This window comes from Pezoporus occidentalis, unplaced genomic scaffold (assembly GCF_034315485.1).
Source record: "Pezoporus occidentalis ecotype Australia unplaced genomic scaffold, CSIRO_AGI_Poc_V1 ctg24, whole genome shotgun sequence".
NCBI lineage: Eukaryota > Metazoa > Chordata > Aves > Psittaciformes > Psittacidae > Pezoporus > Pezoporus occidentalis.
Window position 1 is genome coordinate 1,409,146 of NW_026914285.1, and position 144,179 is coordinate 1,553,324.

Below are 144,179 nucleotides of genomic sequence, written 5' to 3' on the forward strand. Positions count from 1 at the left end.
TGCAGTGTTATACATTTTGCTGCATGATTAATTTAACTCACTTCCCTTCATGAGCTGTCCACACGGAGAATTACTGCTCTAACCAGAGACTTAGCTGTTGCAAAGAACTGCCATCCCAAATCAGCCCCTCTAAAGAATCAATGTACTGTAATACATCTAAATGTTAATTGGGAGACAAAAGAAACAATGCAAATCAGGAGGACATGATACTAATATCAGATAGCTTCTGAACCATAGGCATCTACAGCTGACTGTCTAGTAAGTTATGGTCTCTGCTGATACAAAATGTTTATTTGCATTCCTGGTGCTTCACAGTACATCACGTTCCAAAGCTGTCACAGGTCTCCTTCCCTAGCTTTATACTTTGATGTTCAGCACTGAGAGTGACACGTCCACACACAACTAACTTTCTGACCTTGAACTTTATTATTACAGCAAATTATGGCCGACAGCTGAACTCTCCTGAAGAGACCTGATGCAAGAAATGAAGCATGCTGGAAGCATGGGTGTGGCACATATACTGCCATATTACCTCAGTAGTGAACAAAAGGAGAAAGTATAGATGATCACAAATAGCCAAAAATACCCAGTCAGAATAACGAACAAATTAATGACAAAAAAAATATCAGACTTGGCAAATACACAAAAATCTGAAATGGCAGCAATACATTCATTAATTACTCAGCTGAAAGTTATCAAAATAGTTAACTCTTATGGAGCAGTTTTCCCAAGTAAGGGGTATCCTAAGTGTGTCCATCTGTTTTTTTCTCCAATCCCACCAGTACTAGCTGCTCTTGCACAGATTTATCTCCTGATTCTACTTGAAAATACTCACCTGAATTACCAAATTGTTTTGTCTAACAAAGATTTCTAATTGCAAACTGACTGAAAACAAGTGATGAAAATGTTGAGTTCCAGCAATCATATCTTACTAAATCTTTCTGTGTTGATGAGTATATTGAATAAACTATACTGAAAGTCAGACAACTTCAAGTCGTGCTGTTAGTTCAGCGAGACATGTTCTTTTCCTTCCCACCTGAAGTTCAGCTGTAAGTTATTCCAACTTTTCTGACATGGTACAGAAGCTATACTGGGCATGTCTAAATGTCAGACAGTAAGTTTGTACATTTTCCTAATAGAAGGCAAATTGCTGGCCTTCAGATAAGAGGGAATTATCCTGATGCTGGAACTCCTATACAAACACACTTTTGAACAACAATGTTGTTAATTGGTGTGTAGCCAACCAGCCATTTCAGCAATCTCTGCCCAAACACTAGCGCTCATTTCCTCATAGAAAGTCCTTTTGTAACTGAAGTTATTTTGACAGAATAGAGAGCAAGGTTCCTTGTTGATCTAGTGACCAAAGAAGCCACAACAAATGATGAGCTGTGAAACATCACCAGCAGCAATCCTTCCTCTGGCTTTCCTTCCAATATTAAAAGACTGGTTTTTGCAGTGTGAAAAAAAAACAAGCATGTGAGATTATGTGCCATCTCATCACCTAATCCCTTTGTAGTACTGCTTCAAGGTGCAGAACGTGTAGACTCCTGTGAGGTCTCCACATGTTAAACAGGCAAGCATGTCTCCTTGGTGGAACCAAAAGGCTGCTCTGCCCAGGCAATGACTGGAGACATCAGGAGTGTCTGGCTGCAGCAGGAGGTGCAAAACAAACCTACCAAACCTCTATGTGCAAAACATTTAGAAGCCCAGCCCCAATGCCCACAGGTCAGAGCCCTCACAAAGGCAGTGTAAGCAGTTGCAGAGAGGCAGCTTTTTCTCCACCAACGCCAGCATTTGGTGTGGTCCACGGCACCTATAGCCTGGAGAGGATTTATGCAGGAGTCCAGAAGAGCAGCCAGTGTGCAGGACTGACAGTAGAAAGGCCAGACCACCTCTCATGCTGCCATCTTTTACCTGTGTTCCCACTGTGCTCCTTGAGACCCTGTTCCTTAAACAGGCACTGTGCTTGCCTCCCACCAGTGGCTGAGCGTAATTTTTTCTTCTCCTCCAAACATCTATTCCCATTCTTATCCAGTAGGTGTCAGATGGCCCACATTTCCAGTGGTTTTCCAATATTTACAAATATATCCCACAAAGAAGTTAAATATTCTTGCTTAATAAAATGTATTTGTGCAGAACTATTTGATCACTCGAGAACACACTCTTAACAGACAACATCAAGGATGCTGGCACTATCCAATAAAGGTCCATGGTCCTCTTGATCTGCTTTATGTTTTCTAATTTCTTCATCACAGTGTCTTTGGCTAGCAGGGCTAGCACCAGTAGCTCAGCAGAACTGTGCTTGGCTGTTTCATCCCTGGTTCTGACTCATAAAGGGTGTCTGGGTAAATTTGTAAACATGAGAAATCGACATTAAAAGTAAGGATTATATTATCAGTCTTACAAATCAAGGAAGTTCTTGCTGGCTTGGGATGAAAAACAAAGGGCATAGAGGTATATTTAGAAAGTAAATACATATGTAAGATGAGTTGTATACATTTCACAAGCAGCAGAACTGAAGTTTGTTAAAAAACCAGTTCTCACAGGGCTCCACCCAGACAAAGACAGCAAATAAGCAGCAACATATGATGAACCAGTCAAATGAAATGAAGGCATATGCACCCACCTGGGCTACTTTCAGCATTTATACGGTAACACATACCCTAAATTGTTAAATGGGTTTAAAGCACTGTGAAATATGAATCTAGCTAACAAAAGCATTTCATATTATTTTGAGACAGGAGTATTTTCTGATGCAGCAGCTTACCAGATACTGGTATGGCTATATGCATGCCATACATGTAAGCTTTATAAACACCCCACACAGCAGGAATGAAGTGTGAATTTATTTTAATTCCTCAAGGCACTTCCTCCTCTGTCTCTCTCATCTTTTGTTTCCTTCCTGTATACTGTGATCACCGATCTCTTTTTACTTTTCCATATTTTACTTCTTTCTGCTCTTTCCTTCTGATCTTCTGGGCAGTACCACTAAGGAAGAAAGGGGGAAAAAGGGAGGGGGGAGGGGGAGGGAGGAGAAAAGGAAAAACCCAACCAAATTCTGTCCCTGCTCCTGTTATCTGGTGCTAATGATGCTGTAAAGAACAAATGCTTCGAGTTCCTGTTACTGTAAACAGCCCTATTGCTGCCAGACAGCTGCGTGGAAGAGGCTGATAGTAGCAGCCCTTCTCCTGACGCTTATTATAGCTGGATGGCAAGAAAGGGTACCTGAGCGGTAAAGCTGCTGCCAGTGACAGCAAGAGGCCAAAACGGGCTAGTACAGCCAAACCTTGAGTGACAGCCTGTAAACGTGGTTATCATAGTTAATACATGGTAAATAATGCGTGGCAGGTACTCACATGTTTCCCGTGAGAGCAGATGCAGGCTGCATGTGTTAACCCTCAAGTCACACCACTGACCTCCTTTTTCTGAAGTGTCTGAGGGAGGAAAAGATAGCTGGATGTATGGTAATTAGAGGCTGGGTTACCACTAAGGTCTTTATTCAGGTCCGGTTTACTGTGTCGGGTGTTGGGGTAGTTACTCAATGCGGTTTGTGACGGATGTCGCGATAGTTACTCAACGCTGTTTTAACACATTATTTTTAGTCCCATGTGGATTATCCAAAGCACATACAGCAGAGACAATCATTTGCTTTAAAATAAGCTAGTTCGTTAATTAATGGCTGTGGTTGGAATATCATTGTTTTCCCTGATCAGAAACAAAAATTCCCAGAAAGCCTCAACCCTCATTATCAGCATCAAAGGAAAAAAAAACGGCGTTGTTGTTCTACGGACTTGCACCTTTTCAGGGGCTGAATTGCCAGCCCGAGGCTGTGTCTGGGTGTGGAGAGCCAGGGAAGGAGGGGAAGGATTTGACCAAAATTCTTTGGTTTCAGGCTGTGCCGTCTGTTTTCCTAGATGATAGCATTTTGGCAGGCTGCTGCTTTTTTTTTGTCTGCTCAGCTTTATCTCTGCATCTAGAGCCCCGTAGAGCCCTGTACAGCAACTGCATGTTGAGCTCTCAACATGCTGGTTTTGCTTATGTGCAAAAAGGTGTGACGAAAATCTGAGGAATTGCTTAATAAATTAGGTTCACGTGGTCAGCGTGCGGCTCCAGTCATAGCTCTTGAATATTTCATTTTCGTTCTGCTCCTCTTCTCCACCATGATGTTAGTAGCCTTTTCGGTTCAATTTGGGTGTGTGTTTTACCCCACCCCACCCCCGAACCGTGCACAATGAAATGTGATTGAATTCATTTTGCTAATCATTCGTCCTTTGACCAAAAAGTGCTTCACGGAGGCTACATCCAGCTTTGGTGGTATCAGATTTCAGTGTGAAAGTGCTACATTCCTGATTGCCCTGCGTTCTCTTTGTGTTTGATTTGGCCTGGTAAAAATAAATGGAACACTCAGAACGACTGATCACATTCAGGAAAAGAGAAACAAAAAAGACTAGAGGAAAAAAAAGATATTAAAAAAAAAGAAATTCAGCTAATGTTTTGGGGTGATTTTTTTTCCGCATGCTTAATTCCACTTTTCCATCCATTGTCTTATTTTTCGTTCTTTTTTTGTTGCTGCCCTACACTAATCATTTTTCTACCTTTTATTTCCTTCACATTTGAGTCTACTTCTTAACTTCTCTTTTTCAGCTAACGGAAGCAATTCTCTGAGTCTCTGAAATTCACAGGTAACATTTTTCTGTATCAAAAAAAAAAAGTTATGTTGGAAGACAGCTCCAACTTTCACCTTTCGCTTCTTGATGTTGTTTATAACAGAATTAGCCATGCTGGCAACGGTGCTTGAGTCATTTCAGAACATTAAAAGCACTCTGGATTTTTATATGTGATTATTTTTGTTTATAATGTTTAGCCAAGGCCTGCATTTTTAGATGTAGCTTTTATTTAAAATGTTCTTTTTTTTTTTTTTCCCCTGCCTTTGGCCTTGTCTGTAACTGTCTTGACTTGAAGGTAATTTCTGAATGTAGGCGCTTGAGGGGGGAGGAGGAGCATTTGCATCACTGTAGCTTTTTGTCTGAATGCAGTTACACTGGCACAAACTAGTATAATTAAAGTGCCACTATATAGTGACAAAAAATGTTGACTAATTCTTAGAACAAAATGGGCTTTAAAACAGTATTTGCTGTGAACTCCAAACATATATTTGAAATTCTGAAGGGCCTTTTTTGTTGACATTTCTAAAGTAAAGAAACAAGCACATTTAAAAAAAATCCTAATGGAAATGATGACAGTGTCAACAAAAAAATCTTAGGCCATCCCATCCCTTTGTTTTGAAAGTTACACTTACAAATTAAGCAGCACTACAGTTTGATTCATTTATCAGAGACTGCTTTGTTTTGCATGCAGTGGAATATTTGTGTGAGCTGATTTTTTGGTTTTGTTGTGTTTTTTTCTTGGAAGGCTGGGCTTCTTTTACATTTTTAAAGGCTGTTTTTTTATTATCTTCTTGAACTGTGTGTTTTTCTCTGCTTCTGTATCTTATTTTCCTTTAAATGGCCTCACCCACTTCAGAGACACAATTAAGAACCTGACTGAAGACCTTCAGAAAAGAAACTCTTTAAATGAATTATTCTGAATTTTATCATATTTTGTAAAAAACGGTTTGCATTTATAAGCATCCCTCCTGGGCTTTAAAAACTGAAGCTGGCATCTGTATTGGCTTGAATTTAAATGGTCCCTGCAGGCTCTTTAACTCAAAGAGTTATTTTATTCATTTGGTTGTTTCTTATTTCTTCCCGTAGGGTAACTACAAACCTAGCTCTTATATTTATTTACTTGCCTCACTTTGTTAAAAGATTATGTCTTCACCAGTGCTTACAAATTTATTAGTGCTTAAAATACACTTAAATGTTAAACAGTTTGCCTGTATCACTATTTTACCTGAAGCATTTTTTGTTCTGATTGTTCCCCATGTATCCCGAACAATAAGCTCTCTGAATGTAGAAACGTACTGAGCTGAGCAGAGGATGTAGGGAAGTGTCAAACATTATTTGTCTAGCTTTATTTGCTCCTATTAATAGATCTTTCATTTGTATTGCCTGCGGTCAGCATTTTCATATACAAGATATTATAACTGGGTGTCTTACCTCCACATCTATTAAAAAATGTCACTGACACTTTCTTTAAGGGGGACAAACCCATCTCTTGGGCTGTTTCCTCCTGTCCTCTTTCTAGGTTTTCAGCATACTCTTCCTTAATGCACCTGGAGGACACACCACATTCCCCAGCCCAGCCCAAATCAGCTCTTCAGTCATTTGCCCTTGCAGATGAATTCCTTCTCACTCTGTGCTTCTCCCAGTGGTCCTGCTACTCATTGTCCCCATGGTGGTGCTGAGGCAGTTTTTGTAACTGAATTGTCTGAAAACACATGAGCTAAAGAAGAGGGAGACATGGTGCAGGGTAAGGCAAAGGAGGTTGTTCAGCATTACTGAACTGCATCTTCCCTAGTCAAACGTCAATAGCCAAACCTCCAGAGTGAAGTCTGTCTCTTCTAAAAGACCTTCTTGAATCTTACACCTGTAGTTATAGTGGCCAGAGAGGGAGAACAGGTGGGTTAAACATCATCCAGAATGTTGGAAATCCTGGGATGAGCCTTTGCAGCGTTCACCAGCCTGCCCTCTCCCAGGGCTGTCTTCAGCTGGTGCCACACAAACTACACAGGCAGCCTTTCCCATTCATGGAAGTTTCATAGGGCCACCATAGTCTTGTTTCCGATGCATTTAAAAGAAGAGTCAAAATCTCTTAATCCCTGTTTCCAAGCTGATCAGCCTTTGATACTTATAACAAGGCGGTGCTCTGCTCAGCTCTAAGCTACTTTATTATTTTGCAGCCATTAACAAATATAAGAGGTAACAAAAAACAAGAGATAAGGAGTGGAAACAAAGATCAACTTCTCCCTCAGCCTTCTTCCTCTCTGGCAAGAAAGAATAGCATTTGAGAAGTTTTGTTTGGTTTCTGGGTTTGTTTTTTTTTTGTAGTAAATACATATCTTATCTGTGATACTGAACAAAGAATGAACTAAAAAAAAAAAAAAGGTTTATAGTTGTGACAGCATGAGCAGATGTGAAGTATTTCTGATGGAATGAGTGTTAGACTAGGTCCTGAGAGAAATCTTTCTCTGCATAAAAATAACAGTGCCTGTGCCTGCAAATGTTACCAGTGGCAGAGGAGGTCCTAAAGGTTGGTGAGAGTAACCGCTGTGTGCTGGGAAATTTGTGTGAACAAGGAGAGAGCAGCACATGATAGTAGCAAAGATACCAGAATCTGAATTGGTGAGAGAAAGACTACGTAGTCTTCACTTTAAATCCATGAAGCAAAATATCAGCCCATCAAAACACCAGGATTGTTTTGACTATGTGAAGAGATGCTCACCACCTCTAAAATGCTCTAAAAGATACACACCTACAAAGAAAGGCAATAGATTTTATAAGAAGAAAGTGTAAGGTGTGTGGAAAGGATCTCACAAGGCAGAGGTGGCACATAAACCTTATCCTGGTCCTCAGGCACCATGGGTGTCCTTCATTGCTCAAGACACACTTGGGGCTCAGTTTATTCTGCCTTCAACTAGTGGCAAATTGTACCTGCATTGTAAGTAATTGTGCAATTTCTTTTTTTTTTTTCAATTTCTTAGACTACAAAGTGTTTGCTTCTTATGTTATAGGTAAGTCATGCAGATATGCTGCTGTCATCACTTCTCCCCCAGTTTAGCAGGTACAATCTTGTTTTCTAAATCCTAGTATATACACAACTTTCTTCTTGTATCATCACTTTGATCATACCATGTCTGCATTTGTGTCTCTCCATTAGTTCCTTTTTCTCACCATGTAAAAAATACTACTTGTTTCGGTCCTGTGTTGGTTTACTTCATCATAGACAGATCACAGATCTACTATGTAGAGATTTACTCTGTCATTGTAAAGATTTACATGTAGAGGTTTACTCTATCATATTTCCTTACATCCTTTCAATCTGTTCACCTTTTTGGCCTCTGCTTTGTCAGGTGGCACGATCTTTTATTGCACATAGCACTTTTCTGCTTTCTCTTTTGATCATCAGTGGCATTGGAGGATACCCGTCCCTCCCAAACAAAGCAAGGCCACTAAGTTAATTTCTTCTACATCCTTGCTTAAAGCCTTTCTCTTCCAGGAAACATAAGTAGTTTGCTAGTAAGTAGGCAGTTAGGTGTATCATAACCATCTCCTTATGTCTGTTTCATACTTACCTTAGAGGCACTTAGTATTTTTCCTCACTAGACATCTTTTAACACTGACTAAATATGACTAAGTATTTCTCATATCTTAGGTTGTTTGGTTTGGGTTGGGTTTTTTTTTGGACTTTTTTTTTCCAATTTTTTTTTTATGTTGATGATGGTTTTTTTGATTGTGCAGGTTTTTTGGTTTGTTTTGTTTATTTTTACAAAAAAAAAGGTCAGTTAATTTATGGTATTAATTATTTTTTTAAGGAGAAGTGTAGACTATAGTTCTGGTCAAGACTACTAAAAATACTTGAGTTTAGTTCTGATTTGTCTGCATTGATAAATGTGTAAAATACTTGGCCCCAGACCAGCTAAAGCAAATTATAAACATTTGCTTTAAAAACAGAACAAAACAGATAGTTTATAGAATATCCTGCCCCACTCCTCCACTAAGATACCCACCTCCCCAGGCCTCCAGCCACCAGAAGTTACATCAGGCAGCAAAATCAGGAACAAAAAAAAAGGGTCGTTCTCATTTTTCAGGCAGTTCAATTCATCTTGAAGCTGATGCACTGAAAGCTGTTTCATTTGATGGATTTCCAAAGAGCAAACTGAAGGAGCTGAGGTATGGATACACTTGCTGTTTTACTCCTTCTGCTATTGGAGTAGTGATCCCTGACAGAGGGAAAACAAAAATAGTCAGAATTGTGCCATCTTAAATGACAGCAAAAATCGAGGCTACATAAGAAGAAGGGTTTATTATGAAATAAAATCATACTGAAAATCAGTCATGTTTGACCTGGCATGAGGTTACAATACCAGGTCAATAATCATATGAGCAGTATTACTTTGTGGTAGAATTAAAATGCCGTATGTCCATGAAGAATGTATCTTGAAATATCAGGTCCAATATGACAGTTTAATTGCACAGCTTTAGGAGCACTAAAAAGAAACACTAACTTCAGAGAACAGAGTAGACTATTTAGTCATGTCTCTTTTTCACTAAGTACAATAAGTACGCACAATCTTTTGTTATTGCATACTTACATGACTCCATGTCTCTTTTTCACTAAGTATAGTGAAAAATGTTATGCAAAACATTATGCATACTTACTGTACTTAGTGAAAAAGGGACATGACTCATAACTGGAGCCTTTAGACACCACTGTAGCACAAAAAGACAATAATACAATAGTATACATAGTTTTCACAGTCTTTTAATAGAAGATTTAGCTAAAATGACAAGTACTTCAATGAATGTTAATAATCCTAGCCACATACTCATCTTTGCCTTTTTGCAAAAATGATCATCCTGCGATAATACTATCAGGAACACATACGTTGATACTCATATGCATACTCACATATGTATATTCATAATCAAGCTCATAATGAGCAGTGAGGGATTCAGGAACTGATTCAGCCAGCAGGTAAAGATGCTGCTGCGAGCAGCGGGGCGGTGTGGGCAGCTCCTAAACCATCCCAAACTGCTGCTGGGGTGCTGATACGAAGCCGCACCTTGCAAGAGGAAGCTTTGAGCTCTCTGAGCTCAGTGGGAGCCAAGCCCTTCCTTTCAGTGGTGCCAGGACTTCACTTGCAGCTTGTACTTAGGTGAAATACCAGCAGATACTGTATCAAGGTAAGGTAAGACAGCTGAAGCTGATCTAAAAGTTGCTGCTGCCGCTGAAAGAGGCAGGCCGCAGCCCTCATCTGTCTTGGGTTGATGCTTCTCTCCCTCCCCTTAAATTGCGGGGTTTGCCTGGTTCCATCTCCCTGGTGGCTACAAGGAAACGAACGCTGCCAAACACAAAGGTGTAGCACGGAGCAGTGAGAGCACCAGGTAAGGGAAGGGCCAGTACTACTGCTTTCGATGTCCCTTCAGGCCAAGTATCAGCCTTTGCCACCCTGTAGTGTAAACAGATCTCTCAACTTCCAGTGTGAGGTCATAAAATGCACTGAATTGTCCTCTGAAATGCAAATTATAGCATCTATATAATTTAATGCATCTCAGTATTTCCTCTATGAAGGGGTAGGACGAAGTGTTTTGCAGTATGAGTTACTGATTTTAGTTTTTATACTGTCCCTTTCAGACAAGCAAATACTTAATTATACAGTTATTTAGATGGAACAACTGGGGAACAGACAGGTGAAGCAAACTGTGCCCAGACCTTTCAACAAACAGCAGAACTAAGACTCTGGCTGTCCTGCCTCCCCACTTTCCTTCCCATGTCATGCTATTTGGTTTTGAACTCCTGAATACATTTTGTTCCTCCTCCTGGAGCATTTCACTAATTGATGAAAGATTAAAATATAATTCAAGATGACATTCACCACTGAAATCTGCCTTAACAAGAGGCAATAAGCTAAAACCATGGAGGAAAAGGAAAAAATACTTTCAGAAATAATGAAGTATAGAATTTGGGAAATAGTTTCATTTCTTTGTAGAGGACTATTTGCAGAATATCCCCAGATACACCACAATTCTGCAATAAGCACCACTTGCAATAAGCAATGGCATTTGTTACAGTCTGCCATTAGGTGAACAGTGCTACACTGCAGTCACGGGCTACTTCTACTGGGCAAATACCTTTCACTGCCTCTCAGTGAGGCCATTTAAAACAGGTTTCATTGTAAACAGTTACGCAAGACATTACAAAGGTTGTTCTCAGTAAAAATATGTATTCCTTACACTGTCAGCATTTTCCCCTGAGCTAATGTAATTACAATGCACTACTGAAACCAATCCAACCTTTTTCTACAGTAGGAAGGAAAATTACATAACCCTACCTAAAAAACCCCAATAACCCAACCTAAAAAACCCAAACCAACAAACTCCAAGCGAACAAACCAAGCCAAAAAATCCCCAAACCCTTTACAAAGTGAAATTTTTACAGATTTTACAGCAACATGGTGTTAAATGATCCAGCAACTAGAAATGCATCCAAATTGACTTGGAACGCAAACTGGAACTCTCTCTTACAACAGGACGCTATTTAAATGCACTGCGCAGGGAAGAAAAATCTCAGCAAAGAAAACCTGCACTTTTGAGAGGGCTTCTTTTTGGGTCAGCAAACCCTTTTTGGGGTCAGCAAACAATGTCTATTGCGATTTCAAACAGCCACGTATGACGCTCCTTTCCAGAAAAAACTGATTCTGGACTGATTGTTAAGACCTTCATTTTTGCCTCCATGGGGGAAGGTTCCTCCAGAACTTCCAACTTGGACAATCAGAAACTTCACTCTGGAAAACAAATGTGGATTTCCTGGGCCAAAGTCCCTGCCACACCCAGCAGGTGTGGCTGTGATGAGGGAAGCGACGAAGGGCAAAGAGCAATTTATGTCATGGTTGCCAATGTATCAGTCAGCCGGACCTGCTCTGAGGGTACATAATAGTACCCAAGGTAAGGGAAATGGAGGACAACATAATGGAAGAAGCATCAGGCCAACAGTATGACTGTTTTACTCTCAGTTTGCTATTCAGGAAGTCATATCCATTCTTCTGCTTGTGCTGAATGCCCTTGATACACAGCATCATTTAGAGCAGGGACATCCGTATGTGACTCACAACAGCAATTTCAGCATTCTTAAGCTCCTAGGCACTGCTAGACAATATTTTAAGATTTTAGGTATTGCCATAGTTAAATGTATCCTGGATATATGTTCACCTATGAGGAAAAAATGGAATTTAAGGAAAGGAACCTGAAGAGGCAAAGTTGAGGATTAAGCAGAAGAGGCAGGAATATATAGAAATGATGAGGAGGAGGAGGTAGCATCCATCTCATAAAGGGCTAGGAAATCCTATTATGTATTATTGCCAACCAAAACCTTATGAAAAACTTCCTTTCTCCCCACACTCCCAAACAGGGAGACTGCATTAAAAAAAAACAACAACAAAACAACAACAACAACAAAAAAAGAAACCCACAAAAAAAAAAAAGAAAAAAGAGTTAAGAGTATTTTTATTTCTGGTGGTGGTTTTTGGGGGGGTTTGGTGGTGGATTGTTTTTTTTTTGTTTTTCGGGGTTTTTTGTGATTTCTGCAAGTCTTCCCAGTCTATCAGCCGTAAGGAGGTTCTGATATTTGATAATTTTTAATGGAAGTTCTATTTTTCATGAAAGTACAAGCTAAACAGAAAATGCCAAGCAGCACAAGGCTTCAAACAAATTGAAGAAAATTGCCATTCTTCAATGATGCCATGTACAATAACAAGTGTTATTCAATGGAAATACCCTCAGAATCTTTTGAACTGTGAGCCCTGACATACAGTCCCCAGTGTTATTTAACTATTCTGTCGGAAACAACAGTAGTTCACACTGAGATACCTTTGAGAAGCTTGGCTGTAAGAACTGTTGCAGTTACCCTGAAACACCTGAACTCCTGCAACGAGCAGATTCTACAGCCCTGAGCTAACCAGCCAGGTTTCCCTGGAGAAGGGAAGCATCAGACATCTATGCAAGAAATATTTCAGAAAGCAGCCAGCTGATCACAAAGCATCCCACACTATTAAAGCATGAAAGCTGAAGTGTGGGACAGGGAGTAAAATGTAGGCATCTAACACACTGACATTGTATAGCTAGCTGAGGGACCTGAAATGGCACCTACCTTCCTATTCTTGAGCTCTACAAACCCCTCTTTACATCAGCATCTTTAATTGGTTTGCCAGTACCAGATGGAACACTTTGTTCTCCCATCCTGTATTTGCACTCACTATCTCTTATTTTTACCCTGTTATTTTATTCCTTGTACTGTCTTTTGTGCTTCCACTGTTCTTCCATCCACTGTTGGTTTGTGTCCAGACACATGAGCTGGCAGGCCACAGATACTAGGAGTGATCTGGGCATGCCTATGAGATCTGGTCTGACTGGCAGAATAAGCAAATGAATGCCAGATGAAGTAAGTGTTACATGTGATTGGCTCCTGTCTTAATGCACTTTCTTCCTTCTTCCACTGGTTAATAGTTGTATCACAACATAGTTATTAGGGCAGTCACTAGAAATACTGCATTGCAGGCTTGTGCACTCTAGGTCACAGGCTGTCCCTTACACTACTTAACACATATGCATCAAGCTTAGTATGAAAGGGTAATTTCCCCTGATTATGGAAAATCTTGCTTCAGGATTTCCAGGATTTCACCTCAGGAACTGGCTTTGATCAGCTTGCTAGTGACTGGGCAATGTCAGCAGTGACACCAGAAGAAACCTGAGTAGTAGGACAGTGGCAGCTGAGTAGCAGTTCAGAAATTGTCACTGGCATCTTAAGTGGTGGATACAGGCACCAAAGAGGCTGGTAAGGGCAATAGCACTATTTATAAATGCCTCGCACCAACAAAATAAACAGAAAGCTCATGATGCAGTTCCAAGCTACTGTCCCATCAGCTACTTATTCCGCACTGTTAAAACTGACTTAATTTTGGGATTAAGTATGAAATGCTAATGCCTCTGCCATATCTATGATTACCCTCCTCTTGAACTGTACTCCTTGAAGGATTGGAGAACCCACTTCCCATTACTCTTAGCTCACAAATGCTTTTACTTTTCAGATGCAGTTTCTCTTCCAACTCCTTAGCAAGTGTGGATCCTGTTCCCAGGCTTGCCTTGTTTTCTAAGCAGTAGGAAAAAAAAATACAAACATCCTTCTTCTATCAACAGATGCCAGGTTTTATACCTTTCTGCCTATTTATAGGTGGTTTCTGTATTCCCCTTGGCCTTTCAGCTCTCTAATGATCACTTCTAGTCTGGCCATGCAAGAATTCCTCCACAAGTACTGAGCAACTCCAGCTGGAGAATGCAACACAAAGCAGGTATGACCCATGCTAGTCCTGTGAGAAAGCGCATAACTGCTGTCTTCCTCTGGCTGTAATTTTGAAGATCCATGTTAGAAGTACAACCGCTGGATGGATGCTAGGTGTTGATGCTGTGTTCCCTCCAGAAGTAGTCAGTAGTAGGAGTGGGAATTTAGCCTTCTTCACAAATGTAGTTGTGTTTCAACACAACCGTCCTGTGATACAGCTAATTTCACTCTAAAGGCCAAACTTCATAAGGCAGCTGGGAAGATATAGTTATTGCTACAACCAACAAGTATGGGCCTGCTTTTCCAATCCTTTCTCACAACTTCACCTCCTCTCAGCTTGTGCTTGTGCTGTTTTTGTGGCTGCAGCAATGGCCAGCAATCTATTCCACAGGTAATTTGAGCTCATAAAGAAAATGGAGGGGAGTAGTTTTATTTCCTCTTTGGTGAGCTAGATTAGCTCACTAAATTGTGAGATGATTATCAAAGCTCTATCAAAGCTGACACAAAGTAAAGTCTGGTGACTGTGAAGCTGAAAATAGGGAGGGGGGACTGGGATTGTGATGTCAGTGGAATGCTGTTGTTGGGTCATATGGGCATCAGCAAATGCCACAGCCGAAATTCAGTGCAAAAAGAGAGACAGAAAAAAGAGGAGAGAGGGGTGTAAATGTCATCTCTTTTGGAGACGGTGCACCTTTAGTTCAGCTGCTAAAGAAGCACTTCCTCATCACTTCTGGAAATCACATCTATTTTTCCTCTTATAGGAAACTTTTAAAACCTCACTGTGATGAATATTAGCTCAGAAAAATAATTTGCTACAGCACAGATCTGTACTGTCAATTGTATTAATGTTCCAGCCAGCAGATATTGCACTCTTACTGCTATGTGCATACATGAAAGTTTGAATCCAAACAGCCCTCCAATATATAACTAACAAAAGATGTGTAGCACTAATATGTCTATGAAGACAAATCACACAATACACTCCTCTTCTGGACTTTAAGCAAACCAAATCTTACATTACATGGATTTTGCTTCCCTTTCACAGCATAAATATGTAGTTTTAAGTTTGGATCAACGACAATCAGTAGGGGACTGATAGTCCTTCTTTCTGCTATTTGTTCATCTAAATGATGCAAACATTCAAGTAGCCTCTGAGAGTGATTTCTAAACTTTAATTTCACAGGGACACAAAGGTGTAAATTGATGCCCTCTTAAAACGTCTTTGCTAAAAGTTGTCTCTCTGAAAAGAGGAACATAGCAAGGTGTGAATTTTACCCTGATGATAGCAACTGTCACTTGACTGAGGTGCTAAATGTGAAAGCTGTTATTTTAACTTTAAGACAGTGCATGAAAAACATTAACCTGAATTAAAGATAATTAAATCTCAGCTATTGTTGGATAATTTTTTCTTTATTTCTCCTTCTTTTCCCCAGTAATGGTCTGCATTTAGTCATCATAAAAAGGTAGCAAGTGCGTGAAAGTTTAACTGGAAACCAAGGGTCTTAAAGGCAGAACCCAGTCATCCGCTCACCACACGCGTGCAGATCGGCACCTCCTCCAAAGCATGACCAGAGTGCTCTCCCTGTGGAAGCTGAGGTGGTGATATCTCGCTAAGACCCATCCCAGTGGGGAAACTGGAAGGCTGCACACCCCGCCCTCAGGAATGTGATCCTGCTCTGGGCTGCCAGTTGGGACATCAGGCGAGAGGCTGCACATGAAAGCTTCCTTACAAAATACTCTGTAACTTTGCCGTCTAAAATCCCCATGTTGATGAGACCTTGATGTACGCTATCTCTTGACTCTGGCAGCTATTTTCAGCACATCAGCCTGACTTGCCTTGGGCTTGTTTAACTGATGCTGATAAGGACAGCTAGTACCAAAAAGCTCAGCAGTACGGAAGTGCCTGTTCCTTGCAACGCTGAGGCATGGACACCACTTTAACCAATGCCAAAAATTACTTTGGAAAAAAATGACTTTTGGATTTTTTTCTTTCAAAAAGCTACAAGCTAAACCATTCCTTTCTTGCAGCTCTAGATGTGGTACCACAACATCTTAAACTGATCTCATCTGATTCACAGTCCTGCCCTTTCCCTGTCTGCTGCAAATCACCCCCCCCCCCCCCACGCTTTTTTATGCCAGCTGGCACTCAGGCAAATAAGCAGGAAAATATTTCAGGGAGCTCAGCTGGCTGAACACAAACGGGATTCATATTTGGCCAGCCTGGCTTCCCAAACTATCTTACCAGCTGGTGTCACGAGCTGCAGTCCCAGCACAAGTACACACGTGGGAGTATCACGGGTAGGAGGAGAGCAGGGCTGTGGCACCTCTAGTTTAAATAACCAACCTCCAGGTAGACTCACACCTGACACCTGTCCCATCCTCCTACCCTGTATCCCCTCTCCTGGCCAAACATCCCTGTGTCCTCCCTCATGCTGGCTCTGGCCTGAATGATAAACTGATGGAGTCTGCTGATCCAGAAGAAAATGTGCTCCAGAAGAAAATGTGGTCACTCCCTTCTACAAGTAGGAATCCAGACCCAAAGTCCCAAAGATACTACTTGCTCCTTCTCTTTGTCTTTCTTCCCTATTTTTAATCTTGTCCTTCTTGAGACATGCTGTTATATACATGAATGGTACAGCCCAATGGGGAATCTTCCCTCAAGAATTGCAGCAGCTGGCCACAGCCGCTCCTCCAGCACAGGACAGAAACTGAAACAGAGAAGAGTGCCATTTTATCACACGGTCGCGTCCTTTGTGAACTTGTGTAACCCACACAGGCTGCAGGTCCAGCCAATGAGTAACTTCACTTATACTCTTCACTTGATACTCTTCCACCCTTCCCCTCAAAAAACCAAACCAATAGTAATTTCACTTTGTAGAAGCATTTTCAAAGCAGGAAACACAAATCATTTATAACCAGGGTTTGAAATTAATGGATAATTTACCTTAAAAATTATTGCAGAAGTTGCAGAAATATGCAAACCTTTTTATTCAGGCTCTGAAAAGTTTAGTTTTGGACATCCTAGTTATACCAAATAGTCCCAACCACACCATTTTTTGCAAACTTATTTTAAAATTACTTCTGAATTTATGTTTTGGGGGTTGTGTGTAAAAAAAAAAAGCAAAAATTTAGAAAATATTGCATTGGTTTTATTATTCCAAGGTATTTACACATTTAGACTGACACTGACGTGGGAGTTCTCATACTGAAGTTTTTCTTAAACACTGGAAATGACTTCTTAATATTTAATATAAATTTTAAGATTCCTGAGCATGAGACAGCATTCTCAACAAAATACATGCTAAACAATTACCCATTTGCAAAATGTGTGTGTGTGGACTGCAGGCTGCTGCTCCAGGTGCTCTCTCTTCCATGTTGGCCGGATTATGCTTTCACCCCAAGAGCCTTTTCTGGGCTTCCTCCAAAATGCTAGCACTAGTAGAAATTTGTTCAAAAAGTTTTGAACCTGACCTTTTCCTTTGTGAGTGGTCATTTTCACAGTTATCTTTTTCCCCTCATTGTGTTTTGTGTTCCAGGAAGTATACAGGCCACTCAAAATCTACAGAATGTCACATCCTCTAATAAATCAGGTAGTTTTATGCCTTATTAGCTGGACCAAGGTTCACAGTGGGGAAGGGTGGATTTTTTGCTTTTTAAAAATAATTATTTTAACATTGTACTCTGATGTACTTTTAACTTGCATGAGTGTGAACAATTTTCAGCACTGTAAGCATGACTGCATCAGTGTTCCTTTTGATTTATGAGACCAGGAATAGGTTTGTCTAGCTAGACAAAGCATGGACCTCATGTTTCCTAAATGCAGTGCAGTATGTATTTTAATTACTAGTTAGGATTTATTTCACAGAAGAATGAGCATCTCCATTCTAATGACGAATCATTTTCTCTTTCTGTAATGACTGTGATTGCCTCATTATACTTTCCATGGTGTATAATTTCTGTGTTGACACAAGTGGATGTACAGCAAGAAACCTTACTCATCCAGTCAGCCTAGGGTATGCGAGTCAGTTTCTCCTTTAAAGCACAAGTCTGCAGCACATATAAAACAACAGAAGAAACCAAAATCTTAATATCTCTGCTTTGAGGTTCTGGTTCCTGTGGCTTCGTATTACATGAAGGATACTTTCCTTCCTTCATAGAAAGGAAAGGCAATTCTGTCATTCAATAAAATGCTTGAACTCTCCCAGTTTAAAATTCTATGCTTGATGTATTGTACCTCACTTCTTATTGGGTAGATTTGTTGCTAAAAGGAGATCTAACAAACACTGTGAATTGTCATGTCCTTAAAAGATGTAAGCAGTACTTACCTGAACCTTTGTGAAAAATGACAATGCATTTACCCTGCTTAGTAAAAAACTAATTCTGAGGTGTCAGGTAAAAACTGCTCCTTTACTTAGAGTAACCAACCATTTTAAAAGATGACAGTACACCTTCATATATAGTGCACATATATTCCAGTCACAAATGGAGACACCACTGATTACTGAACAAAAGGCGTAACACCTCCTTTTTAGCTAAGTGTTTGGGAAAATACCCTTATGAGTAGTCACCTGTTCATCTAACAAGCGTAGAAATAACTTTTTTTTTTAAACTGTCATCTCATATGTACAGAACATGACAATATAAAAATATATTTGAACAATATTTATTAGGGACATCAAAGAACAGTAACAAATAGTAATATGATCCCTTTCAAGATTTGTTTGGACTGCAAAATCTGGACTGCATAGCTTTTGCATTTGTGTAAATATTTGGTTATGGGGACACTTTCTTAATTTAGACAGAGCTGTACACCTAACAAAGGAGATGGTACCTTTACAAGAGCTGTGGATGCTTCATCCTTGGAAATGTTCAAGGCCAGGTTGGACGGGGGTTGGAGCAACCTGGAAGGTGTCTCTGCCCATGGCAAGGAGCTGGAACTAGGTGATCTTTAATGTCTCTTCCAACCCAAAGCACTCTATGATTCTATGAATAAATAACAGTGACAAAAACATGTTTATGCCAGTTAAGAGCTCTATATATTGCAGTACACAGTAACACATACATAGCAGTATACAGTATACATGCTGCAGCACACGGTAATACATGCCTAGCAGTGAATGCATAGAACACAATTATGGAGAATAAACTTCGTCAACGGATTCATCTTCTGATAAACGCAACCAATGGCTTTGCTGTACACGAATACAGCCCACGGTCTGGAATCGACCCCACTGCTATTCTGGACACGGGGCAGCCGTGCCTTATGACAAGTGAAGACCGGACTGCGCCCCTTCGCAGAGGTGCTGATCTCCCTTGTGCCTCGCTTGCGGGCTTCAGTTCCAGATCTTTCCGTCGAAGGACTTGCGCTCGGTGTAAGGGAAGCACAACACGTGACACCCGCGTTGCCATGGGGACCGAGAGACGAAACTGCCAGGGACGGGGCTACCGTCGAGAGTGCCCCCCCCCCCATGGCGCTGGCCGCGCTCTTGGCACCCCGGGCGCCGCTTCACCGTCGCGGCAACCTCACTCTCTCACAGCGGGGTTCGGGCCCTTGGACCCGGTGCGGCGCCCGCGGTGAGCTCAGCCGATGAGGCGCGGAGAGCCCAGCCTGCCCGGCGGCCAAGGTGCGCGGGCACGGGCAGCGGCGGAGGGAGCGCCGGGCGGCCGGAGGGGCTCCGCGGGAGGGGAGAGCCGGGAGCGCAGCAGGTGCCACGGCCGGCGGGGTAACAGCCGAGCCACCGCGGGTGTGGTGTTGCCCGGAAGTGACGTACTCACTCACCTGCTGGGCGGTGCGCGTGGGAGGTGCCCGCCGGGACCGAGCAGCCCGTGCCGGTCTCCCGCTGCTCGCGGCTCGACATGAAGCCTCTGCCGCTGGTCGTGGTGTCCCTCGTGCTGCTCTGCTCCGCAGGTGGGCGCCGGGAGCAGGTGGACGAGACGGGATGGGACGGGACCGTAGGGAATGGAGGGAGGTGGCAGAGCGGCGGCGGCTCTTTGGGGTTGGGTTTAAGGGCCGCGGGCGGGAGGGCTGGTGGCCGCCTGGCTTCTGCCGCGGTGACTGAGGCGCGCCAGCCCCGCCGCACCTCCGCCCCTGGCTGTGTGCCTGAGGGAGGAGGCAGCTGGACAGCGGGGGGCTCCGTCTCATGGGTGGGCGTCGGCGCCCGGCCCGCGCCCGCCGGCGGCTGATGCCGGGTAGCAGCGGCTGAGGCGCTGTGCCCGGGCGGGCGGTGGCTGGGGCGCGCTGTGGAGCCGGCCGAGGCTTTGTTCGCCACCCGCCGGAGGGGCGGCAAGCGTTTCGGTCGCGGTTTTGTCTCTTCGCTTCTTCCCATACCCCAACCTCCATACAGCCTTCGGCGTGGCCGGAGGCCACCCGCCGCGCTGCGGGTTTGGTGTGCCCTCTGCGGCGTTCCTTTTCTGTTGGTCGGGGGCGCGGCGAGTGTGAGCATGAGGGGCTTTCCCCGCGGCTGCGGGCAGTGCGGTGCCGTGCTTCCCGCCCGTTGCCGCCGTGCGCGGCTGCGGAGGGATGGCGACGGGCAAAGTGGCTCCCGCCGCCGGCGTGTGGCTGAGAGCGCGCCAGGCGCGGAAGCCGAGGTGAAAAAAAACAAACTATTGAACAAATGTAGACCATAAACCCCAGCCCTGCCCGTGCAGTGCGTCCGGCTTAAAGGCTGGTCCCGGTTTGAGAGGGTAGAAGAGGCGGCTTCCAAAGAGCCCTTGCCCCCCATTTGTCTCAGACTGGATGTCCATGATGCAACTCTCTGGAGGAAGCATGAGAGGATTTGAGGGTGGTGGGAAAGGAATTGAATTAGATGGATTTAAATTCGTTTGTTTTTCTTGCTGAGAGGAAACAAAGGAGTAGGCATCTCAAAGTCCCTCAAATCAAACAAACCCCCCTGCCTTCCAACCCTTCCCTCCTACAAAAAGCAAGCCAATGGGCTTGGGCTACTTTAAGCAAATATTTTTCAGCTCTTAAATAAGGTGTTACTGTGTTCCTGTAATGAACTCGGTTGGAGTGCTGTGTTAATGTTTCCTAAACATATTTTTAAAGCTACGTAAGTTTCCACTAAATTTGACCCAAGCTCATGTGAGACTACCAAAGATGATGAAACAGGTTCACAGTGAAGTGTGCATCGGTGGTGTCAGGAGGCCAGTTTTTGTTTCCTGTTGAAAAGTTAATGTTTCTGGTGATGTGAGGGCTGTTTTGGGAAATTAGTCATGGGATCAAAATTCTGTGCCTATAATGGAGTGATGAACTCTCATCTCCTGCATGGAAGGATTTTGGTATTTCTTCATTAACCCTGTTTCTCTAAGCAGAGCTAGAAAAGAGATAGATGCTATCTAAGAGGTAGGAGTTTATAAGTGTTTTGTTGAAAGCATTAGCAGTTAAGATTTATATTGAAACACTTCATGTAACTTCAAGCTGTGAAAGTTTATTATTGTGAGTATAACTACACATACTGCAAATGAGCTGGATCACTGCTGGGATATCATAGAATACCAGGTTGGAAAGGACCTCCAGGATCAGCTTGTCCAACAAGGCTATGATACCATAAAGCTTGGAATAATTAATATATGAGGAAATGTAAAGTTTTGTTCTGGCTTTTCACTTCAGCTCTTCTGAAGTATACAGGTGTCATCAGACATCATGGTGAAATTGGATACCTTCATAAAGAAAGTATTATGTTTGCATTTTGATTAGGAATATCTTTTGCACAATTACTTGGATGACTGTACCCTGAAAAACACATGCATTTCACAGTCCTTGGACAGAAATAATTTAATAATCTATGTATCATAGGTGTTAATACATCCTCTGAGCTTGCTAGGTTTTTTTTTTTTTCCCATCAGAGTTAATATTTCTGGGTCTGTGTTCCAGATAGACATTAATTCCTTCACTGAGGGAGCAGATGTCAGTAAGTTGCTGCTCTCCGTGTAGACCAAATGTAAAGGAAGCTAATTTTTGTGCAGTTAAGTGAAAGCTGTTGGCAGTGGAGGATTGTCTAGGTGCTGAAGTCTTTACTTTGGTTTGTGGTACTGGAATAATTTGTCGCGTTATTTTAAGTCTTGCACTAAGTGCTGTTTTCATAGCTTTCATCCCCTCCCTGTAAGCTTAGTTTTCCTTGTTTCACTGTCACTAAAAGTAGAGGATGTAAAATAATCAATTTTGTATAAATAAGATAAATAAGGAGGTTTATCTTGACTGTACAAAATATGCCTTCATCAGGCAAAGGGGCTGTACCATTATGTGTTGAAATAGGAGAGTGTTTGGATTTAAGCTGACCCTGAACCTTGCTTAGGGGTTTAATTCCTCTGTGAGGGTTCATTTCACAGTCATACATAAATAAATTGGGAACTACCCTTTCCCTTGCATGAAGGGAAGAGTTCATCCTTGAGCATTTCAGATTATTAGGGGAGAACAGTTCTTTCTTGCTCTATTTTTGTAATTAGTAATGAAGTAATTTTAGTGTCTCTGTTGGCATTACATGCCTGTGCAACTGATAAATAACTCGTGGCAGTTTGTCCTGGCATTGGTGCCTTCTGCAAGATGACCACAGAACAGGTTGGTGTACTGAAATACCAAATTGCTGCTGTTTTGCAGACTTCTGTTACGAATTTACAATTGGATGACTATTTCTGCACTCATAATAGCTCTTACAATTGTGCTAATTGTACTCTATCTAAAACTGCACTCCAAGTCAGTGAAGAGGGAAAATTTGCTGGCTGTTTGAGGGGTCTGTTGGTATGTATTGTAGTTGTGCATGATCAGTCATTTTAACTAGTTGGGAGATTCCCAACAAGTGGAAATTCAGTTTAACTTAAATGAATGTTATATAGCTGTCAACAAATCCTGGACTATGGTAATAGAAATGATGTACCTCTTCAGATCTTGAAATATTTTGTTGAGACAACTGGTATTAAACTGTTTTCCAAAGGGCAGCATGGAATTCTGGTTTGAAGAGGAAAACTAAGTTCTGATGTTAAGTGCTGGCATATCATTTTGTTAGGTCTTATGGATGTGTAAACTGTGTAAACCAGGTTTTTCTGATTAATTTTAAGCTTTCTAGAATGTGTGGTCTAATACAAAAAGTATTTTTTTCACTGCTATTTGCATTCAGCATGTGTTTGCCAGTGCTGTGGCTTCAGAGCAGGACTGTGTACCTATTGGTAATCTTTTCTGTGCTATATACAGTGTTGAGGAAATCATCTGGTTTAATTCAAGTTTGCGTAGGGTTTTAGAAAGTAGAATAAATATAGGTGCCTAACTGTGATCCTGATTTAACAAATACACCTATAGCTGTTAACCTTTTCAAAATGTGTAATAGCAGAACACAAGTTTTCAACAACTAGGAAATGTTATCATAGCCAGATTATTATCTACCTTTGTATAGATGTTCAAAAGTGTTTACATGGTGGTGATCCATTTAGCTTTCAGAAGATACATTATACAAAATAGTGATGCTGTGCACATAAATGCTGAAATTGAGGATAAGAGTTTAAGTAGAGTTTTACGGTAAATAGGGATTTCTTTAGTCTGTAGTAATATCTTTTACTGCTGCTCTTGTAATGGTGGGGTTTTTACCTTTTTTAGTATCTGTTTTAGTAGTAGTAGTAGGCAATTTTGTACTATATTGAAATTTTACAATGTGTGATGCTTTATTAATAGAGTATTAAACTTTTAAATAAAAATAAAGTACAGGTAAGCTTTGAGAAAAGTCTCTGGTTATTGCCCTATAATTAAACTTGCTAAAGTATTTCCAGTAACATGCCCCACGGGAGCTGAACCTAATGCAGGCATAGTAAGTCAGCATTTGCTGGCTGATACGTATTGTCAGATGTGTTTAATAAGGAACTTAAGCCTGTTCATGTTTCTATGCATGCAGCAAGATCTTGGAGAAGCTTAAATTAGGAGGAATTTAACTACCACAGGAGATAAATAATGATTTATACCCCAGTCCCTTAATTGCTAAACCTGGTACACTTCATCCTGTTGGCGAGTAATTGTAACAAGTTGCAGGATTCAAGCATCCCTTAATATAAAAATGTATCTGAAGTTCAGAACTCCTTTCCTAGGTTTCACAGATCTTGGTGTTTCAAGAAGTATGAAAAGCTTTACTGGCGATGCCTTGAACAGCTAGTTACTGCTGTGACATTGACCCTAAGATTTGAATTGGTAATACTGCCTTAACTAATCTGTGTTATCAGAAAGTATTTTATGCTTCAGAATGCTGCTGTGGAGATTATTACAGCTTGTCACTTTGGTCTCCTCTCACTGCTCCCTCCTCCCCCATGCTTGCTTCCCCTGTGTTGCATCAAACTTCAGCTGCCTGCCTGTCTTCACTTCCAGTGCTTGTCGCAGCTTCTCCTGAAGTCAAGCCTGCTTAATATAGAGATGAAACTACTATTCCTAAATAGCTTAGGTTTAGCTCCTGTTGCTGCTTTACAAAAAATACATTTCCATATGAGCACTTATACAAATCACTGATATGAGCGCTTCATTACTGATTGCATTCGTGCTTTGAAAAATGCTTTCTGAGAAAATCGGAATCTTCAAATCTGTCTCAATATCAGAGTTTTAAAACTTAATTGCCACAGTGCCCACAAAGATTTGTACAGACTAGGGAACTTGGTTTGGGCGCTAATATTGTTTTATCATACTTCCTGACTAATTTAATCATTTGTTGCTTGCATGCGTTCATAAGCTTTTAATGACAGGGGTTCTCTTTTTGTTCTTGTTGCAGCTTCTGGTTCATTTCATGGAGCTTTCAGAAGCTGTGTGAAACATTATAGAGAAATTTCAACACTGTGTAGCTCACCAACTTGTAAGAATGCACCCCCAATCAATTTAGTTGTGCTTCCTTTTTTCTTCCCTTTTTTTTTTTTTTTTCTTCCTTTCTGTTTAGGGAATTCCTCATTTTACTCATTTGCATCTTTCACGGCATGGTTTAAGAAGAGCCACTTCAGCTTGTTACCATGGAAGTAAGTGGCAGTGAAGCTATAGTTCTATGAAAACCTGTTTCATTAGCAGCCTCAGCATCCTTGCTGGTCATTTCCTTTACTGGACAACTTGATTGCGTGAGTGTGTGGTGAATGGATCTGAGTAGAGGTGCTTAGAACATACATTAATTCTTTTTAACTGGTTAGATTGCATGATTTAAAACAAAGTATTGCCAGCAAGTTGTCCTGGTACAAGGCAGAAACGAGTGACAGGAAAGATAGCAGAAGAACATTAGAAGGAAAACCCATTCTGCTTGATTGCTGTTCTCCCATAGGAGAGAAATGTTTGTATAACCTTGGCATGCGGGGGGCTTAGTTGGGGAGACTGATGAGGTTGCTGGATCAGGCAGTCAGTTGAATGGCTAGATGTTATCTCAGAGATTATTTTTGCATCCCATTTTGTGTTGTACCTGGCATTTATCTGGCTCCATGGTGAGCCAGTCCAGGGAGTTTCATAGTCTGAAAAATGATCCGTTTTTGTGAGGTCAGTTTTCTCCCTGTTCCTTTTCCTGATCCAACTCGATGAGATCGAGTCCGAGTTGTAACAAGAGAGTCAACTCGAACCTCAAACCTGCATGGGTGGCATGTGTTACTACTGTGGGGTTTTTTTCGTATTTTTTGTTTTTTTTTTTTGTGGGTTGTTTTTTTTGTCATCTACATACTGGATCATATATTCAAAACTTATGTTGTGGTAAAGAGGCAAGATTTGAAGCTATACTGGTTGTAGGCTGGAGGCATTCACCAGTGCTGTGATGTGCTTTAACTACTGTTAAGAAGCATCTGGGGTACTTTATGGTCACAAGTTTTGCAATTTTTCTTGCTGCTACATTTTTTTAATAGATATGTTTTTCATGCCCCATAGTTAAAACCTATGCTTAGTATGCTGAAAGGTGATTAATCAACAAGAAATATTTAAGGTGCTAGAGAACTGTTTTAACTTGTGCAGAGTAAGTTTGTATATTTACCAGTCCTGCATTTTCAGTTCTTCCTTTTAGATGTATTAACAATATAAGCTACAAGGAATGTTTCATCTCCATTGTTTTAAGGCATGTAAAAATTGTGTGTGTGTATAAATTTTAAAGCCACCCTAAGTTTTTTAATGACTGGTTAACTTTGTGGTTATTTAGGGTGAATATTCTAATTCTTTGCACTTAGTCCTTTTTGTCTGCTTCTTACCTGAAGGCGGGGAGGTGGAATGGACGGAAGCAAAAATGGGCAGACAGCCACTTCTTTGTCATTCTTATATTTCACCTTTCTATTAAAAAAACCCGAGCAGCAACAGAACAAGTTAAACCCCAACTCTGTACTATTAAATTAAATAATTCTCAATCTTAATGCAAAACTTGTATGTACTAGGAAAAAGCATTGCTTGTTCAGTAGCTTGGACGAGCCAAAACCCCTTTACTCAAGTGAAAATAATACGGCTGCTCAGTTAAGCGTTTGATTGCACTTAACTCCCTGATGCATTGACTGACAAATGTGCCTAATGCCACACTGCAGAAGAGCTACTTCATTCAGTTTTCTTTTAAATACCATCAAATTGGCAGGGGGGGAAAAAAAAATCAGGTGACTGGATTGCTTAGTGACTGTATAAGCCTTCAATACCAGTTTGTAATGGGAAAATAAATGATTTGCAGGGCTAAAACCAAAACCAGCTCATGCAGGTGACGTAGGCTGTGTAGAGGAGAGGGAGGATTTTGAGTGAATACATCATGTCAGGATTTGGGTTATGATTTCTTTTTTCCTCTGGAAAAAAAGTCTTTGTAATGGTTGGCCCTCATTTCATTTTACACTTCTTAATACTATCTCTAGATGGTTACTTATTGGCTCTTAAGTGCAGTCTGAAGGTACAGTTTCACATTATGGGCGGCTGCATTACAGATGTGATGTGATTAATTTCAGGTATAATTTCAGGTGCCCAATGAGGTTGTTGCTACTTCCAGTGATGGTGTTGGGTTCCTTCTGCTCTCCCTCTTGTCAGAGCAGCATCATGCAGCTGCTACATGAGTCCGTTCAGTTGGTGCAGAAGATAGCTGTTTCTGTAGTAGGTTGTCTTCCTGTTGGGTAATTTCACTCACTCCAACCCCTTCCAGTCTTCACAGCCCCACTCACTCTGTGCTGACATTGCTGTGGCTGCAGTAGGTGAAATGTGGTTGCTCTCTGCGGGTGGGGCTCCCTGGCAGCCTGAGCAAACCCTTGCCAGGGCAGCCTCAGAGGCTTTTCTGTTGGTGGCTTTGTGCTCCTGCCACTTACCTGCTGTTGGCAGAGCACCACCAGGAGAGAAGAGCAAAACTTGCAGTGCAGTGTCCGCTTTAGCAGAGTCAACTCTTTGTTTTGCGTTCTGCCTCTTTGCATAAAGTATTATGCTGGCATAAAGGCAGGTGATGGCATTAAACCTGAGGACAAGAAGGCAGGACCTCAGTGAGTCCAAAGTATTATAGTTGTCATTCCCTTAATACTACAGGTTGAATTAGGTCATGCCCGATGATTGAAATGTGACCAAGCATTAAACTCAAAACTCACCCTGATCTTCTGTACATGTTGGTCTAAACAGTACTCCTGTGCTTAAAATTAATCTCTATTTGTGTTACAATATCCCCCCCCCTCCTCCAAAAGTGTATCCTTTCCTTCAGTAATGAGATACCAATGTTCCCTCTCTCCCCTTGATAAGCAGGCTCCTCTCCGGTAAGGTCAGCGGCTGGAGTTGCTAGGATACTTGGCTGGTGACTTTGGGTTTATCAACTAAAAAGCTTAAAGAATATGTTGAACAAGTAAGGAGCACAAGGACAGTTGTAAAAGGAAAGGGATATTGGAAAGGATCTGAAGGCAACGGGGATGTCGGGGATGAAGTGAAAGTTGTGGGGAGAGAAAAAAGTAAAAGATCAGTAAAGCTTTAGCTGGTGATATATAAGTTTTCTTAGTTGTGTAACTATGCCAGCTGATCTCAGTGAATTACGATTTGGAATCAAATGAAACTCACGCTATATATTTGCAGGGTTGGGATTATTTGTCATTCTGTTCATATAAGTCTTAGGAATTTTTTTATTAGTTTGGGAGGATGACTTAATTCTAAGTTCATTGTGCAAGACATTTTAAACTGGGTTAACTAGGGCATGGGTATGCAATGCTACATGAATAATTAGAGCTGGTTACTTATTTAGTGCTGTCTAAGGACGTGCAGACCAAAAGCCTTTTTTAATTTTTTCTTTGAAGAAGTATGCTTAGCCTGTTTGCTGTTGTTTGGTTGTTTTGGGTTTTTTTTTTCCCCTTGTGTGATTTGACAGAGGATTTGTGGATTCAGGTAGACTGTGGTAGATACTCAGTAACTTAATGTTTATTGTTGAATTGTCAGATTTTTCAAGCTAGACCAATAAAGGATTGCTTCAGCTTTGGCTTTTATACAAAGCAGATCACCTTAAGGTTATGTTTGTGGTATTCTGAGGGGCAGTAGGTCTTTTTGAGCTATTCTACAGAAATTGTGAGCTTAGAGTGGCAAGACTTCCATTTTTGGAACTGGATAGATTCCAGCGGCTGCTTAAAACTATGTTTGTTGTGCGCATCTGGGTATCACACAGTAGAAAGGAATATAAGACTTAGTAGTAGAGTCCTCTTTAATTGTGGAAAGAGGTGAAAAAGTCACAAATAGACAGGGAGAAGGTAAATCCATGATCTGAAGTAATGTCACATTGGTTATTTTAAGGGTAAATAAGGGAGACAGCCCACTAAATGTGCCTCAGGAAAGTGATGCTTTCCCTGGTTGCTAGGAGGAAGGGAAGTTTGGAAGTATGAACCCACTGTTTTGAGGCTCAGCTGCAGCAAAGTGGACTGTAGAGGTGGTAGAACTTTTCCCAGGCTTATTCTGACATGCAGAGTTTTCTTTCTATATTTTGCTTTAAGTGCTCCTCCTGTTTCATCAGCCTTCTCTTTCTAGCTTATGGCAGAACCTTCCTCCATGCACGTAAGTCTTTTAGCTGCACCATCTGTAGAAAAAGTGTTCTGAAAACAGGATCAGAGCTCTGGGAGTTGGGTCGCTCAGCTTCATGTTGTTATTAGCTGAGATGAAATGTGAGAGGGATTTAAAATCTTCCCTCCACTAAGTGTCAGTATAAAACTCAGGCTCTTTTCTCCAGAAATTCCTTTGTGGATTTAGCTACCTGAACTAGTTTTATATTTACTATGGGACTTAAATGGATGTGAAGGAGGATACAGTGTTTGGAAGAAGGACTGGGGGGCAGATATCTTCTTTTCTAGGTAAGTACTTTTATTCTTGGGTTGTCTTTACTTTCTCTGCCTCCGTAAGCTGTATCTTTTCTGCATAGTAGAAGTGCTTCAGTAAGTAAGGTCTGTGACTCTGATTAACTTAGCACTGTCCTGGGAGGTATGAAATGCAGGTGTGAACATCTTTTGTCTGAATGTTTAACCTCTGTTTTCAGGGATTAATTAGTGTTCTGCCTAGTGGATTTAGGCTAGTATAGAGAGGCAAGGGTTTTAAGTAGATATTTAAGTAGAAGAATGTGTAGCATGTTAGTGTCAGTAGCTTTGGAAATACTAGATACAGAAGTGCTTGATGCTTTTGCTAAGATGGTGGTGTGTTTTTTTTTTTGTTTTGGGATTTGTTTTTTGTTCGTTGTTGTTACTGCTTACTCTGAACTGTGCTTTTCTGTGAAAATTGTATTACAGCGTTGTACGATAACCACAGCTAGTGTCAAGCATGGGAAAACTGTGACCTGTGGAGCATATTAAACATCAACTGCTAAACGTTTTTGATACTAGCAGGACAATACTTTGTTAGAAAAAGCTTTGCGATCTGCCTGTATCAGCTGTGGGTTATCCTAAACATCTAAAGGCTTTGCAGGGTTCTACAATTATTACATATTAAACCCAAACCTGCTCTTTGGCTACATACCCGCTATAGATTCAGGTGCAGTAGTGTGGTGTCATTTTTACTTTTCTTGTTTTATTCATTGCTGCATGATTATCTAGCTTGTGGTGGATTATTGCCTGTTGCTTGCTTGTTCCTTTACCTCATCTCTTGCTTATTCTTACCTCAGGTGAAGTTGCTGTGAAGGTTAAGTACTTTGGTATCTAGGTGCCTGACAAAATTAATAGGATGTGCATTGAGCTAATACATATTTTGGATTCTGTCGTGAAATATTTGATGAAACTATCTGTGTACTTTGGTTGTAAAATAGAATTTCAGAGTTTCATTTTCACATCAGGTGTCCTCAGATCTGTTGAATTTGCTTTCCAAAGGGAAGACAACTATATTTTTTAATTATTCTGCTCTTAAATTTCTGCTTTTCTTCTTTATTGCCATTGTTCTTCTAATGTTTACTAAGTTAAAGAAGACTCTTTAGCGACCTTTCTTTGTGGTGGTCATGCCATGTGTCCTATGGGAAAATAGGGAAGCTGAGAAAGTAAGTATGAATAGCACTCATTGAAAATGTGGAATTGACTCTTTCCCCTTCACACTCTGTCCCCCGGAGTTGCTCAGCCTGAATTTCTGAACCCTGATGAAACTTCTGCAGAAACTGAGCTGGGGTTAACTCTGCTTTAATCTGTGTTAGACCTCATTAGGACTAGGGACATGTTTTGAGGATCTTTTGCTATATGGTGATGCCAAAGGTTGTAGGGTTTAAGATATATGGAAAGATGAACCAAAGCTTCATTGCATTCTGAGAGCAAGTTTCTGAAAGCTATGACTGTAATGAGGCCTTGCTCTTGGTGTTGGAGGTAGGATGCTGGAAACTGAGAACCCATATCTGAAGATTCAATCAAATTCAAAACCCAGATCTCTTTTGGCCTTTGGGGGTTTCACTGGTAAAGCCAAGATTCAGTCTGTGGTGCAGTCAGTTAAGATGCTGTGTCAAAACAGAGTAAGGAAACCCTGCAGCTGTGGTCATCTTGGCTGAGCTGGTGTGACTCAGCTCCTAGGTACTGTAAAAATCACTAAAATGAGAAGTCAAATATTCTTTTACTTCTTCAAAGGCAACTTTCAATCCAGGTACTTCATTAGCAGCACCCTGTCTTGCAGCAGCTTGTTTTGGCATCACTTGTGGGTACTGAAGTTTTGTGTAGTGAGGAGGCAAGAAGATTGTGAGATGGCACCTTCCTGTGGGGATTTCAGCCATGAAGGAAACTTATGTTTGGTTTAGGATTTCAACCATGAAGGAGGTTATGTTTGTCTTTGCTCGTAAACACTGGGAAGTCTCCCTCAGCTAGGCGCTCAGTGTGCACCTACCTTGATACGTGCTCCCTGCTTGCTTGCCAAGGGTGTAACTGACTCCCTCAGTTCTGTAGGGCCTTATTTCAGAAATGTGGTTTTGAAATAAGAGGTAGAACTTCAGAGTGAAGGTAGGTGAGAAAGGGGAGAGTTGGGGAACCTTGCTTAATAATGTCATTAGAGCTAGCTGAAAACCAAGTAGATTATTTGTGATGAGAGGCATATTCAGAAGTAAAATGGGGAAGGTTCTTGAGACTGAAGTCTGAAAAGTGAAAAGGATTGATCACAGGTACATCTTGAATCTGTATTTGAAAGAAGAGTCTAAGTTGAAGAGCCTCTTAAGTGAATTTTATAGCTTGTATCTCTCAAAGCACTAACATGCATTGTTGGTTATCATTGTTAATTACTTAAGGCCTCATTCTGTGAAAAAAACAAAAAAGAAAAAAAAGAAAAAGCCATTTATGTTTTTACAGCCATTCTTTGTTTACGGGCAGGTATTGCCAAACAAGATGGGTTTCAGAGAGCCTGGTAGTAAAGATGAAGTACTGTGCAAATGCAAATTGCAGATGGATCACGTTTGGCTTCAAGTACAGCCACATCTCTGAGCTTGACTGTTAGCTCACCTAGAAGCAGCCCGTGCTTTGCGGTTGTGCTCCCTAGTGATTGCGGCTTCAGACATCAGTTTGAACCTGGCATCAATCCTACCTTGGTGGTGGATCTCCCTGACTCCTGCCCCTCCGTGTTATGTCAGCTGCCATACCTTCTGCTGTTCAGCTCATTCTGTTCCCCCTGTTACCCATTTAGGGAGGTACTCTCTGCTGGGTTACAGAACACTTTGGTAACATAGTAGCTTGATGCCAGAAACATTCATGCCAGGTTTAAACTTGCACTTAAATTTGTGTAAGCCAGCAATCCAGGATTTCAGTGTACCCTGAATTTGTAACTTTTTTTTTTCTTTTAAATAAGAAATCACCAAATGCATAAGTAATTAATCTAATGAAAATTTGCTGTTATTTGTGTATGTCACAGCTCTGCTTGTATCTTTGTTGGAATGGAGAAAGATTTGCTCTAAGATTTTTGTCTGTTTTCTGTGTTGACGATTCTTTTATACTAGAAAGTAGTTTCCATTAAATTCTATCAAACACTTCATTTTTCCTAGATTATTCTTAGAAAATATTAATAATATAGTTTGCTAAGCCATGTTCCTCTTGAGCGGTATTTGGAGGTCTGTCCATATATTCAGAAGGTAGTACAGTTTCTCTACAGGTGGCATACACATTTGCACCCCTTCAGAAGTCATGCGAAAAACTTGTTCAGTCATGCAGATATAGTTTGCAATGTTCTCATGCAGATATAGCTTGCAATGTTCTTTAGGGTCAGTTTCCCAGAGAAATAATGTTTTATTCCATATTAAGAAACTTAAATCTGAATGCTTGGAATTCAAAATGTGCATTTACTTCTTACCTTCTGATACAAACTTTGTAAGCGGTAGTACTTATTATTCTGCACTGAGGAACGTTGCTTGTCCCTTCTTGCTCAGTTTTCCCAAACTAAACGTGGCATATGTCCTCTTTCCAAAATATTAGAAGAATAATATGGATGCATTTGAAGCAACTGCACTTTTATGTTGATTTTTTCCAGTTATTTTTTTAGAATGTGGTTTTTTTAGGATGTGTAGCTTCTGAGTCTAAAGCTTTTCAATTTTTTTTTTTTTTTTTTACTACAGTTAAAAATCAGGTGCTTTAATGCTAAGCATCTTTGAATAAGCAGGATAACTGACTTGAGAAACCCTCATCTTTTTAATGTGTTTGAGAAAGGCCTGAATTTTCTTCCATGAAACCCCGATAGTCAAACCAAATACAGATCCTCACTCGTCGTGTTAAAATGTCTTCCTGTCACATACTAGCAGTTAGGTGCTGCACTTCATCCACTCATATTTTGAGGAGCATACAAAGAGTATGAAAAGAAAGTGAATCTTCCTGTGAGTGGAAACTGAAGGAGGTGAGGCTTGGGAAAGCTTGGAGAAAATGTCATGTTGTTACTATGTGTATCAGTTTCACATAGGTGACTTCAGTCATCCAGCATTCTGCTCCAGGCAGAGTCAACAGAGTACTTCTGTTTTCTCTGTGTCAGCTGTCAGTAAACCACCTATTTTCCTTTTTGTTTCTTCCCTGTTTATGAGGCTTTTCATGTTTCACTTAAGTCACTCGCTTTTTTCAGCTTTGGTTGTGTTTTATCTTCTCTAGCAAGGATGATGCGTGCCTGGACTATATATGTCCATATTCCTCCCTTAGTAGGCTGTTTTTACTTCTTTCCCCTTGGGCCTAGCTGCTGACTGATCTGCTTGTTCCCTTACTGTTGGGATGTACTTTTTATGTGGTTAGAAGTGGTTGTCCTTAAATACCCACCAGCTTTCTTGAACTCTTTTTGCCTTTCAGAACTGGGTCCCACAGAAATCTTACCAAGTCAGCCCGCCCTTCAGAAGTGCAGGGTCTGTACTGGATGTGCCTTTCTCACTCCTTTCAGGATTTTAAAACTTCTGCTATTTCATGGTCACTACAGTCAAGGCTGCTGTTGATCTCATCCCCAGCAAGATCTTACTTTTTTTGTTTAAAGCAGTTCCAAGAAAGTGTCAAATGGCTTGACACATTTAGCATCAGTTTTTGCCTGAAATCTTCCAGAAGGCTTGTAGATTGTTTGTGTCCCGCTGTATTGCCCTTCCAGTACATGTCAGGGAGTGTCCCACAATAACCAGTCTCTGTAATTTTAGAGACTTTATGGAATTGCTGAAATAGACTTCATCTGCTTTCTTACCGTGATCAGGTGATTTGTAACAAACTGTGCTGTTGCCCATATGGACCTCTCCTTTAATCCTGACCCACAAGCTCTTAACCAGCCTGTTGTCTGTCCTGTAGAACAGTTTTTTATGTTCCAGATGTTCCTTCAGGTAGAGGGCAGTTCACCTGCTGTTCTTTCCTTCCTGTCTTTCTTAAAAAGCTTGTAGGCATCCATGACAAAGTTGCAGTTCTGTGAACTATCCCACATGTCTTGGTTACTTCAGTCATAGTTCTGTATACAGGTACTTAAGGTGGTTCCCTTTTCAACATGTTTTATCCTTGCCAAGGTCTGCCTTCCACCAGCCTGTGTACTTAATGTGTTTGAATCTATATTCCCTCACTTAACTGCAAATGTCTATCCCCATTCCCTGATTGGCCTCTCATTTAAAGCACTTGTCACCAGATCTGATGAGTGTGTTCCCACCGCACTTTGTCAAGTGGGTCCCATCTCTGACTTAGCAGCCCTTGTTGCTCAGGGGTGGCCATAAAAATTAAACATTGCCTGTAATGCCAGTCCTGCAGCAAGTTGTTTACTTGCAAGATATGTCTCCACAAGCCTTTTACCTTTCACATGAAAAAGCAGGAACAAACATCACATGGTGTCCCATGTTCTTTGTTGCTCTGGTGTTTTCTTGTCATTTTTGATTTGTCCCACAGCTCTCCTGTATTAATAGCATGGGTGCCTGTGTGAGTAGGTAACAGTTGGGGGGTGGGGTGGGTGGGAAAGGCAATAGTAGCAATAATAATAATTATAAGGGGTAGTAGCACAGTAGTTAGTACTCCAAGGGGACCCTCAGCAATCTCTCTAACATGCTAAATCTGGCCAAACCCCTTTCACCAGCATATCTGGCAACAGATGTGTTTGTCTCCTCAGCAGAAGCGAATCTCCGACTAGTATTACCTGCCACTCCCTCATATTGCTATTCTTAGTTCAAACCTAGCTCGCTTTGATACCTGCCTTAATGAGGCGCGTGCTGCTTGTGCCTGTCATTCTAATGTTGACAGAAACTAAAAACAGAAAGTGGAAAATAGCTTTATATGCTTGATTTCTTAGTATAAAAAGGAAGTGAAATTTACGAAAAATCTCTGAGACTTGTGTTTGGGTACCTCTGTATCAGCTGATGTATGCTGCAAGCTTCACATGCAGGAATGAGAGCTATCCTGAAGTTCATGTTCTTCATCTTCCATTGACTTGTTTACGTGCAGTCAGTGTGTGTGAATATGCAATTCACACTTGAAAAATTCCAATGTTTGTAACAGTTTTCTGTGTGGGATAAATTTCTGCCAAGTGACTTAAGGCTGTTGGCTTCTGCTTTTATTTAACTTACGGTTACTGTGTTGGTTCATATGCAGGAAAGCAAATGTGTATTCAGTGGTCGTCTGTTATGGAACTTCAAGTAGCAAATAACTATTACTAGAGATGCTGTCACAGAGCAGAAGTACTGCCTCAGTGATAAACCATTACTATAGAATGAAAGCTTTTAATTTCCTGGGTTGTAGATTTGAGGTTTTTAAGGAAGTAACATCGTAATGTATTTCATCATCAGTCACTAAACTGTACTTGACATCCCATCTCACTTCTTTAATATAGTAAAATAAAAATTCAGAAACGCAATTTGGATATGAACTTAAGAATACTGTATTACAGTTCCCTAATGAAGAAGTGAGGGAGAGGGGAACAGAAGGGTATGGAAGTCACTGAAAAACAGATTAGAAACTTGTGTTCTTTGTTACTGTGCTTTATGGAAACATGATTATACTCTGAATCTATTTCTAGAGGTGGTAGCTAGTCATAATGCTGTCTTTGTTTAGGCAAAGTTGACTGAGGATTACACTGTAATATATTTTACAAGTCGAATGACCTTTTAAAGATTTTTTAAGAGGTTTTTGGCTAGTTTTGCACTTGGAAATCTGAAAGGATCCTTTGGAAGGATTTATGGGGATCAGTAACATTTAGAAAATGGTATTAATTCAGTCTAGTAGCAGAGAATTAGTTGCTCAGATATGTTTACTGTGGTCAAAAAAGAGGTGATCCAAACCTGTTAAGAGTTATCTTTTGAAAAGAGGTACATAGCTTGATAAGAAACATTGCACCTAAATCTCTTTGCATGTCATGCAAAGTAATACCATGATTGGTAGAAAGTGAAATAATCCAACTTAATTTGTGACTGTATGTTTGCAATTGGTTTTCTTTAAGGCTTTTGTCTGGAATTTAGTGTGTCAGGTGCTTTCTCTTTCTAAATTACTTTATTTTTTAAATAGCTGTTAAAGATCCGTTTGTTTTGACATCTGGAAGGGAATCCAAAGACTTGATGCAGAGCAAAATTTTAGTAAAGTAGAAGGATAGCTGTTGCAGTCTGATCTACTGCAAAAGTGCACTACAGCTTTTCTGCTACATGGGAAGTGCAAGTTAGATGCTCTAGCTAACCCAGAAGCTCAAACTAGTGTGACTGCACTGCTTATAATATTTTTAAAATTTATTTCAACTGAGGCTGTGATTCTACAGATTCTCCACCAGAGCAATCTTATCATCTTCATGCCTGGGCACTGTTCTTGTGACCTTGCATCTGTTGTGGCTGTAGTAACATCGGTGTGACTGTCTAGCTATGATGAGCAGCAAGCTACACATGTAAAATGGCTGTGGGGAAAAAAAAAAATTAACCTGAGAAAACTGCTGCTGAAAATTTTTGTGTTTAGCTTTGTATGGGATGTGAATTGTACAAAAAAAATTGTATGGTTTGAAAGATGTAACTGCCTGTTGGATATGATTCCAAATGAACAGTATCTGACTTTGTATTGTGTTCAGTAATAAACTGCACAGGTTCTTTTAAGGGTGACAAGTCTGATGATTTCTATGAAGTAAAAGTGTATGATGTATTTATGAAGTGTTCCCAAAACTTTTTTTTTTTTACAGGTCTAACGAGAAGCCTAAGTATAACTTCAGTTGACCAGTCAATGTTTGAAAAAGCACAAGGAGAGAAAGTTACATTACCATGTACTTTTGTACTCTCGGAAGAAGATGAAGGCCCACTAGATATTGAGTGGGTATTGATACCAGCAGATAATCAAAAGAAGGAACAAATAGTAAGTAGAGACTTTTTGGACAGCATTAATTCAGTTGTGTGAGTAGGTTAATGCATGAACTTTTATTACTGGCTTTTTAAACTTCCACCTTTTCAGGTTGGGATGCTTGTGATCTTAAATTGCTCTGAAGTACAAGTTACATGAAATGTAGTGGAAGTTTTGGAATAGCAGGTTAAGTATGGAATTGTCAAGAAATTTTGTGCTATAAACTTGTCTTCTAAAGAAGAACTCTCAAATTAAGTATGCTGCAGTTCCAGAAAACAAACTTTTATGGTTTTGTACCTTTTTAAAATGATTTTTAATTGTACCTTTTAACTTGATTTAGGAGGATTTAATTTTAAATATATTAACTCTCTTAGTTTATAACTCTTCCTTTGGAAGCCTTATGAGATGACTCCTTCTAGTCATCTGGTCATCTGTCTCCTTCAGGTAGGCATGATTTACAGAAAGAAATCAGAGCAATTTTTAACAGTTAGCTTTCAGTTAGAAGTCAGTGCTGACATACTGCTACTTGGGCAGGTGTTTAATTGGAGTATTCATCGTAGTACTGTGTGTGATAGTATTCTGAAGATTGAGATATTTGGCTGTCGTGGTTCTTGGATTTTTTTTTAGAACAGTAGAAAAAACTGTCAGGAACTTGAAGATACCAAATTATTTTGAATGCTTACATGCCAAATGGATTTCTGAATATTTTTTTTTTTTTAATAGATAATTATGTATGCTGTAGACAGGATCTATAATAATTATTATGCTGCTATGACTGGGCGGATGCAGTTTACTAATCCTGATCCTAAATCTGGTGATGGTTCATTGGATATCTTGAATTTGAAGTCCACAGACACTGGCACATACCAGTGCAAAGTGAAGAAGGCTCCTGGAGTTCAAAGCCAAAAAATACAGTTGTCTGTACTTGGTAAGATAATGCTTTTCTTTAATTTTCGGTGACATTTTTTATGTGTTCATTCCATCATATCTTTGTCTAAAATGAAAACTTATGTTGGACAAAGGTAGATTGAATCTATGATGATGCATCTATATCCATTACTGTGGCTTTGGGAGGGGTGGACATCATTCTGTTGGGGGATAAAGGGAATAATTTTCAGAATAATGAAGATTTTGAAAAAATCTATGCCTGGATTTTGTATATCATAGAAAATCTTTATGTGCATAGAAATGGTTTGTGCACAAGCTTTGTCTTTAGGAAAATGGACTGACCTACTAGAACACAGCTAGTAAGCATTTTGATTGTGACTGTCATTAATTTAGTGATACTTTGTTTATTAGTAAAGCCAGCAAGAACTAAATGTTCCATCGAAGGATCACAGGAGATTGGAAAAGATGTCATCTTGAAATGCATATCACAAGAAGGATCCCCACTTTTGTCTTACAACTGGAGGAGAGTATCTGGAGTATCTGGCATACAGGAACTTCCTGCTACTTCCACGCTGAGTACTGTCAAATTTACTCTCAAATACTTAAGAAAGATTGCATTCATATTTTTTTGCTTGACTTGTGAGCATTTCATGCTTGGTATTAATATAGAGTAGTCAAGTGTCACTTCTGCCCTCTCACTGGGTAATAAAACTAACTTTGAAATGAGCTGGGTTTTGGTTGGTTGAGATTTTTGTTGTTTTTTGTTTGTTTGTTTTTTCATACTGGGAAATGTCTCGGGCTTTGAGGCATTTGAGATTCTTTCCATTAGGCTGCAGAATCATCTTGCTTGCTGATGCTGGCTGCTTTTGTGCTCAAGTGGACAGCAGGGAAGAGTCAGAGCAGAGTCGAGATTTAGTGTTAGAGCTATCTTCAGGGAAGTGGAGATAAAAGCTTGAATTTTATTAGAGATTGAACTGAGGTCTTCACTTCCTGATCAAGTGACAAAACTTGTTTAAAAAAGGATATGCATCTTTAGAAGAAAAGTTGTCAAGAGTAACAAAAGAGAAGGCTTACCCTCTTCTTACAAGAGCATACAGGAAAGAGTTATATATTCTGAATTTTGATTCAGAATTATTATATTATTTTGATTCCAAATTATTATAGTCGTACTGGATTTTTATTGCGAGAACTTCATTGTAGAAGGTTAATTTGTGAGTTTTGGCTTTTGTGAAATTATTCTGGAATATTTTTTTAAAAACTGCTGCTCAGTGCCAGTTATTTTAGTATTCTTTGTAATTATGAAAACCTTAAAGTTTGAGATAGCAGGCGTTCCTTCCAGGTGAAATAGTTTAAGAATCTTTTCACAAATAGACATATTCCAACTCGGATTGTGTTGGACATATAGGACAAAGTGGTATCGTGTCTAAGAGTAGCCAAAGTGGCTAGGAGAGAGAACAAGAAGGTGTGTGGCCCTTCCTTATAAGGGTCCTCTATCCCCGTGTAATTTATGCATCAAGAAATTCAGGTGTGGCTTCAGTTTGATTTATTCACATCCCATATTTGTCTTACTGTAACAAAAAAGTGATGCTATCAGTGCTGGGCGAGAATGAGTGAGGAAATATGCAGAAGTGGCACTAACTCATAAAACAGTGTTTGTTTTGGGCTTTTGAATGTAGGTTTGAGGACACTAACAAGGACCTAGACACTACCTAACTTTTTTAGCAGGTATTTGTGTGGTGTTTTGTTCCTGTGATGCAACTTCTGACAGTGCTGATGGCAAATCTATTGCCAACTAAAGCATGAGACCCAGCTGAAGTAGAATCTTACAAAGGTAGCTGGCAATGGCTTTGAAAGTCCTGGGGAAATACTGTTTGTTTTCACTGATTGTCTCCTACACATAGACAAACTTACTTGGTCACTCAGTGGAGTACAGTGCTCAGGTTAGATCCAGCTCATGCTGAGCATGTGTTCTGCAGGCATCTGAGCTCATGTAGAATCGGTTTAGAGAGATAGAAGAGGTACTTCTGTGATGCAGTTAATACTTTGTATTTTAGAATTCTCTGATAGAATGAGAGAATTGGCTAGTTTAAGCATCTGTTTGTATTCATTGTCAGAGCAATTAGCCCATAGGCTTAATATTAAGTCAAAGGATGTGGAATAATTTTCCAGTCGTCTAAGGTAAAAGACTTACAAATAATAGTATTTTGCAACACAATAGCTTTTTTTTTTTTTGGTTTTATTTGGATATTTTTTAGTACAGCATTTTTAGGTAGGATTTTATCTGTGTTCTGGATTAATAGTTCTGTAGTATTGAATATGGAATTAAACTTTGGGAAATGGTTAAACTCTCTCTTTTGTTTTTTATAGATAAAAATACCGGGGAACTTCTCTTGAAAAATGCCTCTCAAGACTATTCTGGTACATACAGTTGTTTTGCTTCAAACAGAGTTGGCACTGATGAATGTTCCATTGAGCTGAACGTCACCCCTCGTAAGTGTTTGCTGTGTAATGGTTTTGTGTATGAAAACTGAATAATCTTTTTTCTCTAAGCTCCTAAAAGGTTGAAAAAACGACCCGGTTGTGTAACTGATTGTTGCCACTTCGAGTCTTTACTTCCCAAAACTTTGCTCTTTATGCAGAACTCTTACTACTGTTTTAAATGCATGTGATTGAGGCATACCCCCTGTGATTCAGTAATATGCTATTAAAATGGATCTTATGGAAATATACTGTTTTTAATGTTGAGGAAAGAAATTGCTCGTATATGTTTGACACTTAACAAAGAGTATTGTTATCTATTCTAGCTATAAATACAGCTGGTGTAATTGTTGGAGCTATTATAGGAACTCTGCTGGGTCTTTTTATACTGGCTTTTCTTGTCTTCTGTTGCTGTAAGAAACAGAGGGAGAAGAAATATGAGAAAGAAGTACATCATGAGATCAGGTAATATTTCAGTATTATTTGAAGATTAATTTTTACATGTGTATTTCTGCAGATAAGTTATGTGAATCTGGAAAGTTTACTAACATGCTAATAGCTTGTCAGAGAACTTTTCATATGGCGTAGGTGATCATATCTTTTTTTAGATTTTTAAAGGCAATGAATACTTGATTTAAAAAAAACAAACAACAAACCCTTGAATATGTGAGCCTCTTTTGGCTATTGTGCCAGAATAGAAAGAAACAAACAGAAAATGTGTTTTGAAAACTCCAAGATAATAATGGTGACTGAGTTCTTGTTCTGCAACTGGCTTTTTGTCTGTTTCAGAGAAGATGTCCCGCCTCCAAAAAGTCGCAGTTCAACAGCCCGCAGCTACATAGGCAGCAATCGTTCTTCTCTGGGTTCAATGTCTCCCTCAAATATGGAAGGATATACCAAAACACCATATAGCCAAGTTCCAAGTGAAGACTTTGAACGTCCTCCTGGTCAAAACCCATCCTTTGCACCTTCAAAGGTAGCTGCACCTAATTTAAGTAGAATGGGAGCTGTCCCTGTGATGATTCCAGCACAAAGCAAAGACGGGTCCATAGTATAAAATATTATTAATTTAAATGCTGTTTTTAAAATGTTCATTGTAAGTATTAGAGAAAACTGCTGTGTTCCATCCCTCATTTAAATAATGACATGCAATTTTCCTTGAAGAAAACGAACAAGTTAGTTTGAAAAGCCACCAATTTTAATTTTTAATTTTAAACTTATTAGTATATGACAGCTGAACTATTTGCTAAAAACATTGAGATTCCTAAATAAATATCAGACACTGGAGGTATTTGGACCTCTGGTAGGTCACTGAAGAGACACTGTCAGCTGGTGTGCAGTCCTGAATATTTAACAGTGAGGCACAAGTGAGAAGTAACAAAAGAATTTCATATGTAGATCATGAAGTTTCTCAGAGTTCCTGAAACTTTATCCTCAATTTTGGAAAACAAAAATATTCACACTTGGCCACTGTCTGATGTCTGTGGCATGTGGCTGAGATGCTGAGGATGACTTTGAATTCTGTTCAAACTGAGTATTTATGCAGTTCTTTAACCTGGTAATGTTTGGAGCACTTCTTGAGCTCTTTTTTCAGGGGCTGCCAGTTATTTGGTTCAATTAATTTAATGAGTATTCTGAATTTTAAATTTTCAGTGAGTGGAATGTGACAGGAGACCTTGCAAGTTCTTTTGAAACATGAATTTTTCTGTAATAACTAGTTCTAGTCATGTCAGGTAACTTAATACTTATGTTATCTATGTGTCTGTCTATTTAGATTAGATATTAGGAAGAAATTCTTTACTGTGAGGTTTGTGAGACACTGAAACAGGTTGTCCAAAGCCATTGTGGATCCCTGGATGTGTTCAAGGCCAGGTTGGATGGGGCTTTGAGCAGACTGGTCTAGTACAACCTGCCTATGGCAGGTGGGTGGAGCTGGATAATCTTTAAGGTCTTTTCCAACACAAACCACTCTGATTCTATGATTATCTGATGCAAGAGGTCCTATCAGGTTCTTCTTGTTGGTATCTAGCCTTTAAAATGTCTAGATCAAATGTTAGCCTCACAGTAAGAATGAATATGTATCTTTATGCAGGTCTTATGTTAATTGTACCTTGCATTTTCCAAAGCCTGTTTAGATTCTGAGGCAGTGTTCTTAACTTTTTTTCCAAACCGATTGCTTAGAGGCTCCATGGCTTTTTAATAAAAGCTGTTAAGTAACTGATATTTGATAACTATCCTTCTTCCAGCATCACTGTGGAAACATCTTTTCTTACACATGTAAGCAGTAGTTAGCCTTTACTTAAGATTCTAATGTCTTGCAGTATGAATTTACAAGGAGTTTAAAGCTTGTTTCTCCGTGCCTCCTCAATAGCCCTAAATATTATGAACAGACATTTAGACTTCAAGAGCACCAGTTTCATGCAGCCAGAATCTGAGACGAATTAGTTATCCAGAATTGTTGATGCAAATTTCGTGTTTTAAGATTAAAACCCCATCTTTGCAGTTTTGCAAGCTTTAAAGCATTACAAGAGGAACAGAACAATTGCTTATCTTACTTTTACACATGCTCTGATAGCTTCTGATGATTGATAATTGCATACCTGTGGAAGCTGAATTTAAAGTTTAGTGCAGTTTGAATCTTTGTGGATTTTTTTTTTCCTTCCTGTTTTCTATGTTCTTCATCCTGTGCTGAGGGCTAGAGTTAGTGGTGGTAAAGTCCCTTCGGCTAATTCTAGCTGTAGATGTTAAACTGCAAGGAATTCTGGGAAACTCTAAAGGTTGTAGTATGTGGCACTGGTGTTGATGAAGGAAATCTGAATAGCCTGTTGAAAAATGTTAGGATTATTTGTGTGTAGCAGCAGTGTGAGAGAAAACATTTGCCCAAACTTCTAGGTTTAGTGTCTGCTTTTTTTGTAGCTGCTTACAGATCTGTGAATTCTACAGCTTACTACTTAATGTTTGTCCTATCTGTAGTTAGATGCACAATTTTTGGCTGGCACTATTAAAGAATATACCCTTCATACTGAATTTAGAAACTTGAATGGCTATTAAGTATTCTAGACTTTTACAGTTTTACACATTTGAGACTTTTTTAGATTGTAAACTGATACTGTTAGAGATCAGATTTTTTATCTTTCATGTGTGCCTTGTCAATAAACTTTGCCTGATTGTAACTTCAATTTTTATGAAATTTCTGGTGCCTAAACTTATTGTTTGAACAGGTGCTTAGATGATGGTACAGTTCTTAAAGCATGACACTGTGATCTGATTTCTTGATTCTTATGTACTATAATACCTCTTCATGCCTATTTTCGGATGTTACTTCAGTGTCTCTGTATTGGTCTGTATTTCAAATGTCAGTTACTTCTTCAGTTGCTAATTATGATCTAAGTGTTCATGTTTCTGGAAACTATTCGGTTGTTGTACCAGTAAGATGGATGATAGACTTTTCCTTGTGTGGTAAATAATAGGTTTAGTAACCGTGCCAAACATATGCTTGTGAAGAGCACTAGATGAGGAGACATCTTCTTGCATCTAATTATGATAGAAGAGACTTGCAAGATTTTAATCATACTCTGATTGTTTACCTTGAAACTAAGGCCTTCCTTAATTGAAAGGGTATAGTTATAATAAGTACGAGTTGAGTACAAAACTAAACTGAATCACAGACTGAGAGAGCTATAAACCTAAGCAACCAGGCAACAAACCTACTGAATTTGGTTCTTAGCCATCTGTGGACATAAGTAAAATTGTATGTGAGTTTTGTGTTATGTTTGTTTGCTTTTAGTTTTGTGGTGGGTGTATTTTGTTGTTGATTGGTTTTGTGGGGTTTTTTTCTTTCTTTGTTTGGCCTGAGACCCTGTACTTAGGTAAGCCCTAGGACACTCAAGAACAGAAACCTGTTTTGTTAAAGCATACAGAGCAGAGTTTACACATGCTTAATGCTCTGTCAGCTTGTACAAAATAAATGGACAGAACCAGAGGACAGCATGATGTGCCCTCAGAGCCTGGCTGTTAGGCTTAGGAGCTTTGACAGTGTCTGTCTATTTATGTAATTGCATGGAAAATAAAATAAATAGAATCTGACATAGTCCTTATCTGAAATAAAGAACCTCTGACTTGGGGTAAACTTTGCCTCAAGTTGCTATCATCATGCCTTTTTGAATGGATGCGACACTACTATGAAAACACTATACTATTATATAAGTATTATATTACCTATTATAAATTACTTCTTTCATCAGTAGATTGTTCACTTACACTGGACTATGATTCTCAAAAGTAGCTACTATAGTTTAGCAGTGATTTCTAGCTGTGTAGGAGATGATCTGGTTAAATATGTGAGGTGTCCAATGTTAGACAACTTTGCTAACAGAAACGTTTTAGGAAGTAATGGCAGCTGATATACGAGTTAGAAGGTGGCATTTTTAATGTCTCATTTTATATAAAAAAAAAAAAGGCGGGGGAGAGCAGTACCATTATGTAAATACTCAGTGAGCTCAAGAAACCTCTAGTTAATGTCATGACTGTAAACTTGCCTGTTGAGGAATACTATATATAGAGAGAGAAGAAACCCCTTGGTTTTAGCATGGTGTGAATAAAGTGTTAGACTTGTAATGCTGTAGAGGTTATGTAACACTTGTCCATACATTGCAAGCATTTTCATAAACCTTCTGAAATGGATATTTAAAGATATTTGTGTGATATTTACCTAAAAAGGAATACTTCCTCCAAAACTGTAGTGCACAGAAATGCCTTGTTGGAGGAGTAAACCATGACTCTAAAGAAATGTACAATGCATACATCTTTATCAGCTCTGATAGTTGCATTCATATTAGGTGTATGCTTCGTGCTTAATAGTACAAGTAAGACTTCTTAATTGCGAATTTTTCTGTAATGTTGAATATTGTATATTACTGACTTCTGTGATAAGCTTTTGGTTTTGTTCTTAACAGTGTATATTCTGGATCACTTTAGATCTTTGTTCCAGTCTGAAGACAAAATGCTACTTTTTTCACTTAAACTTTGTTTTACACACTTTATAGGTGCTTTGTGGGACCCTTTGGGTATTGGTCCTCTAGCATTGAGGCACAGCTCAACTGAAACCAGAGCAATAATAAATATTTCCTGAAATCCAAAATGTTATGATGTTACATTATGCTTCTCATGCACAAAGCATGGACTTGAATATTGATGTGAATTTTAGTATGAGGTTTTATATTCACACTTCTGGGGGGAATGGGATTTTGAAATACAAGTGTTGTGAGTGAATTTGTAAAAACAAAATACAAGATTTTAAAATGCTGTAGTTCCATGACAGACTTGTGTACTTTTTGAAATAAAACTGTTGGAAAAAACAGTAGTCTGTCTTTATTTTAAACCAGCTCTTGTGTATGGCTTCAGCTTTCTTTTGACGTAATTGGAGGTGAACTAATAAATATAGCTGTGTATACCACACTGGCATTAATAATTTTATTTCTTGCCCCCCACTTAAATTCTGAAGGAAGTAAAACTTTGTATGTTTTAAAACATGCTCTTATTTGTGGTTTCTGATTGTAGATATACAAATGTGGTGATCAGTTTTAAAAACATACCAGAATGATCTCAACAGTTACTCCAAAACATAAGCCTGGAAAGGAACTTTAAAATTCATCTCTCTTTATGTAGACCAAAAACTCCTGCAACTGATAAATTCTTGTCTTTCAAAATTCAAAGAAGCACCTTTACAGCACTCAAAGCATGTTGATAGAACACTTGGTTTTATAGTCAACTAATAGGCATCTTTTTTTGGTTCAGATGAAGTTGACTGGGCTACACCCCTTCCCTTAGCCTTGCAAACCAGTTGACGGCTGTCCTTGTAGTTTTATGTTAAGATGAATGCAGTTTCTCCAGCATTGCCTTTGGGCACATACTTAGTTATAGGAGACAGGCTGGGGGGCTAGATGACCTTTGAAGGTCCTTTCCAAACTATTCTATGATTCTGTGGCCTCTTATGGGCTCTGTTTGCATTAATGGCATATGTATCATTGGAGGCCTAATTAGCTTACAGTTGTTCATAAAGTCTGCATATCTTTATATATTATAATGTGTGCCTATCTTCATATGTTAATGTGTACCTGAGCCATGCCAGATGTTTCAGTAACTTTGTGTGTATATAAAAACGCTTCATAAGTGTGTGCACAAGCATATGATGTACTAGTGGGAAAGCCTTTGGGAGTTTATCTCATTTCAGATTAAAACTTGTGCGTAAATACATATGGAAACCTAATAAAAATGAAGGCTCATATTTGTTTCATGCAATAAAAACACAGAAAATTTAGCAAAAACTAGGACATAAATCAGGTGCTTTCTAAATATCAGTGGTGAACATGGCTAGCAGCTTCCAAGTGCTTTCTTGCATGTTTTCAAGTATTTTCTTCTAGTTTGTGGAATCAGAGGTCTGAAGCAGGGATAAGCAGTCATGTAAGTTTTCACAAAATAGTTATCCGTTTTTAATCATTAGTTCCTGCACTAAGACAAAGTACCCTGTTATTCTAGGATACCTAAATTACCAGGCATACCACCCGCTACAGAAGCTGCTGACCAAGCCTGGCTTCTATTGTCTTGCACAAAAGTAGCAGGTCTTCCACTGATGACTTCTCTAAGAGCACAGGAGTTCAGGTCTTCAGGCTAATCCAGCATAGATCTTTTTGGGTGATATGAATATAGTATTCATAGAGCTCCAAGAAACCTTTCTACACCTTTAGCATCAAGGCTTAAGTCCGGACTGCAGTCCTTTCCAAAGGTGGCATATCTGTTGCAGATGTCACTTGTATGCTGCAGCTGCTAAACATCTTTTATTTGGAGATGACTGTGAATCAGAGGAGCAAAGTGCCTCCAGCTTATCTGTGGGAATTCCAGTAAAGCAGCTAGTGCTTTCCTGAGACTGTCCTGAAAGAACAGAGGGCACTGATCATGTGGCTGTTACACAAAACCTTTGTGGTCCTTACATATATATATTAGACAATGCCTTGGATAGAGTTTCTTTAAAGGTTTGTCTTGCTGTTTTGGTTTTGTTTCATTTTTCTCTCTGAACACCTTTGTGTACTTTAACCTTCAAAAATGAGCTTCAGAACTATTTCAAATTTACTTCTCAGGTGCTTGGGTGCTTTCAAGTTCTGGTAAGGCTGAGGGGCAATTAATTAACACCATTTAAAAAAAGACAGTTGGTGACAACAGCTTAGCCTGGCTTTCTTGTGTGTAAAACCCAAAAAAAAAACCAAAAGAGTTCACCAAGAAAATGGCTGATCAAGGAGCAAAAGCAAGAGTACTGTGAAAGAAGCTGGGAATCTTGCATACCTTTTCAAGTCTCATTCTAAAATTACCTTTCACTTGTGGGATGACTCTAGGTGATTGCTCGCATCTTCAGTTATTGCCTTAAGACTTGCACCTTAATGTAAAAATAATGTGTGCACTTCAGTTATGATGATTCTGTTGCTTGTTTAACTTCCTTTAGGCTTTTTACAGAATGTGACAGGCTCAGCTGTCAGGAGAATATGAACGTTTAATTTTGTAAAATAACCAACCTGGCAGAAAACTGGCATGGAGGATTGTGTTGGCCCTGCTTCTGACTGCCATTTGAAGTCAAGTTTCTGAAAACATGGTCTTTTAAGGATCCTTGGATTTTCATATTGTTGTATGCCAGTGTTAGTGACACCCTCATAAGTTGGTATCTTGAAGTCTTCACCTTTCAGCTGTTGAGTACTGGAGGTTGCTTTGAATATGCAAAGTTAATAGCCTTTAGTGGCAGCAGCTGCTGCTGTTCAGTAGATTAGAACAGTCACTGAAATTTCTGTGGTCAGTGCTGTCTAGAAAAGAAACAGATGAAGGACAGTTCTACCGTATTATTCAGGAAACATGAGGAAAGTTGTGCAACTCATACAGGAACCTTGTATGACTCTAGGAGAGCTAGGTGGCTGGAGGGGAGTAGCTTTATAAAGAAGTTAAGCATGTTAATGGTTATACAACTTGATTGTGTAACAACTTTAAAACATGGCAATGTTAGATGTTAACATCTGAAAGCACATCATTTTACCTTCAGTAATCTAATTTTTTCTTCAGGGAAAAAACCTCTGGGGGCAGTATGTCCGCTGGGAAGCGCAGAAAGCTGTGTGATGTGATGACAGTTGTCCTGCTTCTCAGGGCTAGATGCTGTGATTCTGAGAGCTGTGGGCAGGCGGGACAGAAGTTGGGCGCTGTACCTGAAGGGTATTGCACTCTTTTCCCAGAGCATTTTTCCTAATTACAAAATGGGGAGAGGAAACCATTGAGTCTGATCAGCTTGAGGCAAGTTTTGTAGGAGGGACCTGAATTCTGGAAGCACAAATGCAAGTGCGACTTCTTGGAGCCCTTCCCTACTCTGGTTTCCAGCAGCATCTGATTTAAGGGTTTTCAAACAGCCTACAAAACTTTTTTGCATTTAGAGTTGCTTATATAGCCAGTATACTTTAATTACTTAAATTGTGGAGTACTTGTACTCTTCCTATCATGCGTAATTTCTGCATGTGATGCTTTTGGTTCTTTTATTACTAGGAATAATGTTTAAAGACCCAGGCAGAAGAAACTGTAGACTAGAGTCTCCTGAACACCCCATCCAAGGCAAACGGTGACAGTATAGCTTTCTTGGTGCTCTGGACACAGACATCTTCGGGGGTGCAGTGGTCACTCAGGTTAGGTAGCAACTCATTCAGAATGTGGTATCAAGGAGTATTAAATCAGATGGTAAAGAGCCATAAAAGTGATTTAGTACCATTAGTGTAATAGCTTTCAATTATGTCAGTTTTGCAAGTTACATTCTATGTGAATAGAAACTTGAGATTTTGTTTGATGTGTCCAGTTACTGCTGTACAAGTGAAGTAACACCTTTTCATAGCTTATGACTTAGCCTGTGCCGTGATTTGTAAATGAAACTATTACCCCATACAGGAAACGGAATCTCCCTTGCTGCTTTATATTGCTTTAGTAGTATTTTACTTGTGAAACAGCAGTCAGGATTAGTCAGATTTCACAGAAGTTAAAGTGTGCAGCGGTGCGTCCATTGTCAGTGTTTGAGGTTTCTGACCGCAGTCGTCATCATCAGCAACTCACAGATGACTCACTAGGAGTCTGAGTGGGAGGTGTTTCTAAGAAACCACTCGCTGAAGTCAAAACACTTGTGCTATGCCTTACTTAGCTGTAGGAAATCACGGTAAAATTACTACTTACAATTCCATTTATCAGTAGAATAGCTCAGGTGGGAAGGAAACTGAGAAAGGGAAACACAGACTAGAAAAAAAGTCAACTGGTGACAATACATAAAATTACTGAATTGTGACTGGTGAAAAAGGTGCTAACTCTGGGGCACAGCTGGTGCTTTGTGGAACATGTCAAAGAGCTTATGGTGTGGCTGCCAGCATTGAACTTCTTATCCAGATAAATAAAATGCCCTTCCATGTCACTTCCAATCCTGTAACTGTCAAGACCAGAAGCAGATCATCTCAGCTGTAAGAGCTATAAAGTACATACAGCTTGCATTATTTATTCTTTACCGTTTCTTGTTGGCACACAAGAAAAATTAGAGCTTCCTAAAAGGATGCAGCTTGAAATGAACTGTTTGGTCTTGCCCTAGTTTTGTCCTTGTGTTCATTCTGTAATCAATATGAAATTGCTTAGGAATTATTTATTTCTCTTGTTTCAAACTTCAGTTGTGGTTTGGGTGACCTCCTTAAGTAACCTATTTAATTTAATGACTTTTAATCCCCACTTAAGATGCAGAAAATGCTGTGGTCTCACATACTGTCTCTAGCCCATTTGGGAAAAAACATGGCTCAATGTGAGTGCTTTGTATTGAAGGAAAGTAAATGTTGTGTTTGGGAATACTCAACGCCCTCTAGCGGCTGATGCTGTGGCAGCCCTGATCCCTTCTCCTCTGCAGCTAAGCGTGACCATAGGGTTTCACTGGTGTTTTGCAGCTAAGTGATGTTATATTTTTCCAGCAGAAAGCAAAATAACCCTCTTAGGTGCCACAAAGTTATTTTCTTATTGCTTGTTTGGGAAAATAATTTAGGTGTGAAAATGGTCATTGTAATCTGCATCAATTAAGGACATTTTGTGTTTCTCTGTAAGCTCTGACAAAAAGCTGTAAATTGCATGAAGATCATTAACCATAATGTGCAGCTGAAGTATGAATGTGGTTCTTGATAGGTTTTAACAGCCCTGTGGGAAATGCTATTGTACCTTTATGCACACTACTGATAGGCTGGAAGTACATACTTCTACAGCCCTTTTATTTACCAAAAAAAACCCCAAACCAACCCCCCCAAAAAAGTATAACTGAAGCCTGATTGCCTAGTATAGACGTGAGCTTAGAGTTAGCCATTAAAATGCCAGTTTCCTTCAGACTGAAGTTAAGGTAACGAGTGATGTTTCTTCATTTGCCACTCATTCAGGAGCAAAAAATTCCCCAGACGCATTGTAATTCTATCTGTTGGTTTGCTTTTAGGAGCAAGACAATGAAAATTGTGATTCTTGTACAGATAACATACAGTTGTGGTCATGCAAGACTTGTGTACTTGAAAGGCATCAAAGTTCTGAACATCAGTCGTGTTTAAAATCAAGGTTATGTTGCTACTTGGAGTAGTTTAGGTGTATTATTTAAATAGGGTATATGAATATCATATTTTTAATAGTGCGTGGACTGGGTGGGCAGGCAGGAATCTCAGGCAACCCACTAAAATTTTTTATTCCAAGATGAAAGAGCTGGAAGGAGTGTTAGAGCCTTTATGCTCAATAGTTCTTTTTGTGGCCTGAATTAGCATAATTTCCCTGCCCCTGCTGTTACCTGAGCAAGCTAGGGTTTTAGTCAGCACTCTGAGTGCAGTATCCAACTGACAGTGAAAATCAGGTCATTGTATTGCACATGTGAATTTTACCCTAACAACATCCCATGTCTCTGCTAGCCATATTAACTAGTTAACTTGCTGCTGGCTTTATGGTTTGTACGTGGGGGTGGTCGAAACTTTGCTGAACACAGAAGGAAGCTTAGGACATCCTTAATGCTTGATGTGACTAATAGAAGCTCACTCACTTGCAATAATAAAAGAATCCCAAGGCAAGGGAGCCTGATGAACAAAGTGGAGGATTAGGGTTGATGTCCTCACTCTGTCATGACTTAGCTGTAGGATTTTTTTGGGTGGTTCTTTTTTTTTTTGTTGTTCTTTAATGTTGACATTGCCATATTCCTGGGCTTTCACATCTGTTAGAATGGAGATAGTTCTGTTCACTTTTAGGAACTTCAGGAACTACAGTTTCCCATCACACTGTCATTTTTTTAAAGCCAGCCTTGATGAGTGTTTTCAGTCTTACCAGCTACCCATCTAGTGCTTATTTTTGCTCCTTTCATCATAGAATCATAGAATAGTTAGGGCTGGAAAGGACCTTAAGATCATCTAGTTCCAACCCCTCTGCCATGGGCAGGGACACTTCACACTAAACCATGCTACCCAAGGCTCTGTCCAACCTGGCCTTGAACACTGCCAGGGATGGAGCATTCACAACCTCCCTGGGCAACACATTCCAGTGCCTCACCACCCATTACATTAAAGAACTTCCTTCTTATATCCAATCTAAAGTTTCCCTGTTCATCTTAGAAAATTTTCAGATACATGTATTTAGTTATCTCAGTCAGACTGTCTGTGGTTGTCTCTGCCCCTGCTGCTTGACGACTTTTAATTCTGTCCTGACAGTAGTCACTCCGTCAATACTTCCAGCACTACCTGGGTATTTCAAGTTATAGTAAAAATAAAAGTAGGGCAGTGTTTTTCCAGCTTAAAGGTAATACGTTTATGATTGCAAGTACCTGGGCAGACAGTAGTTTCTCATTAATTGGTATTTTTCCTTGCAACATCCAAAAGAGTTACCCCATCTTGTTTATAAGTTACAACATTGGTGGGTAGGTTTGTTGTTTTTTGTGCTATATCACAGCTGCATGAATAACCTCTGGCTGCGTGCTAGGGTTCACTTGCCAGACTGCATTTTTCTTTTTACTGCTAGAGATTTAGTTAGCTGAGAAGGAAAGAAGAAGAAAATCAAGACTGAAAGCATCAGGACAGTGCAGGCAAAGGAGAACAGATTATGTTGTATTTGTTCCCTTTTGTCCTAGCTCATTGAAGCATCTGAGTTTAAATATTTGGCTTTTCCAAACAACTGGGGATCAAAAGCTCTCACCCCATCCCAGCTTGACTGTCTGTGTCATATAGCAGACTTTTTTCTTCATAGACAGGATGTGTTGTCTCTTGACTCATTCATGAAAGGGAGTGAACAAGATGTGTTTTATGGAGAGCCGTTGTTACGTGAGCCTTTACTCGTGTGCCTGCCTTATCCCTGGGAATAGCTCAATTTATAAATGTTTTGGAATGTGAAAGCTTTGTTTCTTTGGGCTTTTCCAATAGTGTGAGATAAGATGAGCTATGTGGGAGCAGGTTAATCTTTATTTAAAAAGCATACGTTTACTAATTATTAATTAGTTGTCTGTTCCAGAGCTGTTAATGCAAGAGGTGGGAAGCAGGAGCATTGTGTTAGCCATGGTGCAAAGGCAGGAACACAGACGGAAAGGGTGCTTCTTGCCTCAGTGTTCAGCCCCAAATCAGTACATAAACAACAGCCAGAATGAAACTATAAAAGAGCTTCTCATGCTAGATAGTAGCTTTAAATAGAAAGAAGGCAAATGTGGTGATTTAATGCCAAACGGTACTGATTTGTTATGCTTCCAAGCAAAGTTTTCTAAGATACTCAATTATTTTTAGTGTCACATGCAACTAGAAGATCTTATTTGATGTATATTTCTAATTACAGTGTGACAGTTTGCAAGGAAGAAGGTGTTACAGAGGTAGCCTGAGTCAGATTTTGTAATTACTGGTTTTACAGGGAAACCATAGTGGCATTGCAGCAAGATATAAACAACTGTGAGGACTGGTGTAATGATACAAAAGCGTGTAATAAGCTGAAATGGTGGAGTAAGAAAATTAGTTGTTTCTAGTAAATGCAATATATCCATATACATTTGTGGACTATTAATTAGGAAGAGTTGTTTTCTGTTAAGAGTATCATGCTTGGAAATATAATAGTGTTGACTGTCAGCAGAGTTTGAGTACAGGCAACATATAGAAAAGGGAGTTTTGCAGCATGGAGTGGTAGCAAAAATTCTTTGGAATATGACATCCGAGAATACAGAGCTGATAAAGAACTGTAATTGGAAAGAATTGGGGGTTTTATTATCTTTGTGCAAAAAAGTATCTCCAGAAAAAGTGAACAAAAATAGTCAAGGAACTAGAACTGGCTTTTAATGAAATGGTGAAACAAGGAAGTATCAGATTGGTATGATTCACTGGATTCATGGAGAAAACTCCGTGTTTACGGCAGTAAACAACAATAATGTGGGGTTGATAATTCAAGTTACTGGTATGAAATTGAAGAAAGAGACATCTCAACAGATTCTTTGAAAATGGATTGCAGAAGGTGTGCACAGGGAAATCAACAAGGATTTTCAAATAACCTATGTGAAGATACTGAAAAACTGCTGTTAAGTTAAACTTTGTAATTTAAAGTTCACTGATAAAAGGAGTTGATTTCCACTGCACTGGTTTTCTTCAAGACACTGGTAAATGGAATCTGAATGACCATAACTTGGGTTATGATCTGAATTATGCATTTAATTACTGTATATTACAGTGTCTAGCCTCTTGTTAATGTAGATTAATGATATTCTTTCTTTTTATAGTATGACATCGCACACAAGATTGGTGACATAACAGTGGTGTAAGCATGAAGAAACAGGCATCATTTTTTGCATGACTTTCAAGTATGGTGAAAGTGAAGTACATTATGAAATGAAGTGCTGGGTTTTTACTTGATCTCACTTTAGATTCAAGATTTTTATCTTGAATAGGCTCTATTCAGTTTTGTAAGTACCAAATTTTTTCTTTTACATATTTTTAATGCAAGGTTTACAGTTTGACCACCGACATTTTTCTTGCTAGTTCTGTATTTTGAAAAGTGTGCACAATCATTCCTCTCTGAGCCCCCACCACGGTGATTCAAAACATTGTGAAATTAAGAAAAACAACTCAGGTACTAGAAATATTGCCTTAAGCAGTGGGGTGTTGAAAGAGATTGTAATCTGAAATAGGATAGTTTGGGGTTTTCCTGGCTGATTTGATAGGAAGTGCATCATCTGTTCGGTGCTGTAGTGATACCAATGAGGTCTTTCAACCTGTGTGTGAAATGCGCTGTATTTTAAGATTGTATAGATTTTATAACTCTTAATAAAATGCACTTGAATGTTACAGTTAACACAGGCTTCAGAACAATCTGTTAATGCAGGTGTTGTGGTAATTCATGTATGTACATGAATGTATGTTCCTTCTGCTCCCCAGTTTACCATGCAGGAAAACAGGAGGGAAGAAGAGCACGTTCTTTAAACCGGGTTGGTTGTGGAGTCCTTGTTACCTCCTGTGGCGTGGAGAGTTTGGGTATTTATTTTATAATGAAAATACTAATCTACCTAAACCAGTTAAGGATGAGACCACTATAGATTGATCCCATGGATGCGAGCTTAGTAATTAATTTTTGGAGCCTGGTACCCAGCTGGTACTTTTGATAACTTGTTATCTGTCACAGTCCACATAAATCAGAGCACACTGAAGGATGCCCCAGTACTTAGGAAGTGACAGCGAGCATGTGCAAACTTAAACCTGTCTTCTATCAACTACATCATTCTGTGCTTTTGAGGTATTGTGGGTGTATGTGCATGTGATGCTTTTTTACCATTTTAACTATGTTGTTACTAATCTAGTGATGCATGTTACACTGTGGTCTGAAAGCAGCCATATAATCCATTGGTGAAACTGGTGGTTATAATGCTGAAAAAATACGGTACTTATTAAATTATTATTGCTTCTATTTTTGACAGGAATACAGCTAATTCTAGAATGAACTGAAACTCAGGTGCTTTTGACCAAAAGTTCCATATAATTGTCACTGCACGTGAAAAAAAGAAGTAAAACCACCTAAGAAAACAGTAATACCTTCATGAAAAAAAGTGGAGAGAAGGGTTTCTAAACATCACAGGTTTAAGTAGCCAATTAAAAAAAAAATCATTCAGTCTTAATTTAAGTTCCATATTATAGTTACAGAAAAGATACTTTGCCTTTAAGAAGCACTTGTTTTTATGCCAGAATATTACATTCCTCATTCTCTCCTTTGACTCCATGCTGCCTAAACTTGCCTGTGAGTGAATCTGGCAAGTTATTAATAAGGGTAAAATTCCATTTGGATCAGTAGGAAAGTCATGAAAGTTGCCTGGTCAAGAAGCAACAACTGCTTGTTTAGTGTATGTTCCTTAAGGTAGTGATTTATAGGTAAAGCTTACCTTTTTTGCTACACTGTCCTCCTCCATATAAGATGAATAAATGTCTTTTCCCCCACTAAGGATCACCACCATCTAAGTGCTTAATTGCTAGTGTTTCAGGAAGGGAGGGGAAAGGTAGGAATTACTGTGCAAGCTTTATTTAAATACTGCATTTTGTATAAAAACTCTTTTTTGCAGAAAAATCCACAAAACCTGACACACCAAAGTACACTCTTGAAGGAATAAGTGAAATAAACTAATTTTTGTAGTCAAATTCCTACCTAAAGTAATTTTCAATATGTATATATTTTAAGTAAAGAAGTATGTAACAATGCTGTCACTGAGGTTAAATGTGTGTCCATTTTGCAAAGAAATGTGAATTTAGGTTTTCTGCAAGTAACTAGTAACTGTACAACTACTTTGTCATCTGTCTAATGAGTTACTTGACTGATCCACGTGTTCTTGCCAGATGTCCAGATACCAATAATGAGTCTTTTGAAAGATACTGTGTTTTGGGTATTAAATCCAAAAGCCTACCCCAGTGAGGTCACCAAGTAAGTGTTATTAGTTTTATGTTGCTGTGGCATAAGCAGAGTGCAAGTTTGAAAGTTTGTTTGATGCCACACAGGAAGTCTTACTGTCAGTTTGCTTTCTTGCACCTTTCTCAGGCTTGGAAGGTACAATAATGAAGCCTGGAAGTCATGCCTGTGTAGAGTATTGTGGCCAGGAGGGTATTTAGGACTGATTGTAGATGTCAGGAGCGATATTTACTTGGTTATAGATGCTGTTTTCCAACCATTTATCCTATGTATTTAATATGCAGAATAGCTTAGTCATGCATGGTCAGCAAGTGGAAACACCCCGACTCTTGTGCCAACACTATTTTAAATGAGAAGTAGTAGCGCATTTTACATACCTTAACTTCTTGCCAGGGCTTGGTTTTCACAGGAAAGTTCAAGCAGGTACTTGTTCGGTAACTGTGCTCTTGTCCACACCCAGAAATACTTTGTCTGATGTTTTATGTGCAAGCTAACTGGCCTGGGCCTGGAGAATCTGACAAAGCCTAAATGCCGCCTGTGCTTGCAAGACTGCATCTTTGCTGCAAAACAGATGATAAACTAACTTTCAGTGTTTTCCCACCAACCCTGCTTAATAGGTTCTGTTACATAGCAATTGTTAGGTCAAGCAATTACTTTACTCCAATTAGCTCAGATCATTTCAGTTTAATTTCTCCAAAAGCCATTATAATTAGATGTCTGAAGAGCAGGACTGTGCTCATCCATTCTCGTGCTTACTGGCAACTTCTTTGTGGTTACCAGGCCTTGCAATCATGTAGACCTTGGGGTTTGACGTGGGCTTTGGAAATTGTATGCAGCAAGTTGTTACTGAGGCTGGTTACGTGGGTTCGACTGCCTTGGTGGTGTCTCTCATGCTGTCTAGGGTTTAAGGCAAACCAGGCAGTCACCAAATCAACTTTCCCATGGTCTAGGGGCTGGTTTGGATTCCAGCTGTGCCTTACAGGCAGTATGTCAGCAACAGGTTCAGAAATGGGAAAGTCTTTGCCAGTGCAAGGCAATTTCACATAGGTATAGCTGTATCCATGCCTGATTTGATATCATTGTAAGTATTTGCATAAAACTAAGAAACCTCAGTCCGTGACTAGAGCACACATTTTTTATGATGGAGTTCAGCATGCTACAGAAAGAATTGACACAGCCTGTCTGGCTCTTGGCTTTTCTTTCTGGCCTTGGGCTGCTTCATGTCTTTTCAGCATAAGCACTGGTGCAGCTGCCATGAGCCACATTAGAGACACGGTATAGTTTATAAGTACTTACATGTGCTGTAGTGAAGTTTAAACTCAGGTGCATTCATCATTTCAGTTTAGTGGGTGGCTGCACCAATATTTGTGCTGACAACAGGAGAAAGAGGCAGTGTGAAAGTGGAAACAAGGATCAAAGTACAAGGAAAAGGCAAACAACTGCTTTCAGCAGCACTGGTGAAAGGGCTCAAGGCACTCGAGTGCCCTGCTGTGGTATCCAGAGTGTTCCCAGGGCATCCGGCTCCAGTCAGTGTTGGGACAAAGTACACTGGCAGCAGTTGCCACTTTTATACTTAAAGGAGATGGTAGTTGGGAATGCTGATACTGTCTTCAACTATGAGTGTGCAAAAAGGTATGCAGTTATTTTATGTGACTCTGAAGTAATTCCAAGTCTCTCCCTAAGGCATCTTGTGAAACATTCACATGGGCAAGTTCCCTTTAGCTTAAAGGGGCTACGCAGATGGGTCACTGGCACTACAGTTCTCTGCATGCTACAGTCTCTTGTATTACTTACAAAGTAGGAATGCATCAAATACCAATGAAGAGGAATAGCTTACTTCATTCTCAACTCCAGTAACATGTGGAAGATAAAAAGGGAAACCATTACTTAAAAGAAAACCCCAGCAACTTTCACTGCAATTTAATGCCATGTTCTGAGATTGCTTGCTGAAATCTGCATACCCGAGGCCTAGCTCACTGGATTTTAACATGACTTAGCTACATGATGTAGCTTTACATGATGTATGTACTTCAGACTTTAGTGTGGTTCATTGCAGTGCATTTGCATTGCTCATGTGACTTTCACTGTTTACAGAAAAATGTGATACATTAAGAAAAGTAATCTATCTTTAATCACTTGTTTATATAACAATGCAGGCAGCATTCATGTTCAGGAAGCAGCTAGGCATGAGCAGGAGTCTGAGCTGATACTGAATGTGCAGAAATGTTTACAATGCACTGTATGTACTGTGTTCTCTATAAGCAGTTGTAAGTATATGGCATTAAATACAATTATCATAACATAAGCAATTAAAGTTTTGGCTGACAAGAAAATAATAATGCGATTACTGCCTTCTGCATTACCACTGGGTCGTGATGCATTTTACCATCTCTGAGTGTCTTTAACTTGCCAATGTCTGTTCTCTCTGTCCCTGTGATTAAAGCAACAAGAATTTGCTGTCCTTACAGAAAAATTATGTTCCCTTCAAATATGGTTTTCTCAGCTTTGAGCATTTTCCCATGCGGCCCTCTTATCAGAAAACAAACGTTTCCAAAGGCTCTGATAGTCCTGCTATCAGAGCTTAGCAGAAATGAAGGTGGTAATCCTAATAGATACCGCATCATGCACTACCATGGAAATAAAGTGCATGCAAGCCTTACAGGACTCCTCAAAGGAAGCTGTATGCAAGTGGCTGAAACTGGGAAAGAGTACAAACACATCAAAGCCTGTCCTGTGAGAGACAGAAGTTTCATACTTTCAATTCAGAATGTTGATGGAATTTAAACTGGGAATTAGACCTTTCAGTGGTGGGAGTGCTTAGCAGAAGCTAGGAGAGTTTCAAACCTTAGAGCAAAATTTCACCAGACTGACTGTCTTTATCGATAAGCATTGCCAGTCTTCATTGCCGCGTATACAAAGTGTTGCCCCATAGCAGTTGTACCCTAGATTAGCTGTGAGCACGGAATTCCAAACCACAGATCTGATGCCCCCAGTGCTGGCCCCCGTCACTGTGGTTCTAGTCCCAGGGGTGAGGGTGCATCGGCTTGAGAGCTCTTGGGCAGGGAAACTGGAGCTGAGGTGGGGGCTGCTTTTCTCTGCCCTTCTGCTTCTCCCTCAAATAAAAATCTTGGCCTTTTATAGTTTGTGTTTCCAGGCATTTCCTACCCCTTGGTCTCACCCTGCTGCAGAAAGCTGGGGAGGTGAGGCAGTTACTTTCCTAGGGTAGAGCAGGAGTCTTACTTTTTGCTCATTTTTACTTTCATTTTTTTCTTTTCTTCCTTGCCTTTTTTGTTCTTTTATTAGAGCCTGGTTTCGGCTGGGATAGAGTTAATTTTCTTCCTAGTAGCTGGTGCAGTGCTGTGTTTTGGGTTTAGTCTGAGAATAATGTTGAGCAAGAGAAGCCTTTTGTCATCTCAGTGTTATATTTCTGTGACCAGTGTTTGACTGTCTGACCGTGGTTTATTGTTATCATTCTAGTGCCTCTGCTTGGATTCAGTGCAATAAGCTGATGGGCATGGATTAAATTAGCTTGGCTAGTCCTTCGCTGGAGTAAATTTGGGGGGTGCGGATATACAATTTCTACTATGCCAGCAGATCTACCTAGCAGTAAAAAAGCTGGTGGGTAGGTGATATCTTCAGCTGCTCCAGCTAGATAGCATCGACTGGTGGTAGTAAGCTAGCATATAAAAATCCATATTTGTAGTACAAAGAGGCACATGTACTTCTCTACGTGGCTGATCAGAAGAGAAAATTGTATTAATTTATTCTTTATTTATAAGACTTTTGAGACATGTAAGAAAGAAAATTCTTTCAGTAAGGTTTTATCAGTTTATTTGATGATGAACATGACTTTGTTTTTAACATGCTTGCAACAGTCCCCTCATTGCTGAATCCCATTGACTCTTGTGTGCCAAGGAGCTCATAGTCCAGGGCTTGGTCACAGCCAACTGGCTTGATTGTACCCCTGGCAGATACTTGGATGCTGTGTGATCTGTCATAGTGAACACTTGGGCCCAGGGACTTGGAGGTCAGCAGAGCACCTTGCTTGAGAATGCAGCAGTCGCACTTAATGCTCAACAGGGGACTAAGGGAGCACATATGCAACCAACACCCTCTAAATATCTTTCTGGTGCGATAAGGACCTCTTATGGACAACGTATGTCCTTGGCTGTGCATAATCTTAAGCCCATGCTGCTGAGAGCACTATCCAACCAAAGCTGCCTTCTTGTCTTCTGTAGCATGTTATTATTTATTTGTGGAAAGAAGCAAAGTGGTCATCCACAAGGAATCAGTGTGGGACTGGAAGAGAGTATGATGGCTACCCCCATGCAGCCCAGGGTACATGTATGCTTCTAAGCAAAATAGAAGGAATCTTGAGCACTGGATCTCTTTATTGCCTGGGGTGGGGAAGAAGCTCACTCCCTAGTGCTGTTTTGGATGCTCCATTTGGTGTCTCCAGGACAACTCTGGTATGAAAAGGAATCAAGGTGGACAGCCTGTAGTCCAGGACTGACTGCACTTTTGCCCTCTCTCTCTTAGCAGTATGCACATCTGCTTGGGACCTGCCAATTTCATCTCCCTTCTGGCTTGTTGATGGTGGTGGGAGCAGCAGGAAGGGGCACAGGTGGCATGGGTGAGGGCTGGAATCCCGGTGTCTTGGCCCTGAGAGTCTGGAATGCCCTCTGGTGGCAGGCTCTCCTGTAAAAGTGGTTATTTACTTGTCCCAAACGCCCTGGCTACTGCTGTGGTGGATGGAAAACTCGTGTTCTGCTGTTTCTCTTTCAGTAGCAGGAAAGTGGCTTGCATGGCACAGAGCTCCAGGGACCAAGGGAAAGTGTGGGCTTTCAGAGCCCCCTTCCCTGACTCCTAGGACTAGCTTTACAGATGCTTTTAGTTGGTGAGCAAGCCCAGCTCTTACTTGACCTAAGATAATGCTATTACTATTTATAAAAGGCACTGTACGCAAGCAAATAGTTATCCTCCTGTATTACACAAAAAAGTCCTATTTTGGCATGTCAGTGGGTTGCTTGAAGCAAGAAAATGCGTGGAAGAAGATAAATGATATATTCCACACTGATATTGGTGGCAGCTTCTCTTCTGTTGAGTCCCCTGAATGTACTGGCTTGGCACTGTGCTTTCATGCAGAAGAATAAGGATTAGGTTTGTCCTGCTGTGGGATGACTCATGTGTGGGGAATGTGCATATTCAGAAAGAGTGAGATTTCAAGAGTAGTTCACTGAAGAAAGGCTTGTGATAAGAATTAATAATAAACTGATAGCTGAGCAGGGAAAAAAAAAAAGGTATTTAATAAAAGGAATTTAAACTAAATTTGAAACCTGAAGCAGTTACGATTACTTGTCTGGCCATTTCCACTAAAACTGCTGTTCTTAATTATTCTTTTTTAATACATTTTTTAGGTGTATAGTTTATTCTTTGAGTTTAGGTGATACCTACATATTTGTATGCATTTATGTTAGATATATGTACATGTATATACTTTTACAATATGCACTCCCTGAGGTGGTTTTCCAATTTTATTATATGATTTTGCTTTAGTACAATGTCAACACTTATATAATAATGGAACAGGGCTGGATATTTAAAATTAATATAACAACAACTAGATGTCAAACTGTTACTTCCTTTAAACAAGTCTAGATATGAGCTAATATGTAGCAAAATAAAAGCTTCCCAACTTGGGTATTATTCATGCTTTCCCAGAGATGTTAACATAACCCTGTAATTGGCATGAATTCTATCCAGCAATGAGCACTGTAGGAAATGTGTTGTACACTTGTTATTTGTTTTTAAGGCACAGTGGAAATTCATAGGACATAACAAGGCTTGCGTCTGAGTATGGCTGATTTTTTTTCTTGTACAGTTAATTTGCTCTGAAGGGAGAGGGAACATCAGGCTTAATATATTTCTCAGTAGAAAGCCTCCTCTGAAAGATTTTCATTTGGATATAAGTGCCCAGTTTCCAAATATCCTGTTAAGTTAATCTTAAACAGACACATTGAGAAAATCTGTATTTCAACTCTATCCTCTGGGAATATAATAATGAAAAAAATAGGGAAAACCTGGCAGTACACAAACATGAAGCTAGAATCAGTTATTCTCCTCAGATTTCAGCTCTTGTCTTCATCGTGAGCAGCCCAGGCATGACAGCATGGTTCTGGTGTGCAAGCCCTGAAAAATAAGGTTTACAAAGCAAAACCACAACTGAGACTGTGGTTGTCTTTACCATGTCAGTTTGACTTCTGTCTGAGTGGATGAAAAGCGAGCGCTCATGCCCCTGGAAGACTGCTTGAGAACCCACATGAAGCTTGTTTATGCCCTTCATTTCAGTTCCCACTGGCCAGGTGATCTCACCAGAGAGGCCCCTTCCTCCAGCCACTGCAGAGCCCTCAATGTGACACCTTGTCACGTGTGCTGGGCCAGTAAGAACTGGTATATAGAACCAAAGGAAAAGCATGGAACAAAAGCATCATCATCTTCATCATTGCCAGCTGCTGCATGGGAGAGAGCCTCAGCGTCCTGCATCCTGTTGCTACTTTCCCTCCTGGGCACTTTCCTTTTCCCCTTCCTTTTCCCTGCCATCAGAATCAGCATATGCTGTAAGTTAGGGATGCTGCTAGTGAAGCTCTGTGCCTGTAAACTTGTGCAGCAAGTACCCATTTAATTTCTTTTTGCTTTCTGTTGAGACACAGCTTGTGGACAAGGCAGGCATTGAATCAAAGGGAGATGGGGCTAGAAAAGCACAGCAGTTTTTGCTGAGCTCCATGATGATTATTTTTTTTTCCATTTATTTTGATCCAGTAGAATTGAAAAACAAAGAAAGCCGAATCCAAATCGTTGCTCAGGCAACAAGAACTCAGGTAAGAATGAAAACTGCAGCTTCATTAAAAGTGATGCAAAGGACTGTGGTTGCCTGTGTAAATCTGTATTGATCGAATTCTGAGGTCTAACCTGGGTGCATTACAAAAGCATTTCACTACAGAAGCAGGAAAACACAATGGGAGGTTGGTTTGCATTTGCTTATGTGCACTTGAACACTGCTGCTATTTTAAGTTACTGTAGGGAATACCCTTTGAATCTACAATGTATTTTGGCAGACACAGAAAAGAGAAATGTGGTTAATAGCCTCTTGTCAATATTCAGTTCTGCTAGATGTATCATACAGCCGTCTAAGAAATCTGACTGGCCTCATAAAATAGCCTCAAGCTAATTAGTAACGTCAGTGTTTCTCAAATGGCTGTTACTATTACTGCTGTACATCAACCAGAGAGAGACTCAAGTGGAGACCAGCACCCTCTGTATTCACTGGATATGGCAAAGTGTGAATTAAAAGCTTTCTGAAATCTGAAGATATTTCTGCCCTTTTATCTTCTTTGTAGTCATCTGTTCTCGGTTTGTAATCCTGATTTGTCTTATGAACTTAGTAAATGTCAACCTAATCTATGTAACTGAAGAGAAAAAAAAACACATGGCAAAGCTTTCTTCCTTAATGATTTATTTTGATTTCATGAAACAGCACATAGGAATACGAAGCAAGTGCTAGATTCTGTGGTCTTATTGTATCTCACAATATTTTATATTTTTTCCATTTTAGTCTCTAACCACTGGAATTATTTGATGAAAGGGCAATTTATTGGGGGAATATTTCATTAGGAATATGAAACAAATATAAAAATGACCCCCCAATATTTTATATACCCCCCTCCCCTCATATGCACATGTACAATATTGTTACCCTTTATGATGTAGTTAAGGAATAGGAATGTGGTAAATCAGAAACCTGCTAATATTCTTCCTTCAGATGCTAATTTGGTTAAAATGTTAAACATGCTTATTCCTATCACTAGCAAATAATGCGCAATTGGTATTCTTATGCTTGGGTTGAGTCTAAATGTTCCAACCGAGACTGCCCTTGCTTTGTTAGACGCTACAGGCTAACAGTAAGAAACCACATAGATCTTATAGTCTAAATAGTAGAGACAACCAAATGCTGAGAGATGAAGGGGTAGGCAGATTGTTGTCTTTATTTTACAGAGCAGGAACCAAGCCAGAATTGGTTAAATGAGATACCACAGATTGAGAAGGTGTCCTGCAGCAGAAAGACAACCCAAATGAGGTTTCCTGTATCAAACTTCAGTGCATTTACCAGCATTCTTCCAGCAATGACAGCTGTATGAGTAAAGGAAGACAAAGTATACCTAGGCATAAGTTGAAATGACTGGCAGAATGGTGAGTCATTAGGTAAAAAGAGGAAACTGGAAGCTGGCAGATAGGATTATAGAAAAGCTAAAAACAAAGCTTTTAATCTATGAAGTTTCCCTTCATATGTATTTGAGGTATGACTGCCAAAATAAGATATTTTGGTTTAGATTTATTTCCAGTAGGAGACTTTAAAAAAATGAGTGGATCTTATATATCTATATATATCTATATATATATATATTTAGTTTTATTTCATAGCTGCTGGGAAGATGTCAGTTTCCAGAGATCAAAATGTAGACAGTGAAAAATAAAGTAATCTGCCACTTTGGAATAATTTGCAGCAGCAGGCATTCCCTGTGCAAATCAGATGGTGAGTCAGTGGTTTCAAAAGAGGATTACTTTGGATTAGTTGTCTAGTGAAGCAGGCACTTTGTACAATGCAGCAGACAGCTCCAATCTGAGCCAATTACTTATTTGGATGGTGTCTGGTTGTTGTTGTTCTGTTTGTTTTAAAGAACACTATTTTATCAAATGGATTTTCATACACTAATTAACAGCATTTTGACAGTGTTTGTGTCTAGAAGACAGATCATTACGAAGCAACTGAAAATTAATGGCCAGACTTTGAGAGAGGGAGGAGGTGTGGAGGTGTGGGGAGAAGCAGCCTGAACTACATTTTGGTTGACAGCAGTTGCACCTAGGTTTAAATGCTGCTTTGAAAGTTCTGTCTTGAGTGTCCATTGCAGCTTACAGCTTAATTTGCGAGAAAGGCAGAAGACAATGCTATCTGGCCAGGGTTCAGTCCCTCTGGTTCTCTATTTTAAGTCTTTCATATTTTAGTGATGCTTGAAGAAGAGCTTTATTACCATTTTACTGATAGTGTATGTTGCTAAATTAATCTGCCTTTCAGTTTAGTAGGACTGTCATAAGTAACAAGGTGATTAGAAACACCATCTGCCCATATATAAGTGGCACTGTCCTGTTCCTGTAGTTTAATATTTTATTCCATCATGCCTATAGCTGTGAGTTATTTATTTATGCAATAAATCAGTGTGCTCTCTCCCTGTTGACCTAGGTGCTGGCCATTTCTTAGTAGAGCCAAAACCACTACTGGCTGCATTTCCCACCTCACAAAATTGGCTTGCTGGCTCAAGAAGCATCAGCTATCCAGACTCAGTTTCAGGTGTGGACTAAAAAGGGATGGGAAGAGAAGTGAAAGACTTACTTGGAAGTCAGGCACAAAAAGGAGGGAAATTACACATATTCTGTGTATGAAGTGGGATATGTTCAGTATGCAAGAAAGGCAGTCTTTGAAGAAAAGGTCAGATCTTCTGGACAGTCTAAAATCCATGAGAAAGAAGAGCAGAAGTAGCCAGATGTTATTGTGAGGTTGGAAATAAACTCATGCTGAAGCTCTAGATCCAGATAGCTTTATATTAAGGCAAGTCCAGATCCAGCAGCACTGGTCGCCTCCTCTCTTTAGACAGTAACAGCTCCAGACCATAGTTCTGGCTGTACTCCAGACACACTGGGAAGAGGTGTGAGCAAGCTAAAACTTGAGGATTCACTGCTGAAGACTGAATTTGCACCATTGCATCTGTGTTCAGAGCAAACCTGAACAAGCACTGAGAAGCTTTGTCTCTGCTCTAGATAAAGGTCAGCTGGTTGCTTCTGATTCAGTCCCAGACTCAGTCTGTCAGAGATTTCCTCCCCCATATAATTAGCTTGGTCTCTCCTTTGGACTCTGGAGCAGGCAAGAAGTAAGTGAGAAGAGAGGATCACAATCACTCTTGAAGCTCCTTTTGACATGGGTGAAAGAGTTGTTTCCCTCGTGCCTACTGTCCTAGGTGAGACAGAGTTTCAGCAATGAACAAAGTAGTATGAAAAGTGACAGGGAGACTTACACCTCTAAACTGCTGGGACGGAATGAGGTCAAGTTTGGCAAAATGCATTACATCAGCCACAGAAATCTTGCTTTAAAGACTCTTGCTGGCCGCACCATTCTACCCTGCCTGTTCAAAACCTCCACTGAAAGCCTCTTTATCCACTGGGGCAGTGACAAAGATGTTCAGGTATGTTTCTGCAAGAAGTATAAATACATATTGTCTTTTGTGCATATTTGCAAAGCAGCTCTGTATGTTCTCATTCATCTAGTGAATGCAGCTACTGGAACATACCAGTGATCTGCCATAAAGCAAACGCTTTTTATTAAAAGAAATATTTTTTTTCAAAGACATAGAAATGCAGCCTTGCAAGAATTGATAGAAGGACCCAAAATCCTTGGTTGCTTTTGAAGTATTGTAAACCCACCTGTATTCAGAATACATTGTTACAGAGCATTATTGCCAAAATTTAGAAGAATAACAAAGCAGAGTGGTGGGAGTTTCCTTGCTGTGACAGATTGGCAACCTGTACATGTGTACATGATAGAGAAAGAGATGACACCAGATTCTTACACAATATATTATCTTGTCTTAAAATTTCTCCAAGACATGACAAGGTGCTAAAGGCACCTGAACCTTGGCATATGCAATCATTTGTTACAATAATAAAGGTAAATCTTCCTGTCCCTGCAAATCATTCCAAGTTGCCTAGGTATCATTATAACAAAGTACCTAAGCAAATGTTTCATTTGTATGTGTGAACAGTTTTACTAAAGTCACATGTCTGAAGTTCTGCATCTGATTTTCCCAAGCATGTATTAGTTCATTATAAAGCAAAACCAAACTCAATATATTCATAGAATCATAGAATAGTTAGGGTTGGAAAGGACCTTAAGATCATCTAGTTCCAACCCCCCTGCCATGGCAGGGACACCTCACACTAAACCATGTCACCCAAGGCCTCGTCCAACCTGGCCTTGAACACCGCCAGGAATGGAACATTCACAACTTCCTTGGGCAACCGATTCCAGTGCCTCACCACCCTAACAGGAAAGAATTTCCTCCTTATTTCCAGTCTAAACTTCCCCTGTTTAAGTTTTAACCCATTACCCCTTGTCCTATCACTACAGTCTCTAATGAAGAGTCCCTCTCCAGCATCCCTATAGGCCCCTTTCAGATACTGGAAGGCTGCTATGAGGTCTCCACGCAGCCTTCTCTTCTCCAGGCTGAACAGCCCCAACTTTCTCAGCCTGTCTTCATACGGGAGGTGCTCCAGTCCCCTGATCATCCTCGTGGGCCTCCTCTGGACTTGTTCCAACAGTTCCATGTCCTTTATATTCTAAGTATGTGATGCTCTGTTCAAACAGGACAATGTTCTACGTTTTGTCTCCTGCAATGCTGTCACTCGACCACCTTGGGGTTAGTGAGGTAACCGGGTGACAGCACTTGGCTGTTTCAATGGGCTGCAAACGGGAGGAAAAGAAAAAGTCATCCACTAAAGTCTACCACTAGAGGGTGCTTTTGTCTTGCTATCGTTATTAGGCACACCACAAAGCAGTGACACATCTCTCGTCTCGGAATGGAAGTTTTAATAAGTATTAAATTATTATTTAGATATCAGAAGAGAGTAAAGAGTCGAAATTCACAGCACCGATAGGAACCATAAATTCTCTGTGTGTGTGTATGTGTGTGTACACATGAATACAAGTCATTTTAATTGCACACTTAATCCTGTGACAACTGTCAGGAGACCCTAGAAAATGGTAAAACTGATGTCAGCTGGGGGGAAAGCTGTCATGAACTGAATGACTGGTATCTACAAAGGTCCTGGTTTGATGCCATTTCCTTTGATTTTAGCTTGGTCTCCTGGTATGTTCAAGAGAGCAAGGGGCATCTTGTGAAGGGTGGAACTGCCCTCGGTGTTGAGCTGGCTGAGTGGGGACTTATGATGCACATTTCTTCTTTGCCATGAAATCTCAGGCATAATCTTGCTCTGAGAACATAGCTTTTGGTTTCCACCATTGACATAAGATGCAATAGCAAAATACTTCAGAAATGTATGTGATCACATCTTTCTTCAGATTTGAAATGCCCTTCTTGATCACTGGATTTCTGAAGCTTCCATGAAATGGACACAACTTTGCAGAAATGTTTTCATGAAACATCTATATTTTACATAAATGTTGTCATTTATCTGCTTGGTAGAACTTGCAATATATTTTACCTAATGTCATACCAGTTGTGGCAAAGACACCAGCATTGGCTCAGCGAGAACACCAGGTGAGCGGAAGCTCTGAAGCTGTTTCTGGGAAGTGTCACAACATGGTTGCAGGCTTCCCAGATTTTTTCCCAGGCATTCAGTGTTGCAAAGAGGTACTGAGTAGAACAGACTGTAGCTGTGGTACAGAATCTCCACCAGCCTTGTGGTTACATGAGGTGCAGAAAGGACTCCCTTGCTTTCTACATTTCTCTGAGAGTCTGGGTGCAGCTGGATCCAGATTTAGTTCCAGACTTGGTCAATGGTTTATGTCTAAAGGATTATGTATGCACAATCAATCCTTCATATCACTTAGGTAAGATTTCAAAGTTTAACATGCTAGTAATCACTTACTGAGAATCTGTTGTGCCAAGGGATCTCTCAACATCGAAGTTGTAACTTGAGAAGTAACCTTGAGAGGTGTCCCTACTCAAGGGGAGATCCTGCAGTGTAACCCAGTCTCCTGCTGTGCAGGAGAGCTCAACAGGACCTGGGCTATCAACTGTTTATGGAGTAAGATGATTGACTCATAGTCATGTTGCGTATCGACTACAGGAACTTGGCTTGATTCAGACCTTGAACAGGACTATGGTTGGGGGTGGTTTTGCAGTTTTTTGGATTAGCCCTTGGCTATTGTTGCTGGTTTCTGTCTCCCCAGAATTGAATCAGATGGACCATGACACCCCAGAGGCATCCATTACCACCACCGCTAATGGTTATCACTTGAACAGAGTTGGGAAATAGAGGTCAGGTTAGGGCTGGGTTCAGGAGGAGTAGCCAGCCACACATCTTCATGTGAGCTTCCTGAGATCTGTGTGGAAATGGATGGAAACCTTCACTGCAGCAATAATGTCCTTCGTTCTCATAAGAAAATGATTGTTATCATTCAGTTCTTTCCCTTAACTGGACCTCAACAGTCCATCCCACATTAAAACTCCAGGGACTGCTGGGGAATAGGCATGTTCAGGCCTGTAAAGAAACACTTTGCACTGCAGGTAGAATAACTGCACCTGCCTTTTGTACTCTTCCAGAAACCATCTGTTCCTAGGAATGCCTGACCTAGGATTTCTTAGTGTCTTTTAAATACTCCTCATTGCAATGTCTCAGTGTATCAAGCATTTTTTTTTTTTTTGGTAGAAACAGATCAAACAGCATGTTAAATAGGTGCCAAGCTGTTGCCTCCAAGTGTTGCCTCTAAGTGAGCCAAATACATGACAAAAGTCATGCAATCTAATCCTTTGTACATGTAGACATCCGAGAAGCCCTGAAGAAAATGACCATGTTAGCAGTCTCGTGGATTATTCTGGTAGGTTGCATCAAAACAACTTAATTATAGGTTGCTCTTAATGCTGTGTTCTGGGGTTTTATTTTGTGTGTGTGTGTCACTAAATAAATAACAATACTGACAGCCAACAACTTTTGTGAAGTCTTATAAACACTATTAATTTTGGCTTGGGATTCATATAAATAGAGTTTCAAACTTCAGAGGATCCTCCTAGAAATGGGTGGCTGCACTCATACAAAAGCAGGCTCTAATTTGTTTTGCTTACTCAAAACAAGATATCGTGGCAGTAGGTGTATTCCAATAGAGTTTGGAAAAATTTAGTTTAACAAAAATGAGCTTTCTAAATTTATTCCACCCTAGTTTTCACCCCCCAGCAAGCTCTATGTTCATGAATGTTGCACTAGCTGCTTGCTGTAATTCCTGTGGATTCCTTGACATCAACAAGGACAGACATGTTGCTGCACAACCTGATTAACCAGATATGTAATCAGGGCTGGTCATATAAAAAGCTCACCAGCTCCAAGTGAGGTTTAAGAGTTGTTGGAGTTCAAGATTGTGCTTTAGTTGAAAAGTTGTCTTAAATAATATAGGATTTGACCCTGGAAGATACTGAACACCTTTGATAATATGTGAAATTCTCATCTTAGCCACATTCATCATTCAGAGTTAATGATGATTAAAGAAAGTATTACTAAGATATAAGGGTGTGAAATAAAAAAATATTTCATATTTTTATCAATGTTTAATGTATTTATCAGTGATTTGGACAAAAGGATCTAGTGCATCCTCAATAAGTTTGTGGACAGCACCAAGTCGGTTGGGAGCGTTGATCTGATGGAGGGTAGGAAGGCTCTACTGAGATCTGGACAGGCTGGACTGATGGGTGGTGGCCAGTGGTATGAGGTTCAACAAGGCAAAGTGCCAGGACCCTGCATTTGAGCCACAACGCCATGCAATGCTACAGTCTTGGGCAAGAGTGGCTGGAAAGTTGCACAGTGGAAAAGGACCTGGGGTGGTGGCCAACAGTGGCTGAACATGAGCCAGCTTGTGCCTGGGTGGCCAGGAAGGCCAGCAAACACCTTAGCCTGCGTTAGAAACAGTGTGGCAGCAGTACCAGGGCAGTGATCATGCCTGTGTACTCAGCAGTGGTGAGACTGCACCTCCAATCCTGTGTTCAGTTCTGGGCTCCTCACTACAAGAGAGAGATTGAGGGGCTGGAGAGTGTCCAGAGAAGAGCAATGAAGCTGGTGAAGGGCCTGGAGCACAAGTGTGATGAGGAATGGCTGAGGGAGCTTAGTCTGGAGAAAAGGAAGCTCAAGGGGAACCTTATGGCTCTCTACAACTACCTAAAAAGAGGTTGTAGTGAGGTAGGCGTCAGTCTCTTCTCCCACTAACAAGCAATAGGATGAGAGGAAATGGCCTCGAGATGCACTAGGGGAGGTTTAGATTGGATATTAGGAAGTATTTCTCCACAGAAAGGGTGATCAGGCATTGGAAAAGGCTGCCCTGGAGGTATTTAAAAGACATGTAGATATGGTGATTAGGGACTAGCTTTAGTGGTGGACTCAGCGGCGCTAGGTTTCTGGTTGGACTCAATGATCTAAAAGGTATTTTCCAACTTAAATTATTCTATGATTTCAAAACTTCAGCAGACTGTCTAGCTAGGTCTGCGGATGAGGTTCAGCACTTTTGCAATTGCTCTACAACCTGTTCCTGTACAGGAAGCGTAAGGTGCAAGACCAGATCAGGGAATTGCCTAGGGCGTGGACCCTCCCTCTGCCCAGGAGTACATGCTCCCAGCCCAGAGCCAGCCATGAGATCTTGAAGCGTGCTCTTTGAAGCAACATCGACTCAAGACCGCACTGTGAATCAGCTTGGGGAACTTACTTGCTTGAAAAATAAGTCAGCAGAACACAGTGTCACAAGTTAACAGTGCCTGCCCACCTGCAAAAGTGCAGGAGGCTGCATGAGGAAGAAGACATGGAGAAGCCTGGGAAGGCACAAAGCCAGCAAATGCACACCAACCCTGTGATTAAAATGTGCCTTGCTGCGAACAGTTGTTGTATCATCTCTTTGTCTTCTTCACATAGGGTGAGCAGGCTGTGAGCTGTCAGCACGCACCTCTTCAGCGTGCCGCATGGCCCGGGCAGGCACAGAGTGTCGGCTGACCACATGCACCAACATGCCAAGGTGCCTGCCCCACCTTCCTCCACCCTGCCTGGGCTTGTGTGCATCTCTGTGTGTCACCAGCACTGCAGCAAAGGCTGATGCTGGATTCCTGTCTCTTTAAAGAGCAGGTCCCAGAAGGGGCTGGCAAAAGCCAGGGCCTGCTGCACGGCAGCAGCGGGGAGATAAGGTACTCTGGTGCTGAAGAGAGGAGATGCGGCAGCAGGAACACCTTTGCTTGGTTCAGCTGGCCAGGAAAGCGCTTTGACAGCACAAGGTAGCCTGCTTCGAAAGCTGCTGCACCTGGAGGCTCTCAGTTTGCTGAGAGAACAGGGTATCAGTAGAGGCATCCTTGTTGGCTGAGGGCTTCCGGACGTGGGTGAGACAGAATCCTCTATTTGATAGTGGGGAAGAAGAGCCTTGAAAACAACAGGGACTCCAATGCTCAGGATGTCTTTTCAATTACACTGTCATCCCCCAGTGTGCCTGATCTGTCTTGATTGATTTCAATGCTTCTTTTCCCTGCAAATAGTAACTCCTCCATCCTTTCCAACTGTAGCTTTGCAGAGTTCATAAGGGGAATGTGACACACCAGATAAGCTGCTCTGCCCTGCTTTCATAAATGCCAGTAGCCAGGTTGAGAGTTTACAGTGGATCCTTGAAGCAGGGGAGTGAAAAATCACTTTCCTCCTTTTCTATCAGTGTTTTAGCCCAAGGCTTCCAGTTTCAGTGTGTTTCTTAGCTGAAGTCATACCTCAAGGCAAAAACTGCTTCAAAGAGCAGCACTTCACTATGGAAGTGGCATACAGACCCGTGATGTAAAACAGCTGACTCCTATTGTAGGGAAAATAACAGGAATTTTTGCAACGAATTTCATGCAGCATTTGTGCGGGAGGATGAAAGGTTTCTTTGCATTCAAACTACAGAGCAACACAAGCAGATTTACTTCTCAAAGCCAGCAAAAAAGCCATACTATTATGGGTGACCAGACACCACTCTTGCTCACTACTAACTTGTCCAGCAAGATTGCTTTAGACTGTGGACAATGAAAAGTAGTTGCTACTGGGTCTCAGGAAATTCTGAATTTATCAGAGCAAGGAATGTACTGCAGAAGACAACTTCCATTTTTGTCTTTTGGGCTTTCCATTTTCTAAATCAGCTTGAAGAATCCTGCAGTCAATTTAAGTGACTTTTGCAAGCATTAATCCTCCCAAAAGGCTGAGAAGTAGCAAATAGTGGCACTGGTGCATAGCACACAGCTGTACATGATCTCACATATAAACAGATTAAGCTTTGCAATCAAATTCAGAATTGCCACCTCTTGTAGTTGAAGAAACAAGCACAGGTAGGTAACTGGTAATAGAATCATAGAATAGTTAGGGTTGGAAAGGACCTTAAGATCGTCTAGTTCCAACCCCCCTGCCATGGGCAGGGACACCTTACGCTAAACCATATCACCCAAGGCCTCGTCCAAACTGGTCTTGAACACTGCCAGGGTTGGAGCATTCACAACCTCCCTGGGCAACCTATTCCAGTGCCTCACCACCCTAGCAGGAAAGAATTTCCTCCTTATATCCAATCTAAACTTCCCCTGTTAAAGTTTTAACCCGTTACTCCTTGTCCTATCACTACAGTCTCTAATGAAGAGTCCCTCTCCAGCATCCCTATAGCCCCTGCTATGAGGTCTCCACACAGCCTCCTCTTCTTCAGGCTGAACAGCCCCAACTTCCTCATCCTGTCTTCATACAGGAGGTGCTCCAGTCCCCTGATCATCCTCGTGGCCCTCCTCTGGACTTGTTCCAACAGTTCCATGTCCTTTTTATGTTGAGGACACCAGAACTGCACACAATACTCCAGGTGAGGTCTCACAAGAGCAGAGTAGAGGGGCAGGATCACCTAATTCGACCTGCTGGCCACGCTCCTTTTGATGCAGCCCAGGATACGGTTGGCTTTCTGGGCTGCAAGCGCACACTGAAGCCGGCTCATGTTCTCATGTTCATTTTCTCATCGACCAGCACCCCCCAAGTCCTCCTCCGCACGGCTGCTCTGAATCTCTTCTCTGCCCAACCTGTAGCTGTGCCTGGGATTGCTCCGATCCAGGTGTAGGACCTTGCACTTGTCATGGTTAAACTTCATGAGGTTGGCATCAGCCCACCTCACAAGTGTGTCAAGGTCCCTCTGGATGGCATTCCTTCCCTCCAGGGTATCAACCGAACCACACAGCTTGGTGTCATCAGCAAACCTGCTGAGGGTGCACTCAATCCCACTGTCCATGTCAGTGATGAAGATGTTAAACAAGACCAGTCCCTGAGGGACGCCACTCGTTACTGGTCTCCAGCTGGACACTGAGCCATTGACCACAACTCTTTGCATGCAGATTCACTTATGGCTATCCCCCAAAATCCAGCAACACAGCTAAAAAAAGCGCCTATATTTGAAGACAGCTTCACAGCCTCGCTCTGACCAGCTTCTGCTCCAATGAGCCAAAAGATGATGGAATGCAGTGTAACTATGGCAGGAGGTGACAATCAAAGACCTGAGTGTGTCCTCAGCCTCCTGGTAGACTGATGAAGGTCAGTAGCCATAAAATGAGTGGCTTTTATTACTTTGAAGGAGCTTCAGTATAAAGGGTGTAGTGCAGGGAGTCAAGTGATGTGCCACAAAGGTGACTAAGGGACTGGAGCATCTGTTCTACAGGGATAGGCTGAGAGAGCTGGGACTGCCAGTCTTAAAAACACCAATAAGGCACTCTCAAAAACATAGCGTGTGTAGCTAAGCTGGCAAAACAAGATGTTCTGGATTGCCACGCCAGAGTTAAAGTTGGTGCAGCAGTTTGTTCTGCCATGAGGAGAGTCTTTGCTTAGACCATCACATGATTTTTTTCTGTTTTCCTCCTCCAACTCCTCATTCCCATGATAGATGTGACTCACTGAATGAGCAGAGATACCCTTATTCAGCGTGTGACACCACTGGTCTATGTGCTCATGGACAGAGAAACAACATGGACTGCTTAGGGGCCTGGACTGGCAGCAGCAGGCTCTATTCACCCTCACTGGCTTCCAACCCCTTTTTGGGGTAATACCCACCCACAGTCCCCCCTCAGCCCAAGCCCAGCACCCATCACACTAGGCTGCTGAGGGGAAGGGGTTTGCTGGTGTGTGCTTCTCAGACCACAGTGCCCCCACAGCACCGGGCTGTGGCCTGGGAAGTGGGATCTGTCTGCTGGGTCCTCCAGAGAGCTGGATCTGAGGGCTTTCACCTATACTGAGTGGTGTCAGCTGGTCTGCAAGTGCTTCAGGGACAGATGTACATGAGCTGACAGCCCTGGGGGGGGGGGTACCAGAGTGGCAGGAAGCAGCCACTGGTCCCAGCCCATCTCCAGCACCACCAGCTCCATGCAGCCTCCTCAGCTTTACAGGGCAACTGATCACCTCAGCTGGTCTCTGACTCGTTTTCTTTTAACATAAACCAGGTTAATTTTGACTTTACCTACCATCATGAACTATGGTGACTGTTGTTTCTATTATGGCTATGAATGGGATGGGAACAGATGTCCCTCACCCCCGCCACTGGTGGCCTAAGGCCTGCGTGGGCAGACAGTGCCTTGGCCTCACCAGACCCAGTGCTGAAGTGGCAGGAGGTGGGGCTGACCTACATAGCTGCTGAAACCCCAAAGCACGCGTGGCTTGGGTTGAGGCAGGTCTGGGCCTGGCATGGACAGCCACACACAGAGTGGTGACCTTGCAGGCAGTGGTTGCAGCACAAGGGGTTTCTGAGCGGTGTAGGCTGGTCAGCTCTGGGCACCGAGGCAGGGTACCTCACAAGGGCAGGAGGAGGCATCCTTCAGCAAAGGTTTGGCTACCAGGCACGGTTGCGTGTCCTTGTGCCAACCCAAAAATGCACAGGAGCTTGTCAGAGCTATGGTTACCGGCATTTGGTGGTAAGAAAGGACAGCCTTTGAAGCAGACACCTTGTGTTGAGGAGCACACACCAATAGGGGGATCCTCAGCAGCCAAACCAGCAGCTGAGGCAGCATGTTACAATCGAATGAGTCTGAAAACTGTAATGCTGGGCAGTGCTATCTCCTCTGCTGTCCTGGTTTCAGCTGGGATAGAGTTAATTTTTTCCCAGTAGCTGGTGCAGAACTGTGTTTCCACTTTAGATTAATACTGATAAGACATCTATGTTTCAGTTATTGCTCAGTAGCACTTACCCTGACCAAGGACTTTTCAGTCTCTCATGCTCTGCCAGGGAGGAGGGGAAGCCAGGAGGAAGCAGAGACAGGACACCTGACCCAAACTAGCCAAAGAGGTATTCCATACCACAGCACATTGCGCCCACTATATAAACTGGGGGCAGTTACCCAGAAGGCCAGATCACTGCTCAGGTTACACTGGGTATCGGTGGGTGGTGAGCAATTGCATTTTGCATCACTTGTGTTTATTTTATTTCCTTTCCCCTTTTAGTTTTATATTCTCTCCCTTATTTCCCTTATGATTATTATTAGCATTAGTATTATTATATTATACTTCAGTTATTAAACTGTTCTTATCTCAACCTGCGGGTTTTACATTCCTTCAATTCTCCCCTTCCCAATCTGGTGGATAGGGGTGAGTGAGTGGCTGCGTGTTGCTGAGTTACTGGCTGCATGAATTATCTGCTTTTAGAAGAATATTTCTGTCATCTGAATTTTCCTGTGTGGAAAACGTTGTCTGCTAAATGATGTGCAGAGTAAGAAAATGAGTATAATACTAGAGCTAGCAAGCAGATTACATTAACCATGATGCAGCACTGAACACTACAATGTTGAATCTTAACATTAGGCACTTAATTTTTATCAATGCAGTTAATTAACAGAGTTGTTGCGGTTGAATAAGACGGAGCAGAAATAAGGAAACAGATGAAAGCACCTGGCTGCTAGTTTAATTTTTCTGGCACTGAAGGATCCCATCACATTACTGGCAGCGATAGCTGGTCTGCTTTTCTTGTTGGATCAATGTCTTTGACTGATATTCCAAAACTCAGCTTCTTTTTTAAGTGCCGTGTTATTTTAACAAGTACAGAAAGAAGTGCAAGCCAGTGACCTTGACCATTTGTCACACTGAAAAAAAACAAGTGCAATTGTTCATGAGCAACAGGGCAGGTTAGTCTTTGTGGCTGAGCTGAGGGACTTCAGCCAGCTCTGCTGGCTCTGAGCATTAGCAGGTCTCTCTCATCACCTTTCCCTGAGAAACCCAAGGACAGGCTGTGGGCACTATGAGACAGCCAAGGACAATGTCACCATCAGCCCCTCTTTGCTGGCTGGGGAGCCTGGAAGGAGCCAGTCCCATGCCTGCTGCTCACAAAGCCAATTCTTAAATTTCAGGTGGAATTATCTGTAGTGGGGAAGAGTTATATCTTAATTTGGCGGGAGGCTGGGCTGGAAAAGACCACACTCCCACTTCTTGTCTCACTGATCTCAGGGTAAAGTGTTAGTGGAGCCATCTACAAAGGCAACTGACAAGGGCTCGCTGAAGGCCAGCCTACACCTCTTGGGCATGTATGCTGAGTGCCTTCTCTGACATCACAATCACCTGCTAGTTACTGCAGTGAGAAATCTTATTATCTTTCATTAAAAAGCTAAGCAAAAGACCTTGCTTTCTCCTTTGCCTGTCAATATATTGCACCAGTGCCTTCACAAATGAATCTCCTCTCCTTCTTAAGAGTGGATTATGCAAAAAAAAAGTTTTGAGAACAGAGCACTCTGAATCAAACTGTAGTAAGTGCATGTTTCATACGTACATACAGTAATAAAATTAAGTGCTCTTTGCAGCTGGGAAAAAAAATATACTTGATGATTTCAGGCTAATAGAGATGAGTTTGACCTGCCTCCTGGTTAGTGGAATAGGTGAGTGCATCTTTCCCACGACTGGACTTAGCACTTTATATTTTTTTTTTTTCCCAAACAATAGTTAGGATTCTGAAAAAGGATTTTTTTTTCCTTTTTTTTTTAGCATGTTTTTGAAGGGGGAAGGTTTTTTTAAGCAGGGGGAAGAGAAAGAAGATCAATCAGCAGACACGGCAAACAGGGCTGTTACTGTTGGTATGCTCCAAATAATCTGCCTGGAAAAAGAGTACGGAAAAAACGCTCTGGTGTGTCACAGAAACAGCCCATTTATCCCAGTAGTATGACTCCCAACAGCAGCAAGAGGGGAGGCTGTTCAGCTTGTTCTCGGGAGCCTGGCTTCCTGCACTCATCCACTCCCTTTTCTGCTAACACAGCATCTGCCCCGTGGTGCTCACTGGTGCCAGAGGGCATAGCCCTGCATGTTGCCTTTTGCTGCACATCGCTGGCAGCAGTTAATTATCAAAAGATTATTACAAATTGCCTTCTATTTGGGTGATAGAGCTTTTGGACAAAGAATATGGTCCAACTTGTTCTGAACAGCAGCTGCATTAGCATTATAAGGGAGGATGTTATTGTGTATCAGTGACTTAGAAGGCCACAGCGTGTTCAGAGGAGATATATTGCATGTTCCAAAATAAATTGCAAATTCACACTGTTATTATTCCTTCGCCTATATTTGCAGTGAAAGACCATCTATCCTTAAATAAAGTCACCTGTACAAAAGCCTCGTTGAAGATTAACTACACAAAGACTTTAAAGCAACGGCACTTCAAGCAAACCTCTAGTTAGGAGCATTTTTTAAGAAGTGCAGCCTGCATAAACATGTATTCAGGATCACATTTTAAAACGATCTTGGGAAAGAAGTTCCTTATTGTTTATTTCAATGCACAGCTCTAAACACTCTGTGATCTTTTCATTTTGAAGTCTGTCTGCCTTGGATTTCAAATTCTTTTTGATGTATCTACTGGAAGCTACAAATTGCTACCTCTCCTCTCCCAACCCCCTAATACTGACTTCCCACAGTATTTTTCAGCTTCAGCAGATTAGCAAAAATCTTTGAAAAGGTGAAAACCGCAAAATTATTTTTGATAAGTTCATCTTTTATTAGGCCGATTAAGGAAGTCTCATCATTTAAAGCTGGCATTTGGCTTCAGAGTACTTACTTTTTCTGCCGTATCAGGAAGAAAAATATTTTAAAGAAAAATTACTGGAACTGCTCTGCTCACAAATCTGCACTGAACTGGTATTACTAGATAAAAAAAAAAACACAAACAAACAAAAAAGTTAGGCTATCCTTGGTTAAGAAATCCAATCTTTAGCCATGTTTCTTCACTTTTGAGATGCAATGATTTATGCTTTGTAACATACACTTGTATCTGCTTTACATGTACGTGCTATGTACAGCCCTTGAGGACTGTTGAACTGCACTCACACACCAAATCCCATGATGCTGTCAACACCAATGACCTGACTGCCAGCTGCAGGCTCGACACCTGTCATTTCTTCCCAATTTCTTACCTTTTCATGCTTATGCTTTACTCTTGAATTCTTGAGCTACCAACAAATTGCTCTGTCAACAATCACATTTTGACCTGTGATTTCACCTTTCCTCTTTCTCTCAGTGCTGTCTCACCATTTCCAAAAGCCAAGATGTGGGGAAGGCTGGCAGCCAAATGGTGAGGGGCCACACGAGCAGGTTACCAAGAGTGCAATCTGAGTGTTGGGGGGGGGGCAAACAGGATATTTTCAGGTATTACAGGTACTGAGAAGTTAATTGATTTATTGTTTGTTGCTATTTATGCTAACAGAAGAATGATGGCATCTCAGGCTTATCATCACAACTCAGGAGTGCACACTACAGTGAGCAGAGGATACTTGTGCAGGCAAGGAGGTGGCTGCCTTAGAAAGGGCCTATGGAAAAGAATTAACTATGTAACTAAGACCTTCAACTGGCAAATTAATTTGTTCTCAGTTAACTGAGGAAAACAGTCCTTCAAACATTCAAGCAGATGGTAGGTAAACAAGTGATTACATTTCCTGCAGGTTTCAGGACTTTATAGCAATGGGAACTGTATGGGATACAAATTAAATGGAGGCAAAAACCCAGTGACCTTCTGCCTTTCATTTCACTGTATGATTCCCCACTGACTTGTGTTATTATTTCACTACCAAAACCCAACAGTAGCTTAGTAGCATCTTTGTTTTTTTCCACCCTACTGCAGAATTTAATCTACCTTGAGCTACAGCCACAGGCCTTCCTACTTCCCTTCATTCCAACACACCATCTGAACATCCCTATGAAATCATCTGTTAAAAACTTGAACTTTTAAAAACTGTCTCACACTATACCATAAAAACGTACTTAAAAACTTGCAGACATTATGAATTTAAACCCTTTCTTTAGACAGCAGCATCATGACTTTAAGATGTTTTAGAACCCCTGCTATTGCATGAAAGTTTAACGTATGACCCAACTGACTTTAATAGCTTCCACACTATGCCTACAGTCAGTTTCCTTATTTTAAGTTATACATCACTAATTTTATATCCACTAAAAAAAAATCAGAAACAAGATTTTATTCATTCTTAAACCAAAAATCCTGCAGAAAAAAATAATAAAGTAAGCAACCTGCTAATCTGAAAAAGATATTAACAGACTGCTTTATTACATTTTCACCAAAATTAAGTCTCAGTATTTAAAATATGTATAAGTCAATCCATATTTCCTAATTGCAAAAGAAATTTAACTGTCCATGCAACCTGTTACGTATTTGCCACATGTAATTAGCATTTACAACATTGACATAAACAGTTGCATTACCTAGAAAGTGTTACATGGCTGAAATACTTCTAATAAAACCCCCAACCAACCAACCAACCAAGAACAACAACAAAAAAAATTATCTTATTCCTGGAATTTTGGTCCATCAAAAAGCAGAAACATGCACCAAGCTCCCTACCTTTTGCTGGAAGTGGCCTTTGGGCCTGGAAACCAGCTCTTGCATTATTGTTCAAAGGTGCTAACAGAAATCTCCTGCCCAACATGAGATCCCAGGCTAAGGAAAAGGGAGAGGAATATTTTTGTAATGCAGTCACCAAGCTGCTGCTAAAAAAGGAAGAATCTGCATAAAAATAATAGATTAAGCTCTGAAATAGATCTAACTTTGCTGTATGCTCTTTCATACACATATGGATCTAATTTTGATCAAGCAAGATTTCTCCTTGTGAACTTAATTACTAATTCAGCCTTAGATGTGGCTGCATTCTCACTGCTAGTGTCTCCAAGCACAGCACTACAATGTAACAAAAGGTCTCAGCATTCAGTTTAGGTGAATGTTTTTATAGGTAAAATATCCCTTTGTTTAAAAAGTCACAATTTTGCCTAAATTTTCAGTTTAATTCCCTCAAAAGTGACCAGCAAGAGTTAGGTACAGCTTTGTTCTCCTCAATCCCAGTGCAGTGAAGTGACATTAAGGCCATCATCAATCTGATCCGGTGTGTGAGGAACTAGAGATCCAACCTCACTTAGACTGTATGGTGGTCTTTTCATAGATAGGAGTAACAATAGTTTCATAGATAGGAGTAACAATAGTACTTCTGTCACCTTACACTTGCACTTATCTTAGTACTGTATTAATAAGGTTTACAGACAGACTTGCACATGGAGATTAACCCATCTTCTGCCAACCATAATTAGGGATGAGCTAGTGTACACTTACTTACAGATCCGCTTGCACATGCAAGCAATGATGCTGACTTTTCCCCACTCCTGAACCACAAAATACCAAGACAGACAAGTTCAAGCCCCCGCTCATGCATACTCTCAAGCTGTTCCAAACTCCTTTCAGGGCCCTTCCAGAAATGCCTTATGGAAAAAACACAACATTAATCAACCTGTCCTGTGTAGTCCAGATACCGCTATAGGGAGGGCAATCAATAAACATAGGCTGAACTTCAGCTTAAGTCTCAGTTTGATTTTAAAATCAAATCTAAACCTCCCTCCATGCTAGTCATTCCTTCAGGTCAACTATATAAACTACTCCCTGTTAGAACTTAACGTGATAAAAACAGAAAGCACAAAGACATTAACTTTTGGCAGAGGGAACTTTCTCCCCCCACCCCGACTCTTTTAGTGCAACTCAGGAACTTCTAGTTACACAAATGCAGCTCTACAGTCTCTGGCAAACATTAACAAAGATTTCTCAGTGTGGCAGCCTGATAGAAGGTTTAAAAAAGCAGACGATGCTCTATTTTGTAATGTAACAACACTGTTTGCATTTCAAAATTAAAAACACTATCACAATCTGATCCAACGTTATAAAAAAGCAAAACAAGGCAATGTAGTATTACAAATTTATTTAGTTTCATCAAAGTAATCTTTCAGCATTGAAAATTTCACACATATAAAACAACTTCAACTTCTATGCATTAAAACCAAAGTATGGACTTTTTTCTTTTTTTTCATTTTAAAGGAAGTGCTGTGCTTTTCTTTTTAAATGTCTCTCATGAACCAAATTCTCCAGTTACAAAGCTGATAAAAATAAGTGATGCACCACCACTTCTTTTTCTTTAACATGAAATTAGTCTCTTTGGGAAACAAGTATTTTTAAAATTGTATCATGAAAGATACAGACCTGAAAAAGGATAAACAATCATACACAAGGCATAAACATTACACAGAGTAATTCAGACATTTTATAAAGAGATCTGGAAAAGTACCTAAAATAGTGATATTTATTTAGTATAAAATTTCAGTAATAAAATATTGCTCATAATAAATAAGAAAACATGAGTTTCATTAACACTGTTCTCCCCTTAAAGCTCTCCTGGATGTAACATGATCAGACCTGATCAAATCTCCAATTTTTGTTTTTCCTCTCTATGAAGGAGGCAGCTTTACAGGCTCAGGTCATTCTTTGCTAGGAACAATTTCATTATCAACGAAACACAGAATTCATTTCAAGGCTCATGCATAGTTATGGGCAAGAAAAAAAAATCCTGAAGTGTGAATAAACCTTATTACAATAGATTTCAATCCCTAAAATATTTGCCTTGTTAAAACCGAAGTGGAATAAGACTCCTCATGGATTATGAATGCAAAGAGAAAGCTGCCCAAGTTTCCCGAAAAGCTTTTAAATATCTGTGCAGCTGTACTTAATGGTTATCAAAGCTGTTAGGGAAAGTTAGCTCTGTAGGGAGATACAAGCATACCCCCTTTTAAATGGGGACATTTGATTTCATCCCTGCTCGCCCCATCTGTAGACACGGCAGCTTGGAGTAGTTCTTCAGCAGTTGCTCAATAGCAATATGACGGACATTGAGCTCTGAGGCCAGAGAGTCCTTTTCTTGGACTTGCTGTGTCAGCTCTTCAAACACATCTGCAAGAACACATTAGGTTAACACACTTGATCCCTGCACTTCCATAGACTTAAGATGCAGTGCTGAACATTACCATAAAAAAGGCACATTTAGCTGAAAATTAAGTGGATTCTGATTGTATCAGAAGTAGTGTGGCCAGCAGGATGTACAGCACCCTGTACTCAGAACTGGTGAGGCCACGCCCTAAATACTGTGCTCAGTTTTGGGCCTCTCACTACAAAAACAGACACCAAGGTGCTGGAGTAGGTCCAGAGAAGGGCAACAAAGCTGGTGAAGGGTGAGCACATCTTATGAGGAATTGTTGAGGGAATCGGAGAAAAACAGAACAAGGGGAGACCGTATCACTCTCTACAACTACCTGAAAGGAGGTTGTAGTGAGGGGGGTGTCTGTCTTCTCCCAGGTAACAAGTGACAGGACAAGAGGAAATGGCCTCCAGTTGTGTCAGGGGAGGTTTAGATTGGATATGAAGAAAAATTTCTTCACTGAAAGGATTTTCAAGCATTGGAACAGGCTGCCCAAGGGAAGCGGTTGAGTCACTATCCCTAGAGGTATTGAAGAGAGCAGATGTGGCACTTAAAAGACATGTTTTAATAGTGGACTTGTCAGTGTTAATATTCGGACCTGATGCTCTCAAAGGTCTTTTCCAACCCAAATGATTCTCTGATTCCTGTCAAAACCTTTACCTAGAATTTTCTTGTTTTACATAGAAATGTGATATATAGACTTCTCTTCAAAACTTAAATTGTGATGGCTTTCCTTTCAGTTATTTTTTAAAACAGATTTTCCATATTACAAAGCAACACAAACCCGAACCAAAAAGCACTGACAAATTCTCACCCTGAATTTGCTTGAGCAGTTTTTCATTAAGTTGTTTTAAATCTCCAGGAGTCATCGCAGTCACTGTAACAATGAAATCTGTTATTACCAATACTAAAGTAATATAAGCATCCTTATGCAAATTTCCATTTTCTCAAATTGTCATCATTTGCATGCTAATAATCAACAGATGTGTGGCAGCAAGTCAGAGGCAACATTATTTATCAGTCATTTGTGGATAATTTGCCAATTCTCTTTATGTTGTCACAGACAACAATTTACTCCATAGGAAAGCTCCCTTTTCAATGTCAAAAAGCTGGAAACTCAAACCCTCAGAACTCCAGAATTAGCTGCTTGTAAATTGCTCAATATTTTTAAATACTCTTACCTTCCTCTGACTGCAAAATGAAGTTTCCGCAGTGCAACCCCTGCCAAGCACACCTGTTTAATTGTGGGCAAGTGGACAATTCTGAGGTAATTCCTGCTACATTTGCAAGCCTACAGGAAACAGCTTTGAGACAGTATTTTCAGCACACAAGCTGTTTCGGTTATCAAGTTTTGTGTTTTCTGCATATAAAAACATACAATTTCTACTGAGTACCCCACTGAAATCATTAATAAAAATCTTAGTTTGAGACAAAGACCAGCATATAAAACCAGGTTTACTTCCCACTTTGTGGTGTGTTCCTAGTGAGAACTAGAAGATCCTCTGCGTCATTCAAATGCCCTTCTGTATCTCAGGTTGTGTACATCGATCAGCCTCATAGAAAATATGTATTAAACCTCATAGGACAGAACTGTGGAAGTGTTCTATGCTGACCTCAATCAACAGCAGCAAGTGGGGAAGCAGTGGCTTTCTTTCCAGAAATCTCTCAACCCAGCAGCGGTGGATACAGGTTGGTGCCATGCCTGATGGTGAAATGCCCTTGGCAGCATGGTGAAATTAACAATCCTGATCACCACTGGAACAAAAGCACAAAGCTCTCATCACATACTTGAGAAAAACCTACGCTGTGATGATGCAGCTTTTGTTCAGAGATTTCTCGGTACAATAGGTTTCTATATTGTACATTTAAAGCATAAGTTCTGAAAAAGGATGGTTTTTACCTGCCCATGAGACTCTACGATTATCCTAAGCCTTCCTTTTCAGACTTTCTCAGCTCCTGAAGTCATGGGATACTAACTTCCTGTCAGTGCTGCCAAATCAAACAAGTTGGCAACAGTTGAGATAGCCTACTTGTTACTCAAGACATAAGGTCACTCAATAGCAGAAAAGATTCACCTTTCTCCTCCAACAGCCAGGTACAGTGGTGCTCCTTCCTACCTTTGGCTAGCAAACTGAAGATTCCTTTCTCACATCTTTCCACCCTTCATGCTCCATAGAAGCCCTGACTGGATATAATACAATAATTTACAGCTTTATAAAAAGGTCAAGAGTCCCTCACACTTTTTTAGACCCATTGGTAGGATGTTACTTCCCATCTTTTATTTTCAGCATCATTTCATCAACTGTAGCAGATAGACGGGTTCACGCATTTCATATATGTGTGGGTTTATCAGGATGGGACTGTTTCATTTCACACAAATCTGATACAAAAGGGAAAGGGAAAAGGAACAGAACACCTAATTTAAATGATAAAACATTATCCAATCCATAACTGAGGTAAATTATAAAGGAATGTTGATCAAGCTATTTACAGTTTCACTAAGAATATTTTTTCTTAGTGTAAGAAAAAGAGTTACAGCAGAGGTAACTGAAATAAAAAGGTACTGAAGTCAAGCAGGAAGTCTGACAAAAGTTTTTCTCTAAAATAATTATATAACCACAGAGTTTCCAAATAAATGTCTTCTAAAGCTAAATACTGCAAAAAGATTAAATAAATACTTATAATACAAGGTAAAAATGCCTCAAAAGTGCATTATCCAGTCATAACAGAAGGAAAAAAAAAAATCTGTTATCCTGCTTAAAATGGCTTTATGTTATCCTGCCCAAAACTCAGACTGGAGAGAGAAATTCCAAGTCACTAACTTCAGTTAGATAACCCCACAAAACAGGTCAAGCTTTCATAATTCCTCTGTTAACTGCTGTCCTGATTTATGTAATCCCAATTTATAACTCCAGAGGAGATGTGGTCAAACAGCACAGCATATCTGTTTTGATTTATGGCTTTAAGACCAGTAATTCACTACAATGCAATACAAAACGTCATACAGCAGTTAAATAAAATCCTTTTATAAAGAATGAGAAATGACTGAACTTTCCAAGGACAGGTTTCTTAAAAAATGGGAGCCTAAAGAAACTGACTCCAACTTTTTACAGTATCTCTTCTCACTGTCTCCTGACATTCTGAATTCCATTATTATTACTGTTTTATAGCACCTAATTTTCCCCAGGGTATTCTACCAGTTTGTCTTCTTTCTCGGGTCTTTTAAAATTCAGAAATGTTCTCCATTTACTTTCCTCATCTACAAAAATGAAAGTAATTGTATTCCAGTTTGGGACCAGGCTGTTCTAATAACAGGATGGTAACTGCAGAGATCCCTAAGAACTCAGTCCAAACACATTTCATGTAGGCTGGCTCCAGAGATACTACAATACCATAAGTATTTCTAAAGACTTATTTTAGCAATCATCTTCTTAAACAATGGGAAAACTTCTTACTCTTCCACTGCTTTCAATATCACCACAGTCACCAGAAGATGTGTCAGGTCTATTGCTACAGCCTTTAAGAGGACATAAGGGCCTTCCCACTTTCTCATTCTCAGTGAATGGAAAAGAACAATGTAGTAAGATGCACAACGCAAGTCTGCTTCTATTAAGAATGTTTATAGTTTTTTGTGCTGTTTCACAAGTTTGCCCTGCTACCTTACCTCTAATTCCCCCTGTCACTTAGGGCAGCTCTCTGCAAGGTGTAACTCGAGGCACCATACATGTTCACTAAGACACTTATTTTTGGGAGTTTAGTAATCACAATGGGGCTGTGCAACTGCCAGGATTGACTCATTCGAATGACTGTAACCAACTGTAACTTTTTTGTGCAAATTAAGTGTCTTGTACCACACTGGAGTATAACTGACAGGAAAATTACTGGCCCAAACAACAATGAAAACAAACAAATGAAAGAATTAAAAAAAAAACAAAACAAAAACAACCAACCAACCAAAACCAAAAGCCCACCACTCCCTTCTAAAAGAAGATACCCCAACAAACAAAGCCCCCACACCAACCAAACCCTCTGTGCTATTTGCTTAGCCACATAGCCTTTTCTTTTTCCACAGATTTTACAGTAACTCCAAATTGGTAAAAGCTGTATTACAGGACGTGAATGCCCTATGGGAACATTAAATAGTCAAGAGGTATTTCAAACAACACTCTTGCCAGCTAGGTTGTATGTAAATATATACTTACGTTCTTCCCTGCTGTATTGAGGATGCCTTCTACGAACACTGGTAAGAGAATCACCTTGAGCTTTTTCAGCTTTCTGAACTTGGCTGTGATTAGACCACAAAACACTGCTGCAACAAAAGGTAGCATCTCTTTCTTGTAACATACCAAATCCAAAATCAGTGGATTCTCTTTCTTCCAAAAGAGTTTGTGAGCAGCTTGAGATGCCTCCAGAATTCCCATCTATCCATTTTGCAGAGTATCTGGGTACTGGGGAGTCAAACTGTGGGAGTAATTTTCTATCAGTCTGATGTCTGAAGTTAAAAAGCTGGTGTTGGCGTGTTTTTGAGCTTTCAGAATCAGAGTCTAAATCCTTGTTTTGTGCATACTGTATAATCCAGTTAATTTTTTTGCTCAAGATATTTTTTACTTCTGCATATGGACTTTTAGTGAGCTTCGATCGTGGACAGTCCTGATTTGCTATCAAGTGGAATTTTTCAAAGCAGTCTCTGTGCCCCCTTAAAGATCTTGTATGTAGAAGATCTGACTTTGGTACTCCTGTAAAGACACAATAGAAAAAAGTTCACTTACTGTATATTCGATTGTTCAAAATCTTCACTCACAAGCAACCAAGAAAACAAAAACTTAAGTGATGCTTTCCTATTAACAGTCTGGTTGCTGAAGCAAACAAGGGTATGTGATACTCTAAAATTTGAGAAATCCCACCCAGTCTTGGGTTCTTAGCATAGGAAGTGTTTTGCACACAATAATCTTTAGCTCAGGACTTGCAGATTACCTGCAATGTGCCTCCTGGATAATAGCACAGATGAAGCAAACTGCTAACTCTGTACATAACTGCATTACCCCTATACGTAAGTGCATAAGCTGTATAAGTAATTCCAGCTATATATCAGAACGTTCTATAGAACAATTCTGAAGGCATTTCAAGAGCAGTCATTCATGCTCCCACCTTCTATGGATAATGTTACCAGCCATCTGTCAACAAACACTGCAGTGAGCAGGCTTGTGTCATCCGTGGTCAAACATAATTCAGATTTCAGACTTAAGTTTGTTGTTTTGCATTGGTACAAGCCTGCAGCCTACCTGGAGAACCAAGCTCTACTGCTGTCAACACTTGCCAACATTAAACTGTCCTGAAATTAGTTTCATCTTTGCTGGTTTTCATTCATAAAGTTGTTCTTCTCCATAGTGGCTATTATAGGGCTGATTTGGACTCACTGCTGATAACACAGGGGTATTTTAGCTATTGCTGAGCAGTGCTTACACAGAGCCAAGGCCTTTTCTGCTTCTCATCCCACCCCACCAGCATGCAAGCCTGGGGCTGCGCAAGGAGTTGGGAGGGGACACAGCCAGGACAGCTGATCCCTATTGACCAAAGGGATATCCCATATAGCGTCATGCTCAGCACATAAAAGCAGGGAGAAGAAGAAGAAAGGGGGGATGTTCAGACTAATGCATTTGTCTTCCCAAGTCACCATTACACTTGATAGAGCCCTGTTGTCTTGTAGATGGCTGAACACCTGCCTGCCCTTGGGAAGTGGTGAATGAATTTGCTTTGCTTGCATGGCTTTTGCTTAACTATTAAACCGTCTTTATCTCGACTCATGAGTTTTCTCATTTTTACTCTTCTGATTCTCTCCCCCATCACAATATGGGGGGAGCAAGTGAGCAACTGCACAGGGCTTAGTTGTTGGCTGAGGTTAAACCATGACATCATACAAGATGCATGCTTATTCTCCTCTTTGCTTGTGCTCCTTCAAAGACTATTCAAATAGCTACAGCATGTAACTTACTCAAACCTTAAAGTAATTGATAGTGATTGACATATTAAAAAGGAACACAATCTGTGAAGATCTACAGTTGGTGCATGAACACAGATGGTATGAGAAATAAATAGTTTGGAAAGTTAGTAGTACCACAGTACAAAATTACTTTCTGCAACTTCAGTGGCTATTTAATTCAGATTCACTTATGCAGTAGATTCAGTACAGAAGTCCAGAATAATCAAATAGTTCAACACTTATACAGTCATAGAATAGTTAGGGTTGGAAAGGACCTTAAGATCATCTAGTTCCAACCCCCCTGACATGGGCAGGGACACCTCACACTAAACCATGTCACCCAAGGCTTCGCCCAACCTGGCTTATCCCAATGCCCAGTACACTACTTGGGAAATTCCCAATATAATGAAAACCAATTCTGTCAAACAAATTCTTCACTGCAAATAACAAACAGTATACTTGTGAACCACCGGTTCAAAGCGCTCAATGCTTACTAAAGCCAGAACATTTAAATCAACATGTAACAACATAATTTGATCTTTGAAACTAGGCAACATGAACCAAGCTGCAGCCATTGTACCTTTTAGCACAGAAGGAAGTATACAAAGTTATTAAAATAATAAAAAAACCCACCAAACAAGAAATGCAGCAGGTAACAAAATGTGATAATAGAGACTTTAATGAGCAGAAAACTACGTTGCAACAATTCTCACTTATATCTGACTTACCCTCTTAAATTCTTGCAGCAAACTTTAAGCACCCCACTCAAAAAAAGCTTAAAAAAAATAAAAATTCTACAAAATCCCAAACTATTGTCAAAACTAAGCTACAAAGGTAAAATTCTTAACATAAAACTAGTGAAAACAAATCCAAACACTTCATTTTTGTTCTCTCACTTGATGGTAACTGTTGGGGAGTTCAAAGTTGGAAAGCTCAAACATTGAGAGCAGCCACTATAAATTTTTTATTTTCCACTCTTTGGGCAGTGTTAAAACTCACAAGCATTACTATTCCAGTTGGGTTCGTAACAGTGCACACAATTTATAAGGCAAAACGACAAAACGAGTGGAAAATGAAAGAGGACAGTAGTAGAATTTGTTTTGTTCTTAGCAACAGTGGAGAAAGGTCATGACACTCCTTCTGTCTGTGAACGAAGTATTGGAACAAACAAAAACCACATCCTAACCAGAGCCACCTTTGAAGAAGCAAGTTCTGGAGCAAAGACAGATGTTATCTCCATAGTATAGAGTCAACATTCTTCGTCTACACATCAAAGTATCTTTCAATTTCTTTCAGCAAAAAGACATTCACTAGCTTTTCTAAAGCTCTATGTGATCTACTGCCTACGTGCAAGGCTATTTTTCCTTCTCTATCTTTAGGGATATAAAGAAAACTTCAAACATTTCTAGTGAAAACAAACAAAGACAAGTAATTTGTTTTCATGACTTATCAGCACAATTTAAATATACCAACTCTGCTAAACTCAATAGAACAAGCATAAGCTTAAGTCTTTTAAATCTTAAATAAATCTTAAATAAATCTTAAATCTTTAAGCCATCAAGGAAGAGCAAACACTGTCAACTGAACTCAAGGCATATAGTCACAACACTACAAAGGCTACAAAGCCAGAATGATTTGTTCAACATTATTTGCTTTACCCAAGTGATTCTTCAACATGCTACATTGCTGATGCTTACAGCACTTTCTTTTACTTACAGAACACATCATGAGACTGGCTGAAAAGCAAGTTCTATACAATCTTATATAATACAATATATACACAATTTCTATAATAATGCTCTAGAACCCACCTAACAATTTGACCATAGGATGAATGAATAAAGCCAATGTCTTCTGATCACATGACAGAGCAAACCTACCTAAAGCAAACTGAAGATCTGGTGAAGAGGGAAGAAAACTACAGAAAGAGGAGTTAGTAAAACTGGGACAAACAAAGTTTTGCACAGGCTGTTTCTAGTTCACAACTGTTAACAGGTACCAAAATCTTTCTACTCTCAGGACACCACCCTTCTCCCAACCCAAACATCAAACGCACCTACCAAGACTTCACTTCCTTATTCTCCCTTGTATCCCTTCATTCCCCAAAACTAGGGAAAGGCCTACTGCATTGTTTCTATTAAAAAAAGGAAAAAAAAAAAAACAAAACAAATCTTGTGGTTTTAATGAAATATTTCCAGAGCTGGTTCTAGAGGCAAGGCCTCTTGCAGTTAAGTCCTCTGCCTGACACAACTGAAGAAGCAGGTTCAGGCAATATTTCCTTATGTATGCACACTAACTTATGGGGCAATCACAAAAGAAATACCTGCAGAGCAAATGATAGAATGCTGGAGCACCACTTAAAGTAAAATAAATAAAATTCCTTTGAGGCTGCTTCATTATTTCCATGAGAATAAACATGCTTTTCCAATATGATGAGTGTGAGAACACACAAAATAAACACACAATTCCAGTTACACAAAAAGAACAAGTGCAGCATGACTTTATAAAGCCCCATCTGATTTTTATGTCTAAGCCATAAGCTCAAGGTTGCTCAAGTCTTTCCTTCTGAAAAATCTTTACCTTTTAAAAGAGTTCTGAACACTGTTAACTTCCCTACTCCAGAGGCACTCTGCCCAATGGAATCTTTTATCAGAATTCAGTAATGTTGAGTATGCCTGAAATTAGCAACTATTATACAAGGGAAAATACGTTACTTTGAAAGTCTAAATTTTGTTATTTATATGCCACATATTAGCCATAACATCACTATTTCTGAACATAAAGCAAGTTATTACAAAACAGTTCCAGCACACAAGAATACGACCCCCACAATCGTCACAATCAGCCCCAAAAAGGGTCTATCTAAATACTTTTCAATACAGTTAAGGAACAGAAAATGTACAAAACCAAAAACCAAAAGAGTTTTGTACAGAACTGCTAACAGGCTTTGGCTTTCACATAACTGGTCTGGATTTCTACTGTAACAAGCACATGCAAAAAAACTTTCCAAGACCCCCAAACCAGCCCTCAATCAATCTTTTGTACTAAGGTGACAATTAGTCCTTTCCTATACAGAGGACATAAGTAACATCAGTCACTAACCTTCTGGAAGAGCTGAGCATTCACAACAGCTGCTGGGCAAGCACAACCCAGTAATGATGTAGCAGTATTACAGCAAGTAAGAGTATGTTTCTTTTAACACAAATCCTTCTGTTATGGGCAATACCATTAGCTTTATAACACAGAAAACATGCCATTTCTTTTTTTTGTAAAATTTCTACTCCACTTAGTTCATATTTTTCTCTTCATCATGGAGAAAAAAAAAAAAAATAAATCTATCAGCTGGTAAACTGGCATGGATCAAACATGATATAAGATGATGACTCAGTTTTAGAAGACGTTTTATTCAACACTAGACATGAAGAAATGAATAAAGCAAGGTAAGGCTTCTGTACATTACAAGAAGTAATATCATAATTTTGGTAAACAGCTATGGTCAGTTCTGGGAATTTTCACAGGGTTTCAGTTCTGTCTCAATGCTCCTGTTTGCTAATATCCACCTCAACTTTTTTTTTTTTGTTTTGCTCATTCTTCAAGTCAGCAAAACACAACCAGCAACATTTTCCTTCTGCACTTGTACATACTTGCACTCTTGTCCATTCTTACTTCCCAAGAATAGGATTGCAGACTATATCCAACCCAGACTATGTCCTACCCTTCACATTTATTTTTTTCAGAGGAAGGAAAAAAATCTCAAAAGCAAAAAGCCCACAACCATTAGGAGAATGAATGTTTTATCTGTAGTGGAAAAAAAAAAAAAAAAAATAAAATCCACCAAAGTTGAGTAACATCTAGAGGATCATACCTAACTAACTTGAGAGCAGATGCCAGAGATCATGCCTCAAGTGAACAAGATTCACAGGATGATGCCAAACATCAAGAAAAAATAAAAAAAAAAATAAAATCACAAAACAATGTAGATAAGTGTTTACCATCCATTAAATTCGCTTCTGATTCTGGTAACCCATGTGCTGTAAATGAAATATGAATGGTATCACTTTACTCAGCAGTATCTTTGTATATTGAGCTGTTTTAAAGAACACAGTTGCTTATTTATGAGCTTAGTATTTAGACAAAAAGAAAATAAAAACTGAATATTTAAACTTGTAAGCTACACAAGACAGAAACTCTTCTAAGTATAATGGTACAGTTCTCACCATAATGAGTCCTAATCCACTCCTGCAAAATAATACCGTAAATGAATGAATAGCAATCAGGTACTTTATAAAGCAGTATGTATTTTTCTAACTTCTAGTTATTCTTAAGTGCAAAGTAGCAGAGAGAAGGAGAATATATACCATATAAACAGGCATGTAAATCACATCTCAAACAAGTACACCTGATTTTAAAGTGTCTGTACTTGCAAGTAAATAAGTTTTGATCATACTGAAGTTTTGGGGTCTATTTTGATGGGAAGAATTCTACAAAGACTTTATGTCTGCCTTTGCCACTGATTCACATTTTGAAGATTATGATAATACTAAACAAATTTAATTCAAAAGTATACTCTTGAATACCAAGACTACTTCATAACCCTTCATAAATCCTTTCATAAACAAAAAAACAAAGTGATTATTAGCTTGCTTATTTTCCACAGTGGGTTTTTTCCCCATTTGTTTATTGTTCTTTTTTAAAAACCTTCTGATTTGATCTTTCAGCTCCATCAGTTGGAAGTAACATTAAAGCCTGTTTTCCCTTCTTAGCAATTTATACTGCGATGCTGGAAACGAATTGTTTTTGCAATGGTGAATAAACTTAGCTTAAGCAGCTGAAGAGGAAAAAAGTCCCCAGAATTCAAGATAGAATGAACTAAAATTAACAAGAATACTTCTAAACACACGAATAGTAAATTATAAGTTTGTACCACAACATCAGTTAATTAAAGCCCCTTTATAAAATTTAAAGTACTTATGGGCAAGATATGTATGTATACACCTGACCATAGAGAAAGGAAAAGAAAAGCTGCCTTCTCAGCATAATACTGGCATACATAGTTTCCTTAAATGTGTAAAATACAAGGGGTTATTACAGACAGTCAAAGAGCGAAAGCACTTCATAACACAGATTTGTATAGTACTGGCAGCATGGGTGGTATCATCAGTTTAAGTCACAACACTTAGAAAAGGTACATATCTAGTTTTAGCTAGCTGTGGAGACTGCCTTCATAGCCAGTAAAGGAACACTTCTCAGGCACCGTTTACCTCATCTTGAATAGTTAACTCTTGACAGAATTGTGACAGGCACCTATGCTTTTTCCTTTAATCCTGTAAGTAAGCATGAACCCTTGCGAAGGACGCTAGTCTATGGCTGCCTACTTTAAGAACCCTGGCTTTGACTACATAGTCTGAAATATTCCAGCCGCTTCTCTCAGCTGTCCAACCTGCACACATACAGCATAGCTCAGTATAAACAGGGATGTTTAACCAGCTCCTGAAACAGCTTCTGAACATCTGCTAGTGCCCACAAGGAGCTAGGAAGATCAAATAAGCTCACATTTAGCTTACCTGGTATACAGGGCTCAGAGCTGCAGCAGACAGGGAAATGCTTCACAAGAGATTAAGTGTTCACTTCTATCTATTTTAAACCAGTGCTGCACATTAGTTTGCTTATTAAGACTGGTGAAAGAGAGGGGTTCTTATAACAAAAAAGCAGATCCCAAGACATATCCAAAACACATTAAATAAAAACGGCCCATGAGGACCTAAGACAGCAAGTCATCCACACGTCTAAATGACAAGGGGCAGGGAACACAGATACTCTTCTGTCCTACAATTCTGTCAGCACTGAAAAATGAGATCATTCGAGACTTGTACCTCCAGTGCATCTGCCTGACAAGACATAAAACCAACTGATATTTTTAAGTGTATGCATGCAATTTCATTTGAGAGTTAAATCTTATGATTTATTAGACTGGCTAGAAGGAAAATGCCAGTGCCATTCATTAAATTCCAAAATAGACATCTGATAAAGAACAGGTATTATCTTGTTAGTAAATTAGAGTTCTTGCCTCACTTTCATACGATAAAGGCAGTGCATTCCATGCACCAAGTATGCACACAAATCATCTCTCACTCCATTTCTATTAGCTCATTTGTATTTCAGCACATATCAAAGACACACTATATAAGACAGAACAGAGATCAAATTGACCCCTTAACATTTTCAAAATTCACGCTCCCTATAAACTACTATTTAAGAAGAGGGTTTACTACTGTATTAGACAAAGCAATACATCCCGATGAAAACATTACTACAAGAACTACTATGTTAAAGATGTTCTCAGACTTCTTAAGAAAAATCAATTAACTTGACCTAGAAGAGAGCAGGAGCTATGGGACAGGATTTCTGTACTCTGGATTATGCCATAAGCAACATAACTGCTCAATTTACTTTTTTGCATGTACAAACCTCCCAAATTTACACAGAGGGAATTAAAAGAGTACTTTTAGAACTAGCCACACAGCTCTACTATTGCTCAGTGGCACTCAGAAGATTAAGGACAGGATATCCAACTGCATTTGGACTTAAATTTGTAGTTAAGAGGTTTACTGGAAACTGCATCTAGTTCCACAAGTACATTCAAGTCTGCAGAAATGAGTCACACCTCTGAACTGCAAACACTACTTTGAAACAAGTTCTCATCTGTCTAGCCTAAAGGTCAACGATGAAATATTTTAGCTTTTGTTCCCAGAATAATATATTTGATTGTTTATTACTTCTTTAACACCGAGAAAAAAAAAAAAAAAAAGGATGTGTATATTTTGGAACAGAATGAAATTTAAACAGCAGGATACACCAACCTGATGTTGAAATTGACTCAAATGCTATGAGTCTATCAGCAGTTTAAGACCATGAAAATGTAAGTATCTTAACATAAATCACGGGAATAAATGTCCAGTACTTAAAACATCTCTTCTTTTGTATTACAAGACCTGTAGTCAACTCTAAACATAAATGGAAGCAAGCCAGTTTGTTTGTCAGCTTGCATTCTCCACAATGGTATTGTAGTTAGCACCAGATAAGCAAAATAACGAGTAAAATCCAATCAAGATTTCTCCCCTTCTGTTTTTTTTTTTCTCCATTACAAACCCTTGAATCTCAGGAAACTCAGATTTTTAAATAATTCTGCATCAAGACATACTAGCATAAAACCAGGTGAAGACATATAAACTGTCGATGACATAACAAAGCTAAACCATAATTATTACATACTTTCATCTTTGAAACCTTCACAGACGAGTCCCATGTCTGAACAAATACATTTAAGTTCCTCAAACTGGGATTTTCACAGGCATTGCCCAGAGGGCCACAAAGCGTGCATTAACAAAGAACATCTTCATTGCACAATGCATTCATTCCCATGTCAAGAGATCTAAACAACTCTAAGCAGCACCACAGGCAGCACAACTGAAGCAGGGTCTACATGGTTACATCCTCCTACTACCAGAATTAGAGCACAGCCTGGGTATCTCTGTACAGCACCGCATTCTTGCGTGGAAACCCTACAGCGGTAGTTTCAAAGTAGCGTGTAGAGACACTGTATTCAGGCAGAGGGTTTTGTTTTGTTGATATATAGACATACAGACACCTTGCATACATACACGTACTTATATGCTCATTTCTCTTCCCTCTACCCTCCAACTGTAACTGCAGATCTGTTGTTAGTATTATGTATTTGCTACCAGAGTTCAGTTAATCATTTTCACATATATAATGAAATTAAAAAGGAGAGATTTGTCTCAAACTAACATAAGACATGTGATTTCCCGATTTATGCAATCTATTTACGTATGAATTTAAAGTATTTCCTGTTTCAATCCAGATTACTACTGTGACACCTACTCAGAAAAACAAAACAGCACACAACAATCTCATATGTTCATTTTGCCTGCACAAGGCAAACGAGCAAACAACAAACTCCATCAGACCCACACCCACCAGGATATTCTAAACTCCACCTAGAACTTTAAAATCACTGTATAGAATCAGCTCAAATTGCTCAAAACGTTAGTTTAGTATTTCATATGTAAATACTTAGCATATTTTAAACTTTAAGAGTCACTGTTCCAGAGTTTGAGGATTCCGGGTTGGGAGAAATGGAACACACTAAAGAATCACAACTAATTTATTAATACAGGGAAAATATAGAGGTAACAAAATACAGAAAAGGACAGTTCTAATGTTTGGTTATCTTACTAACCCCAAAGACCATGTAATGACGATCAGGAAACCAGCTCTGAGAAACATCATTGCAGTGCGAAGTGGCAGGTTCAACCTTAGCAGGCATCCCCACGGAGGCAACGTTGACCTGGGTGGTATGAGGTTCTGCCTCCCCGGCATCGCATGAGGCTTGGGCTTTTATACTAGCAAAAATGCACACTCCTGATGTAGGTGGCCAGCCTACATGGGAAGAAGTGGCCAGCTATACCTAAAATGTCTCCCAAGGTCAGGATTTTTCTGGGGATCCCCCAAAGTGGGACCTTCTGGGGAGGCGCCAACACAGACAAACAATACTTTTCTATTTTTGTGTGTTTCACCATGGACCATTATCTAGTGTCACTGACAGAGTCACATTAAGATTCTGTTTTGCTAAAATCACCTGATAATGATCCTTCAGACACAAAAGCTAGTTTTCACAATAAAAGTATTTATACGACTCTTAATTCACTCAACTTCACAGAAGACAAATCCTCAAACTAAGTGAGCTGAAAGAGCAGGTGCAACAGGGACAAAAATACTGCCAAGACACACCACCTCCCCTCTTGCCCTGTTTAGACTGAAGATTAGCACTAATGAACTCTCCTAAGAACATTTCTCTTTTACCTGTTCAACAAAGGTTGATGACACGTAATAGGAGAAAGTTTAAACCTGCATCTTTCCCTTGTTTATTCTGTATGTCCATTTTCTCTTTTCTTCTTCATTACTGCTCTTTCAGTCAACTTCAGAGAAACAGACCCTATAATCTATATCCAGCACTCCTGAATAGATTCAGCACTCAGACCAGTGCTTTCTGTGCAGTGACTGAACAAGGGAATAAGCATAATTTCAGGCTAAACTATCATTTTATTTTATTAAAAGACTAAAATTCTACTATGGAGTCCTGATTTCTGATTAAAAAAAAACCAAACCACTAAACCAAAAACATAAAAGGAGTTATGATGCAGTAACTAATTTCCTCATTCAGAAACTCAGCAGTTATTTAATTAAGGCAGACCATAGATTAAGCTTTCTGTACAGCCGTCTTCTTTATAAAGGATTAAGAATAACTTTTTTTTTTTCCTCAATTATTTATCATTATCAAGCTACTGTTCAAAGATAACAACAGTCACAAAAAAACACACCAAGGTCAGAAAGGTAAAGACAGACATATCACAACACTGATCCAGGAAAAAGTCTGTTGAGTCATTAGAGATGGGGATGGTATCCGATTCACTCATTTCCAATTATTCATCTTGGCCAACCAAGAAGATCAACAACATTACCATCTACACACAAGAAAACTCGTACAGCTGTTGAATTCGGAGGTTATCAGAGGACACAAAGATTCACCAACACTAAGCTGTGATGTTATTAAGTACAGCTAAGTAAATTTCTTTCTGTAGTGTTTTGTTTACACACATATGAGAAAGTCTGTTTCAGAGGGGGTTCAGGCGGTTAAGCCTTTGACTAAATCAGTTTCAAGTGTGTGGATTTATCATAGACAGCTTCAAGCAATAAGAAGGGAAACTGATCTGATCTCATGAGACCTGTTAGAGCATTAGAATATGACACCCTTTTAAAAAAGGAAACTGGGACACCTCCTTCCAGAATTTCATACATTCACTCACAGAATCATAAAGGTCCTTTCTTGCAAATCTAACACTGCCACCACCATCTGCAATGCTCCCTTCCGTCCTGACCCACCTCCTAGTGAGGACTGGATGGTCCAGAAAGATGGAAGCAGCACTAAACATTCCCCTTAAGTCAGACAGTCCTTAACACATGGAAGTTTACAGCGTGCTGCAAACAGTGGGAGTACTTAAGCATCCTGCAAGATGCTGAGGTGTGGCTAATAGCCTGCCTGCTATTTCCTACTTCACTGAGGAGTTACACATGCACATCATCCAACACTAAGAATGAGCAAGCCTTAAGCACTATCCTAGCTGTTGCATGATTACCTCTTTAGAGTAGTGTATTTTGCTTCCTGAATTGCTTATGCATGCATTTAAACTGTTTGGATTTTTAAATACGATATTAGACAAAAAGGAAAAATATTAATGAGGAACACACTGGCCATCATATTTGAGAAATCATGGCAGATAGGTGAAGTTCAGACGACTGGAAAAAGGGAAATATAACCCGTTTTCAAGAAGGGGAAAATGGATGACCTGGGAAATTGCAGACCAGTCAGACTCACCTCTGTGCCTCGCAAAATCTTGGAGCAGATTCTCCTGGAAGGCATGCTAAGGCACATGAAAAACAACAAGGTGCTTGGTGACAGCCAGCATGGCTTCACTAAGGGGAAATCCTGCCTGACCAATTTGGTCGCCTTCTATGATGGGGCTACAGAACTGAGGGACAGGGGTAGAGCAGTTGATGTCATCCACCTGGACTTGTGCAAAGCGTTCGACACTGTCCCACATGACATCCTTTTCTCTAAATTGGAGAGACATCATTTTGATGGATGGAACATTCGGTGGATAAAGAACTGTCTGGATGGCTGCACACAAAGAGTTGTGGTCAATGGCTCAATGTCCAGCTGGAGACCAGTAATGAGTGGCGTCCCTCAGGGATTGGTGTTGGGATCAGTCTTGTTTAACATCTTCGTCGCCGACACAGACAGTGGGATTGAGAGCACCCTCAGCAAGTTTGCCAATGACACCAAGCTGTGTGGTTCGGTTGATACGCTGGAGGGTAGGAATGCCATCCAGAGGGACCTTGACACACTTGTGAGGTGGGCTGATGCCAACCTCATGAAGTTTAACCATGACAAGTGCAAGGTCCTACACCTGGGTCAGAGCAATCCCAGGCACAGCTACAGGTTGGGCAGAGAAGAGATTCAGAGCAGCCCTGAGGAGAAGGACTTGGGGGTGTTGGTTGATGAGAAAATGAACATGAGCCGACAGCGTGCGCTTGCAGCCCAGAAAGCCAACCGTATCCTGGGCTGCATCAAAAGGAGCATGACCAGCAGGTCAAAGGAGGTGATCCTGCCCCTTTGCTCTTGTGAGACCTCACCTGGAGTATTGTGTGCAGTCCTGGTGTCCTCAACATAACAAGGCCATGGAACTGTTGGAACAAGTCCAGAGGAGGGCCACGAGGATGATCAGGGGACTGGAGCACCTCCCGTATGAAGACAGGCTGAGAAAGTTGGGGCTGTTCAGCCTGGAGAAGAGAAGGCTGCGTGGAGACCTCATAGCAGCCTTCCAGTATCTGAAGGGGGCCTATAGGGATGCTGGGGAGGGACTCTTCTTTAGGGGCTGTAGTGAGAGGACAAGGGGTAACGGGTTCAAACTTAAACAGGGGAAGTTAAGATTGGATATAAGGAGGAAATTCTTTCCTGTTAGGGTGGTGAGGCACTGCAATAGGTTGCCCAGGAAGGTTGTGAATGCTCCATCTCTGGCAGTGTTCAAGACCAGGTTGGATGAGGCCTTGGGTGATATGGTTTAGTGTGAGATGTCCCTGCCCATGGCAGGGGAGTTGGAACTAGATGTTCTTAAGGTCCTTTCCAACCCTAATTATTCTATGATGCAACTTACTGTTGATTCTGTTCAACTTGGAGCTATAACACATTTGAACTTCATTAAAATATAAGCAAGAGATCAATATGAAAATATTGTCTAACATTCTGAGTTAGTGAATTATCCATTTCATTCTGTACCAAGGGCTGCCAAAAGATTGTTATATGTTATATATATATACATATATATAAAAATCACAGCTTTTGTCACAGGAAAATACAGGAATGCAGTAGATTTGTCAAAAGTAGGAAGAGTGTGACTGTGGATATAGTAAAGGGCTGGCTCATGCAGTGGTTCAGCTGAAAAATCTGGTAATGATTCTTTATAAAGTCACTTATGCAGCCTCTGCCACCTTTAAGTTGCCTCTCCCTATAAGCAGTAACAGTATCACTTTTCAAAGTGGTACACAGAAGACAGGATCAGAAACTGAGGTATTTTGATGCTGTAATAATCGAAGGTATTAATGCTTCTACTGTGCAAAATAAAAATTAAGCCTGTAACAATTCATGTAATTTCAGGTGAGCTTTCATCATTATTCTGTATAAGCAGCCTTCTTTTTAAATTAACCAAAAATTTAGAAGATTATGCAAAGTAGTCTGCTGCAGAGAGTTAAGTCTTTACTATTATAAAGGCTACTTCAGAATTCCAGAAAAAAAACACAACTGTTCCAGCTAAAATGAATGATTATTTTGTAAAGCAGTAACTTTGACAAATCCACATCTTATCTCAAAAAACAGAGGACAGAAAACATCCAGCATTTTTTTAATGCATCGTTTTATGTTTCAACACTTTCAAAACAAAACTAGATTCTGAATGTAACCAAAGTACTTAATTGTCATTATGCCAACATGGGCTTTTTTCCTCATTTTAAAGCCTAATGCATGAAACATCTTCACTCCACACGAGAACAGTAAACCTAATTTAAAGCAGTAAGAAAACTCAAGATGTTAGACAGTCGCTCCGAGTTTTATCAGAAAGCGTATCTCTTCTAAACAAAAACATACAGCATGCAAATTGCTACTGAAAGTTCAGATTAAAACATATTGCCTCTAGTAGCAACAATGACCTTAAAGTCAGATGCATAATAGAAACTGTTATGGAATACATATCCTTACAGCCCCTATATTTAAGTCAGTTTTATGCTTCTAGTGTTTTTAATAAGCAACTAGCTGACCGGGTACAGAGCTTATCTCTCTTGGTACTTTCCACTCAGAATTAAGACCTTTTGTGTACCCTCATATATATCAGAGATAAAACAAATCTTACAACCTGTCCTGAAAAAATGGGATTATTCACAGAACTGTGTTAAGATCTTCATATTCAATTGCCTTCTACCAATACAGATTACTCCAAGCAGTCACATGCACATACAATTGGCAAATAATACTTTATATAAATGGAACAAACTACTCTGTTGTGTCAAAATCAAGCAACAATATTCATACTTTTTAAAATTGTTATTTGATTTTTAAAAGAGAAATAACTAATTCCCTGTTCATTCATGACCAACACTTGATTCATATATGAAGAAAAGCAACAAGATGAGCAAGCTCTTCAGCAGAAGGTTAGAAATTCTGAAAATACCATACCAGAGGCCAAAATGGTAGCACAAGATTAGTTTGTTACAAGATGGACAAAATTCCTATTTTATAATTTGCAAACTTTTAAGAAGCTTTGACAATGAACCCAGCTTTATCAGACGAAATGCACTGTCATCTTATGAAAGCAAAAAGAAAGAATCCTCTGATTATTTGTAGTAAAACATTAATCTTAAAAACCAAAACAAAACCCAACCTATTATCCTTTAAAATTTGAAACTGAATTAAGTTTTACACAAAGTCCCCTCTAACTACTGAGCAAAAACCCTGAATAAAGGCAGAATATTAACTGCTTCCAATCTGAACTAACATCAGAGGTCTAATACCAGAAGACGAAATTAACGCCAGGGGATTTCAGAAGCTCTTTGAAGAGGGGTGTATCTTTACATCTACAGCAGCTAGGGCACTCACCTTTACTGGAAATGCGGTATTTAGGAACTTAAAGTAGTTCGGCCAGCAAGAAAACTTTATAAATATACACCTTTCCAAACCTAAGTCTTTATGAAAGCCTTCACAGAAAAGCTCTGTTTGCTCCAGCTCTAAGCCAAGCAGTGCAAGTACGAAGCTCGCACAGGACGACTCCTCTAGAGCGTTACCTTCGATGTTCAGCTCGAAACAAACGTGGCAAAAGGAGAGCGTTTCCTCCTCGGTCCCCAGCTTGCAGACGCTGCAGACGTTGTCATCGTCTAAGTCGATGCTCACAAACTGCTCTTCGTTCATAGTGCCCTGTGGTGGAAGGGTGGGGGAACGGGTCACCACAAGGGACGGGACCGTTATTTCAACCGCCCCCCGGGCGAAGAGCCGGCAGCCCCCCGCCTGGCAGCGCCTCACGCCGCCCGGCCCGCCCAAAGCAGGCGGAACGAGGGAGGCAGCGTCCCGGGAAAGTTTCTTCCTCGGGGGGGGGGGGCAGCCAGGCCGTACAGTGGGACGGCAGGGACCAAGCCATTCCGCCGCTTCACCGCCCGCGCACCCTTTTCCTTTCCTTTCCCTTCCCCGCAGGCTGAGCTGGGCTGCCCTGGTCCCTCCCATCCGGCTCCCTCCCAGCCCCTTCCTCAGGCTCCTCACCGCGCTCACCGCCACGCGGTCCGGTCCGAGCTGGTCCGATTCCGTACTACCACCCACCTCACCACCCCGCGCCACTATTGTTCAACCGCCAGCGCCGACGCCGCCAGAGCTCGGCGCCAGGCACCACCCGCCGCTTCCGGCCGAGACCACAGCTCCTGCGAGACGGGGAGTATAGGGATGCAGTGGCTCCTGGAGCCTCACTCTCCCTCACCTCGGCGGCTGGCATCGCCTCAGAGCAGCATAGTGAAGAGGCGGGAGGAACGAGCGGTTGTGCCTCCTCACCCCTCCGCGCTGCCACAGAAATCGGGAACTCCCCTGCTCCCCAGCAGCAGTTGGATTCTCCCAGGGAGAGAAGGGCGGGGGCGGTGGAGGGAGGTCCGCCTAGAGCGGCTGTAGCTTGGGCCCTGCAGCGGGGAGGAGGGTGTCGGCATGTGGTCCCGCCTGTCGCGGCGGCCGGGCTGCTATCGTCAACGTGGAGCTGGTCGTGTGTGGCTTGGGGCCTGGTTGTGCAGTTACCCAGCGCACACTTACACATCAAATTGGGTAGGAGTGTCTGATCGTCTGGAGGGTAGGGAGCTTCTTCAGAGGGATCTGGGCAGTCTGGATGGATGATCCAAACCTGTGTATGAGGTATGAGGTTCAAAAGGCAAAGTGCTGGATCCTGTTTTGGGCCACGACTACCCCATGCAATGCTACAGGCTTGGGGAAGAGTGGCTGGAAATCTGCTCAGTGGAAAAGGATCTGGGGGTGCTGATTGACAGCCACTGAACATGAGCCAGCTTGTGCCCAGGCAGCCAAGGTGGCCAACTGCATCCTGGCTTATATCAGAAATTGTGTTGCAGCAGGGCCAGGGCAGTGATTGTCCCTCTGTACTCAGCACTGGTGAAACCGCACCTTGAATACTCTGTTCAGTTGTGGGACCCACACTACAAGGGAGACATCGAGGTTCTGGAGCGGATCAAGAGAAGGGCAGTGAAGCTGGTGAAGGGTCTGGAGCACATGTCTTATGAGGAACAACTGAGGGTGGTGGAGTTGTTTAGCCTGGAGAACGGGAGACTGACGAGAGACCTTGTCGTTCTCTATCCCTACTTGGAAGGGGTTGTAGTGAGGTCTCCCAAATAACAAGTGATAGAACAAGAGGTAGCGGCCTCAAGCTGCGCCAGGGGAGGTTGGGATTGGATATTATGAAAGATTTTTTCACTGAAAGGGTTGTCAAGCACTGGAACAGACTGCCCAGGGAAGTGGTGGAATCGGCATCCCTGGAAATGTTCAGAAAATGTATGGATGAGGCCCTTAATGACACAGTTTAGTGGTGACCTTGGCAGTCCTGGTTGGACTTAAAGGTCTTTTCCAACCTAGTTGATTCTATGTTCTGTGATTCTATGATCATTAGCTCGTAATGTACCATACAGAGCAGGCTGGGGACACGTATTGTTTGGGCTTTGTTAGCAGTGAAACAAAATAAGTACATATAGGAAAGGAGGTTGGGGAGAGTTTGCTGAGGGGCAGGGAGGAAACAAAACTCAAATTCTGGTACCTTGAGTGTATGCAGAACATGTGCTGGATGGTAACTTTGTCCTTTCATGTCTCAGGCTGGGGTTACGCTAACCTGAGCTTTCTAGGAAATAAAAATTGTTCGTCAGGGGTTGTTATTTTTCACTTCATGAGCCTGTGGAGGAGGGAAAGGAAAAAGTTGCTGTTGAAGAGGGTTAAAAACTCAAGTCCCAGGTATTCATATTTGGTGTTGTGGAAAATATCAAGTACAGCCTGTAAGTGTGATCTGAATGGAAAGCAGAACTATGCCAGGCAGCTCTGTGCCTGCACGTGGTCATGAAGCCACAGCTGGTAGGTCAGATCATCCTGAGAATTTCCACAGCTGATGGAAATTGTGCACAAGACGTTCCTGTGTGTGTCAAAGTAGAATTATTTATGAAAGAGCTAAGTAATCTTCCATAATCTTCTTCATTAAAAAGACATATTTCTCTAGTTTTTGTTGTTTCTTTCACTATATTGGGGCATTTTCTTCAATGTTATCAAAAAGACAGAAAAAAGAAATCCCACACTGTGCAAGAGCCCCAGCCCTCCCAGCTCTTAAGTAGCGAGCCACCTTTAGATTTGCTTCTGTTAGAGGATGACAGAACATATTTAATCTCACAGCTTCCTGAAATCTTCCTCAAATTGTTTCTCCCACAGGCTGAGACCGGATTTGGGAGAGGGGTTTCATTTCCTTGTCCCTTCACCATCTCCTTTTTTTGATATACATGAAGAGTGGCAAAGAAGCAGCGCCTGACTTCATTGCAAAAGCAGTAGTAAGGCAGAAAAAAAGGACGTCAGCCCTGGGGTAGAGGGTTTAGAAACAGAAAGGAAAGACTGGACAGATGATGGTGGAGAATTATGAAGGTGATACACATTGGAGTGTTCTCTCATGTAGATCTAAAGGCTATTGAGTCTCAACAGCCCATCACTACAGTGCAGCAACTGTGAAATCCAATGGCAAAAAGGTCATGAAGCTTGTTAGTAAATGACATATGTGAGACAGTATGGTTTTCACTGTCCAAGCTGCTTTTCTTGTAAAAAAAAAATTATTCTAAAATATAGAGGTCATTGCAATAGAAATAGTAAAAGAGAACAAATGTGTCAGCAGTGAAATGATGAAAAACCTAGCAAATGCCAATATGAAGATTGTCCATGCAATTTTATCTTTGTCCATGGTGTGGTTTATATACACGCACATACCCGGCCACCCTGACCTCTGTTCCTCTGTGCACTTTTATTTTGTCTTGTTTGTATACATACATACTTCCTTCCTAGCCCCTTAGTTCAGCAGTGCACCTTATTCTAGCTAACAGTTTACTTACACTGGAAAATGATTTTAGTAGCAAATAAATCTGTCTTTTTATGTTTCTTTTTACTTACTGAGTCTGCATTTTCATTGTAGAGAAGCTTTGGCAGTGAACACGTTTTAACAATTCCCACTGCTTCATCTTCCCCCAGCTGCTCGGTTGAGTTCCCACACTATTTTCTCACCATTTCAGTGTTTGTGAGGTGACACAAGGGACTGGATTTAAAGGAAGGAAAATTAACTCTACCTCAATTTGATTCACTCTTCTGCTTCACAGTGCAATCCTAGAAGCATTGGTGGGAAGGCCAAGGGAAAATGCATAGAGGAAAATGAGTACTCTGGCCCCTCTATCGTGAAATCATGGCTTGAGCTTTATTAGGATTTTCACTCCCAACAGCTAAAAATTAGAAATTAAATCTTGTGTGTTTTACAGACATACTTTGTTCCAGTTTCCTGAGTGAAGATTTACAAGTTCTAAACCTAAAAGACATTTTTACCAGAAAAGATAGTGTTAAACAAGAGCCCATCCAGAGGTGGGGTTGTTTGGGCATTATCAAATACATTGCAGCAAATCCCCGACGAAAATAATGAATAGTATTGGCACTGCTCAAATGAAAGTGTCTGTGTAGGTTTCCATGTGTGTATTGAAAGAGACTCAGGAAAGGAGAAAAGTTTATGGAGAATTTGAACTTGAAACTCAGAGTCTAGCTGATGTAGGTCTGCACCCCCTCACCCCCCTCCAAACATCTAAAAAGTAACATTTCGAAATCAGCCTGACTTCCTTCTCTCCCTTCTCTGCTCACTTAATTCTGCTCTCCCGTGGGCTTTCTCTTCCGTAGGTCAGGCGACTGGGGCTTTTGCAGGCACCCTGGCAGATCATCCTGTTCTTCAGGCAGTTCTCTGTCTGCAGCCAATAAACACATACATTTTCTCCAGCTCCCTTTTTTTTTTCCCTGCTGTGTTTTTTTTTCCTAGTTTCTTTTACTTGTGGCTGTCTTTGTTTACAGGTCTCTTGTTTCTGTGCTCTCTAACTTTTCCCAATTTATTTAATCTTTCACCCCTGGAAGACTCAACAAATATAAATAGGAATACTTTGCAGTGCTCCTCTATTTTGTGACCTGTTACCTCTTCTTATTCTACCAGTCCTCTTTTGATTCAGTGTGCAACCTTTACTATAATGTAGTATTTTAAGCCTTTGTTAACTAGACTTAGTCCCCTTAGTGTGTGATATGAAATCTAATTGAAGACAGTTAGTTCCTCTTTCCCACTCCCTGCCATTTCCTTTGCGTTGGTTCTGCTGATTTTATGGCTGCTGCAAGGTAAAATGAGTCACTGAGGTGATCCAAAAAAAACCCCAACACCCCCAAACCTAAAAAAAACCTCTCAAAACTTTTCTTGATTGGCTCATTGGCTACATTTTATGTAAGGGGCTTTAGGGTGGGAATGTGACCTGAACTTCCAGCAGGCTGAAATTGCATCAAACTCAATGCAACACCACCAGTTTTATCTCTTGGTCCTAGTTCTTCTAATTTATCCAGTCCTTCTTCTATATCTTCCCTCCAGGTAATGATCCACGATCCTGTTTTTGGCAACTGAAGTATTCCCTGCTTCTACTGATTTTTTTCCCCGTTATTTTAATTTTTGTTTTGTGCTGAAAAGTAACCAATATCAGTCAGATTCCTGCCCAGTTCACTGCAAGATTGCCCAGACATTCATTGTGATACAGCAGAGGTTACATCAACATGGCAGTAAAGAGCAGCAGTAGAGTCTATTTGGTTTTCTTCTTCGTCTTATACCTTCTTCTTGCACTCACTGAGTTGCATGCTTTCATTAAACTGTGGAAATTTACTTTTGTTCTTTAGTCATGACAGAAGGAGATGTAGGACTATTCAGTAAATTCAGCACTGAACTTGAAAAGATGCTGCTAAAGAAACTTTTAAAAGCTAACCATGATACCAGTGGTCTAATTCACAGATGTCATCTCAGTAAACCAGCTAGAAAAGGGGACGTTGCTCATTTGTTAAGTTTTTTGGCTTCACGATTGGCTCTTGAAATGAAATACCCGGCTAGCGTGACAAATTATTCCTTGGAAAGTCATGTCCTATATTTTCCGTGGTTAGAAAAACAAATCTGTGACTGTGTACATCTATAAGGCCACAAAATGGAGGAAGCTGAGCCAACCTAAAATTATGCCTGAGTCATAGCACGCAAGGGTGGAGCAACAAGAATTTGTGCCACGCAAATAAAAGCTTATAGCAGGTTCCTGGCTGTGGTGGATCAGAGACATGATAAATCATTATGTGGGTATTAAAACAAATCATGAGTGGGAGACAGAGGAGTGGGGTGAGTTCTCTGCCTTCACATTCTGGCAAAAGACTTCCTAGTAACTAAGTTATTCTGAATTTCTATTCAGAACACCACACAAAATTTCTTAATCCTAACAATATCTCAGCATAGAGCCATAGAATGGTTTGGGTTGAAAGAGACCTTAAAGCTTATCCAGTTCCAATGGACAGGGACAAATTCCACTACACCAGGTGGCTCAAAGCCCCTTCTAGTCTGGCCTTTACCACTGCCAGGGATGGAAAGTGATGATTAATTATAATGATGAAATAGCACTTAATTTCTAAGTGACATTTATGCATTCCTTTTTCATCCATAGATTTAAATATCGCTTACAAATCCTCTTGCTCCTTCAATGAGCTATTTAAAGCTCTTTACACTTCTTTAAAGGTTTACTGATGTGTTGTCTACTGCCACAGCCTTGTTTCTGGCACAGCCTCATTTTCCTCCTTGATCATCACAACAATCTACAAAGTTGTGGATATCAACAATTCACTGAAAGTGCTAACCGAACCTGAGCATGCCTTCTTCCTGCCCAAATCTCAGCCCTTCTGTTCCACCCTTGACCTCTCAGTATTGTCTGACAATACAAGTCATTCCATTGTTTCTAAAATCAAGACTTCATATGGTTTTGTCCAATGGCCCTTCTAATTCCTGGCTATTTCTCTTAAAGTGCCTGATTCTTGTTAATCAGCTTTTATTCAGGATCTGTAATACATCCCCCTGAAGTGCTCACCGCTGTGTGCCCTGTCTCTAGTTCCCTTATCCAGAGCTTGACGTTGACTTATATATGTAATCAAGCATCTGGTGATTCATTACTTGCCATCTCTATTGCTGGCCTGTCTTTCCACACCCAGTTAAAATCAGTACCTTTTTGCCACCTCCTTGAGGTGGCAAGTGTCAGCTACCACAGCTTACACTTAACCCAGTACATTCAGGCTGTGTTTTTTCTCTCAAACCTTTCTTCCTCTTTTTACAGTGAATGCCACACTGCCCTTTCAGGCATTTTTAGGTCTTTAACTTGAATGCCACTTCCAGCTCTCTGGATCCATAAGTGAAGACTGTGTCTATAATATCTTGTTTCTTCCTACTATCAGAAGATTTAGCTTTGTTGACTGTCTCAGCATCTTGTCACTTCACACCGCAACTGTTGTCACCTTCTCTCTCTGACTCCTGCGACTTCCACTGTGTTCTCCAAAAGCTCATTCAGAATTGCACTGTGAGCATTATCTTCCTTGCTGACATAATGTCTATGTCTCTTCTGGCTTTCAGTTTTATCAGCATGAAAGGCAAACTCATTGTCCACTTCAAAGTTTCTGATCAATTGACTCTGAACTGAATCAGCTTTATTGTCACTTTGAGCATCAGCCCACATGTATGTACTCTTGTCAGTAATACTAGTCTTCACTGTCTCAGTAGTGTATTTCTCACGCAACCACCTTTGGCCTTTTTACAAAACACCTCCTTCTTTGCTGGAAGTTCCTCTCAAATTTTAAAGGAATTAGTTCATGCAGTTATCTCACCCAGGACTTATTCTGCATTGTTGCTAGAGATTTTGCAGAGGGCTGAGTATGTAAAATGCAGTCATTGTGTCTGTACCCTTCATTCTCTTCACCAGTGCTGTTTATCCAGTTGTTCTACTTCTTGTATTTTTGCAACCTATAAACTCTACTCTTCCTTTTATAACAAACCCTTACACAATTGTTATGAAAACCTTATAGCTCCCAAAACTGTGGTCTATTGAAAACCATCTTAAGTAGTCTGCAGTCTCACATTGCTTGAATAAAAGTTTCATTAATGTTTTGGCTAATCGGTATATAATATTATGTGGGAAATTTTGGGAAGGGCCAGAGTGCTACTGGCTCCCCAGATGTGAGGACCACTGAGTAGCACAGAAAGCCCCAAATTTTTATAAGAAGAATTTTTGTTATAATAGAACAACATCAACACAGTATTGTGAAACCTACATGTATACCTGCAGCATTATGAAACTTCTGTAGCCTTTAGTGGCTTTTCACATGTTGAAATATCAACCTGAAAAGTATAAACCAAGATAGTAACCTGTCTGAGAAAGCAGAAAGGTGTATATCACTATCTATGATACAGATTAAGGTACGGCTTCTGAAGTATGTTTCAGTATTTTAGCAAATGCTCTGTACTTACCTTGAAAACTGGTAGCATTAGTTGTACTGTCAGAATATAGAGTATGCTGTCGTCATACTAGTCTGCTGTAGCAACAGACACAAGGAGAACAGCATCTTCATGCTATTGTCCTCCTGGTTTTGTTTTGTTTTGTTTTTTTTAATCCTGAAACTGCTCTTCAACAGCATATCAGAAACAGCTGATCCATTATGTCGTTCCTTCCACCGTTTATTTCTTAAAGTACAGTAGACCCCCCCAGAAAAAAAGAAAGAAAAAAAAACAGACATATCAACTACCTGTGTAAAATTGTACAACTAGTTTAAAACATTTAGTGAAACTTAGAAAAATGAGAACCACTTTCTCTTTTGACTGCCATCATTTGAATTACTTCTCTTCTTTATTCTGGTGATAATACTTCTCCAAAGTGGTAGGATGCCTCTGTGACAGTAGTGCCTGCCTCAAGAAACATACACCTGGTTGAAGTGCCTGAATTGTTCAGTGTGACACTAATTCCAATTACTGCTGCAGCAGAATTGTCCTCTTTGGAAGCTCATTCATGCAGTGACATTGTTTGCTGCAGCTCCTGCCTGTTGTTGCTGTCACCATTTATGTGTTTATACACACACATATTTGAAAGTTAGTGCTTCAATGCCAGTGCTCTTGCAGAAGGAAGCAGCACTTTGCAGCTCTATGAATTTGCATTAGAGCAGATGGTGAACCTACCATAATACTCGCTTCACTGAGGTTCTCGGTTATAAAGGCTTTTTGTCTATGTATATATAGAGAGACTTTCACTGTAGCATGGCTGTTAAGATCCCTCTGTCCAGATTATTGGCTTAGCACTGCCTTCCAACCTGGTGGGTACATTTTAGTGCAGTTGCACTAACTGTAGGCTCAGTAGCTACTTACATGAGCAGGGGGAAGATTTAGTGCCATAACACAGTGTTAGAAAAAAACCTCAGCCTAGGTGCCTAAATATAAGAGAAGATGGAAAGCAAGGGAGGAAAACCCCATCAAGAATTTGTGCAATAAATGTGGGCTGTCAATTTTAGAATCGTGAGCATGACGTGCTCTGCAACATTTCTAATCGCACACACACTCAGAGACCAGCTGAGGTAGTTTGGCCCCTCCGGAGGTACTCTGGTCAAATCTCTGCCCAGAGCAGGGTCAGTGAGAACAGGTTCCTCAAGGCTGTGTCCAGCTCGGTTCTGAATATCTCCAGGGTTAGGCACTCCACATCATCTCTGGACATCCTGTGCCGGTGTTCAACCTCCCTCACAATAAACAGGTTTTCATTATGGAATCATAGAATCATAGAATAGTTAGGGTTGGAAAGGACCTTAAGATCATCAAGTTACAACTCCCCTGCCATGGGCAGGGACACCTCACACTAAACCATATCACCCAAGGCCTCGTCCAACCTGGTCTTGAACACTGCCAGAGATGGAGCATTCACAACCTTCCTGGGCAACCTATTGCAGTGCCTCACCACCCTAACAAGAAAGAATTTCCTCCTTATATCCAATCTTAACTTCCCCTGTTTAAGTTTGAACCCGTTACCCCTTGTCCTATCACTACAGCCCCTAAAGAAGAGTCCCTCCCCAGCATCCCTATAGGCCCCCTTCAGATATTGGAAGGCTGCTATGAGGTCTCCATGCAGCCTTCTCTTCTCCAGGCTGAACAGCCCCAACTTTCTCAGCCTGTCTTCATATGGGAGGTGCTCCAGTCCCCTGATCATCCTCGCCCTTCTCTGGACTTGTTCCAAAAGTTCCATGGCCTTGTTATGTTGAGGACACCAGAACTGCGCACAATACTCCAGGTGAGGTCTCACAAGAGCAGAGGGGCAGGATCACCTCCTTCGATATGCTGGTCATGCTCCTTTTGATGCAGCCCAGGATACGGTTGGCTTTCTGGGCTGCAAGGGCACACTGTTGGCTCATGTTCGTTTTCTCATCAATCAACACCCCCAAGTCCTTCTCCTCAGGGCTGCTCTGAATCTCTTCTCTGCCCAATCTGTAGCTGTGCCTGGGATTGCTCTGACCCAGGTGTAGGACCTTGCACTTGTCATGGTTAAACTTCATGAGGTTGGCCTCAGCCCACCTCACAAGTGTGTCAAGGTCCCTCTGGATGGCATTCCTACCCTCCAGCGTATCAACCGAACCACACAGCTTGGTGTCATTGGCAAACTTGCTGAGGGTGCGCTCAATCCCACTGTCCGTGTCGGCAACAAAGATGTTAAACAAGACTGATCTCAACACCAATCCCTGAGGGACGCCACTCATTACTGGTCTCCAGCTGGACATTGAGCCATTGACCACAACTGTTTGTGTGCAGCCATCCAGCCAGTTCTTTATCCACCGAGTGATCCATCCATCAAATTGATGTCTCTCCAATTTAGAGACAAGGATGTCATGTGGGACAGTGTCGAATGCTTTACACAAGTCCAGGTGGATGACATCAACTGCTCTACCCCTGTCCCTCAGTTCTGTAGCCCCATCATAGAAGGCGACCAAATTGGTCAGGCAGGATTTCCCCTTAGTGAAGCCCTGCTGGCTGTCACCAAGCACCTTGTTGTTTTTCATGTGCCTTAGCATGCCTTCCAGGAGAATCTGCTCCAAGATTTTGCGAGGCACAGAGGTGAGACTGACTGGTCTGCAATTTCCCAGGTCATCCATTTTCCCCTTCTTGAAAATGGGGGTTATATTTCCCTTTTTCCAGTCGTCGGGAACTTCACCTATCTGCCATGATTTTTCAAATATGATGGCCAGTGGCTTAGCAACTTCATTTGCCAGCTCCTTCATGACCCACGGATGGATCTCATCAGGACCCATGGACTTGTACACGTTCAGATTTTTAAGATGGTCTTAAACCAGATCCTCTCCTACTGTGTGCCTGAGGTCTTCATTCTCACAGTCCCTGCATCTTCCTTCCAAGACTTGGTTGGTTTGGTCAGAGCCTTTGCCAGTGAAGACCGAGGCAAAGAAGTCATTCAGAACCTCAGCCTTCTCCAAATCCTGTGTAGCCAGTTCTCCCAAGAGCTTCCTGAGCAGGCCTACCTTCTCCCTAGTCTGTTTTTTATTTGCTATGTACCTGTAGAATCCCTTCCTGTTATTCTTAATATCCCTAGCCAAGTTTAATTCTAACTGGGCCTTATCTTTCCTAACCTGGTCCCTAGCTTCCCGGACAACATCCCTGTACTCTTCCCAGGTCGCCTGTCCTTGCTTCCACTTTTTATAAGCCTCTTTTTTCATTTGAATTTTCCTCAGCAGCTCCTTATCCATCCAAGGAGGTCTCCTGGCCTTCCTGCTGCACTTCCTTCTGGTTGGGATGCAACACTCCTAAGCTTGTAGCAGGTGATCCTTGAATATCAACCAAGAGTCTTGGGCCCCCCTGCCCTCTAGGGCTGTATCCCATGGAACCTTACTAAGCAGGTTCCTGAAGAGGCCAAAGTCTGCTCTTTTGAAGTCCAGGGCAGTGAGCTTGCTGCGCGCTCTTCTCACTGTCCTGAGGATTTCAAATTCAACCATCTCATGATCGCTGCATCCAAGGCTGCCCTGGAGCATCACATTTCCAACCAGCCCTTCCCTGTTGGTGAGCATGAGGTCAAACATGGCACCTCTCCTTGTTGGCTCCTCTGTTACTTGCAGAAGGAAGTTGCCTTCCACGCAATCAAGGAACTTCCTGGATTGCTTGTGCCGGGCCGTACCGTCCTTCCAACAGATGTCAGGGTGGTTGAAGTCACCCATGAGAACAAGGGTCTGTGAGCGTGAGGCTGTTCCTATCTGTCTATAGAGTGCTTCATCCACAGAGTCCTCTTGATCAGGTGGTCTGTAACAAGTCCCCACAGTAATGTCTCCCATAGCTATATTCCCTTTAACCCTGACCCACAAACTCTCTGTTAACTGCTCACCTGTCCCCAGACAGAGTTCCATACTCTCCAGCCTATCCCTAAGATAAAGGGCAACTCCCCCTCTGCGCCTGCCATGCCTGTCTTTTCTAAAAAGCCTGTAACCTTCCATTCCAACACTCCAGTCGTAGGAGCCATCCCACCATGTTTCTGTGATGCCTATTATATCATACCCCTGTAGACGTGCCCACATCTCTAATTCCTCTTGTTTGTTCCCCATGCTACAGGCATTTTTATAGAGGCATCAGTGACTTTTCTACAAAGCTTCTTTCCAGCCAGTTGATTGCCAGCTTGCACTAGTGCATGGGGTTATTCCTCCTGAGGTGTAGGACTCTGTACTTCTCTCTGTTGAATTTCATGAGGTTCCTCTCATCCATTTCTCCAGTCTGTTGAGGACCACCCGAAGGGCAGCACAACCCTCTTGTGTCTCAGCCACGCCTCCTGGTTTTGTGCCAACTGTAAAGTGACAGAAGATGCGCTCCCATTAATATAGTCCATATTTAATCAGTTTCTCTATGAGGATACTATCAGAGGCAATATTGAAAGCCTTCTTAAAGTCAAAGTAAAGAAGAGCATGGCTTTTCCATCATCCACTTAACTGGTTATTTTATGGAAGACGGCTTCATGTTGGTAAGGCATGACTAGCCTGTCGTTGTCGTCATGCTCCTTTTGGCCCTTCTTGAGGGTAGGGGTAATGTTTGCCTTCTTCTGGTCCTCAGAAACCTCTTCTGTTTGCCACAGCCTTTCAAAGATTATTGAGAGTGGCCTTATGGTGATGTTGGCCAGCTCCATTAGCAGTCTTGGGTGGATCCCATCAGGTTACAGGGCCTTGAGTATATCCAGGTTGTTTATAAATTCCTAACCTGATTCTCTTCTGCTGAGGATTAAGTTTTCTTTGCTCCAGACTTTTCCACCTGGGATTGATGGGGTGGAGCTGGGATTCCTGCAGACCAGTAGTCAAGGCATTGCATGCTGTGGCCTTTTCCATGTTCTTTTTCATCAGAATCCCTGCCAGTGGGCCCATAATTTCCCTGGTCTTTTTGCTGCTGTTGTACCTATAGAAGCTCTTCTTGTTGCCCTTCACATCCCTCATCAGATTGTTGGGTTTCCTAACCCCATCCCTGACCATGTTAGATTTATGACAGTCTTACTGATTCAACTCTTCAGCCTCTGGAAAATGCTAGCAATGCCCCATGCAGCTGCCCAGTACGTGTGTTGTCTCTATTAAACTTAATGAGAAGCAAAGGCTGTGTTTAGTTGCAACTTTTTACTTAATTAAAATTAAAATGACACATCACTCCATCTACAGGCAGAGCCTTAATCTCCAGTGTCAGTATTAGGTTCAGTATTGACAGTGACCTAGTTTCCATTGATGGAATTCATTAAAAGTTTTAGTCCACAAAGTCAGGAAGAAGTAGTGGCTGACAGTTCTGAACTGAAATGAGGGGAAAAAAAAAATCAAACCTGACCTGTTTTGTTAATCCATCCATGTACATGAAAACAGCACAGCAGGATTAGGGAACTAATCCCATTTCAAATCTGATGCCTGCTGGTTCTATTTAATGAGCATTATGTCTGTTTCCTTTTTAACCCTAAAATGTCTTAATATTTAAAACATTTTTTCGTTTTAAATTTAAAAATATTCTGATTTTTTTTTCCATTGTACTTTTGATCTCTTCAGGTAAGGTACTTGCTTCTACAACTGGACCAAAGATGGACTGCTAACTACCATTTTTACTGCCAAACTGCATGCCAAACTTCATTCATATGGAAATATCCAGAAAAAGGAATTAGCACAGAGTTCTCTGAGCACTGGTATTAATGACATTTCCTACAGATTTGTACCTTGTGAATAAACTCTGGTGTGTAGGAAGGAATAAAGTCATGGGGAAGATAGATTGTTTTAGGGCTGAGATATTCAGAGCATCTCTCCTCACACATCTGTAGCACTCAGTAAATGTTTTATACTTTCACACTGCGCTCTTTTCCTGTGTAGGGACACTATTAAAATATCTCTGGCCTATATGCCCACTTTCATTAAATTCGCAAAAAACTGTTGAGACATTTGTCTCTCTGCCAAATATGGCTGAAATTGAAGGAAGAGCTAAAAACTATTAACAGAGGTTAAGGAAGGTGACTAGACAGATGCATTCTTTGAACAGACCACCATAACTATTCACAAACACACGGTAAGGCACTCTGATTTGGTGGTCCCCAGAAGGTAATGTGTGCTCTGGAAACTTTCCCTGAAGAACTCTGGCTCTCATGGTAATGGGTGATTATTGTTGTTTGTTTTTTTTTTAATTCACATGACAATTGTGCAATATAATAGAAATAAAAATTTGTATATTACAGATACGACATGGCATAGTCATGCTTTTCTAATTGCGAAATGTAAACAAAAGATGACTGTGAAATTAGAATGAAAATAAAAATGAAGAGAAGTAGATATAGGGTAAAGTAAAAGTTGTGTTATTTAGTAAATTAATTTTGTTGTTTTTTTTTATTTCATTAAAACACTGATGAGAAAATTACTCACTGGTCAAGAATCTGATCTAATTTATCTAAGTTCAGTGACCACACTTTGAGCATCTGCAGTTGGGAACCTCTGCATGGTTCATGCATAGGTTTAAGGGAAGAGGAAAACTTGGGGCAATTGACTTGTCCTTATATTGTCTTAATAATATAAGAATATCTTAATTTATATGAAATAATTAGATATGATTATACAATCTCATTATAAATAATGTAAATTCACCCATGCTGTATTGGCTGCAAGTTTATCTGCTACTTGGTCTTCAGACTGTTGCTTCTAATCTGTCATGTGCCCGTGGGAAGCCTAAGATTACATCTGTTTTGTACCTCAGATTTTTCTGATATTGTGACTTTAACTATTGCTCAGTTATTTTATAAGCTATAGCATTATTTTCATGCTCTCACTGGTGGTTACCATGCCATGCTTCCAATGTTATATTAAATACTATACTTTGGGCTACTAAAGCCACTAGGAGTCATAGATTACCAGATGACGTAAGTCTCGCTTTGTTTAGAAGAGAAAATTTGAAAAACAAAGTTAATTTCATATGTCTACTTAACCACTTAACAAGCTTAATATGCTGGTATACCAAGTGATTTTGGAAGATAATACATTAAAGCACAGACTGGAATATGGAGAGCAATACATCATTGGCAAAATATCAGCTATAGGTCATTCCCGTTGTTTGTGTCAGTCCAGTCTGATATGCATAGCCCAGGCTGGAAAATGAAACCTAGAGGTTCTTAGGTGTCCTGGGTTTAGCAGTAGCAGTCATTTTTTCTCCTTTGTAGTAGCTGGTGCAGCACTGTTTTTGACTTTCAGCCTGGGAACAGAGCTGATAACGCTCAAATGTTTGATCTGGCCAAGGACTTTGTGAGTCTCATGCTCTGCCAGGGAGGAGGGGAAGCTGGGAGAAAGCAGAGACAGGGCACCTGACCCAAACTGACCAAAGAGGTATTCCATACCACAGCACGTCATGCCTGGGGGGGATAACTGGGAGTTACCCAGAAGGGCACTCACTGCTTGGTCAGGCTCATTTCGATGGGTGGTATCATTTCTCTTATCATTATTATTATTGGTGGTAGCAGTAGTGGTTTGTGTTATACCTTAGTTACTGGACTGTTCTTATCTTAACCCGTGGGGAGTTACATTCCTCCCCATCCCTCCGGGAGCAGGGCAAGGAGGCGGGAAGGGAAGAAAGAGTGGTGGGGAGTAGAAACTGCGTGGCTGACTTGCCGACAGGGCTTAAACCATGACATTAGGCATATGTATTGTGGTGTTGCTGCAGCTGTGGGCTTTAGAATGACCTTAAATTTTTACTAAGATAGGCATTTCCCCATTATTATAGGGAAGTATCACTTAGTAAATGGGCCAATGATTAATGATTATCACTGTTAACAGCATGCAATTTGTTTCTGACCTAACATGCCTATTTTTAGCTTCTGGATATTTTTGGGTGGATTCAGTGTGTCAAAAATTGTGATAATTTCAGTTACTTGTGCATGGAACCCAAGCAAACGACTTAAACTAAAAAATCCCCATGATTTTAAGAGTGTTCAAATCTTGCTTGTCTAGTCATCATAACATACTTGCTGCCTTATAAACATTAACAAAAAACTAATAAATATTAGGCAATCTACAAAAATGAGTATTAACAATACTGGAGAGGTGTTTTTCATTGCCCTGTGCCAAAGGCCCTGTCAGCACAATGAGTGAGTACCCAATATACCATTTTAATTTGGCAATGTTTACATCCCTTGATATCAATGCTTGCATAGAGTCCAGGAAAATGAAGAATTATGTTTACATGATCTAATTCTATTGATTATTGGTATTAGTTCGATATTAGTCTGATAGCTATATATTGATATGGGGAAAATATAAATATATTTATGTAAAGAGAATTATTAATTACATTATTTAATGTAGTTTCTTTTGTAATGTGTAAAGCAAGTAATATTAATATATATGTAAAATTGTTATATTTATGTATCAGCAGTCATCAATGATCAGTTTTCTAAAACAGAACTGTATCACCATCGATGTATCAAATGGAAAAACTTATTATGGAGAATAGGAGCATTTGTTGTTAAATAAAGTCACATATAAAGATATATTTCAGTAAAAAAAAGCTATACTCTATGGACTACAGCAACCAAAAAGGTAGACACCACTGCAATAGCACAGTAGTGCTGACCTACTTGAGCAAGCTGTACAGTAACTAGCATGCAGCTCTGGCTCTTTTTCAGTAAAATGGTATGTGACCTCCCAAATCAACATCTAATTTGAAACATAAAATTACCAGATGTATCTTTTGGCAGCATATTTATTAACTTGTTAACTTTATCTGCAACCCTCAAGGCTACCTCTTACATCACAGTGGTGAAGCATCAAGTAATTGAAAGTCAGTTTTGTGCCAGCCAAGGACACTGGCTGCAAAAACCAAACACAAACGTGTCTGGAGAGAAGACGTTTTCATTATTTCTTTCTCTGGCTCCCTTACGCTACCTGCCCACTTGCTCTTGCACTGATGATTTTTTATTTTTTTTTTTTAAGGGAAAGGTAACAAGTTTGATGAAATCTTGAGGAGTGTGAGAAAAATCTGAATGAAACTTCTCTTACTTTTCAGTGCAGGCTTACTTAGATGCTGTTTATATTCACAAGACATACAGGATTCAGACCTCTGGCCAGATGCTCTGGCAGGTTTTAATATTTCTGGTTAGAGCTTTTTAAAAAATCTAGTTCACTCACTCATTGTCCTTCCTGATACATTTATCTAGGGCATATTTTTGTACAAGCTATAAAAAACCCAGCAGAAAAAGATTGTTGACCTGCAGATTTTCTGGATCTTAAGCATTTAGCAATCTATTTCATAAGAAAAATCAAATTATTACTGGGTGTGGAAGAGGCTCAGGTACTATGTTTTTCTTCTAAATTTCTGTAAGTTTTGCCCGTATGGGATCCAGAATGCAGCTGTTCCTGACTGCTCACACTGGGAAAAACACCCAAAAGACATTAATACCTAAATCTAGAGTGGACCACCTGACTTAATAGAGGTAGGAGGAACCAAAATTATTAGAACATAGTTGGAAGGACTAGTAAGATACAGCTAGAAGAAAGTGAAAATCACAGTCCACTGTTGGGAAGAGACTTCTGTTGTGAGTATCTGAAATTTGGTGCTGCCAGATACCCATTCAGCCCACTCACATAAACCCTCACGAATTCAGTGGAAAGATTCCTATTCATTTCAGTGGGTTTTTGCCCAAAGGGCAGCAGTTTATTGAGGTGTTATCCTCAGTTTTTCACATGCTCTCTAACTTGGATGTATGGAAACTTCCTCTTTCTCACTGCGAATCATCTGGGTTCTCTATTAGTGTTAATATAGAAAGTTTGGCCAAAGGCAGAAAATGAAAATGTTTTATTGTACAAAATGGATGAAATAGTGATATCCAAGGCTGCTTTATAACTGTAGCAGTCACAACCTGGATTCATGTGTCGTGTCAACTTTGGAATGTTCCAGATCTTCCATATCTCAGTAGTGTGACTCTGGCTCATCTTTGCAGTTCAGAGTATGAGTGAGGCTGGTGGGTATTTTCCCTTTAGGCATTTTCTATCTAGTAACTATGCTTTACCTCTTTGTTTTCTTTAGGCTTGTTACAGAACTTGTCATTTCATGATCAAGCTCAGCAAGTGTAGAGTTAACATCAAGCTCAGCGAGTGTAGAGTTAACATCAAGCTCAGCAAGTGTAGAGTTAACATCAAGGGGAGCCTGCCTGACTTGCATGCTGATGTTAATGAAGCTGTGAATTGTGTCATATTAGCCTCATTTGCTTCCCATATGCTTACTCTCATTTTCCCCTCAGAAGCTGGAATTCCACTTTTCATCTTCATTTGTATGCCCAAAATGCAGCCAGCTTAATTACCAATTATAACCTTACTCATTTAAAAGCTAAATCAACTGGAAACAACACTAAAAAGTGTCTCCCTTGAGGAGAACTAAAAACTTTGTGTTAATTTTCTTCACATATTTTGATTAGTATAAAGCACTGTGTAACTTATAACTTAATCTCCCCAATTGATGTTAATTTTAAATCAAGATGACACGTGCATACTCATGGGATGACAGTCAGAGCAACCTGCCTTCTCTTCCTCCTTCAACTCTGACCTGCCACACAGAATTGTTTCTCCCTGGGAAACAATAATGAAGCACTGTAGCACCCAGCTCTGCCAGCAGCTTTTTATTTATGTCCACCTTTTCTTGCTTTATTTTTTAACTGCCTGGCCTGTGCTATTTCCTTGAGTTTCTAAGTCCCTTGTGAGTTTCTTTTAAATGCAGTTTCTTCCATCTAAGGAAATGAGAGCTCTGTAAACTTCCAGGTACGTTTCATGGGACCCTGTCAAACACTGGAAGGTGTAACAGCTGTTGGGCTTGATATACTACTGATTGCCACAAAAACATCCTTCCAATCAATACTGTAAAACTCTCAGACACTCTTTAGCTCCTGAGTGAATTTACCATTCCTAGTGACAATCTCCATTACTGCAATAAAGGCCAGAGTAACTATAAGAAAATAAAAGTAGATTTGGAGACCTGCCATTTTTATTTATGGAATATTTACGTAGTGTAATTTATCAGCTATTTGGAGCACATCACCCTCTATGGGAGAAGCAAGACTTGCTTTCCAACTGTTCTTTTTTTCCAAGAAAAAAAGTTTAAGGTATTGAATTTTTTTCTTTTTTCTAAAAGTAACCCAAGTCAACTAACAGAAAATACAACAAATATTTGTAAATGAGTGAAATAATTGCACAGTGATGAACTTGATGCATTTACGTTGCCTCTAGCTCAAGTGTGTGCAGAACCTAAGACTGAATGTGGTAGTTGTGTGCCCCACACATGCATGGCAGCCAATAGTCTCCCTACAGTGCCACCCTTACCCATCCCTCATCTTCTTTTGAGAATGAACTTCCATTCTGGGAAGCAGAAAGCATTCACATCAGAAAGCATTTGCAGCTCCCTTGTCTCCCATGGTACATAAAGATTTAGCCTCTGATTTAGTGGAGAAGTCCTGGTTACACTTCAACTTTCATACACCTAGAAATTCTAAACACAACCTTCTAATAAGATTAATATATTACTCTGTATTAAACAGTCTCTAGTTTGTCCGTCTTTGATTATTGGATCTATAAGTGTTTTATGGACCACCTGTCTGGTTGTGGTGAATAATACTCTGATCTTACTGAAATAAACAATAGTTTTGCTATTATTCCTTGCAGAGCTAGGATTTTGCCAGTATGTCATTTTTCCTGTTAATTATACTGTTCTTTCTGTTAAAGTATGAAGGTAAGCTTTTATTATCTTCAGCTTGTAATAGGAAGTCATGAAGGGATATGATTGCTCCTTTTTAAGTACAGTGAACAGATAAATGGGATGGAAAAGGCTCAAACACTGAAGAACAATGGTTATATAAAAACAAATGTATATAAACTGGCACAGTACATTTTGGCTGGAAACCAAGTAGATTGCTTATAGTAATCAGAAAAAATATTACGTGTGACAAGAAACCTAGATGGGAGTTTCACAAGTTTGCGGTTGAGGTGGTATAAATATCTGAGAGATCAGGGTGTTGGATTCAGTCACTGAAGTTTTCCATTCTTATTTCTGAAGTCCTTTGTCCTTAACTTCATCATGTCATGCACATGCACATGCACACACGCAAAAGGAGCTGAAGCTGAGGTGCAGGCAACGTATGTTTCACTTTCATCAGTTTTAGTTTTTCACATTTCAGCCTCCCTTTCCTCACACCACCCAACATTTGTATTTAACTCCCAATTCCTGGGATGTGTATGATATTGTTCCTTCATTAAGCTAAAGGACAGACTCACAAATCCTAATGAAGAGCATGAGTGCACTGTACGAGGTGAAAAACTGTTAGGCAAGAAAATTTTGAACTTTGAATGTACATAGAGGTTTTTCTAAGATCTGCGTAGTGGGTTTAAATACTGGTTTTGAGGGAATTTCTGCTCTGGCGGTCTACCAAGGGACCTCACTCTTGTGAGGAGCTGGTGCTTTTGGAAGCACTATGGAGAAATTCAGTTCTTACATTGCACTGAGATGGTGGCATGGTTCACTAGCCATTTTCTGGTCTTCTATTTTCAGCATGGAGGAGGAAGCACTGTGAGCTGTGTCATGAAGTTAAGCACACAGTGTTTCAGTATGCTTCAAAATAACACATTTCAGGGGTTTTGCAGCAACGCTGGCATTACTCTCACCTCTACCTCACTCTGCAACATAGGCATGGATCATCTTAATGACTAGTGACTTCTATGAGCTTCCTACTTCATGGTGCTCAGCACCTTGTATGAGGATTTAACTCTGAAAGCAGAGTGGCAGGTGTGTCCCTGAGTTTAGCTGCCCTATTTATAGTGTTTTCCTGTAAGTGTAATGCTGCAATTATCATTCATACTGTCTTCCTCCAGTTCTGCATGGCACCAGGCTGGGGACATAATAAACATCCTTTTATGAGCATGGCCTTCTTGGAGAAATGAAAATTAATTGCCTAAACAACATCACATGTAATTAATCAAAACTTATGAGGAAGGAACTTTAATGCTTACAAAATCAGGAAATTCTGAGCTGACTTTTAATACAGCAATACATTTCATTTATTACTTTTTACTTCAAAGTCATAAATTTACATCAAATTGCCTGTGAAAATTATGTACAAATTCAGTAACACAGATTTTCTGAATAAAAATAAGAGCACAGGAGAAGTAATTATTGCATTTCAAAATTGGTCATTAACTTACAGTTAAATGTCAGCCACTGCTAGGGTAAGTTACAAGAGCAGATGAACCAACATGATCATTTATTGTTTTCTGAAGCTGATGAAGCACAGACTGTGCTAAATTGTGTAGAGGCAAACAACTGGATCAAGAGACAAGAAACCCCAAATTGTATTTTAATTCATGTTTTGTGCACAAGAAGCGTTACCAATGATGTGTCTTGTGGTACCTATTTGCAGACAAAAGGCTTGTTGATCCCCTGTCAGCAGGCTTGGCCATGCACCCTGCTTTAGTTCTGCATCAGACACAAGTGATTGAGGGAAAGCCAGCAGAAAAGAGTTAGCTGAGCTCAAAACAGGAAATCTGCACAGACCACGTCCTTGCTCTTTGAGGAACCTTTACACCACAGCAGTGTGAAAAAAAAAAACATTAATGAAACTGAAAATCGGATTTATTTTTTCAAATCATAGTTGCTGCTTAATGAGAATGATATTTTATTGGTTTGGACTAAGGTGACATTTTGAAGACTTTCTTCACAGCAGAGGTGCGGAATCATAATCTGTTGGTTTAGGTAAAAGCTTAGATTTTGGAGCAAACTTTATCAAAGGAAGTAAAGACAGTAGCTAATTTTACTGCAGCTAAATTAGAGAAAATGCAAGGCTTTGTCTTTTAAAACAGAGGATCACTCAATTTTTCCCTTGTAATGATGACATAACATTTACATTTCCATGGATAAGAAACTAGATCTTGCCAGCAGACCAGCCCCACAGGGGACTCATTCCCAAAGTTTAAGCATTATTTTTCTTTCCATCTGCTCCACATGGAGCTTGAGGTAAGCTATTCTTAATGTGTTATGAGGATCACCATTTCTGGAAAGCAAACACACTCTTCATTTTCTTCTTTAAACAAGAAAGATCTTATTACTACCGGTCATGGCTTCTTTCCTGCAATTGCCATTACTGCTTTTAATTGGTAATTCACTAGTTTTGGAGATGAGGTTTTAGAGCCCGTAAAACCACAGGGAGTCAGCTCTCAGACTAAATGGACCTTCTGAGGATATGGGAAGCCTCCACAATGTTGCTCGCATCTTACAGAAGGCATGAAATGCAGTGTCTTAATTTTAAATGGTTTCACAGTCAACTGTTCCTTCCCATAATTATGTTTATTTCCTATTAGTCCTTAAGTACATACCAGGTAGGAAATAAAATAAATGCCAAAGAAGTATAAAGCTTGTTTCTGCCAGGGATCTCTCCCAGATCCTTCCTTTGCCCTCATCTACCTAAAGTGTTTACACAGCTGTTATAGTCTTTATGAGGATTAGCATAAAAATCCATATTAAGGGTCACAGAACTGTCTTCCAATTATGGAAATGGGATCAGTAGGAAATTAATAATATGCAGCTGCAATGCCCTCATTCAAAGGTGTCTCCAAGGGCTGAGCCTCTGGGGGCCTTTTTTCCTCTGCCATCCCCAGGAGGCTGATGCTTGGTCATCCCTCCTTTTTTAATGCCTACCTGGCAGTACCAGAGGTGCTGTACTGTGACCTGTGCCAAAGGGAAGATCCTGTTTCCTGATGTGAAGCAGCAACCAGCCAGTGAGGGCAGTGGGTCAGCAGGAGAAAGGCTAAAAGCAGCTCAGGTAATGGCAGCTTGAGTTGTCAGCTGGTTATGCCTTAGATGTCTCCGTGTGAGCAAGAGCCAGTCTCACTGCCTCAGTCTGATAGGTGAGTTTATGGGTACCAGTGCACTGGAAGAGGAAGTCGGTTGCTGTTTCCACTAGCTCCCTGCACCCAAGACATGCTTACAGCATAATCGTCTAAAATGCACACTGTTATGTACTAGAGTATTTCCCTGTGTTTCAAAACACCTCTAGGTGCACCTGAGCCCCCACAGCCTTCTCTGGGCTGCTGTAGCCTGACACAATCATAAAGCAAGCCAGAGACACTTCTCAGCTTTCCCTGCTGTCTCTTCCCTGGGCGTCATGCATCCCTATGTACAGTGGACCTTTTGTCAGACTTGGACGTAACGCATGTGGTCTGGGCTATATGTGAACATGTGAAGAAATCAGATCTAGAAAGTCAGCCTGAGTGGTGTGAGTGAGGGCGGTCCAGTAAGACCTGCAGTTCCCAGGGGAAATCTTTGATGCTGAGTGGTGCCTCTGGGAAACCAGAGAGCAGCACCTGCAGGTGACACCAAAGGTTCCCTTACTATGAACCTGCAAACCCTAAATGTAAGGAACAGTGAGGAGAAAGGCTGCAGTGACTTTTCTTGCTGCTCCACATCTTGTTACCATGCCCCTGAGACCTGCGTTAGATGCTGCTTTCCATTTTGTACCCAGGCTAGCTTCCTACATGTGTCAGCCTCTTTTTCCACTGAAAATCACATGCAAATGAAAGATATTTATGACTATGGTAAAGAAAACAGGCAATTCACAAAGGAAATTAACTACTTCCCTTTCTCCATGTAACCTTGGTTTTCTAAAGAATAAAAGAGTTTGGTGATTTGAACTGCAGCCCAGTAGCCTGGTAAAAACTCTGGTACTAGTAACTAGCCACAGGATTTTGTACTGATTTTGCAAGACCTCAGGACAAAGTGTGACTCTTGCATTTTTAATTATATTACATTATCATCATCATCATCATCATCATCAAGTAACTTCTGAACCCACTGAGACCAAAACGGAGAAGTGTTTAAGTCTCAAATTTATCATGCCCCTAGTAGGTTTGTGAAAACCAGTGCTCAAACAGAAGAGACCTTAATTCTGCTACTAAGGAAAATGCAAGAGAAAAGTGTTGTTACCCGTTTTCTTTGGGAGGAGTCAGTGCACTGCTGCAGCACACTTATTCCCTGCCCAGTAGATTGGCACAGGGAATTGGAAAGAAATGGGGGAGGCGCTGGGATTGTACTACTGTGATGAGATTATTTAAAACAAAAGAGCATATGTCTGTAAGAAACCTGGTTTAATAGTATCAATATTTATATTAAATTTAATATTAATATTTAATTTAATATTTAATTTTCTTAAGTTTAATAATATCACTTACAGAAGCATTATTCTCCTGACACTTTGGACATTACATTTTGTTACATTAAGTCATTTAAGGAAAAAATTCCTGTAATTTCAATGGAATTTCAGTTCAGGCCTTGGGTTTGCAGGAAGCTCAAAGATACTTTCATTTACAAATCTACTACATGGATTTAATTTTATGTAACCCCTGCTGTTTTGTTTTTGTGGTATTTTTTTTCTTGATCTCAAACACCATTGAACGTAACAGAGTCATTGACTTTTATTCTTTGATTTCAGTGACTTCATACCCATGGCATAATCTTTTTTTTTTTTTAAGATTTATATTTTATGAAGACTAATGGTGGTGGAAAAGGGGCATTTCATCAGTAAATCTGAAACTACATTTCAGCAAGGATGCTATAGAAGAGAATATCCTTTCGAGTGCAGCTTAATGCCCCAATTACTTTAATTTTTATAATTACTTTTTCTCTTTTGAAATTGAAGTAGATTAATTGCAAATTCCTCTCGCTGTAACAGTGGGAAGAGAAAAAAAAATCATATTGAGGATAAATTCTCTTCACACAGCTGCAGCATGATCCCATAGCCCAAAAGTCTGAGGGCAGGATTTTGCTCTGGCATTGGAAATAGCATTAGAATTGTTTGTAATATTATGCCAGTGCAGAAATGAAAGCCACTTATCAGATCATTTCGGTCTTAGAGCTGATGAGAAGCCTTTTGCAGGACCATAGAAGTAGTCCATAATCTCCTACAAGGACAGGATAATGAATCCTACCTATCCAATGAGTTCAACAGAAGCAGGCAGGGGATCTGTTGGCAGGGAGAAATACTAAATTGATTTCTGTACTTATGTCAAATAGCCTTATTAGATTCCAGTGGGGATAATTTTTCATTCAAGCAAAGATCTTGGCATAAGCATTCAATGAATGAAAACACAATGATGTATACACGGACTTCATTAGTTCGTTTATTTCAAATCATTTACCAGAGGATGAGTGAATCTGTTTTCACTTGTTCTGATGCAGTGACATCACCATTACAAAAGTGATGCAAATAAAAGCAGAGCTTGATCCAAACTATATATAAAATTATTTTGTGGTGTATAGTACATTTATAGCATTATGGTTCTTGGGGTTGAACATTGCTCCCTTGCTGTTGACATAACTAGATAGATTACTTCTGCACTGTGAGTTACCTCCTACTATACTGCAGCTGATGGTAATTAGTCTGGAGATCAACATAAGACCTGTCTAAAAAGGAGTAATTATTTTGCTCCTGACAGCAAAAGCCAAGTGCTTTTTCTCCAATATCAGATCTCATAAGAGGGGATATGTTAACAGCATCCAGGAATGGCCAAAAGCTGTGACAAAACTAGGTGTTAAGGGAGCACTTCTCTGTGCCCGATTTACTTAAAAAAAGAAGGATAAATCTTTTTGATTCTTTGTATTATTACTATTGTTGTTATTGTTGCTATTATTATTACTACCATGACTACTTCAAGCAACTTAAAAGCTAGAAACATAAAAGTGCACTGCAGACACAGGTATGGTTTAGGTGCCTTTGCAGCTAGGTGTCCTGGTGTTCCAAAAGGCTATTGAGCACAGAATGTAACCTTTTTTATATGTTATATTTCACTTAGGTGCCAACAAACCTACTTACATCATCTCTTGAACCACAGCTGATGTTCCAGTTTCTTCAGCATCTTCAACTGAAGTGTCAAATCCTGGCTTGCTAAATTGCAAATTCCCTTGGTATTAATGGGGCTAAGAATTTACCTCTAAAGCAGAAAGAATAAGGACTAGAGACTAAGACAGAATGACCACCGATTCATGGGACAAGAGCATCAGTGAAGACAGATGAGACCATTCCTTTTCATCTTTCAGATCAGCTAAATTATGAAATGTATCCCTCTGAAAGTTAGCTCCTTGTGTAGATCCATGGGCTTCATAATTTCTGCTTAAACCATACCAAATACTCTTCTGACTTCTAGTTACATTGCCAAATCCAGACAAAAATAGCAAATAAGATATTCAAAATAAAACAATATGAGAAATGCAGCAAACTTGATCAAGACACTTAATTACTTAATGGCTTAATTTTTACATGGACAGAATGAGTAGGTCAGAATGCTTTAACACTGTACAGCAAATGTGAGAAGGCTTAACAAAGGCATACTGTGTAATAAAGGGTGGCATATAGGATACAGAAAGGATACAGATATTTCCCTTCCCCTAAGATAAAACATGATAGTTTAAAATTAGCAAGCTGATTACACACACGCACACTTGTCATGTGGAACTGTTTGCTAAAAGATATAATAATGTTCAGTCACTTACACAAGTAATTTAAAAACAAGAGAACAGACCAAAAGGTTTGTATTGTAAAACAATGAAAAGACCCACAGGTTACATTAAAGGAAACAAAAAGAACAAACAAACCTCAAACTCCTTCTGTGTGTGTGGGACATACAGACTCATACACACATAGTCATGCCCAAGTAGTCACTACATGCCTGATGGTCAGAAGAAGCCCTTGCTAAAGAGTTTATTGATAACTGTCCACCACAGAAATTTCTCTGAGGTCTCCGGTGCCAGGTAGTGCCAGGGACAGGGTGTTGGACCAGAAGGACCCTATGTTTGATGTGTTATGGCAGCTCCTGCATGCTTGGAGCTAAGCAATGGCATGGTGACATGAAAGGCACATGGGGACTTTAGTTGTCTGTTTTCACATTAGTACCAGCTTTTAGATATGTCAAAGCATGCACTCGAGACCGGACAGTGTTTGACATCCTTGAAAGCTCATTAAAAGGGCTCAGTACTTTTTGAGTTAAGCCTTTCGTATTTTCCACTGACAATGCAACTTCAAATGCTGCTAAGATGAGAAATATCAATTCAAGCATAGCAAATATGTGCTCTCTTCTTGCTTGGCAGTGATTTTGGGATCCATAAATCATTACAAGTGATAAAAGAAACAGTTTAACATGTCTATTGCTGCTTTGCTTCTAGTGTATGGGCAAACTTCTTAAGATCATGTTACCTATTTGTGTAGGTAGAGGATATTAGAACAGACAAATCTATTACTACAAGATGACTGAACCCAGGGTGAATAAGGTAGCTGTTTAGACGTAAAATGCCCAACAATGATTGCTAGAGTGAAATTTCTGTGCTAATATCTACAAAATTCATTATGAGCAATGTTCATGATCCTAAGAAAAAAACCTGTCACTTCACTGCCTTTATGTCAATTTAGTACAAATAGCAAGGGAAGCTGAGATGGTGACGCTTCATATCACAGCTTTTTTTCCTGACAGCTTCTCAAAGTGAAATCCTATCACCGGATTATTTAACAAAATCGATTCCAAATGCTAGAAGGACAAGAAAGTGTTTTGCCATTAAAGGGATATGTGCAATGAGGCAGAGTGAGGGATTGGCATGTTATTTCAGTGAAAATAAAGCATACAACTACCATATTCTCCTGTAGGATGGCTTCAGGCACCACATGTTAAGCAATTTGCAGTGAGAAACTAACTAAAAATGTCATTTTGTTTCAGAACCCTTCTACCAGGCCTGCGCTGTCAGCCCAAGCTGAAGGCCAAATCACAGTTTTCTGTTGTGACCAGAGAAACTCCTGAATAGACGGAAATGTTTTTCATGTATTGGAGTGCAGGTGATGAAGAGGTGGTTCAAGGTATAGCTGAAATATTAAGGGACTAGACTCATACGAGCGTACTTGGACATCCAATATTCTGGAATACATGCTGAGGTCTCTGTGTGCTGACCACACTTCAGAACAGGGCTGGTAAAGGCTTTTTAAAGCCCATATACCCACAATATATGACAGAAAGACCTGTAAAAAACAAGTAAATCCCTCCTGTTCAAGCAGATGAATCATTATGGCTTCTGACTTTTCTGAAGCTCAGCAACCAAACAGCAGCTCATATTTTTGCAGCAGTACAGCTCTCCTTTGTGGAGTGGTCTTACTTCCATTGCAATTCACGTATTTGTTTGGATAACATGGAAGGATATATAAGCCATAGCCCTTTCTAACTTGATTAGATAGATTACTTGATAGCACGTTGAAATATTCATAATGTGGATATGGTTCTAAAAAGCCATCAGTATTCCTTTAAGTATAAATTGCTTTGCCACAATTTACTGACAAAAATGGGGGCACCAACTGTAAGAAGTTGAGCTAGACTGAGCTACAGCCTGATGTTTAATTTCTGACTGAACAGAATCAGTAAAGCAAATATTTTTTCATTAAAAATACCACATAAACCCAAAGTAATTAGGTGCAAATAAAAATTGTAGTCTAAGCCATTTGAACAATCTCCTTCCAGTCTAATTTTCCTTGAAAAGCATATAATTGAGGATATTTTATAACCCAGAGTGGATTGAACCTTTTGTCTCAGCATACCATAATGTCTCAAATTCTTCTTTTATGTTAGAACAATGCTATGAATAGGAATTATTAATGCACATTTATTAAAATAAAACTAAAGGTTGGTGGTCACAGGATATCACAGACTTTGCAAAGTACGGTTAACTGGATATTACTGACAATCATCATCTATAATGGCAATCTTTAGGAATTTCATTTTAATTGTATTTTTCAGTGGGGAGGGCACTTTTCACTGTTGAGGCTTTCTTTAAAGCACATTTAATTTTTCTCCCATTTTTAAATTGTCTCTCCAGAAAATATTAAATGCTGGATTGGAACAGACTGAGATAAAGTATTTTGGACTGGTAGACAGTTTTCAATGATCCGTTTTGTGTGACCTGATAAAATGCATCATGAAAAACTGGCCTGGGTTCTGGTGCTTCTGTTGGTTTTTATGATTTTGGTGTGGTATGATCATAACTATGTTGGTTGCATTGCTTTTCTTGTTGAAACAGTATGGAAGAAAAATTCAGAATATCTGTTCCATATGGAAGACTATGACTCCATGCACTCAAACTGTGATGTGTTCAGCAGGAGAAACTGTCAAACCAAGACAGAATAAAACATTTCAACATCATAAAATTCAATTTTCTCAAGAAGTTATTTTCAGGAAAAAAGACTGATGCTTTGACTCCTCATGCTGATTTGAAAATCTAAAAAAGAAGATTTTTGAATGGAATCTGCCTCGCAATGTAGATTGGAAATTTGAACAGCTTACTGCAATATTACAGTTTCCCCCCTGTACTCAGCACTGGTGAGGCTGCACCTAGAAAAATGTGTTCCGTTCTGGGCCCCTCACTGCAAGAAAGACATTGAGTTGCTGGAGCGGGTCCAGAAAAGGGCAACAAAGCTGGAGAATATGTCTAATGAGGAGTGGCTGAGGGAACTGGGGTTTTTAGTCTGGAGAAGAGAAGGCTCAGGGGAGACTTCACCACTCTTCCAAAAGGAGGTTGTAGTGAGGTGGGGATCGGTCTCTCATCCCAAGTAACAAGTGACAGAGGTGATCAAAGGTGATGGTCTCAAGCTGTGCCAGAGGGGGTTTAGACTGGATATTAGGAAAAAGTTCTTCACTGAGAGGGCATCAGGCATCGGAAGAGCCTGCCCAGGGAAGTAGTGGAATAGCTGTCCCTGGAAGTGTTCAAAAACTGTGTAGCCCTCAGTGACATGGTTTAGTGGTGGACTTGGCAGTCCTGGGGTATGGTTGGACTTAATGATCTTAAAGGCCTTTTCCAAGCTAGTTCATTCGACGATTCGAAGTCTAAATATGTATCAGATGGGATTTTAAACTTCTTGCTGCCACCCTGTGGATGAAATGGACAATTACTTCAGTAACAACGTGGAAAAAAACTGGAAACAAGCAAACGAAAAGAAACCCAAACCAGAGAAATAACTGCCTTAGTAGAAGGTAAATTCTAGACAAATTAATAAGATTGTTTGTCTTGGGACACAAAGGCATATTCTACTCCTCAAGAAAACTGTTGAAATCAGGCAAATCAGATTTAATCTTTGCCACACTTCTTGTGTAACGTAGACAGCAGTTGGATGTGAAGGGAAAATTAATACAGTGCATTAAAATCCTTAAAAGCCAGACATGTGCAAAACATTTTTATGTAGCACATCAATGCTAGACCAAGCTTGTGATCAACCAACCATTTCCAGGATGACAGAAAACATGGGACTTAATCTAAACATCCCCTCCAAACTGCTATCATACAGAGTTGGGCTACCATACAGGATGCTGAATAATTTTCAGTTCTCCTTTCCATCCTGTCTCCATAGTGGAGGATGGATGTGTAGATTAGAAAACCATCTTGAACTTTAGATCTGGGGAATTCCTGGATTTAGAGCTCCTGTCAAATTGCTTTGTCATGAGAAGATGAAGAGAAATGACACAAGAAGTTATGCCTTAAATTAACAACAAAGGGAAACAGGCAAAACCAAACCAGAAAGTCTTTACCACAGGCAGCTAACCTGTCTGTGAAAAATAACATCTGCGTTCTCTTTTTATCTGTTAACCACTTAATTTCCCTTTCCTAAGACAACCTCAGTTCTACTTGTGACCCCACTAGGTCACAAATTCTGCCAGCAAACCTGCTCCAGCATGGGCTCCTCTCTTCACAGATCCACAGGTCCTGCCAGGGGCCTGCTCCAGCGCAGGCTTCCCACAGGGTCACAACATCCTTCAGGCATTCACCAACCCTGGCGTGTTAATTAAATACAGCCAATTGAGGTTAATGAATTCATTGTTTAGCATCTAATCTGATCAATACTTCTTCAACCAAATCATTGGTGCTATCAATAGCAAGAATTTCATTCTTCATTTGATGAATTTTGAGCCTTTTAAGCCCACACTGGTTGTGTTTATTCAGTACTGAATCATAATAAGATTGTGGCTTTACTAATAAAATAACAATGTTGAAAGGCAAAATAATAAAATATTACTTTAAAACCACAATAATGACTCCTGAATCCTGCAATATTAAAGTGATTTTGTTGACTGTATTAGTTCTCATCTGTGCTTTGCAAGATATGTTCTGCCCTTTGCTGATTGTATGTTTAAGAAGACTAGTTATTTACTTCACTGCAGCAAGAGAACACATTTTATTTAAGTAGTACTTTGGCACTACAGCAACTCACTTCTGCAAATTTAAGTTAATTTAACTCATTCAGTTTATTCAGTCAGCAGAATAATTTGAGAAATACCTTAAAATTATATATTAATGACCAATAAATAAGCTTGGAACACACTGGTTGCTTATCCAGACACCTTTGGCATAGAAACAGCTCAAGAACAAGATTTTCTTGCTATGTTACTAGTGAAACTGTATGTCAGCCAGGCCAGGAAAAGCTTTCCATACTATTTAAGATCTCGTATTTCTCCAGAAACAGAAAACACAAACATAGAAGACCAAAAGAAATAAAAAGTAAACTTTTTTGAGATTCTAGAAATGTTGTGACATGATTCTTACCTAAGCGGAAGTCGTTCAAATGTTAGAGGTATAAAGGTGTAGAGGTTCCCAGAGTTAAAATCAGATTAAGCATTTTGGGATGAGATGTCTGCACTACCATCAGTTTCTGGCGTCCTTACAGATCAGGTGCCTGTGAAAAACCTGGGAATGTTTGTTCTTTTGACCAAAACTTTCAGAAAGAGGCAACATCAGACTGGATTGATGGGCTGAGGCCAGTAGGAGTTTCAACAAGAATAAGTGCCAGGACCCTGCACTTGAGCCACAACCACACCACGTAATGTTACAGGCTTGGGGAAGAGTGGCTGGAAAGCTGCTGAGTGGAAAAAGACCTGTGTGTACTGACTGGTGGCTGCTGAACATGAGCCAGCTTGTGCTCAGGCACCCAAGAAGGCCAATAGCATCCTGGCCTGTATCAGCAGTAGTGTGTCTAGCAGGGCCAGGGCAGCGATCATCCCCATGTACTCAGCACTGGTGTGGCCGTGCCTTGAATCCTATATTCAGTTCTGGGCCCCTCACTGCAAGAGATATACTGAGGTGCTGGAGAGGGTGCAGAGAAGGGCAACAAAACTGGTGAATGGTATGGAGAACAAGTCTTATGCAGAGCAGCTGAGGGAACTGGGGTTGTTTAATCTGGAGAAAAGAAGAATGAGGCGGAGACCTCATTGTTCTCCACAACTGCCTGAAAGGAGGTTGTAGTGAGGTGGCTGTCAGTCTCTTCTCTGAAGTAACAAGCAATAGGATGAGAGGAAATGGCCTCAAGTTGCACCAGGGGAGGTTTAGATTAGCTATTTAGAAAAATTTCTCCATGAAAAGGGTTTTCAAGGCCAGGGAAGTGGTAGAGTCACCATCCCTGGAGGTATTGAAAAGATGTGTAGAGGGGGCACTTAGGGACATGGATTAGTGGTGAGCTTGGCCCTGCCATATTGATGGTTGGACTTCATGGTCCTAGGCATCTTTTCTGACTTAAATGATTCTAAGATTCCATGATTCTATCATTAAAGTATGCTGTTCAGGTAATCAGAGGTGTGAAAGCAAAACACATAGCTCTGGGTTTGTTATCAACGAGATCAAGAGACCCTGACTGTTTCTGAGGTAGGAAAACATTAAAACACAGTTTGGTGCGGGTTTTGTTTTTTCTTTGCTCGTTTGTTTTGTGTGTGTGTTTTTTTGGTCTTGGTTGTATTTTTTCTTTTTTTCGGTTGTTTGAATTTTGTTTCCTTTTTGCGGGAGCTGTTTTTTCAGAGGTCACAACGCCGAGGCGGGCGGCCCGTCCCGCTGTCCCGCACGCCGCTCGCTCCCTACCGGACGGGAGTGGCCGTCGTTGCCGTAGAGGCGGGCGCTCGCCCGCCGGGGGGCAGCAGGGCTGCACGAATAGCTACAGCACCAGCAGCCGCCGACCAGGGCGGAAAAAGGCTCCTTTAGGCTCCCGGGGGACGGGAAAATGTGAGCCAGGCCCCGCTTTATAAAGTCTGCTGGGTGCACATAACTTCTGTGGGCAGAGCGGCAGTGCGGTGTGCGGGTGCGGTAGTCCTGGCTACCGAGGGACTCAAAGGAAGCAGTCGGTTTATGTTGACTTGCATTCATAAATTGTTTGGATATGGGGTTTCTCACACATAAACCTGACAGCAAAATCTGCTGTCTAGCTGGTTTTCAAAGGATACCTTTGGGGAAAACTATCCCCATGTGTCACTTATATGGTTACAATTAAAAAGAAAAGAAATTGAAAGCATGTTAAACCTCGTGCTTCAGCAATCGAACTAATATTGAATCAGCAGGAACCATGATGATAGGTGCACATGTATATGAAGTCACAAGTACTGACCTACTTTGTGATTCTTGGTTTTCTCCAAAATGCCTGACATTGATGACAGTCAGGAATTGAATTCTGTATCAGACAGATGTGAGATCTGATCCACTGGGACAAACTCAGCACTTCTGATCCCAGGCCCATCTTATAAACTGATTTATGATGTTGCTGTAGCTTACAGAAGAAGTGAATCAGCCCATAGGAATCAGTGTGAGACAGTCTGGGGTTTCTAGACAGTGTTATACCTGTGCCAGTTAAAGGAAGGACTTCCCTAGAGCATGGGTCATATTCTGGTGTGCTGAGATTGCTCCTGCCTGGACAAGAATGGGTTTCTTTCCTCTGTTAGCATTAATTCTCTCCCCTTTGAACTACCAGGTCATTCTTGCTACAGATTTCTTCACTTCCAACAGTAAAAAGCTGGGCTTTGGGACAAATATTTTATTTGAAAAATGACCCACAGCTCCCCTCTCCTCCTACCCCCCCCCCTTTTTTTTTTTAAGTGCACATACACTGGACAATATTTCATGTTGTTGCCACATTTAATATGTTTACCAGGAAAAAAGTCCTAAGCTTTTCCAGCAAGTACATTTCACATGCTTTCGTTTATCAAATAGTGTTCCTGGCTTCTCCCCCCCTCAGACTCTGATGCTGAAAATCATCTCCAGATCTGACTGTAGCCCTTCAAGTGAACTTGTTCGGTACATTAACACCTCTAGCTAAATAAAGTTGAAATGCTGTCGTGGTTTAAACCCAGTCAGGCAACTTGTTCACTCATTTTCCCCCTTCTTTCCCTCCCCCTGCTCCCAAAGGGATGGAGAAGAGAATCAAAAAGAATGCAACTCCCACAGGTTGAGACAAGAACAGTTTAGTAACTAAGGTGTAACACAAATCACTACTGCTACCACCAATAATAATAATGATAAAGGAAATAACAAGGGAAGAGAATACATCACCTCACTACCAGCCAACTGATAACTTGTCCCCCCAGCCCGACCAAGCTCTGACCGATACCTCCTCCAACCCTGCAGACTACCAGCCCTTCTGGGTAACTCTCTGTTACATCCCGGGCATGACGTGCTGTGCTATGGAATACCTCTTTGGTCAGTTTGGGTCAGGTGTCCTGTCTCTGCTTCCTCCTGGCTTCCCCTCCTCCCTGGCAGAGCATGAGGCTCACAAAGTCCTTGGCCAAACCAAAACATCCTTGTTATCAGCTCTGTTCCCAAGCTGGAAGTCAAAACACTGCACTGCACCAGCTACCAAGAAGGAGAAAAATGACTGCTACTGCTGAACTCAGGACAAATGCTTAACTTCCACCCTGTGGAAGTACCATTGCAAGTAGATGTCATCTCACAGATCTCATCTCTGGTCTCCATTACGTTACGTAGATGGATCCTTAATTCCAGGCTTTAAGGATCCTATTTAGCCTCAGTGATTTACAGTTCTACTCCACTTATAATAAAGACTTCAGCCATTACAGCGTTGTTATCTTTCTTTCTTTATGAAACAGACTTTCTAGGTAGGTAATTGGAAATTTTTTCGAATGAAAAAAGAGGCTTATAAAAATTGGAAACAAGGACAGGCAGCCTGGGAAGAGTACAGGGATGTTGTCCGGGAAGCTAGGGACCAGGTTAGGAAAGCTAAGGCCCAGTTAGAATTAAACTTGGCTAGGGATGTTAAGGATAACAGGAAGGGATTCTACAGGTACATAGCAAGTAAAAAACAGACTAGGGAGAACATAGGCCCCCTCAGGAAGCTCTCAGGAGAACTGGCTACACAGGATTTGGAGAAGGCTGAGGTTCTGAATGACTTCTTTGCCTCGGTCTTCACTGGCAAAGGCTCTGACTGCACCACCCAAGTCTTGGAAGGCAGATGCAGGGACTGTGAGAATGAAGACCTCAGGCACACAGTAGGAGAGGATCTGATTTGAGACCATCTTAAAAATCTGAACGTGTACAAGTCCGTGGGTCCTGCTGAAATCCATCCGTGGGTCATGAAGGAGCTGGAGAATGAAGTTGCGAAGTTGCTGGCCATCATATTTGAGAAATCATGGCAGTCAGGTGAAGTTCCCGATGACTGGAAAAAGGGAAATATAACCCCCATTTTCAAGAAGGGGAAAATGGATGACCCGGAAAATTGCAGACCAGTCACTCTCACCTCTGTGCCTGGCAATATCTTGGAGCAGATTCTCCTGGAAGGCATGCTAAGGCACATGAAAAACAACAAAGTGCTTGGTGACAGCCAGCATGGCTTCACTAAGGGGAAATCCTGCCTGACCAATTTGGTCGCCTTCTATGATGGGGCTACAGAACTGATGGACAGGGGTAGAGCAGTTGATGTCATCTAACTGGACTTGTGCAAAGCGTTCGACACTGTCCCACACGACATCCTTGTCTCTAAATTGGAGAGACATCAATTTGATAGGTGGACCACTCGGTGGATAAAGAACTGGCTGGATGGCTGCACACAAAGAGTTGTGGTCAATGGCTCAATGTCCGTCTGGAGACCAGTAACGAGTGGTGTCCCTCAGGGATCGGTGTTGGGACCAGTCTTGTTTAACATCTTTGTCGCTAACATGGACAGTGGGATGGAGTGCACCCTCAGCAAGTTTGCCGATGGCACCAAGCTTTGTGGTTCGGTTGATACCCTGGAGGGAAGGAATGCCATCCAGAGGGACCTTGACACACTTGTGAGGTGGGCTGATGCCAACCTCATGAAGTTTAACCATGACAAGTGCAAGGTCCTACACCTGGGTGGGAGCAATCCCAGGCACAGCTACAGGTTGGGCAGAGAAGGGATCCAGAGCAGCCCTGCGGAGAAGGACTTGGGGCTGCTAGTCAATGAGAAAATGAACATGAGCCAGCTTCAGTGTGTGCTCGCAGCCCAGAAAGCCAACCGTGTCCTGGGCTGCATCAAAAGGAGCGTGACCAGCAGGTCGAAGGAGATGATCCTGCCCCTTTGCTCTGCTCTTGTGAGACCTCACCTGGAGTCCTGTGCGCAGTTCTGGTGTCCTCAACATAAAAGGGTCATGGAACTGTTGGAACAAGTCCAGAGAAGGGCCACAAGGATTATCAGGGGACTGGAGCACCTCCCGTATGAAGACAGGATGAGAAGTTGGGGTTGTTCAGCCTGGAGAAGAGAAGGCTGCGTGGAGACCTCATAGCAACCTTCCAGTATCTGAAGGGGGCTTATAGGGATGCTGGGGAGGGACTCTTCATTAGGGACTGTAGTGATAGGACAAGGGGTAACGGGTTCAAACTTAAACAGGGGAAGTTTAGATTGGATATAAGTAGGAAATTCTTTCCTGTTAGGGTGGTGAGGCACTGGAATGGGTTGCCCAAGGAAGCTGTGAATGCTCCATCCCTGGCAGCATTCAAGACCAGGTTGGACAAAGGCTTGGGTGATATGGTTTAGTGTGAGGTGTCCCTGCCCACGGGAAGGGGGTTGGAACTAGATGATCTTAAGGTCCTTTCCAACCCTAACTATTCTATGTTTCTATGATTCTATGAAATCATCTGATGGAATCAATCAGTCAGGTGAGAGAGACATGGCAGAGAGGGAGAAGACCTGATTCCTTATCCCATGTCCCTGCCCTCCTGCAGACTTTGTGATCCTTACTTTTTTCAGACATCTTCCTTCAGTGTGTAAAGGATGAGTTATAGGAAAGACAGAGCAGAGCCAGTTTTGTCTCAGAAGTGCGCATTGAAGGAAGAGGCGATGGTCACAACCTGCAACAGGAGAAATTCTAAAGAGTGTAAGGGGTGCTCTAGGCAGAAGAAGGTAACAGGTTTTCTACAACAGATATGGGAGGACAAGTGATACCTGGTTTAGTCTAAATTTGTAGTGTAATGGGTAGGCAATACCTGACCTCACAATGACGCCTCATGTTATACTAAACTTACACAAATCCTTTAAATTTGAATCATAAGAATGAGTTTATGATGTTTCAGAATTTCATACCATGTTATTGAGGTGTTTTTAATCCAGAATAAAGAATTTTTAAGCGGTAGATATTATGTTGTTGAGCTACAACCTGAACATAGCCTTTCTCCTGGCTGCTGCTTTATTGACTGCCCTCCCATGTAGGCCAGTTTATCATGACCAAAGAATCTACAGAAGCCTTGGTTAGAGAACTGATAGCACATTGTGGCAGACACCTTTGAGAGCTGTGTTCCAAACTAAGTAGGAATGGCTAAAGTTTTTTTCTTGTACCTAGAACTTATGTTTTACTATGTTTCTACATAGGCATTTTGTGTATTATTTGATTATTAAATGGGCAGGTCCCCTGATTTTCAGATCCCCAAAGCAGATTGATTTATGTTCATGCATATTAATAGTTCATCCTTAAAACTGATCTTTTTAAATTTGTATTTTTTGTGTTTTGTTGAGAAGACAACATGAATGAGAATGAAAATGGGAAGAAACATATATAAGGAAGAGACATTTCATAGATGGTGTTGGGGTAAAGCTGACATTAAAATGAACTGTGATCAGGTGTCTTGTTATCTGAAATAATACCTGAGAGATACAAACATGGAAAACAAATGTTCTTAAACTGTTATTTAGTTTTCAGTTTTTTTTTATTCTTTCTGTTTTGTTTTACAATACCAAAGCCTAATTTTCTGTACTTCTTGCCAAATTCTTATTCCCTTATGATCAGAAAAGTAATATCTTAAAAGCCAATTCATGTCAGAGTTAATGAAAGTTCAAGAAACCACATATAGAGCTGTATAAACCTGTTTGTGTTTTGTATAAGTCAATAGCACTCCTATAAATAGAAAGTGGGTCCTTGAAAATCACTGTCTGCCCATTAACTGTGTAAGAGGTTCAGAGGAAGGTAAGGCCAAAAAATATTCTTCTAGGCCTGTGCTTGTGAAGTTCTGTGGTGTAACTCAGCAGGAAGACAAAAGGAACTGCAAATGAAGCAAGAAGCACCTTCTTACCCATCCACCTGCCACTGGTCGGTGCGATGCTGAGGTGCTAATTGACTGTGAGCCTCCTGCCTGACATGTAGGCAGTAGAAAGGGGGAGGTGTACTATACAGATGTATTTTGGGTTTCATTTAGCTACATAGTTAAATGAAATTTAGCTTTCATTTCATTCATTCTATTATTGTATAGATTAGGAGGGAGAATTGTCATTTATAATCTAAGAGAAAAATCCTTTCACATCTGCTACACATTTGTCATATGAATGAGAAAAGATAAATCTTTTCTTTGCAATAGCATGAAATCACTTCTCCAAATTCCCTCTAGCTTTAAAAATAGCTTTGTGCTCTAAACACCATCACATCAGACTTGGCATTAGCAAAATTCTTTAAGAAAGGAAGGAAGATTTGTTAAAAAAAAGGGTCACTTTTCCCCAAAGCACAGTTTCCTTTGGTTTCTTTCTTCTTTTAGTTAGAAGAAACCAGTGAAAAGATAATTTTTTCTATGAGATAAAGATGAATATAAAGACCTCAGACTACTCAGAATTGTAAAAAGAATGGTAGTGTATTTTATAAATGAAGATCCTTTTAATATTTAGTATTCATCAAGTGAACACTGTGACACCTTTAAATATGTTCATATTTCTCCTGCTAGATTATAGAAAACAGCATCTTTCAGAACAGTGCACAGATATTTCAAAAGATTCAGTTGAAGGTTGCTCCAGTGACTGACCTCTCTGTAAAAAAAAATTTTCTTCCTTTTATCAATCTCTCCTGGTTGCCCTTTATCCTCTCCATGTGCCTCCTTGTGAGGGGGGAGCCACCATCCTCTTTGTAGCCACACTTTAAGCAATGAAATTCTCTGATCAGGTCCCCCAAAGCCTTCTCTTCTCTGGGGTAAAAAGACCTAATGCCTTCAGTCTTTCTTCATGGGGCAGCCCTTTGATTATCTTCATGGTCATCCTTTGGACCCTCTATAGTCTGTCCTTGCCTTTTTTGAATTGTGTGGACCAGAACTGGGCATAGCGCTCCAGGTGTTGACCTGACAAGTGCTGAGTAGAGTTGGATGATCATGTCTCTATCTCTCTGTCCTGGGTTCAGCAGTAGCAGTCATTTTTCTCCTTCTTGGTAGCTGGTGCAGTGCAGTGTTTTGACTTCCAGCTTGGGAACAGAGCTGATAACAAGGATGTTTTGGTTTGGCCAAGGACTTTGTGAGCCTCATGCTCTGCCAGGGAGGAGGGGGAGCCAGGAGGAAGCAGAGACAGGACACCTGACCCAAACTGACCAAAGAGGTATTCCATAGCACAGCACGTCATGCCTGGGATGTAACTGGGAGTGACCTGGAAGGGCTGGTAGTCTGCAGGGTTGGACGAGGTATGGGTCAGAGCTTGGTTGGGCTGGGGGGGCGAGTTATCGGTCGGCTGGTGGTGAGATGTTGTATTCTCTTCCGTTGTTATTTCCTTTATCATTATTATTATTGGTGGTAGCAGTAGTGATTTGTGTTACACCTTAGTTACTAAACTGTTCTTATCTCAACCCGTGGGAGTTGCATTCTTTTTGATTCTCTTCTCCGTCCCTCTGGGAGCAGGGGGAGGGAAAGAAGGGGGGGGGAAAATGAGTGAACGAATTGCCTGACTGGGTTTAAACCACAACACTCTCCCAGTAATGCCCCTGTGGATCCAGCTCAGGATCTGATTTGCCTTCATTCTTGCAATGACACACTGCTGGCTTATTTTCAGTTTGTTGTCCACAGGACTCTCGGGTCCGTTTCAGCAAGGCTGCTCCCAAGCTGCACAGAACCTAGCGTAATGTGGAGTCCACACAAGTGGAGCTACAATAATTCTCAAAGACAGATTACCAGGCTGACAAAGATTCATTTTTCAATCACTTTCATTTTTATCGTAGAGGGACATTGATCATTCATCCAACCCTTGCCAACTCATGTTAATTATATTTAAGATTAAGTATCACAAACCACCCCTTTATTTTAATTATAATTTTAATGGAAAAATTGCACCAGTGATTTTATAGCCTTTATTATTTACTTTAAGTCACTCACTTTGATATCCACTACATCTGTCTGTTTCATTTATTAATTTCCCCATACTCCTCTCTAGTATGCTTTTTTTACATTTGGTTATCAATTTTACTTACTGTTAATGTAATCAAAGACAGTAGATATTACAAAAACCATGTGTAGCTTGTTCCGATGTCCTTAAAAAAATCCTTGGCTGTGAGACAGTATTTGATTGATGTTTAAAAGGCCTGGGAAGAGTAACCTGCCTTAGATGGGGATGCCCAAGTAAGTGAGCCTTCTTCTTTTTCTAGCCATCTAACTTAGGATGAACAAGCAGGCATGTCTCCAGTCGCAACCCACAGTCCTGAACCCTTGGCTTAGGCATGTCATTTTTTTCATCCCCTCAAAATACAGCAAAGAGGTCCTTTCTTTTAAGTACACCTTAGTAATTGTCTTCCCCTTTTATATGGTATCCTCCTG

General features: G+C 40.6%; 2 protein-coding genes and 2 long non-coding RNA genes across 6 annotated transcripts; 3 read left to right on the forward strand and 1 right to left on the reverse strand.

Annotated features, from left to right (window-relative positions):
• Positions 1-8,414: 8,414 nt before the first annotated feature.
• Positions 8,415-19,006, forward strand: LOC134165395 (uncharacterized). The gene is made up of 2 exons (XR_009965512.1): positions 8,415-8,831; positions 18,794-19,006. It is a non-coding gene; the product is annotated as an uncharacterized LOC134165395 (long non-coding RNA).
• A 781-nt stretch (positions 19,007-19,787) lies between these two features.
• Positions 19,788-54,849, forward strand: CXADR (CXADR Ig-like cell adhesion molecule). 2 transcript variants are annotated; one of them, XM_062622117.1, is made up of 8 exons: positions 19,788-19,903; positions 36,962-37,131; positions 37,840-38,044; positions 38,416-38,580; positions 40,372-40,494; positions 40,809-40,947; positions 41,272-41,458; positions 54,278-54,849. In XM_062622117.1, the coding sequence occupies exons 1-8, from the start codon at positions 19,852-19,854 to the stop codon at positions 54,317-54,319; spliced, it is 1,083 nt and encodes a 360-aa protein (XP_062478101.1). In that variant the 5' UTR covers positions 19,788-19,851; the 3' UTR covers positions 54,320-54,849. The 2 variants fall into 2 exon arrangements, with proteins under 2 accessions (XP_062478101.1, XP_062478100.1); XM_062622116.1 differs by lacking the exon at positions 54,278-54,849 and having other exon boundaries at positions 41,272-45,937.
• A 27,635-nt stretch (positions 54,850-82,484) lies between these two features.
• On the reverse strand, positions 82,485-103,748 carry CUNH21orf91 (chromosome unknown C21orf91 homolog). 2 transcript variants are annotated; one of them, XM_062622118.1, is made up of 4 exons: positions 103,498-103,746; positions 87,749-88,282; positions 84,361-84,423; positions 82,485-83,521 (listed from the first exon to the last, which is right to left on the reverse strand). In XM_062622118.1, the coding sequence occupies exons 1-4, from the start codon at positions 103,619-103,621 to the stop codon at positions 83,361-83,363; spliced, it is 882 nt and encodes a 293-aa protein (XP_062478102.1). In that variant the 5' UTR covers positions 103,622-103,746; the 3' UTR covers positions 82,485-83,360. The 2 variants fall into 2 exon arrangements, with proteins under 2 accessions (XP_062478102.1, XP_062478103.1); XM_062622119.1 differs by lacking the exon at positions 84,361-84,423 and having other exon boundaries at positions 103,498-103,748.
• A 634-nt stretch (positions 103,749-104,382) lies between these two features.
• On the forward strand, positions 104,383-117,644 carry LOC134165484 (uncharacterized). Its single transcript, XR_009965554.1, has 2 exons — positions 104,383-104,509; positions 116,882-117,644. It is a non-coding gene; the product is annotated as an uncharacterized LOC134165484 (long non-coding RNA).
• Positions 117,645-144,179: the final 26,535 nt, after the last annotated feature.

Coding starts and splice junctions, on each gene's coding strand:
- CXADR (XM_062622116.1), top strand. CDS start 19,852: ATGAAGCCTCTGCCGCTGGTCGTGGTGTCCCTCGTGCTGCTCTGCTCC. Junction 19,904..36,961: donor CGTGCTGCTCTGCTCCGCAG/GTGGGCGCCGGG, acceptor TTTTTTTTACAG/GTCTAACGAGAAGCCTAAGT. Junction 38,045..38,415: donor AATACAGTTGTCTGTACTTG/GTAAGATAATGC, acceptor TTTGTTTATTAG/TAAAGCCAGCAAGAACTAAA.
- CUNH21orf91 (XM_062622118.1), bottom strand. CDS start 103,621: ATGAACGAAGAGCAGTTTGTGAGCATCGACTTAGACGATGACAACGTC. Junction 84,424..87,748: donor TCAATACAGCAGGGAAGAAC/GTAAGTATATAT, acceptor TCATTGTTACAG/TGACTGCGATGACTCCTGGA. Junction 83,522..84,360: donor ACTGCTCAAGCAAATTCAGG/GTGAGAATTTGT, acceptor GTGTTCTTGCAG/ATGTGTTTGAAGAGCTGACA.